Source organism: Thunnus maccoyii, chromosome 7 (assembly GCF_910596095.1).
Source record: "Thunnus maccoyii chromosome 7, fThuMac1.1, whole genome shotgun sequence".
Lineage (NCBI taxonomy): Eukaryota > Metazoa > Chordata > Actinopteri > Scombriformes > Scombridae > Thunnus > Thunnus maccoyii.
In genome coordinates, this window is record NC_056539.1 from 29454204 (window position 1) to 29598382 (window position 144179).

General features: G+C 38.3%; 1 protein-coding gene and 1 long non-coding RNA gene across 3 annotated transcripts; one reads left to right on the forward strand and one right to left on the reverse strand.

Annotated features, from left to right (window-relative positions):
• Positions 1–25977: 25977 nt before the first annotated feature.
• On the forward strand, positions 25978–75119 carry brinp3a.1 (bone morphogenetic protein/retinoic acid inducible neural-specific 3a, tandem duplicate 1). Its single transcript, XM_042417147.1, has 8 exons — positions 25978–26058; positions 26369–26676; positions 44536–44726; positions 46798–46982; positions 63351–63456; positions 63900–64136; positions 67737–67959; positions 73332–75119. Exons 2-8 carry the CDS (start codon positions 26423–26425, stop codon positions 74446–74448), a joined length of 2313 nt encoding a protein of 770 aa, XP_042273081.1. The 5' UTR covers positions 25978–26058; positions 26369–26422; the 3' UTR covers positions 74449–75119.
• Positions 75120–75308: 189 nt separating this feature from the next.
• Positions 75309–89777, reverse strand: LOC121900830. 2 transcript variants are annotated; one of them, XR_006097101.1, is made up of 4 exons: positions 89581–89777; positions 89314–89404; positions 88644–88772; positions 75309–75597 (listed from the first exon to the last, which is right to left on the reverse strand). It is a non-coding gene; the product is annotated as an uncharacterized LOC121900830 (long non-coding RNA). The 2 variants fall into 2 exon arrangements; XR_006097100.1 differs by lacking the exon at positions 75309–75597 and having other exon boundaries at positions 87172–88772.
• Between the last annotated feature and the right edge of the window lie 54402 nt (positions 89778–144179).

Here is a 144179-nt window from a genome sequence, read left to right on the forward strand (position 1 = left end):
AGGAGAGGACCCTTGTGAGAATATCAAGGCAGGGAAAGGAGCTGGAAGGGTGTCAAAACATCTGCTGGTCGCGCTTGCAGAGCCGCATCCGCTAACGATCAAATAACATGGAAAATCTTACAAGAGTGGGCGGCGGTGTGACATTTTGTGTGGTTTTATGCTTACTTTATTTGGCAACATTATATCCAAAACATGTTTCTTCCTTGGGGAAAATAGCTTAAATCCTGACACTTGATGCTTGCCTGAATTTCTCCTTTGGATTACTAATGTGGATGTAACCTCCAGGTTTTTTTTTTTTTTTTTTTTTAAGTCCAGCTCTTCAGACATTTTCATGAAATCATAATGATAATAAAATAGAATAATTAAGAGATCTAGAGACTTTTAGTCTTCAGAAATAATATTTCTTCTTACCCCGACTGCCTCTGGCCTGACATATAAAGCCTAATGCAGGAAAGGTGAGTATGGTTAAAAACTAATTGTTCAAAGTGCACATATTTTATGCATTTTTCAACACGACTAATCACCCAGTGCAAGGATACAGCCAGTGTGTGCTCTGTGGGTAATGATGCAGCATAAAATAAAAAAAGGTGCGGAAAATATGACCTTCAGTCAGTGATTATCATGAGGTAAACAACCACCAGTAAGGGGGAAAAAAAAATCAATGCTTCTTTTAGGAATGCCTTTGCTTTTCCTCTTAAAAAACAATTTGCACTACTAGTATACATCAACATGATACCATGTTACCAAGATGAATACTTTAAATCAATCTAAAAATTAGATTCTGTTGCACAAAATGACTGGTGAATGCACCTCACACTCCACTATATCACACTGGGTGTGGTCCAGCATACACAAAAAATATTTTTCTTAACATCTTCTCACCACATCTTATGATTTTCTTTTTTTTTTTAACTTCTCCCTGGCTTGAGTTGTGACAACTCAGGTCCCTGCAGTCTCCCCCTGTGTCAGTCATTTTCCAGCAACACCCTCAGATCACAACATTCCATTTATTCTGTAAGTGTTTGTGATCACATGTAATTTGGTTTTCTCTCCACTGTCCCTGTGTTGATGGCAGCTGATGAGGTCTTAGAGAGCCAAGCCTTTTATTCTCCTGAGAGCATGTCCCAAAACAGCATCTGGCCATGCCTCACAGCCAAACACACACACATACACACACAAACACAAAAACACAGTCTGTCACACAAACTGCCAAACACACACGCCGAATATACTATATTTAACCAGTTCAGTCTGTCTCACTGCTGCATTAGCTCTAACCATTCGTCCATCTGCAGTCATTCCATTAAATCTCACTGCAGTCTGCTGTCTGCTGTTTAAAATATCACTGCTTTGTGATTTCAGTATTGCAGGACATATGGTTTCTGATAAAATGACGGTATTATGTCGTTCCCGATAAGAGGCAGAATCAAAATCAATTCATAAATATCGCCCTGTGAGGAACTTATAAATTGATGTACACAGCAAGATATACAAACATACAGTTATTAAGGTATAATGAACACTGTATTAGAGTAGTTGAGGCAGGACATATGAGAAGGGATAATATGTTTGCAATATTCACACCTTTAGGATGTAATACCATAAGAATAAACTCAATAAGTCCTTGTCTCCATTCTGTTAAGATTCTGATACATTTTCAACCTCAGCCACCGTATTATCTCAAACATAGCCCGCAGCAAATGACTGAGTACTACCTACAATTTGTTAAGGTTAATAGTCTGGGTAATGTTAAAATTATGTTTTCACTTATCTGGCAGGACTACAGTAGAGAATTTTGGGTGAGAAGAGAAGAGAAAGTAAAATTAAAAGCTCAAGAACAGTTATTAGTTTACCTCAAAATAAAAAAAAAAAATCTTCTCTACACAGATTCAGTTTGCATGTCATTATAACATAACGAGTTAACTGGTGCAGCTTTCTCTCGCAAAACAATAGTGACCTGTAACAAGGTCATTTGAGATCTAATATGGGCAAACAATGACCATAAAATTACTGCAAACATCTTGTGCAGCACAATCCGACCATTCAAAAGTCCAATATTTACCTCATTATCTCCTAGATTTTCTCCACTGCCAATACTATCAAGTCCCCGCTGCTGTCTTCATGCCCTTCTTATAAACTTGCACTTCCAAATTTTAAAGCTGTAAATACAACGTTCTTATCAGTCAGATATGATAAAATCCTGAGACAGAAGTAACTCCTCTGGCTACCAACTCATTTTGGCTATTGTATATCCTTTCTTATTGTCAATAAATCCCTAGAAAACACCAAAACCCAACAACGGATCGACCTTATATTGTTTGTGTATCCTCAGCCTGATAGGTCTTATTCCTCTGTGTCATAGAGCTGCATCATTGTCCAAAAACACATCAACAAAGCCACACCGTTGCATGGACGACGTGTTCCCCTGTGTTCCCCGCTCTCCGGCTCAAAGACACCAGAGCGAGCTGAGATCACGAGCGAGAGGGAGCAGCGGTAGCGACAACAAAGCAGTGAATCAGAGAAATGAAATGTTATTTTCTTATTGGTTCATGAAGGTTACATTCTAAAGTACAAATAAACATGCCCACACCTCCACACAACCTGCATTGCTGTATTTGGTTTGAATGCAGCTGAAGCACATACTTCATTCTGTTCACTGTGGCCTCTCTGCTCTGCGTGTGTGTGATTGTGTGTTTGTGTGTGTGTGTGTGTGCTCAGTCCAGCTTTCGGTCAAACAGACACAGAGTCCTGACCTCACACCCTGTGCGCTGTTATTGGCTGGGGGCTACACACCCACTGACCAAAGGTTGACGCCCAGAAAGGTCCCGAACACGGCAAAATAATAAGAAAATAATAAATTACAGGCAGAGGGCAGGGTCTCCGTAGATACATACAGCGCTACACACTTCTAGTGGGTCATAAGTGATGACTGAGAGGGATTAATTTAGTATACATTGTTTGGTTTTTTTTTGAGAAAATCCTACATAGTATGCCTTTAATATTCTCTAAAATGCCAATTATTGGAAAGATGCTGGAACCATTATTCGATCACAATCAGTCAATAAACAACAACTTTCATTTGTCAAGTAAAAATGCCAAACAGTCACTGGTGTCGGCTTCTGAAATGTAAGGATTTGCTGCTATTCTCAGTTTATGTTGTTGTACATTAACTCTCAAGGTCTGGGACTGTTGGTCAGACTAAACAAGCCACATAAAGACATGACCTTGGGCTCTGGGAAATGGTGATCACCATTTTTCACTACATTCTGACATTTTTTAGACTAAATGTTAAACCAAAGTGCTAAAACTTTAGGAAATAGTGAAGTATCAAACTTATAAAAAGCAAAGCACTCTTGTTTGGCCTTACATTACAGGGGCTGATGGAGTAATTTTACAGTCATTTTGTGCCCTTTTAGTCTAAACAGATAAATGCTGTTTGTTATATTAAGATACAACCATTTTCATGTTCAGACTGACTGATGAGTCTGCCGGCGAACAGATACAGACAAAAAAAAGTCCATTTGGGGAGTATTATTCCTTTAATAGGACATTTGGAAAGAAGTATGTCTTACATGTAGTGTTGATTGTCAAGTCAAAACAGACTTATTCTGCTAAGCCATTTGCATTCTCTGATGACAGTTACACTCACAATGGGTGAGAAATAGCAATCCAATCAGGCTTGTATACAATATGTGTGCTGCATGGAGTGGATTGGAGCAGAGCTCTCAGGGTATTTCAGCTGGACACTGCACAAGACCGGAGGCTGTTGGCTGAGGTCATTTATCAGCAGCCAGCCACCACAGGCAGAGGCTGGGCGTTTGCTATCCCTGACCTATGTTCTTTATAAACCCAGACAATGTCCTACTAACACTGAGTTTTATTCTGGAAAAAAGTCTCTCTATCACTGGTGAATTGTTTGCCTTTTTTTCCCTAGAGGGAAGGAATTGCGTCCATGCCCCCCCCTTCCTCCTCTGCATGCAAATGCAGACTAGCATCAAGGATAACTCTGAAGAGGTAAAACAGGAGAGGGAGGAAAACATAATGCTAACAAGGTCTATACAATGTGTAGTGCCAACCAAGCAATCTGCTTGGTCAGATAAGCATTCTTACCATGTTTTATGAGACCCTTAACTAAATTCAGCCTGGCTAGACAAAAATGAAACTGGATGCTAAGTGTAAAAAGTGAGCTATTGTGCCAGCCAGGGAGAAAAGTACCTATTTGTGTTTTGTTTTTAATATATACACTAATTTAAGGAATTATTCTGTCACCAAACAACTGTGAATCAGCAGGTGATTTTTAAATGGGCCCTCTTTAAGGGGATTGTGGTCAATTTATGATTTATGATCAGATATTTCAGGACTGATTGTGGTTTTTGAGGGATCTAGCAAGTCAGGTATCAGAGAAACAATGCAATGTGATGGTTTTATTTACCTAAATTTCCATAAACCGCTTTAAAGAGGACATATCATGAAGGTTCTAGGGCTCTACATGAAAATCTTTTAGGGATCTACAGTTCAAAAATCTCCCCTTTATCTTATGTTGGCTCTTTATGCAGCCCCTCAGTTCAGCCTCTGTCTGAAACAGGCCACTTTAGCTCTTGTCTCTTTATCCCCCCTCCTGATGAATCCACTCTGTTCTGACTGGTTAGTTTCTGGAAGTTGTGTCTTGGATGATTTCAAACAGTAGCAGACGGATTTCACTTCTTTTTCTCTTTCTTTACCCGAGGTGGAAATTTTTCAAATACAAATGTAATATGCAAGTGGACAACACGAACAACCCGTGGAACAACCGTAGCAACAAAGGCTACAGAATAGACAGGCATTTGTGGGCATGCATGAACAATCTGATGTCATCAAAGCATGATATGTCCCCTCTAACATGAATATCACCACAGTTAACAGGCCAAAGTAAAGCAGCACAGACTGAGAAAGGGACAGCCAGACAATGAACATCAAGCCAGACAATGGACACAAAGCAAGGAAACAAGAGAACAATATATATATATATATATATATATATATATATACTTAAGTATGACTGATATTTTGAGTTTCCCCATTAACCATGATGAGTTGGCTGTGATAAGTTACCCCACCTGTAGTCTATATAGCAAAGCCTAGGCTCTCCTTTTTTGATGTAACAAACAGGACAGAAACTAAAGCTGTAAGAATATCTAAACTGATGACTAATAATATCTGAAGTATGAAATATGAAACAATGTGGCCTTGTTTAAATGGCTACAGTGAACATCATCTAATGAAAAAACAGAGGTAAAATTAAATCATTTGGGGAAGCACAACTCAACCTATGCACCTAAAGAGATATCTAACAGTGCCTTCACATTCTTATACAAGCAACTGTGCCTAATTCATTTTAATGACCATTCCCATGACAGTAACTATACAGAAACTAAATGAAATTGCTGTTTACGTTTAATTAAATAATAAAAAACATTGTAAAAGATGGTGCTGCATCTCACGCATTAAAAATCAATATTAACAATTCGATAGAGGAATTAACAACCAGCAGATTACTTAAGACTGCCTTATGAGTCAGCAGAAAGAACCCAGCCATAGTTCACTAATTCTGCAGTCCATGGCAGAATAACAATGGTGTAAAGGAGGAATTTCAGACTTTCCTTGGTTCCTGCAAAGCAGTATTAGTCATCAGTGCACATCTCACCTCTCTGTGAGCCTTTATATAATATGCATGTTTGTTGACTCATTCTATTAGCTGATGTCAGTATTAAAATGTAATTTATTTGATTTTATTATAACAACAAAGGCAATGTTTGCACATGCACTCAAAAAAGGGATTGACTGTGACATTTACTGAAGTGTAACATGTACTTTGTACGATATCATGTCATGTTTCCAAGATGAACGTGATTAAATCATATAAGATTTGCATGAAATTCTATAATTTAACATTTATTAGATTAATTCATGTTGCGATAAGCTAAGACAATCTGGTTTCTACACATAACTGGAAAAATCAAGGCAGTCATCACAAAAAGACATTGCAAGATGAAATTGAGAAAATAGACCATTGATGTGCATATGGAAAAGGTAAAGAGAGAGAAATCCATTATGAGCCATCTAAATGCAAACAGAATACTGTTCATAAATGTCATCAGCTGTTAGTCCATCATTTTCAGCGACATTTGGTCATGGTAGTTTGTCATTTAGTTTTATTTCTAAACAGACTTAAAAAGCCGACCGTCACCATGTGCATGGCTAATTGCCTCTTCTTCGCCATCTTGGCCGTTTTAATGAGAACAACAGGGGAGAAGTCATTGGGAGGAATAACATAATCATTGGGACTTCACTGTAAAAAGGGTGAAAAGTGGGTTTTGCAGCAAAATGATGTGCGCTTGTTTGGTGTATTTTACAAGACGAAGACAGCATGCACGTTTTGCGTTTATTTACCCTTCACAGTACAAGCAGTCGTTAGCCGCCAGCTAACGACACAGCTGTGCTGCTAAGCAAAAAAGTAGGGGAGGGCTGGGATGAAAGTATAACTTTTTTGAATTTCCCTCTTTGCACAAGGATGCATTTATCTAAAGTAACCATATTTTATTGGTAACAACATGCACATGTCCTCTTCCAATACCAACCGTTTTTTAAAATTTTGGATAAATGAGTCGGACACAGGCCGGAAATTGACATTGCACATTGTTACTTTCGCTCCTTTCTGTTGGAACGAAAGAAACACAGGTATGGGACGACAGTAAAGGTTGAATAAATCAACCACAAGTACTTAATATTTCTGGCGTATAACACTCATTAATGCTTCAGTTAGTCCTCCAAGCAAATTATTATGTTATTCATAAATCAATTTATCATGTTAAATGCCGCAATTGTATGAAATTGCTTTTTACTTCTTATAAGTTCAATATCAATGAGTCATACTCACCTCAATGCATAATCACCGTTTTCTCTTATGAATAACACTGGGTTGGAATTTAATATGTTTAAACTGTCACAAATCCTTGTGTGTGTGTGTGTGTGTTTGTTTGTTTTCAGGTCACATCTGGATTGGTGAGACCTGTTGCTCTTCCTCACCCGAACCATGGGCGTTTCCTGCAAACATAAAGAGCAAAGAAATACATAATAAAATAGCAAATAAACATTACCTTACAAACAGAAAACACTTCTGTTTTGTAGTTTTTACTTATCGAGTGAAAAATCAGTTTTTCTACTGTAACTTTGGCAAAACTGATCGGATCAGGCTGATTTTCTGATGCAGACTCCATGGTGGGGTGTATTCATGTGGACTTCATTGCATGTCCCTGGCTTCCATGTTACAAGAGAAAACGTCCATGTTGTAGCCGCTCCCAAAGGCTTGATTTGCATATTAAAATCACAAAAATATTCTTCTGGGGGAGAATGCCCCTGGACCTCCATACCTAATTTTAGTTTTATATCTTGTCACCTTTTTCACTACTCAAGTGTTTCCGATGTCCGATGGCTTCACAGAACTGACCCATAATCAGTCTTTAAAGACCCTGAGCAATCAAAAACATGATTTTAAAGTAATTATAATGCTCAAAAAGAGTCAAAGAACATGTATACTGATTCTTAACTTTGTTTTTGTTTGGTTTTGTTTTGTTTTCTTAGTTACATTTTGAATTTAATTATTATCCTAAAAATATGTTCCAGACTGCCCATTGGTGGCTTAAAAACAGGTAGAAAGAAAATATCCCTGACTGTGGTATGGACATGTTTTTTGTTAAGTTCTGTGTTTCGGTGAGTTCACCAGAACATTAAATTACAGGCGCAAGAATTAATAAGTGCAAATATTTGAGAGAAATATGAAATATTTAAAGGGAAATTTGAGCACAAAGACAGGGCCACTTAATCTGTTTTTTTTTTTTTTGTTTGTTTGTTTGTTGTTGTTTTTTTTAAAGCAGTCTGAAAAAAACAGTTTAAGATGATCTTAACTCTAAGATGCTGTTGGGAAATGTATTAAGATCCATTATGTTGGCACTTTCAAAAATAAGGGAAGCAGTGTGCTGTATAATTTTGTTCATTAATTTCTCATTAAAAATGAGACAGAAACTGCATTTTTCATTTTTGTGTTGTTTGCAATCAACTGCCAGTGTAAAACACTGTTACATTATCATTGCCTATTTTGGGAAACAATTTCATGAGAAGATCTCCCATTTGTCTTTTGTTTCCTCCCTTGACACCAGGCACGGACTGGCAATCAGGCAATTCTGGCAAATGCTACATGGGCCAGCCCACCTAGTGGGCCGAAAGGCCACCAACAATGTGGGAAAAAAATTCAACCTGCCGGCTGCCACCCACTAGATGTTGGAACAGCCTATCTGATTGAGGGTTACACAGTCCCAATTGTCAATAGGATACCTCTACTGTAAGCCAGGTGCAGGAAGTGTTACTGTCGTTCTCTCCACACCCCTTCAAGTGGATGCGTCCATCCATTGCAATGTCAGAGGCCAAGTGAGAAACAATCAAATCAAGGCGGAAAGAGTGGAGTTTGAATTGAAAATAAAGGTAGCCTATACAAATGGATAAAGGTTCCAAAAAGTGAAAAGGTTGAGCGGAGAAGGTCAGAGAGGAAAAGAAAAAAAAATCTCACGGCTGATGGTGCAAAATGTTTTAAGTTAACACATTTGTTCAAAATATTGATGCCACTGCCTTGCAAAATCTTGTTGTATAGAACAGGGGCAGGAGCAGGCTGCTGCCGAGGACAAGCGAAAGGTGTTTGACAACCTCCCGGCAGGTGATACTGCTAATGTTAGCTCATTGTAGTGACAGTGTTAACAGCAGAGCTCCACACCTGACCCTCTCTGTTACGCAATTGGCATGCGAGCACAGCTTTTCACTTTAAAATTCATCAAGAATATATTATGGAGCACTACATCTTGAAGCATTCATGCCTATGGCTACAGAAAAATACATTCTCATGGCTTTGGACGCTGATGGAATAACTTAATTGACAGGATGGCAGAGAAGAGCACAGTGATGAGAAGTCACCACCCAAGGTAGGTTGTGCTATTCTGTTCGCTGCTTAAGGCCATTGCCCTATGCTGTTTTTTATTTAATGACGTCAAGGCGAGAGTGTTATTATGGCTCAGCCGATTAGTCACCCTGGTCTGCTCCAATAGGATGTAGGCATGCCGCTTGTCACAGCCTGACAATACCAGTGAATGAACGTTTAAATAGTGTCAGTAGCATGAAATCCTGACTGTTAAGCCTGATGTGTGAATTGCATCAGATCAGCTGCAAACACACGTCATATGATTGACTATATATAGGTCTCACATTTCCAGATCGTCATAGGGAAACTTTTGTCCAGTGTGTGTTGTTTTGTCATAGACTTCATGACATATGAATGAACGAATGAATTAAATTTTTATGATTGTGTCATGCATACAATTGTATGCCCAGCCTGCATGGGTTTACAAGACACCATAAATTCAAACAAGATAGGACCAGAGTACAGTGTATACATTGTCAAACAGTAGAGAAAGAAAATAAATTGACAACTTTCACCCTCAGACCATCACTGAGTAGTGCAGAATTTCTAATTTATTGGCAGAAGCTTATGATGTATTACTAAAAAAATCAAAATAAATACTAATTAAACAATCTATCTTGCCTTCTTTTACAGGCTTTTTAGATAAGGTTAGCAGACTTAAACACATCAAAATAATACATCCATTCCAGTTTTTGCTCATTTGAACACCAGAATATTTCAGGGTTTTGTTGAGCGATTTCATGGAACAGTAACTCTCAGTCATCATAATTTGTAGGCTACAGTACAAAAGAAAATGAGACTCACTTCATCCAAATCACACAACTCACACTGTCTGTTTTCCTCCAGAATATATTTTGGAATCAACGAACCTCAATAACCAGAGGAAGAATACTAGCTCTAAATTGTGCAACCAAAGATCTTTCACTTCTGGATATACGAGATGTAACGTATAATTCAGGGCCAAAATTCTGTTTGATATGCACATATGTCCTTAATGTTGGCACTAACAAAATGTTTTCAAACCATTTTTATTCAAATGCTTATTTTTAATGGAGTTAATGTTACAGCACAAATTATTCCTGTAGTTATACACATATCCAACTCCTCGAAAACTGACTAGAGCTCTTTTGCCCACGGTGATCTGTATAATTTGCTCCACATAAATACTTTCTTATTTATTCTGCCCCCTTTAGATTAGACGGTTCCACAGTCAGATCATTTCACATTTTCATTGTACAGACCCTGGTACCCAGCCCATGTCTCCCTGAATTGATGGAGTCGGAGCAAAGCTTTGAACACTCAGAAAACATCTTATAGTTCTATTCTGAATGGTGTCTATAGTTTTAGATTCTTTTAAACCACACACCCCTGATTATGTCAAATTTATTTTATTTGTGAGATTACAGATTGTGGCATAAGTGTGACGAAAATTGCGACATTTCCCAGTCCGACCCCTGCTCAACACCAAGGCTGTGGACTTCAATGAAAATTAAGTTTAAGTTACTGTTCACTGTTTTAAATATATTGTGCAAACGTTTAAGGAGAATGTAAAATGTTTAAATGTACAAAGACAGAGCCTCATTTCCAAAAAACATCTTAACACCATAGACTGCTGACACTGCTTTTTTTTTTTTAAACAGATCAAGTACTAAGTGCTATGCTATGTTTCCACCCTTGACACCAAGCAGGCTGTAGACTTTGTTAAAACTTAATTTTCAGTTACTGTTCACTGCAAACATTCTATATACTGTACGTTTACACTCAAAATGTTATTCTTTGAATGAACCAGAGCAAATTAAGTTGGACCAACAGAATTGCTTAATGCTGAAAGAAAGCCATTTAATCATGTGGAAATAACTTTCCATGATTTAATTAAGCTCATTCAAAGAGTTATTTTTTGAGTGATAGCAGCATCAGCAAGCTGTAATTTCAGCCCCCTTCACCCTTCCCATACACATTGTTATTGGGGAAAACCACATCATTTCAACAATTTCAATGATTGTGTCAATACCTGCCTCTCTATTATACCCCATATCATTAACAAGAAAGCCAGAATATAGTATTATTGCTATATGCACAAATTCTTGAAAGCCACACATACTCGAGTTTGCCACCTGCTTGTTAGGCCAATGTTTTCCAACTCAATAAAAATGCAGTAATGTTTACTCTTTACTATGCAACACGGTATATATTTCAATCTCTGAAGTTAATGGTTTTTCAACTGGAGTGGCCACATTTGAAAATAACAATTTTACTCCTGCAAATGAACTGAAGTCCCTGATGAGGTGAAAAGTCTACCAGCCTTAACAGCAGGCAATGATTTTACAGGGGGTCCTTATCTTATCATACACACGCACTGTCACGCACACACAATTGTGCACACAAACACACTGGCCGTCACTGCATTCTTGAGTGAATATGTGAATGTCAGAATCGTTCAATAAGAGAGGCAACAACAGGGAGAGGTTGAGCGTCTGGGGAGGCTGTAAGTAGATGTATGAGCGTCTCTGTGGATAGACTGGACACATTTTATTATATCTGTCTCTCTCTCTCTCTCTCTCTCTCTCTCTCTCTCTCTCTCTCTCTCTCTCTATCTCTTTTTGCATGAATGAGTAATGGCAATTGTAAAGGAAGCATATGACACAACATAACCATATGCAAATAAATTAGAAGGAAAAATGAGAAAATGCATGAAACAAATGGGCTTTCCTTAGCATTAGGATGGAACATAGGATACAACAAACGTGCATTTTATAACCATTTGGTTTTCATATGTAGCCCCAACACCAATATGTTGTGCATCAAGACCTAAATACAATAGCTCTTTTTAGCGGTAGGTGTGGTAGGTTCTGAAGAATGACGGCAGTGTACACACAATATATAAAAATATCCCTCTGAAGAAGAGTGTCAGACTGATATACTGGATAGTTGCTTGTAATTACTGTCAAAAACTATTTATATACAGTAAATCTCATACATTAATTGGAAAAGTCTGTAGATATATTGGATAGTTGCTTGTAATTACTTTCAGATAATGTTTATATAAGGTAATGATTATTAAAATTATGTTTATGTAAGCCATTTTCGCATGATCCTATTTTTTTGTACAGTATCAAACCAAAATTTTTACCAGGAATTTACTGTAAATAGATGAGATAATCACAGACAATTAAAGCCTAAAGCTCTCAAGATACCATTAATGGGTGTTAAAGGAGGATAATTTGAATATAATTTTACATAATTTTTTTGTGTTTTACATCCAGAAATTCGTGCTTTGATGGGGCAGTCTTAAGGATAAATTGGATAATTCTATGAATTTACAAAAGAATACTGTATAAAACAAGCCATTATTTAAATTAGGTAATTTTAAGGTATTTCTGCAATGGTTTTTTTTTTCATTTTTTGTGCACATTTATACATTTATTTAACATTCTAGCAATATTTATTTATTTATTTATTTATTTATACAACAGTTGGACTGTAAAAATGCAGATAATGTCTCCAGTAAATATCTGTATTTAAAAAAAAATCTTTATAGAATAACTAAAGTTTTTTTTTTTTAACCGTTATTTGACAGTGAAAGTGTTTGGCAACTTTTGCTGCCAGACTTTTTAGCATTTTTTTTTTTTTTTGTACTTTTTTTACATTAAATTTAAAGTAAAAAACAAAACAAAACTGAAAGTTGCTTTAATTTTATATTCAGTAATATGATATGTATTATTTGTATTTTTACATAGAATTCAATGTAATTTAACATTCAAGACCATTAAGTAATTGAATAATCCTGTTAAAAAAAACTATAATATTCCATTATATTAATTTACAGATTACAGCCTTTATTTTATGGTGAATATTTTTAATAAAAATAATTTACTGTATTTTTATGGCATTTACACTTAATGTAGAAAAAAAAAAAAAAACTGTAAAATAATACAGTAAATTTCTGTGAAATAACATTTTTTTACAGTGTATAATAACTAAAATAAGTCAAATTGAAAATGCATCATACATAAATGTATGCACATTGTGCATAAAACCTTGTTACATGTAAAACTTAACATATTTATATATATTTACTATATTTATTTATATACTCTACCATAGAACAGTATTCTTATATACTTGATATACTTGCATGCAGTGGTATTATTAGTCAAAATGGACATATTATAAATATAGTAAACAGTTGAAAAAGGTGTGAAGTGTAAATAAATACATAATATGTGGTTCAATCTGTTTGAAACACAAGTAACAAGCTGGTTCTGGCAGCGAATCTACATGCAACTACTAGAATGTATTGAAGTTAATATGTAGTAGAAAGTAGAAATAAAACAAAAATAACCAATAACATTGACAATGAACATATACAACAGACTCTCAATGAGCAACATACATTAATCTAATCTAATCTAATCTAATAAATTTAAAGATTCACATAGTCCAATTATCCACCCCAGTGTCCTTTATACACAACTAAACCTCTATGTTCATCCTCTTCATGCATGATCAAGCACTACCAAATCAGGAGTGTGAAAAAAAGAAAGCCAGTAACAACATCACCATTAGCCAGCATTACATTCCCCTTCCTCCTTTCTGTACCTCGCAAAAATTGTTTTTTTTTTAAACTGTGTGATATTTTTACTCTGTTTTATTTCTTCATCCAAACCATTCCACAAAGTCGCTCCACAAATTGAAATACACACACTTTTAAAATTGGTGCAAACACAATGTTGTTTCAAATTAAATTTTTCTCTTAAGTTATAACCCCCCTCTATGTCAAAGAACATTTTTTGTATGTTGCCAGGAATTAAATTATTTCTTGCTTTGTACATTGTTTGTGCAGTCTTTAATTCCAGCAGATCCAAGAACTTCAAAGCATGTGACTTCAAAAACAGCTTGTTAGTGTGTTCACAATGTCCTACATTGTTTATTATCCTTATGGCTCTTTTTTGCATTATGCTTAATGATTGCAAGGTGCTTTTGTTGATGTTGCCCCATACCTCCACACAATGCAAGTGAACAGTACAGAGTGTACAATGCTTTATGATCCAGAATGTGTCTTGTTTTTCCCAGAACTGCAACGCTCCTTGCCTACTTTGCTTGCACTTATCTTATACAAGATTTCCAGAAGATTTTGTGGTCTAATATCACACCCAGAAATTTATTTTCATATACTTGTGTTTATTTTATGATTTCCAAACATATGTTTAGTTTTGTTCAAATTAAATGACAATTTTTATTTGTTTGCATCTTTGTTTGAGTTTTTAATTTACTCATTTCTGACGTGAACACCTCCAAAAGCTGCTGCAAATTTTCCCCAGAACAGAAAATATTGGTGTTGTCTGCAAATAAAACAAATTTCAGTATTCTTGATACCTTACATATGTAATTTATATACAAAATAAACTATTTAGGGACTAATACCCCTAATAGCCCCTGTGGAACTCCGCAAGTAATATCCAAACATATTAATTTGTAGTCACCTATCTGCACAAATTGTTGCCTATTTCATATATAGTTTTTCAACCAATTCAGCACAATCCCTCTGATACCATACCTTTCCATTTTATTGAGTAACATATTGTTATGATATCAAATGTGTTTTTTAAATCTATAAATACTCCCACCGCATACTTCGTATTATCTATACAACTGATTATTTCTCTATAACCTCCATTAATGCCATAGATGTTGATCTGTTTGTTCTGAATCTATACTGACTGCCCATCAATTTATTCAATTAGAAACAATTCATGCTTCTCAATGAAATTGTCCAACCTTCCAATAAAGAGTTCTTCCAATATCTTAGAGAAGTGGGAATGTAAAGACACAGGCCTGTAATCGGTAAAGTGATATCCATCCACAGCTTTATATATGCGATAACTTTAGCAGTTTTCATTTTACATGGAAATGTACCCATTTTGAATGATAAGTTACAGATGTAAATTAGTAGGTTTACAATACCATCAATGACTTTCTTGACTAAAGTCATATCAGTTTGTATCCCTCCACAGCAACTTGGAACGTTCCAGAGAAACTAAGAGAAGAATTTTCGTTCTAAACAGACTGTAACTTTCGAAGATAGCGACTCGATTTAGCTACCTCAGACTGCTAAAGCATCATATTAGCTTCAGCTTAGCTTTGGAATGCATTTTTGCAAAGAATGAGGGCTGTGGATTTTGTCCCTCATCTTTTATAGTGTAGTTGTGTTATCAGGGAATACTTCAGGACCAGCATGGACAGCAAGACCCATTTCAATGTACATAATGGCACATCAGTATTGTAAAAAACCTGAACTTATCCTTTGAAGTTATGCTTTGTACACTCACCATTCACCACCTCTTCACCACTGTTTGACTTGGGTGTGGTACAAAAACATAGCACATTTCACTCCAAAAAGGTTGTAAAAAAATCTATCGGAGGATGGGTTGGGTCGGTGAGGAGTCGATTGCATATGTACAGTATAAACCAATGAACCCAGTACCGGAGCATGCACACAGCACACTCTCATTGGCACCCTAAATAGTAAAGAGACAAACAAGGCTGGTAAAAACTTTATGGATTTTTTGACTGTCCACCAGGCCACCGATGTGGCAGCCCACTGGGATTTGTGCTGGTGTGCCCAATGGCCAGTACACCACTGGCCTTCAGTTAAACTTTAAAACAGCTTTGTAGCTATCTCCTAGCGACTCTCCTTAATGTGCAAAATACAGTGATGAGTTCAACACAGTCAGAGAACAACACAAGACCTCACAGTGAACTAGGCAGTTATTTAGAAACAGTGTATTTATTATACTTATTTCACATGCAATACATGCAATCCTGCTTGTATAACTAAAGAGAAAAAAAGCATGATGATGGTACAGCCAGAGGAATGGACAAGAGGCTCAGCATTTTCTCAAGTTGATTAATGATGAGTTTGGTGACCCAAATGAGCAATAAGTATAATGCAGATTCTGATTAAAGCTTTGTCAGGCTATTGGCTCTTTTAATGACCACATTATGCATGCCTCTGACCTCATATGTACTGTGGACAAATTAGGTGAGGATGATTCTCTTTTTTTCCCAATCGACTGGTGGCAATTTATAATTTGTAGAGACATAGAGGCAGTTAACTGGCATCTGCGCCACTTAGTGCTCCTTATCCAAACAAAAAAGATGCAGTGGCTTATCCATCAAAGCTCATACGTGGAGATAAACAAATATGCACAGTGGAAGGCAAGGCATGTATTTCATCTACTGTAGCATCTAGAAGTGTCAAGCAAACACCATATTTCCCATCCTGAATAGCTTACAAAGAAAAAAAACAAGTAAAGCCAACACTGCTGTGATAAAGCACTGACAAAGGCTGTCAGGTTTTCAGGCTAATTAAAACCTCAGCTTCACTCTGTTCCCTGATCACTCCTCACAGAGACCCTTGAGTGGCATCAATGAGCACGCTCAGGCTTAAGTGAATGTTTACCTCCCCTAATGACTATCTGTCTCAGTGTTGAGTAAATGCGACTGCCTCGGTCCTCTCTGCCACTCGTCGAGGTTACACACATTCACGCAGAGATGAGACCTCAGCCCTTGTTCTGTGTACCAGCTGTTTGTCGACACAAGACGATTTTCAGGTTGTCATGTTGCTGTGTGTAATGATTGCTGGGCAGCACGAAGCCTCAGTGGCACACAGTGTTTCCTAACAGCAAGACGAATGCTTGTCTGGTTCCACACCTTGTTCCTGTCTGTTTGGAGCTGCGTGCACATTCCTTCTGCTTCTTTAAAAAATTCAAGTCAGGTGGAGGAATCTGAGCTGTCTGCATATTTGAATACGAATGTGAATGTCTCTTTATCTGTGTTAGCTCTGTGCTGGAGCAATGACCTGCTATGGGTGTTTTCTTGCCTGCTGCCCCAGTGCACCATGGGATAGGTTACAGCTGGAGAATAAACATTGGTGGGTTACCAGTCAGCCTTTGAAGATGAGGCTAGATGGTGATGGCTGGATTAACTCAAGGTTTGACTTTATGTTCTCCCTTTTTATGTACACTATATTTTATGTACAGTATATTTATCAGTAGTTGAAGAATTACTCACTAACCCTTTACTTAACTAAAAGTAACAATAGCACAATTTAAAAATACTTCAACACAATAAAACATTGGCCATCAGGCAGCTGTTTTCAGTGAAATCTGTGATAAACCCACTGTACACTATGTGTCTAGAACCAAATAGCTGACAAGTTAGCAATAAGCAGGTGAATATAGTGGAGCAATTAGCAGTTAAAAGCCAGATATATTTTTCAGAGGTTGGTGAAGAGCAAATTGAGCTGAGAGCAGAGTGAATAATGAACTTACATTCATCAGGTGTCCAGAAATAAAACCCCAAATAAATGCTAATGTTGTTATATCTGCCCTCAGCTGAAGAGTATTCCATCAATGCTGCCAAAAAAAGCTGCACTTACTTAATAAAGCCTGGCTTGAATTAACATCAACTTTCACTTAGGGCACAAGCCGTTCCAGTAACACAATTCAGCTGTGTATGGTCAACGTTAACTCTAGCCAGTCTTGAATAAGCTTGCATTGTGTGCATACACGGAGCACATAAGCAGCCCAGAAGAGTCAATAATCGGAAAGACGATACTATGTTGCAAAAAGAAGGTAAAACTAGAGCGGTGTTCTTCTCAGCAGTGGAACAAACCCTGCAGAGAATAGAAGAATATAAAGGACACATAACCAAAAAGGGCAATACTGCTGCAATTAACAAGGCAAGGGAGATGAGTTTGCAAAAAAGTGTTGACAGATTAAATGCATAAATTATTCAAGCCTATGTAGGCTGTCAGTAGTGGCCTAAAGGTTAGAGGAGCAAGTTTGTGATTAGAAGGTTGTCGGTTCAGTCCCCCAGACTGGCAGGATAAATCTGGGTGGGGAAAGTGAAAAGTAGTGCTTGTCCCTACTTGTTGTTTTATTGTTATTTGTTATTTGTTGGCTATATTATCAGTAGGATCAGTAGGAACCAACTTACCATTACCAACTACATAATCAGCTACTCTTTGACACGTTTTCTCTTTCGTACGAGATCCCTTCGAGTTACAAGCGTCATTGAAAATTAAAAATTAAGAAGCTGCAGTCATGGGAGTAAAGAAAGAGAAATAGAACTACCATAGTTTTTTTTTTTTTTTCAATATGTTGTCATGTATGAAAATACCCAAAATGAACACTGTAAGTGGACTCCTTGATTACTATTGGCAAATTATTTAAACAGAATTTGTATAGGAATGATTCTGTCCCAAGCTTTTTGATCCATATAAGCAGTTGATCACTGTAACCATGATCACTATAAGCAGTTTCCACTGTATGAATTTAAACACAGCAAAAGGCTGTGGTTTGGATTTAATTTAATTTTCTTTTTGTCTTCACAGCTTGAACAAAATGTGTGGGTGAATAAATAAATAAATAAAGAAAGAAAGAAATTGCTTCAAAACAACATTGGCACACTTTTATTTCTCAAATTATAAATGCTAACCTTTTAAATAAAAGGGTTCACTCCAAAAAAAAAGGTGCCTAGGAATTAATATGGGGATTAACTGAAATGAGTATTTTTGTGAAGGTCCCTCACAGTTCTTACATCTTATATTTACAAACGCAAACAAGTGATGCGAGCGTGAAAAGACACTTGACGGGACCATCTTTTAAGAGTCTGTTTCCGTCTGTCGGACATTCTTTTACGCACAGCTAAATTAAGTTTGACAGATAACCTGCCACGAAGCAGGCTAGTTCTGCAGTACAAGTTGCCTTGGTTACTGAGCAGGGAATAATAAAAGCCACAGTAATGGAAGTGAGCTCTCACATAAATTAGCGAGACAAAAGCCAGGCTTTTCCTTTAACCAGCTTGATGGAACACCAACCTATACTTTGTTTGTGACCCAGTTTAGCCCTAATAGGATGCTCATGCTTAATTATTCAGTGCTCTATCATGCTGATCAAGCTTAACGAATTAAAATAATTATTCATGAGTGCTGTGAGGATGAAAATGTAATAATTTCACTTGCCCACCGGAGGGAGCTATGTAAAAACCTACACTAGGCTATCTTTTCTCATTAGGGGTCCAAACAGTGAAGCTCACTGCTGGAGCCCTGTTGTTTTGGTTAACATTATTCTTTCTTTCTTACTTTCTTTCTTATTATTATTTTTCTCCGCTAAAAGTGTTTGTGCAGCAAAAACGGTAAGACCAAACCTCCCCATAACTGGCAGGTGGGTTGCACATTCCCACCACTACTCAGGCACATAAAATGACACTCATTGACCTCAAGGTGGCACTGCAACAATCACATTTATGTTTTCACAGTTATCTCAAAAACTGCTTGCTTGGAGTCAAAATTCTTTCATTATTTTAATCTCTCAGTTTATCTGCATCTTTGCTCCAATGATCTTCTGCTTCTAAATGTCAAATTCTGTGACTTTTTCTCAATTTTCTCAAAAACCTATTTTTGAAAACTGTTCTTGAAAACGTCATAAATTGTTAGGCCAATCATCCTGAAACTCTGTCAGTATTATCGCTGATCAAAAGTTATCATGGAAATTTCGATACTTCAATCTGTTTTGAAATTATACATTTTTAGTTTTCTGTCTTTAAATTCATTTTTACATAAACACTGATAAATCAAAATTGGCTTAAGCTATTGTAACCAAACTTGGTGCATGTGTTTGGATGCTAAGTCTGAGCTTCGCTACGCAGTCCTTAGATATTCTGCCACTAGAGGGCGCCACAAATGCAAAAAGTTTATATCTTGTAATTGGCTGCACTGATTCGTTGAAAATTTGGTTTGCACAATCTAGGGCCATGGATTGTGCCTTAAGTATTAATGATACGAATACATGGGTATTTGTTTTTGCAATAATTATTTTAATAGCTAATATTGATGTATTTTAATATTTGTAGTATATATTACAGTATATCTAGTCTTTGTATATTTATAATTAGATTTCTAATATGAAGTTTTCATATAATTATATTTTGTGAACTATGATCTGGTAATCGACTTCTGAAAGAAAATACAATACATTCTCAGACCAGTAGGAGGCAATAATACCTGCATGAGAGGGGCCTGAGTAGAGAAGTCTGAGGAGGGAGGTCTGAGGTGCTGCAGTTGGACCCTCATGGCATTAACTGTTTTTTGGTTTGTTTGTTTGTTTGTCTGATTTTTTCTTTGTTTGTTTTCTTTTGCCACTGGGGGGCAGCGGAAAAAAAGTTAATTTGGCTAGTTAACAAAGAGTTGGTTATTTATACACCCAGCAGTTACGGAACAACATTATCATTCATTTGAAGTAGAGTTTCTGTCCACCTGATGAATGTTGAATGTTGCTGCTCTCTACCAACTTCTCTTTTAGGATTAGGGTTAGGGTTAGGCATGAGGTTAAGGTTAGGGTTAATGTAAGAGTTAGCTTTCTAAACAAACGTGTGTAAACAGATGTGGAGAATTTATTCAGATTTGGACATAAACCATCAAGTGTTCACTGTATTATATACACAGAGATTATTGGCCTCAAAAATCTCACACTTACCTTCCCAGGAAATATGCATAATTTTCCTACATTTACCATAACACATAATATATACTTTATAGTGCCTCTGTATACAGGTTGAATGAAATGAAATTGGTTACAGACCATATACTGAAATGTTTACATCAGGGAAGGAAGTCAACTTTTTCCTCTCACATTTACCAACCTGACGGGGAAAGTGTATAGTCACACAATCTTGGACTATTTAATGCTTGTTGACACAGCAGAAATCCATTTATCATGCTGTTAGAATCAGAATCTATTTATTTCCCAAGGACACTTTATATACCAGGAATTTATACTCTGCATCCTATTGTTACCCATCCTATTATATTATTATATTGTATACCCATCCTAACTATTTAGGAGCAGTGGGCAGCTACAGTCTGACACCCAGTACTTGAAGCAGGTGCACTGTACTTCATGCTTCTGGGAGAAAGGCTGGTCTGTTGTGCTGGCTCTCTGTATATACACTTATTAACCAAAACATGGGAATGACCTGTATCTTGTGCACACTCAATAGCATGTCCAGCACTCAATGTAGTAAAATGTGACCTCAATATACATATTTTTTTTCTATGGCCACTCTGGGGCTCCATACCTTACCTACCTAGCTAGCTTACTGGGAACACCGAGCGGTGCACACTTTGGCTAACAATAGCAAGTTTTGCTAAATTGTGCTAACACAACAGGTATCATAACCAAGTAACATTAAACTTACCAAAATAGTGCAACAATAGTCCGACTCAGCAGGGGTGCGGGAGTCTGGGAGAGCAGCAGGTGAGCCAACTGTCAATCACAGTTGTCGATCAAAGGCTACATGGCATCAAAGCCTTCAAATCTTATTAACGGAGCAATAATTTCCAAAATGATCACCAGCACACTTATTAGAGGGCTTGAATATAACAATTGAGACCATAATGACTCATTGAAAAATACTGATAGAAACAGTAGGAAAAGTTAGGACTGCATAGGCATCAACTTAACACAGTAAATATTTATTTTTCAGTTTCCAGTGTTTATCATTTCTGAAAACTTCTATTATGTCCCCTTTAGCCATAAAAGAAGCAGGGACTATGTGCAACTTTCTGTTCTCTAAAATCATTCTGTAACTGACAGGAGCAACAAAGTTTTCATGAATATATTACAAACATTAAGCAGACTATAAGAAAAAAAACACTGAATTTGACAATATACTATAGACACTGTGATTTTAAAACATTCTTGAAGAATCTAAACATGGATATTCAACTGTGAGAGATGTCAAGTCTTAAAAATTGTGTTTGTGCATGCGTACTTGTCTGTAAAGTCCCAAAGCCCACCTCAGTCCACTTTGCAACACAAGTCCACTGGGCTAAAAGGCTTTGGATCTTTGCAGGTCAGGAGCTGGGTGATTTCACTTTGATCCTCCAATGCTTCTTCATGTATTTCACCGAACTGAATGACAGCTACTGTAGAAAACAGAAAAACAAAAATGTTTTACCATTGCTGTCTGTGTGATAGCAAAGCTATGATCAAAACACACATTTTTAAGACTGTCAAACATAGAAGTAAACTGTTTCAGATAAGGTTACACCTAGCAAGATTTCAATTGCCTATTATAACAAACTTTTAAAGACATCTTAATAGCAATCTGAGCAATCATATTGAAAATGCAAGTAAAAAAGGAAAAGGGTAATGGGATGTGATGTAAAAATGTTGATGGGCAATACCTTTTGAACAGACTCCAGCAATAGCATTGTTTCCTCCTGATATTCAACAGTGAACATGTGGTAAAATGTGAAGGTGGTGGTGAGGTCAGGTCTCCATCAACAGAATCCATTTGGTCACACACAGAATTACAGATTCAGGTTCAGATTCAGTAATAATCATATAAACACTGAACTGACAACAATTCTATAACCTTAAAATACAATTTTCTCTGTGAAAACTAAGAAACTTACACAACAGAGACAGCATTGTTTATGTCAGTAACTACATAGGAACAGGTCTAAGCAGATGACTGCTGAGCTGTTTGTGTTTAAGCCAAAATAAATATAAAATATAAATATAAAATGTCTAAAAACAGCCACAGTATAACAAGCACAACTGCCACAAGAGCTGACTAAATTGGCTTTGTCTGTGGATTTTGAAAGAACTACTCATAAATAAATAAATATCTTACCTTGCACAGTGAGACCTGGGATGATGGGGAGAGACTGGACTCTGGCATCAGCAGGAATGGAGTAGAAATAAGATGAAGAAAGGCATCAGGGTTAAGATATATGCACTAATTTGGAGAACATTATTTTTACTCATAGTGAGAGTTACTGTTTAATTAACCATTCCTTCCAGTTACTTTTTAATTAACTGTTCCTTCCATCACAAAATGATCAGTCAGTATCTATAAATATATATATATGTGTGTGTGGGGGGGGGGTATGTATATATATATATATATATATATACATTACACACATTAAAATACATCAGTACATTGGTGGCCGTGTAGAAACTAATTGCATCAAGCTCTACATCCACAGGGATTAAAGCAAAAAAGAATCTTTTGACTGAAATGTTTTTCAAGCTTTGTAAAACATGTTACAGGTTACATTACTCTACATTGACGCCTGCTAAACAAAAAACACAATATGTAAAATTATGAGATTTCAGCGCCACTCCACACATAACCATTGCTGCTTTTCACTAATGCAGCCATCAAGATTAAAGGCTCTAGATCAGGATTAGTTAAAGGGAAGAAGATGCTTTTCAACAACTTTTCTATTGACAGTTTTCTTTTTTTGTCATTTCAATACCATTTTCAATCTATGACATAACACTAATACTGTTTGCAGAGCTTGTCTCAGTTTTAGTCAACCATCTACATAACTTTTCAGTACATATGTTTATATTTTTCTTAATTAATTATTATTATACATTATATATGAGATTAAGGGCAGACAATTCACCTGAAATTGCTATATTTGTTCTGACTTATTTCATTAGTTTGACTAATTGCATAATTTCATGGTAAAACAAAAGAGTAAAGGTTATAATATAAAAATATATTGTATGTGGGTGTATATTAATAAGTTTTATTCTGAGAGAAGAAGAAGATTTATTTTGCCCCTATTCAACTAAGAATTTTCACATAGGCTTGGTTATGCTGCAAATTGGGGTAACTATTACTTCTACCACTAACACTAGCACTATTTCTCAGCCATTTTTTTTTTTACTTACTGTGGCCTCAGTGAGAATAAGGATGACTCCTTGTTATAGGTCACTGCTTAGCCACTGTGACCTACACATTTCCTCCACCTTTCTGGTGCTATAATGATCCTTTAGCTGAGACATTCTCTTTGATTTTTTCTTTTTCCTCTGAGTGCTTGGTTTACATCATGGTCTCATGGACCGTCCTTATGTTTCGTCAATTGTAAATCAATTCTGCAGCCTCGCATGTCTCTTCTAAAGAGAAATAAATGAGCATGCCTTTTTGTGCACATTACAGTACACACGTAAACGTATCTGCTCTTGTGCACACAAACACGCATGAATTATTGCATGATTTATTAGAAAAGGTAAATACAAGCTGTGGGGGCTTGTTTCCACTACACTCTTATGAGTTTTGGGGCTCTGAAACCAGAAAACAGTGTTCTAAAAACTGCCTAAAATGCAATGTGAATCCATGGAAGTAATGAGCCATGGCACCCTCTCCACTAAAAATCATCTTTTATTCAAAACTTTGAGAAAAAAAAAAAAAAGTTTAACCTGTGCTTGCAGACAAACTTTAAATGGTCAACAACAATGCAGCTTAAAAACAGGTTGAGGAACCTTTATCCAAAAAACAACACTGTAGACCAAAGGAAGCCTCTTCCTATTAGGTAGTTGTCCTTCACAAGTCATCATGGCTGCAAGGCGGGGTCAAAAGAAAAGGCACCCAATCCCAAGACATGATGATGAAACCGTAACAAATCAACTCATTCTTTCACTCTAGATTCGGCAAGTTGCTGCGCCACGGGATTTCAGCTTCTCTTTGAGTTTGGGAGCCAGTGAATCTTGCGACTCAATGGTGTTCATTTCTCTAATCCAATCCCTGTATAAAACCTCCCTTTGAACGTCTACAGAAAAGCTGAAAGGCAGCACATATCCCTCCCTTCGTTCGCCTGCTCCCTGCCTCTCTGATCCACGCTCAGTGTCCGACGCGCAAGCACTCGGATAGAGCGGGGATAGAGCAGATCTAATTAAGTTTGCTGATGGTGAAAGTGATGATTATTCCGCAGGAAGAAGGAGAGGGAGGAAGAGGGCAAAGAAGATAACGAGAATAACTGCAGGGGGCCGAATACATCCTGTCCTTCTCCTCCTCATGATCATCACCATCGTCGTCACCACCACAACCATCATTAAAGTCATTATTCAAATGATTATTAATTTACACTAAAGATAACATCCATTTGAACAAGTAGATTGACTCTACATCTAGTAGAGTCCGATAATATTATGTTTTCTTCTTTAAATAACTTAACTTTCCTAAATACCTTTTGGTAATTTAATCCAAATTACATTTTCTTGATAAAGGTTTTTTTTTTTTAATCAGAAAATTGATTGTGCCATTTTAATTCTATTAACAGAATGACTCATGACTGCAAATGTGAGGACAGTCGACTTATTAAAGTTGACATATCTTATTGTTTATCCTGTTTCCCGCCTGAGTTCCCTCCTTTCTCTCCTGTCTTTAATCTGTATTAATCTCAACTGGAGGTGACTTCTTTATCAGGTCTCTAAAATGAGGCATCTGACTCCAGCACATCAGCATCCTCTGACCATCGCCTCATCCAGCCTGCCCCCCCCTCTGAACACCTCCTACTCTCACTTCCTCCAGTTACGTCCCAGCCAACCGGGAGTGTGCTCGCTGCTGGAATAAATTAAATTGCGACGGTACGGTTCAGGAGGGAGGGAGAGAGAGCGCAGCGAATGCCATTCACACATTCCGTGCGCTGAGAGTCCACCGTGAGCAGCATCAGCAGCTCTCCGTGCGCCCTGCATGCGCCCTGAGCGCGTCTCTCCAATCAAGTGCAGAAATGAGTTAGTGGACAGCGCTAGCGGTGCTTCTCACATGCGGGCGGTCTTTTTTTTTTCTTCTCTGCGAATTCACCGAGTCCAAAACATAGTGGTGTTTAAATAATTACTCTATCTGGAAGGATTGACCCTGTGCGCTCTTGAAGCATCGTGTCCGCTGCGACTCATTCCGTTGGATTGGACGTACTCTACCTACTGCGCATCGTCGGAGGCTCTCCGCTGGAAATATGCCCCTGTGAAAAAGAAGAGAGGAGCGCGCAGTCAGGAGGTTGGATGTCATATTCTGTTTAGCTCAAGTTGCGCTGCTCCTAATTGCGCGTCTGTACTCCCCTAAAAAAAAGTCCTTTTCCAATGCTACCCCGTCTATGCGCCGAGCCAAACCCAACTTCACGGTCCTATCAGGGGATTTTGCGGAGACTAATTCCGACTAGTCACGGACCACAGTACTTACAGAATAAGGTAAAGGGCATCACATTAAATCAGTAATGGAATTTTACATATTGAAGATTTTATAACATCCTAATTTTAAATACAGTATTTTTAATGATAATTTGTTTTATTATGTACAGTAAATCAACTGTAGATAGTCTAATCTTCAAAAATAGTAGCCCGTTGCCATGATTTCTGACCCAGCAACACTGGACAAATGCAGCTCTCTCACTTCATTTTTATCCCACTCACGCCCAGACCAAAATTACAACCTTATTGTTCTCTGTGTCCACTCTGCCTCAATTCCTCTCCCTCTTCCTTTCATTCCTCCTTCCACCAGGACTCTTCCAAAGTGCAGGGAGAATGAGGAGTCACCGGGGCCGGGGGAAGCAGCATGAGTGGCCCGTGCATCTCCATTAGACTGACGGCCCTCATGTTTCTATGGAAGTGGTTAACACTAAGCCTGCTCCAGAGCTGGGTGTCAGTAGGGGCCAGGGCGGCGGAGCCTGTCGGGGCTGGCTTCGGCGGCTCATCTGGGCCCCTGGGCTGGCTCCTGTCAGACAAGGGTCCTTTTCACCACTCGCAGGAGTTTGTTGATTTCACAGAGCGCTACCAGCAAGGATTCACCACCAAGTACAAGATATACAGGTGAGAGGCAGTGGGCAAGCGGGGTCCTGGGTGACTCTCTGCATGCATTGTCTGCAAAGCTGAGATAATTGCCAGGAAGGTTGCTTGTGAAATCTGAATCTAAATGCAGTTTCATGACGCTAAGGTAGTTCCGATTCATGTGGTCTTGGTCAAAGGAAAAGAGGCATTTTTGCAGGATTTTTAGATAATTATATGCAAGAGATAACATAATACTTTTCTTTAGACTATAAAAGATGCAGATTAAGTAGGTGGCAAACTGAGGGATGAGCATAGAGAAGATTACTTAGTGGAGTTTTGCATACAAATGAAAGCTCGGCATGGATTCTGTATAGATGCAAGCTTCTTTTGGGTGCGACTGCCTGCTTCCTCTTTTTGTGGGCAGCAGAAACATATGGTTTGAGTACAATACAAACCCTCAGAACGCTGTATATCAGTAAAAAAAAAAAAGTGGTGATACCGCAGGAGGGTTTGAGCAAAGCAGCAGGACATAACAGATATCTGACTGAGCTAGTTGATGTGTGACAGTGGGTAGCAGAATGGCTTCAGAAGTGTGGGGTGTGAAGTATACTGGGTGTGTGCTTAGATGCAGCAGGGTACTGTTTGAAAGCTTTTGCTACGGTGACAGTTTTCTACAGTTTTTTTGGAGACAAGAGACTGGAATTAAAAGAAAATGTCAGCATTTCAAGATGCAAACCCCCAAGTGTGAATGTACAGGACATAAGGTAGTTGTCTATTTGTTCAAAGTAATGTTTTTAGTAGTAACATTAAACTACTGAATATAATATGAATGTTGCATCTCCAAAGAAAGATTGACAATTTTTTATTTTCCATATAAACTGAATGATTCATGTACCCATCAAACTGTAATGTAACAGCTGTAAACCTTAACTGTACCAGGCAGCAGGCTTCTTTCATTCGTTAGTAGTCTGTGTGTATGCAAGTGTGGGTGTGTGTTTGTGCTGGTGTTTCCCTTTGAGTTTTATTCTCTTAAGGATAGAAACGCCTCTCAAGCATTTAAACTCTATATTGAAACTGAGACCGATGAAATTATTTTAGGCGGTGGCTCAGTATGTGTTTATAGCAGCATACTCCACGCAGTGTTTAACTGTAAGGGGGGAATATCTTTGTGTGTGTTTGTGTGATGCATATATCGTCTTATGCATATATTTATTTTACAAATTACCATAGTTAGTGTATTTTTTGCAAACTTTCCTGTTTTGACTTCAGGGCTGATGTGATTGAGGATTTTCTTTGATGTGTTGCCTTTTTCAAATATTTTATTTTTCCATCTACAACAGCCAAAGAAAGCTGGTTTTCTAACTTTATGAAAAGCTTAAACAAGCAACATTGACAATGAGCTTCTTTAAAGCGTACCGTATGTCTGGGTTAAGGTTACAGTTAGCATGACTGGGTGTTCACACCAGCGTGCCTGTATTCGTGGCTCATGTGTGTACATGTGTGCCAGGTAAGTGTTTTGACACCCTGTGATGAGAGCGATGCTGTCAGAGCGTCCGCAGCCACGCGGTGGAGAGGCTGATGCCAGCTGAACAGAGGTTTGACTGACACTGGCATTTAGCAGCTGACAGGGGTGACAATGCCAGGCAAAGATAGAGAATGTAGCGCTGTTGGCTTCCCTACATCCATCACTTCCTCCCTCGCTGCCTCTCTGTTGTCCTCTTCTTTCTGTCTCTCAGGATGTCTCTATACCTCTCTTTCTCTCTAGGTTTTTTGTCTCCCTGCTCTGTCTTTACCCCTCCCTTGGATTGCAAATGTAACAGACACAAACACTTCTACAGTGCTGTCATTTACACCGATGCAAACCTTGTTTAACCACTTTTATTCAACAAACTGTAGCCCTAATTCTAAAAGGCCATTTACAGTACAGTAAGACTTATATACTGTGGACCTCTATCAGCAAATATCCAGAAATGCAAGTATATAACCCTCTTTTTCCCCTCTAGCTACAGTGGCCTTTCCAGTTTCCTCAGAAGAATAACAGTAAGCTGGCTAATTAGAGCAAAAAATCCAGTAGAAACACAAGTGAAAAGGTATCACTATGTTAAAAAATATTCCGACTTTGTCATTTGCTTTTCCTCGGCTTGAAAAACAAGCCTTTTTAGGCTTTATATAACTTGCACCCGTAGCACTGTCATCCATCGCTGAGCAATCGAGGATGCCAGTTAGCTGAGAACTGAAGAGATCAGATGTGCCTTCAAACTGCGTTCGCTTTGTAGTGTTTTTTTGTTCCAAAACAGATTCATGAATTTTGAAAAGAAGAAAACCCAGGCACAATCTTTGAGTCATTTGTATTGATCAACAATACTATTCTGCCTCTTGCAGACACATTACGGTCATTTATGGGTCAGTGAAGTTCTTGTTATTCTTGTCACTGCCATGTGTTGTAATTCTAAATCCAAAGTCGAAACCTCAAATTGGCCTCTTATGGAACAGTGGAGAAGCCAAATTGTCCTCAGTTTAGACAGTTTTCCTCAATGCTTGCCTGGATATTTGGTCCCCTGTAAGTAAACACAGTGACACATACTGCACAATCACACACATACACAGTGGGAGATAGCAGGACGGAGGAACAGCAGTAAGGAATGACTCTTAATTAACCACCAGGTGAAAAGAAGGTTAAATAAAAACATTAAAATCTGCCCTCTGTCTCTGCCTTTATCTTCATGTCTATCTCACACGTTCTCTCTCTTTTGGTTCCCTCCCCTTCACCACCCCTCCCTCCCTCCTTCCCTCCCTCCCTTGTCGAATGATCTCAAACCAATTGCTCTCCCTCGCTCATAAATATTCTCCAGAGCTCGGTTGGCCTTTCCCGTCAGGGGGCAGGGGAGGGGGAGTAGTAGGGGATGAAGGAGAGGACTGGAGGGATCGGAGTACAGAGGAGGGGACATGAGAGGAACCAGCACTTTATCCCCCCCTGCTGGTTGGTCACTGCACCGGAACAGCTTGTAGCCATTTCTAAATATAATAAATGCTACAGAATGCATTATTTATGGAGTGATGTTCAGAATGGAAGTCATAAAATGTTTTAAAGTGAAATAATTTTACATTAGCACTTTCATCTTTTATCTGGACCGCATTAAAACCGAGATTAAAAAGCTCGGAGAATTACAGCTTTCTGTCGCAGCGGTGAAATATTGTTTTTTAAAAAACGTGATTTTCTAACTGCAAATCCTCAGTGAAAGAGGTTTTTCTCTTCTCAAAGTCTGATCAAATGCAATAATTGGAGTGATGAATTAATGGATTATGGGATTCAAAAGCATTTCATAACAGCTTTGTGGTTTTTCTTTTATATGTTACGAGCAGTCAGCCGGTTGCATGTTTGTCCAACGGTAACACCTGGTTGATAAATAGACACTTAAAGCAATCAAAAGCATTTCTTCATTGACTGATCTCCCTGTTCACACTGATATCATGAGTTCAAATTAGATTTTTTTTTTTTTTTTGCTAACTACTGCTGTCACACATGTGCATCAGAGGTGGAACTGGGTGTAAAATGAACAAAAGCATGTTTCATTTAATAATTTAGAAGCTCGTGGTGTTGTGAAATAATTTCAGTGAATTTGAGAAACTCTTGCTCCACGACATCTTTGTGTGTAGTCGAGCCGTACCCACAAGACAGTAGCATATTAGTCAAAATGTCAGCTCCTCCTTTCTTCTTCTTCATGGGCCATAACTTTTATATCACGCCTCATATCTCGTGTTTTCTCCTCTCTTCTCTCCTGTCAGCCCACTGGCTATTGCATCGACTTCATTTGATGTAAGGAGTCCTCTCTTGTAATTATGGAGTGATTAGTGTTTCAATTATATGGAAACATGTTTGTAGAGAGGATAGTGTGCAGAGGCATGACGTTACAATACCTGGGCTGCACTGTGTAATCATGTCATTTACATTTGGAGGAAGTAGAGCCTAATGTGTTTTTATCTGTTTCATGTTTATGGCTGTGCTACTGCGTTGTGAATGCTTTAGATGGGAAACCACATTTAAAAGAGATTATAAAATGCGATGGAATAGACTGGTAAACAACTGCATAGAATATATAAAGCAATGAAGAGAAAAGAAGAAGAGAGAGGAGACGATCAAGGGATACATCATAATGCACCAAAAGGAAACCAGATGCTATAGTAAACCATATCAAAGACAAATGCATGCACAGGAAATAATAATTCAACTTTTAACTCTTAGTCTTCAATTCTGGTAAAGGTTAACCTTGTAGCATTTTTGAACATAAATATCTAATTTATCAAATTACATGCATGCATTGAGAAGATATACAGAATGGTGCAAATTACTGAATGGTTGGTAAAACTAATGTGTGTCTGTGCTTTCGGTAATATCAAACTTCATATTTACTCGTCATTTATATGCATTTGCAGAAATGGTAGGTTCAATTTTGCTGATGTTGCCATTTAACATATCTCCAAACTGTATACAGAGCATAGAATACAAATTAGATTGCCCAACATGTCCTTGTATATAAACAGCAAAACATGTTTTTTATTAGCGCACAGACATGATTTTACAACTCTGGAAAGTTATAATGGTGGTAACTGTTTTATCTTTTGTTGCGACGATCTTATGTTATCTCATGTTGCGACGATTTTATCTTTTGTTGCGATGACTGCGAGGTAAACAGTCAAATGCAGCATTCACATTACAAAGTAATGCACCAGGAATGCGCGCCTGCATGCATGTGATTGGCCAATGCAACGCCTTGCCGGATGACGTCGAGTTGCATTGCGGCAAAAGTTAAGTCTGGTTCAACTTTTTGCTGGATGACTGCTCTGTTTTTTCGCTGAGCTGAATGCACTGGCATCCATGCTGTGTAAACAGACTGCCCCCTTTCAAAACAATAGGAAGGCTGCGTTTTTTTCATGCGGAACTGATGTTGGTCTGAAAGCTACCTTAGGCTTCAGGAATCTGAGTTAGCCAAACCAAGTAGGTATGTCGCATTGATGTTTATTGCACATGTTTTGTTCCAGCAAGAAACCTGCATTCAACTATCATATGGTACTACATCTCAGGACTAATACACACGATATTGACAAAAAAGGACATTTTGCACTAAAAAGACCATAACTTTGGAAGATTTGAAAAAACGTGAACTTGTGCTTTATGGTCTGGTAAGGCAATGACAACTACTTAGTCAAAATTTTCAACTTTATAATTCAGGAGGCTGTTCACATTTCCTGCAGCCAACATCCTTAATTCCTTCTTTAATTCTTTCATTCATACTTTTAACAGTGACAACAATCTTTCTCTAATCTTAAACCTGTATTAACTGATTTTTTGGCCATTTGGGGGCAGTGGAAACAAGTTGTGAACACAACATTAACATAAAACCTTTTAAGTCGATATTTGAACATGGTAGCAAACAGTTGCTTATTTCCACATCCAGCAGTTACAGAGCAACATTATCATTCATTTGGACTCATGTCTCTGTCCACCTGGTGAAAATCCAATATTCACTTTCTTTAGCTCTGTTTTTGGTCTCTATTAACTTCTGAGGGAAATATCCGACTCTTTAGCTGCCAAATGCTCCCCTATGTTCACCAGCTAGTCGCTAAGTGTGTGTTTGTGATCAGGTAGTGTACAGTGGGTTTTTAGAGCTTACACATTTTCATTTGACACATTGTTATTATAAAAAAATATTGATTATATCCACTTTAACCAAGTAGTTTTTATGCTTAAACCTAACCAAACGTTAACTATACAGGTGCCAGATCACAAAACAATCACATGAATCAGGTTTTTTAAGACACTGACAAAAAATCTCATCCTGTTGATAGGCAATGTATTTTTCATTTAGTTGGAGGATTTGCTGGGAGGATCATCTTAATGGTTTGCATTGATAGAAAATGGGACATGAACTGTGGTCTCAGGGATCAACGTAAAGTAATATTCTGTTCTATAGTGAACTATCCACACAGGATTTATGGGTTAGGGTTAGGGTTAAGACATTATGTGGTGGTATAACGCTACAAGCTCAATTTGTCTATCTAGGCAAGTTAAAAAATGCTAAATTACTTTAATAATCCACAGTCTCTGTTTGACTGTTCTACCTTGGTTTAATTACAATAAAATTAGACTACTGATTAATTCCATGCCTCATTTATTATTGGTGTTATGTTTCACAAAATTCAGAACATATCTATGGGAAATTCAACTGCTTCCCCTCTGCCTCTCATGACCAAATCAAATCTGACCTTGTTTACAGTGTGAAATGCAGTTGCAGGTAGAGACTGTTGATCCTCACTGCGATGGTCTTGGGTGTTTACAATCAATGTATTAATGCCTGGAAGTTTTTGTGGTAAAGATTTTTTTTGCAAACACGTGGCAGAAGAGACTCAGGCAGAGAGAGAAGTATAGAGCGAGATACAGTTTTTATTGAACTAGTTTTTCTTTTTTTTTTTCTTTTTTTTCATGCGTGAATGCCTGAGCGGCTTGTTCAGTGAGAGACAAGTCGGTCTATCGTCCTCCAGTCAGAGGTTGAATGTGTCTCCAGGACAGAAGCAGAGCTGCATCCTCCTCCTGATCACCAGCAGCAATGACAGTGATGAGGACTTCATCCAGCGCAGAGCTTATGGCTTCTGACAAGTGTGTGATGGGGGAGTTATCAGGGCCAGAGGTCCATGGAAGCAGCTTTTAAGAAGTCTGTATATTGGAGTGTATTTTGTACGGATGGCTTGAGCTATTCAAAATTTCAGAAAAATCATTGGGATAGGATCTGTAGATGTATTAATCTTCATTAAGGAATTCTTTTGTTCTCCTAATGGTCACAGCTGTGTCATTTTTATATAAAAATACACTTAAAGTATTATCTTATATCATAGATGTGGCCTGAAACAAAGAACAACATCCCATCCACCCTTAACTGAAATACTGTGAATTCACTGTTTGCCCAAATTTAAAGCCATGAGCATGGATGTATGAAGAGAACAGGATACAGCATCAGACTCTGTTCATTTCTATGAAAGTTGCTCTGTGGCACATGAAACCGAAAAAGCCATTTCCTGCTGTAAAGAAATTATCCAGATGAATAGCGTGCATGCTCTGCATTGGGCTAATAGAGCGTGCGCAGTATGCAGAGACATCCGCCGGCCGAGTGGGCTAACTTCCAGTTTAGCCCTACAGCTAACTTGAATGGGGTTAAAATAATTCAATCATGCAGCTCTTCTAGACTTTCCAAATGCTATCAGACCAAATGGATCCAAATTCTGACAGTGAGGTGAGTCATTTCACAGGGGTTGCGACAAATGTATCCACTGTTTTGGAAAAAATGGAAAAAAACGCTTTTTAGGCCCTTGTCAGACCCGGAAGTTGTAATTCCACAGTTTGGCTATTATGTCAAATTGGCTTCAAAGCCTGGTGCTGTTCTCAGGGACTTGGTCATGAGCGGTCAATGGCAGGACACATTCTCAGTGCACAGGAAGTGGCTATTCACAAAGTGAAATAGAACATTATCAAAACATGGGGTAAGTACCACCAACGGCTCTCCACAACTCTGTTTTTTTGTCCTGTTTTTCACCTCTTCACAAAGGCATAATGAAGAAAACATTTTATGACGTCTCTGCAACAAAATCCCATAATCTTTCAAGAAGACATTATTTACCACCGCTGTTTCCGAGGCACCGTAGTGTGAAGTTGCCTCTTTAAGCTCTAAAGGAACTTATTTTTAACTAACCCAAAACATTGTTATCGACTGCTTAAGTGTTTAACAACTAACTGTGGAATAAAAAACGGGAGTGTATACTCGGATGGCGTGGTGTGCTTATGCACGTATGTGATGATCCATTGTGTGCAGCTACAATATGTGATTACAGTCTTAAAAGAGCCCATGCAGCCTCATTGACAGAAAGCAACTGTGTCATGAAGAGCAGGATTTAGCGTAGCTGGTGGCTCTTCTGTCTTCTGCTCCATTTGTTTGTGTGTGTGTGTGAATGTGTAGTTGTGAGGTTTGGGTGTGTATCCACAGCATGTATTAACAGTATGTGAATGCCTCATTATGTACACAATGTGATTCCAGGCATTCCTTGTTTTGTGTGTGAAGACAAGTCTCTTGTCAACTGTGTTATGACAAATTGCAGTACAAAAGGGATCAGCAGTCTTCATGTCAGCAAACCCTCCTGCAAATCATGCTCTCTCTCTCTCTCTCTGACTTGATCTTGCTTTCTATTATCAGAGGTGTAGTGATATTCACGGGAGCTACAAATCAATACTGCAATTGCTTTTTTAACAAAACTCACCCTCCTACAACATTTGAGCTGTTTTGTTTTTTTTTCCCCACACTGCAGCATTTCACAGTAAGACAAAGTCAGCCTGTGTTCAAATTCCCTCAATAGGCTAAAATAACAAAAATGGTACAAAAAAAAAGAAAAGAAAAAAAGGCATGTTTTCCTGTTCTGTTTTAAAAATGCTATAGAAATTTTAAAGAAATCCAATAAAATACAAATGTTAACTTTGATAGAAGAAGACAGAAATTATTTTGTATAATAAGTTTGTTTAAAATGGTGTAAAATGGTTAAAAGAAAAGGTCTAGGGTGGAAACTAAATACACATTGTCCATTCAGAGACACTTACATAAAGGAAGTCCCATTAATACCAAATAGCTGCATTGTTAGATTGATGAAAAGGTCTCTAGAAGAATCTGAACAAGAAAGGTTCCTCTCAACAAACACATACATGGACATCACATCTTCAGTCAACAATGCCAACATTTTCAACACAACTGAAGGAAGGAGCTCTGCAATTAGTCATTTGTTCAAACATTTGAAATTAAATAAGATTAGTATTGTCTCTTGATAAGTGACCTTTTGTGGTCGTGTGAACAATGATTGTTGTCTCTGAGAAGCAAAGATGGAAGTAACGCTGCAAAATCTCTTTTGGTGGAGGTCACGGTGAGGTGTACTAAGGCTGTATTAAGACCTAATCAGGCGTTGCGGCGCACCGCCACAGGGACGAGCAGAGGTGTGTGGGCGTGTTTGTATTCTGGAACGTGTGAAACAATCAGAAAATAACATTTTACCGATCTGATACCACCACCGCTCCCTCTCTTCATTCACTCTCTAGCTCACTCGACCACAGCTGCTCTTTCTCTCTCTCTCTCTCTTTTTATCTCGTCTTGTTTAAAGTGAGTCAGGACATCGACAGAAAAGTCTAACGTTATTTTTAATGTCATCAAACAAAGAGAAATGTCCTCTCCTCCTCCTAGTCTTTGTCCTCCCTCATGGCAGGGTTGTACAGCTCTGATCAGTCTGATCGCCAGCTGTGATTGGCCACCGCAGCGTGATGCCGGGTTGCATATCTCCAAAAGTTGACTCTGGATCAACTTTCTCGCTGCAGGCCAGTGCAGCACTGCTGCGGCCAAAACCCCTGCAATGCACTATGCCAATTCAAATGAATGGGGAGGAATGGCGTTTTCACCGCACCACCTGATTTGGACTGAATATGGCCTAAGCGTATGACTTTGACAAAGGAGACCATTGGGGCGGCTGTGGCTCAGGAGGTCATGCACTAATTGGAAGATCAGCGGTTCGATTCCCAGCTCATCCAATCCACATGTCACAGTATCCTTGGGCAAGATACTGAACCCCAAATTGCTCCCGATGGCTGTGCCATTGGTGTGTGAACGTGTGTGTGTGAATGATTAGTTCCCACTGATGCACAGCTTGGCACCTTGCATGGTAACACCTGCCATCAGCATATGAATGTGTGTGTGTGAATAGGTGAATGTGGCTTGTAGTGTAAAAGTGCTTTGAGTGGTTGGAAGACTAGAAAGGCGCTATATAAGTGCATTCACCACTCCATTTATGTTTGTGGTCAGTCAACTCTGACTTCTTTTAACCATGACCACAAATGTATTCTAACCTTAAACGAGTGAGGTGGCATATCAGAAAACATTTTGTGATAATCGCCTTTTGGAGGGCACTTATGTGATCCTGCCAATATGGGTATCATATGTGTCCTTTTAGAAAGCAATGACAAATGTATTTTGTTGTTTAACTTTGCATTAACCTTTAAACACAAATTAGTCTAAAATGTATTCAGTCTATTTTTTGAGTATCATCTAGACATGACAACAAATAGAGAAAAGAAGAAAAAAATAGTGTCTTTATGAAGTTTATTCACCAGCTGCACTGTAAGCACCCTAACCCTAACCCTAACCCCATGCTGCTTTCCTTTGCACCATTTTGCATCCCCAGTTCAATGCATCCCAATCATCTACAGGAGTTTTAAAACGTCCATGGTAATGGTTACAATATCAATTGGTAATCAAGTGTTTGAAATGTGCATTTGAGTAACACTCAAGTACACATTTCAGCAGCATCAAAGGCATTGAAGAGCAAAATGAGCAGGAAGCAGTGTGCCGTCTTGTTTATAGGACCTCTCAGCAGGTTTAATATGATTTTCACAAATTAATGGTTTGATGTTTGTTTGATGTTGTTAGAAAACAGTTGGTGGCAATTTTGTGAAGCGTTCACAACCAGCGGCTATTAACTACATCATTACGCTCTCCTTCTCCGTCTTGATCTCACTTTCTTTCCTTGTTTGTATCTGCAGTTGGTGGTTGACTTAAAGACACAAGTCTCTCCATCTTTTTTCTGCCTCCATCTTACTCCCACTCTCATCTGACTTTCCAACTCTTCTCTTGTTAAGACTGGATCATCAGTAGCTCAGTTAACTAAGTTGACATGTGCCACTATGAAGGTGCCTTTCAGGAAAATGCCTGCTATACGTCTGGCATGTGTAGAGTTTCTTTTGATGTTGCTCAACTGAAAAGCCTCTTTGTCTGTAATTCTTAATTTCTAAAAATCATTTCTCTGTTGCTAATGGCGCATGCATATTGAGAAGGATCAATGTCACATCAGATTAAACCAAGAGGAGAAAAAAAGTAAACTGCGGCAAAGAAAAAAATCACTAACATTGAAAACAGCGGAGCAGTTGCCGTTTCATTGCAAGGTCTTCCAAAGAAATGTAATTTGGTTTATCTTACTGAATGGAGCATGAAGGACTTTTCTCCCATTTTGCACAATTCTCTTTGGGGAGGTCCTTGAAATAACTTTGAGTCTACATCAACCAACTGTTTTGCACAGCAGGTTATTTTGGTATCTAGGGTAACCCAGCTACAAAACACAACAATATGTTCTCGTTCAGGCCTTTTTGATGATGAGCAAATACGTATCGGAGTAAGGTAACTGCCTGGTTAGTTTTTGCTTTGTCCATTGTAATGTTTGGATCCACTTGGACAAAGACAAACCATTATACATAAGTGCAACAATTTTATTTCACCTGATGCTATTTTGCTTCTTTTTGCCTGTAATTTAATCTGATACAGACCTCCAATAGCTTTGATTATGTAAAACATGTATTTCTAGGTCAAAATGCAAACAAGCTGTGCAGTGGCCAGTTACAGAATTTAATTCTGTATCCTATAAATTCTGATTATACATTTGCATTACTAATTTACAATAGTAAATGCATTTTAAAAGAAATGTAATACTATCCAGATTATGTTTTTTTTATCAACATATTGAAACATTACTACTGTAATTGTCTGCCCATTTGAAAATGGTTATACTGAAAGTATGGGATAAATGTTCTGCTCTTGCAATACATATCTGCTCATGGCATCTAAAGCGTGATTTCACTTTTTTATGGTTATATTTAGACGCTAGGTTATAGAAAGATTCTTGTCTTGGGTAAGATACTGAAAAAGTTAACAGTAGGTTTACTTTTTAAACCTGTTTACCAAACCAGCATGCCTAATCTCAAAGTGTTCTGTTGCCTAAACCTATCATGCAAACCTCTGTCTAGAGTGTTGATATCCTGCAGATTGTACAAAAACATACTACTTTCTTCACTGTAAAAATGTTGCAAGTGAACATAATCTGATGAGTAACTGTGTTTCTTAAAAACATAATTTCTTGGAGACAGGGTAAAAAATGCCTTCTTTAGAGTCAATCCAATAAAGGGAGCCATTTAATTAGTCCACCTGTCTTCATACCAATGAAAAGGCTCAAAATGTGCATTAATTACAATAAAATGGAAGAAAAAACGCCTGCACTGCAATTCACTGTGTCTCCGGCGTGTAAATATTGTGCACTTGCTTTTTAAATCACAGTTTGAATCCGAGTTTTGATATGTAGAGAAATGATCTGGACCTAACTGCTGTAAAGTCATTATACAATATCTGAGTAAAAACCGCGAGGAAATGAGAGATGGAAGAAAACTGTCTTTAGTGGTAATCAGCTCACTGTTGGAAACAGTGTATAAATGCAAATATTCAGAACACCTGCAAAGACAAGTTGAGTAATTTGTACATTTCTCTTTTTTCTTCTTTCTCTGTGACATTCACATGATCTTATGATGAGTTGAAATGAGGTTGCATAGTAGCTCATTTCATTAACATTAGCATGATTGAGGCAGCAGCAAAAGAACATAGTGCTTTTAGGCTTATTCACGACAGACTAATTAGCTTGCAGACATTGATTAATGTCAACCATTTTTTTAAAACAAGTGTAAAAATAAATCTACTTGCTATTTTGAAGAAAAAAAAATGTCTGCATGTGTGCAATGTGTAGAAGTCAAATTATAGAATTTTGACATCATACAATTTCATTGAAGGCGCTGGAAACTGCAATGTCATTATTCTGTGCAAATTCATTTCAAGTAACAGAAGTTTGGGTAATGCATCAATTATATGAAGTCCTCACACACTGTCAGTGCCATGTGACTTGATATGTACGGTTCATAAATGGGTAACAGAGCTGTTCTAGGAGCAATAGGTGCTAATAGGAGCAAACAACTAAATTCATTAAAATTTTTAAAAGATGTAGTGTGGCCCCTTAGGTGGTTTTCAGTCATTTAATAGTATTATGTTGCAGTCATGACAGAGGTTGTGGGCTTTTTATTAACAAGGGGTCAGGCTTGACTTTATATAGATGTTCCCTTTGGCATTTTTCACAAAGAATAATGACATTGTGCTTGATCCCAACAATAATGTACTGTAAATGGGTCAGTGCGGATGTTATTGTTGATATGGTATATAGTACAGTATCACACATCGTATAGTTACAGTATATAAAATTTGATAGAACTCTACTCGGTGCTTGAAATTCATTGGAAAAAATAGGAAAAGAGGAAAAAGAAGACGAGATGAGATCATTAAAGGGAAAATGACAAATTATTGCTAGAAGCAATTGTTGTTTAAAGGCAAAAGTAAAAGTCATTTCTGTTTATTTCATTGTAGCCATCCATTTTTAACATACAGGCTTCTTTGAGCTGAAAGGCAGTTTTAGATTTCCAGATTGCTGCTGTAAAATGGTTTGCTTAGAATTTGTTTTCACAATCGAGTGCCCTCTTTTGTTATTAAAATACACCGTTTTGTATGCAAAGTCATGCATTTGAAAAAAAAAAAGTAATCTTTTTACAATAATTCCTGCTTGATCATGCTTCAGGAGATAACATTAGCACCATCACACACTTGCATACCTGCTCAGTCACATACTGAACACAATCTGCATTGCTATGCTCAGTAGTGTGTCTCAACTGCATCAGCAGGTTATTCGCTGGGTTGATTTCCTGATTTGTTATGTTGGGCACCGAGCTGCGCCCTCAGACTGCAGACATTGTACCCTGTGAAAGATGTGAGACATCTGGGCTGTGATGGACACATAGCAGGGTACGACTCCCCTGCTCTGACCAAGGCCCCTGTAGCTCTTGCAGCTCCTAACCTCCTGGTGCACAACGCTTGAGTTCGCTCAAAGGGGGGGCTGACAGGTAGATATGCAGTGAGCCCCCTGCTGCACAGCGCTGCGGGTGAAATAAACCTGCTGTCTGTGTGTGCATGTGTGTGTGTGTCTCTGATAGGCTATTCCAGTCACTCAGCATCTCACTGAGAACAGTTAAGGGTGAAATAAACCTTCAGTCTTCCATGTAATGCCAGATTCTTTGTGTGTGCATATAATGTGTGGCGTGCAATAGGTGCCGAATTGAAGTCTTCGACAACAGATCTCTGTATCTGTGTGTGTGGTGTGTTTTCCAGCTTAGCTGTGGCACCATTCATAAATGTCTGTCAGTGAGCAGCATAGCAAGGCAGCGTGTCGATCACAGTTAAGCTCTCCCTCTTTCTCTCTCCACTGCTCCCTTCTTCAGCCGGTCCCAGCGGACGGAGAGAAACGCTAATGGCCGCTCGTTATAGAGAAACACAGACATGAAACAGGCCTTAATGAGCTGTTTTCTGTTTTGTATTTTTCTCGGGGGGTCATTGTTATTGGTGGGAAATTGATTGGCAGCAGGCCTGCACCCTTGGGGCCTCTGCGATATTCTGGGCGATAGAAAAGTTGTTGCAGCAAGGGCGGCTTTGTTTAGATTTTTGCAGCTGCAGGGTGTGTGAATGCATGTGTGGGCATGTGTCTTTGCATGGGGGAGTTGGTGCATCTCTGTAGGGTGTTGGGGGTTGTATGTATGTTCAGAGAGAGAGAAGGACACGATGGGAAATTTCCCATTTGCGTCTTTGCAAAGATTATTTTTCAAGGAGAAAGCTCGTTAAATGTTTAACTTGTGAGGGATTTTAATTTCCAGAAACCATACCGTCTATTTATTATGCTGTAAAACACTGTAGAAGTAACAGTTCCATTTTGTGCAGTCGTGTGCTCTTGAAAGCCATCTTGTATTACCATTAGATTGTGTTTCTCTGTCACAAGTAGTAAATAGTTTGCATGGAGGCTACTAGGGGTTGGTGTGTATGTCGTTTAATATAAAAAATAGTGTTTGCCATTTAGTATATTTAAAAAAAAAATCAATTGAAAACTCCATATTCATCTCTTTTTTTTCAAATTTTGGATAATCCAGTGAAAAATATACCTGACAAATCAAGATACTTCATCACATTGATGCAAAAATCGTAATACAACTTGAAGCAATAAAGGTCAATTAATCAATATCTGTTTTATATTACAGTATTTTTATTTATTATAGTATATTTAGACTTAAAGCTGGGGTATGTAGTGTTCAGGCAACTGCAAAAAAAACCCCTCCAGAATATGAGAATAAAGCCCTCCTCCTGCAGCTCTCCCCCCCTCTCCTCTCTGTCTTAAGCCCCTCCCACCAGACGAGCAGGGGCATATGTATGCCCTTCATACACACACGCAACACCACAGTTTTACTACTGCACTCAATCACACACACACACACACCTTCCTCTCAAGACACAACAACCTTTAGTAAACAGGAAACGGTAAACAGGATCGACTCCCATCTGTTTGAAGTCTGCCACAAAAGTAATGAGTGTCCCATCTCCCTGCTTGAATTCGAGTGCTATTGCGTTTCACTTCTGGGAGCCAAGTTCACTTCCATTGAAAGTCTCTCGCCATGGTGTTGTGGATAAGATTAAGTGCTGTTCAGTTTCCCCCACACTACAGGCAATAGTCCAATGGTCGCACGTTGTTTTTCATTCTGCTTTCTGTTGATGTTCCCGTCTTTTTCTTCTCTCCTTCTGCAATTCATATAGTCCCATCACTCCCTATCTGTCTGCTTGCCTGACCGCCAAACTTTCTCTCATGTGCAATGTCTAGTAGTCTAGTTATAGGCTTCTGTATATTAGACCTAAAACCACAAAACAAATTATGACTCAACTCAATGGAGATTTTTCACTTCTTTTATCTCATTGTTTTGGTTTTGTGGCATGGTTCAGGAGGCAGCAAACAAATGCTGATAACCCACTGTACTCTACCTGGTCAGCACCTAATTGCAGATGGACAAAGATAGCACCCAGCTGGTGAAGAGGGTGGAACATGTAGCTGCTAAAGAGCTAGCTATTTTTTGTTAGGAGATGGTAGAGACAAAACTAGAGCTAAATGGCAAGTGAGTAATGAAGTTTCATTCATCAGGTGGACAGAAACACAACTTCAAGTCATGCAGATGTTGCTCCATGTCTGCTGGGTTTATGAGTTTTGATTGCCAAACTTGTTAGCCTGAGTACATTAGTGTTAGGATTACAGCATTACATTAGCCTAATCTGTCAGAGGTGTGTGTATTTTGTGGTAGATTGTATGCCTTTATTATGGAGTTTAAAGTAGACCAATGACAGGAAACGACAAGACAGAGATGCAACAGCCGGACTTGAATCAGGGATGTTGCAAATAATTGTCAGCATCCTCTTCTTCTGCCACCGATCATAAATTCAGGAGCCAAAGTTCTGAAGTTGTTGAAAAATGAAGAGTATAGAGATAGGACATGGCTGTCAGCAAGCCAAATACATTTATCCTTTTACAACCTCCTCCAGGCTGCATCTTTGCACAATCAAAAAAACAAAAAAAAAGTTTAATGTACCTTTGGGAGTTCAGTGCAACATAATGCCACTATCAACACAACAGAAAAAAGAGTTTTGCGGCGTTCAATAAACACTTCAAAACACTTCAAAACTCTTATTCAAAATAGCTGTAATGAAGTCCAAACTACATTATTGCATTGTTTTATTGTGTTGCTCAGGTTTTGCAGGACTGTCTGAGTCATCACAGTTGGTTGTTTGTGCATACTAATTCCTTCCTGTATCGATTAAGCATTTTGAGGTAAAGTGCGAACTAATGAAATGAACTACAAGTTCATTTCATTAGTTTCTAAAGATAACTACTGTGAATCAACCAGCAAAAACACAACTGTATTTAATTTTCAAAATAAAAAACAAAATCTATCATTACACTAAAACAAAAGAATAAGACACTCTACACCTCAGTCATTTTTCAACTGCTTTTACTGTCTTTTTATGGTGAATAAGTTTAGCCACTAACCAAGGAGACTTTTACAATTTTCCTTTGTACTATATTTTAACTTAACACGCATTAAATTAGAATTCTCAGCACATCATCTGGACAAAATGGGTAAATGAGTGCCTTAATGAGGAGTGATAAGAAATTAGGAGACATATATTTTTCATTGCAGCAGACATATTTTTATATGTAAATCTTAAAGCAAAAATACTTTCAAATGTAAATGAATTCCACTTTCTTTTCTCAAAAGACATGTCAAGTACCTACCAAACGGTGATTGAAAGGTCTTCAATTTCTCCCCTGCTAGGTCAGTGTAGAACCAACCAGTTTATTACCAGCTGTATTTGAATAGCACTAATCTATGCATCAAGCAGCAGCACTCAGTCTGCACTTGGTAGATAAAGGCAGCTGGCATGCTCCAAGGCCAGGCTGAATATCAAACGATGTCAGATGAATCCTTTTCCCTCCAAAAGAGACCCTGAAAGCAGCAAGACTCCATCCATGATTACAGCCCGTCCAACTGCAGCGCCTCAAAAACTGACTTGAGATGAGAAAAGATTGCGCTATTATTTAAAATCGGTGGAGAAACACAATGTTTTTCACTATGGTGCCAAGCAATTCTCTGAGCCGGAGGTAGAAACAGCATGAGACCATTCCTCTTTTTAAAGAGTGGCACACAAGATTCACTTAGAGGTCATGCAGACATCATATTTTACGCCTGGCACGGAACAGATCTGAATATGAGCCTCCTGGTGAGGGGCAAGCTGTGGCCTGTCCACTTTAAAATCACAACAATAGGCTCAATTTTCCTCCTTTTCAAGAAGCAGAAAACAACTGCTCAGATGGACTTGGTGGATTTACTCTTTTCATTGTGTCTCTAATGGAAATGTCTCAAAACAGCTCCCAGATCCCCTTCACTTTTTGACAATGATGGAAAGGCTCTCCTAATGGAGAAAAGTGTGGCTTCTGTTGGACCAATGTCCTTTCCCGAATGTGCCTGCATGAAGTATTCATGTGTTGTGTTGTGTTGTGTTGTGTGTCCTTTGCTGAGTATGTGTTTGTGTGACATTGCAGGGAGTTTGGCCGCTGGAAGGTGAACAGCTTGGCCCTGGAGAGACAAGAGAACAATGGCTTTTCCTTGCCGCTGGACCCCGAGTTCCTCCAGACTATTAGGCAGCTGGGCAGGAGGCCCAGTCTCAACGCCATCACTGACAACATTATCAGGAAATACGGAACCCACTTCCTGCTCTCTGCTACACTCGGAGGTAAATAAAGTAGACGGGACGTAGTCTCTTTGCTTTTATTGACCTACTTTAGCACAAGGGAGGGGGGATGAGTTGAAATTGTTCTGTTCTGGGAATTCAGGAGGCCCACATCTTTTCAAGACCTCAGGAGCTGCACCATTGTTTCAACTGAAGGAACAAGGGTGTAAATGTAATAGTGTTGAAACCAAATGTAACTGTAATTGCTAATTGTTTCGAACACTAGGTAGATCTTTCTTTCCTCGGGTGACAGATTTGTTGCCTTTCTGGCAATTTCAGTCTCCATTTTACACCTCTAAACATCTCCTTTCCAGCATCTATTCAGACATCACAGTCATGCAGCGGTAAATTCCTGAGAACAGTGTGATGACTATGTGTTGCTTCATCGCATGCTTCAAATTGTGTCTCAAAAATGTTGTTGCTTTCTGTAATCAGTCTAGCTAATCCAATCTTTCTTCAGATGTGATGGTAATCCCAAAGGGAAAACAGCACTTTCATTTCCTGATTTAGTTCCTGAATGCTTTAGTTCATGCTTGTCCATCCCTGTTGCTATCAAACAAAGGTGAAATGTTATAAAAGAATAATGTTTTCTTTTTTAAGTAAAGATCTGGCAGCAATTAGTTTGTCAGTTAAATATTTTTGGAGCTGTAAAGCTTCTTGAGCAGTGCTATCACAACTAAATATAGTGTATATACTAAATATTGGCTCAAATGTTTCTGGGGTGGTTTTGTCTTTGTTTTAGCACATATCTCTGATTCAGTGTTGAAAATCTATGGATGGAGTTGTTTGACAAAAATGTCAGTTCATCGCCTGTTCCCATAACAATAGATGGAAACAGAGTAAGTTAGCCAGAGTCCTGTAATGCGGAGCAAAGCTCCCATGGCTATCTGCTGCTCAATCTCCTCACAGCTCCTCTGCTGGTTCTTTTCATCTTTTGTTTCTTGAGCAAAAACTCTCAAAGCCATGATGACTACAAACAGTGTAAAAAAATAGATTGGAGAGACAATCCTGTACATCATACATTGTAACAAAAACAAGGAAATACTTCAACTAAAGCATGGCTTGATTGATATACTGTAACCTATTAATTATACTAAATAACAGGATTTTAATTATTAAGTGACATATCATTAGATGTTATGTGAGCATTGTGCAAGGTGATTTAAATGTGCTTTATGTAGCATTTTAAACATCAATATATCATCATAAAATATGTTTTGATTACTTGTTATAATCACTGTAAATAAACAAAACCCTGCTCCTAAAGATAAACATCAGCTTTAATAATTTATGTGGCTCAGACAAGAAAAAACCCTGCTATTGTAACAAAATACAGTAATTCCATATGTTTCTAGAGTAGAAATTTTGTTTCAAGAATTTCTCTAGAAAAGAGCGTCCGTATCGTGATGGTAAATTCCTGAAACTTCTTTGGAAACACTTGAAATAATCTCACCATATTAGATTATTTTCTCTGGTTTTTAAAACATTTCAGGTTCTTAGGATGGAGATTTAGTTTTTTTTCAGTTTGCTGGAGACAAGTGTTAACCTTTGTCTATTCCCACTGGTAATGTACTGTATGTTAGCTCTAGTGTCTATCCAAATTAAAACCGCATTCCCCATAAAACCTAATGTTGTTAGAAAGGATTTTGCCATCGATCTCTCACTCCTTCTACTGCCTGTCAATACACTGTTCTCTGAAAGCTTTAGCTGTGTTTGTACTGAAAGACTTGATCCATAAAGCATCTCAATTTGTGTTGTGTGGCAGTAGTTGTATCACCAATAAATACAATTAGCAGAGGCTGCTAAGTTTATCAGCGACGTCAGAATTACTTTTATAATGATTTATTCATGTTTGACTAGTGGATTTTTTTCAATTTAAACTGTCTAAGCTGCATAGGCAGCAGCTTAGTCAGTGGTACTGAACTGGTGTATGTTAGGTAAAAGCAGGTATTAAAGGTATTCATCTTCAGTTAACATTTGCCACCATTGACAGTGTTATATATGTATGTGTATGTTCATTGGGGAAGAGTCATTAATGAAGTGTGTGTACGTGTCTGTGTGTGTGTATTTATAGGGGAAGAGTCATTAATGATCTTTGTGGACAAGCGGAAGTTGAGTCGGACATCTGAAGTGAGTGAATCCAATGGCACAGCTGTGACTCTGGAGGCTCTGCACCAGCTGGCAGCCTCCTACTTCATTGACAGGGAGAGCACCCTGCACAAGCTGCACCACATCCAGATCGCCTCCACTGCCATCAAGGTAAAAAGCCTGCTGCTCTCTAGCGCAATAGCAACACAAATAATCAGATAGTCAACTGCCAAAGCTTTGAATTGCCCCATCGTTTGATTTTTTTTTTTTTAAATGTATGATTGCAATCGTTTCATGAAGGCATTATTCAAATCTCATTTTGTTTCAGTGGATAAATATAATTATTATATTTTTCAGAACATTGTTGTCTTGATTAGCTCACCCGCTAACTAATTTGATGCAATCATAGCCAGTTTGTAGCATTTGAATGGAAAACCTACAATCAGCAGGTTTATTTCATTTTAATGATAAAAGGTCTTTATTTACGGCCGATCAGGGTCCAGATCCTTTTTTTTCCCCCTGTCGCTGTGGATTTAGTCTCCAAATCCATACAGTATATACCCTTTAACCACAAAATGTTTACTTCACATACATCATTATTGATACACCAACATACACTATACTTCACTATAGAAAAACAATATAATGACAACAGAATAGCATCGGATCTTTACCATGAAATATTGGCTCATATCGGTCTGCACCGTGCATGCAATCCTGCAGCCCTATTGAATGCTATAACATCCACATAGCTGCTTTGTTAATTGTTCTGAGAGAAGTTGATTGAAGCCCCTTGAAAAACACACAAAAATTTGACTTTTTTGTTCCCACTAAAATTTGACTTCCTGACTAATAGAGATATGAATAATGGACTGAAGCAGCTGTTTATGTGCTTAAGTTTTTGATATAATAATGACCTTCCTTCCACCCCCTGCATATAACTATTGCAACAAATTAAGAAAATCATGCTCTATAGTTGTCAGTACTTGCCAAGTATTTACCACTTAATACTAATTACTGTATGCGGTTTACGACCCATCAATAGGCTCTCAATGGACTATGCTGGCCCGCTGCAAATCTAGAATACCATTAAGCAGCAAATGATTAAAACATATTTTAAAGGACATAAGGCAACCTCAGTCCTTGGTTGACAGAATTAGACCTCATTTGCAGACTACCCTCAGTATGGACTGATAAACTCCATCCACTTTTCCTGCCATATTTAATTAATGACTTCTTCATAATGAATGCACTTTACAACCTCACCTAATGTTCCAGCCAAAAATCTATGGCAGCTGTTTCATAAGTTACCTCCAGTCATGTCTGCAGCAGAACTCCTCCAAAATAATGTTCCCATCATACTATGTGCAAAAATTATTCAGAGAGAACAACTTTCATGAGGCAACTTCTTATTTATTCATGGATTTATTTCACATTAGACCCAAGAACTGTTGGGTGAAATGTGTCCTACAGCAGTGGTTGTCAAACTTTTTTTGTAAACCAAGGCACTCCCTCATAGTGATTTTTTTTTGTGTTTCATGGCAACCTTCCAATATTGGCAACCTTCAGGATTACCACAAGGAAAATAAAGTCAAACACTTCAATATAATACAAAATAAAATGGAATAAAATACCCAGCAATAATTTAAGATAAAAATGACAAAAAACTATGATAATAATAAAACAGATAAGACATATTGGAAATAAAACAGTGTGCTGGCAATTGATGAAAAGCTCCAATCAACCGTTTCTGCAAGTCTCAGATCTTCAGGCAGGGAGTTCCAGAGTTGAGATAGCCTTCAGACTTCAGCCATGACTTTGAAAAAGCCAGAAGGGCCCTGCCTGAAGATCTGATCCTGCGCTCTTACTCATAGTTTCAGCAACATAACTGGGAGATAAACCATGAAGTTTAAAGGTATTCAGCGAAATCTGAAAATCAATTCTAAAACTTACTGGTAACCTGTGATATGATCTTGTCTTCTAGTATTTGTGAAAGGCCAAGTAGGTCTGTGAGACAGGCTTAACCCTGAATACAATGAATTACAATAAGCTAACCGAGATGATATAAAAGCATGTATGACTTTCTCGAGATCAGGTCCAGAGAGAAAAGAGTTTTTAGATGCTCCTCAGTTGGTAAAAACATGATTAATCGACTATTTTGTGTTTTTTTTCATTTAGATAAAGAACGTTTTGGGACGTGCAGCACTTCATTTCTGACAGACAAGACAATAAATGATGAAAGACAATTTGGGTATGCTATGTTAAGTATGTATGTTCAAAAGTGAGCTTACATTTTAGGTTTTCAACAACAAAAAACACACACAATATAATGCATTGATTTTGTTTTTCATTTACTTAGTCTCTGAATTATTAAAATATCTTTGTTGGCGAGAGAGGAGTGTTTTGTCAAGATGTCCCTTGAGCTTACTTGGTACCACTGACTTACCGTGTATGACAAATTTATATACTGCAAATGAGACTTTCCGGTCTGGGATAGCTATATTCCCCTATCCATGAAAAGCTGTAAGCCAAGTAGCTTTCATCATACAGTCTGATTTTAGGTTGTTGAAGTTTGTTTGTTTTTTTTGTGAGCTGAAGTTTTTGTCTCAGATTGTGTTGAGGGGCTGAGATGTTGCAGCATTTCTTTGAGATCTATTTACAGTGACTAATCTTTCCATCGCTTGCTCTGACAGTCGCTATTTTTGACTGCCGTGCACCTAGAAAGCCTGGTTGTCAGGTAGCTTTGTGCGTTACGGTGACAACTAGCTACCATAAGTGAGCTGCTATCACCGGCTTGAGCTGCGACATAATGGCAATTTAACCGCTTTTGATATCCATTTCTTCCATTTTAATACTTTTGAAATGATTAGCAAATGTTTGATGTGGTGAAGTATTATTTAAAATGTACAGTAAAAGTAAAGTAAACAAAATAGAAATTAAAAACTATAAAAATATATAAAATATATTCTAAATTAAATATATATACATAAAGGCATTTATTCATGTTTTTTTAACAATTCCACATCTCTAAGTTTATAGCTTTTCATTGTTTTTAGCTTGTGATTAACATTATTTTGGTGAGCTGCTGCGTATAATTGCTCTTATAGGGATTTGTGTGAATTTGTGTATATTGTACTGTATTGTATGTATCCTGCGGAAACCTTGGCCTGTCCTTAAGGCACCGCAGGGTGCTGTGGTGCTAGTGTCCTACAGCTGCCACTATAATGAAAGAACATCTTGGATCTGGAAAATGATTGATGAGATGAAGACCTGGTGGTGTCGATAAGCCACAAGGCATATCTGCTAGACGTGATGAATCATAAGTTTATGTTAAATACAGTACACGTGTATTTTTGTTTAATATTTGCCTCACCAAGTCAAAGTGTTTATAAATTATTTAGGAAAAAAAAAAAAAAACCATCATGCAGCATAATCAAATAAACTGACTGCTTGACATTCTTTAATTAACCGGGTGATTAAAAATATAATTATTTTTCTCACTAACCTTGCATTGTATGCACTTTATGGGGCTTTGATGTGACATTGGAGTAGACATGCAAACATGCACGCACAACGAGAAACCAAGAGAGAGATGAAGCAAGAAGTATTGTTTACTTCCCTGCCTGCTCTTTCATGTGTGTATTGTCAGGTCTGTATATGGAACAGCATACTATGCATATCAAGATATGCTTATGATGTAAATATCACCCTGCATCTCTTACTGCTTAATACCCTCGGGGTGTGTTCATTCATCACTCTGTCAGTTCTTATCAAGCAGAATGAATTGAATCAGCTGAGTTTGCTCTTACTGCAGACTGAATTCTCTGTGCTTTCTGAGGAATCTGTTTCCCTCACGTGGCTTGAATGTGTTTACACTCACTTGTGGTAAACAACAACACATTAACGTCACGGAATGTAGGTAATATCAGCATCCTGCAAAAAATACCCCATCTGAGATACTGTCAGCTTCATCAGTCTGTTTGTAATGTGCTCTGTGATGTGATTGCTGCGCTGTCCCTGCAGTGTTCGTTTTGAGACCGGATGCACCAGAGCCAAACATATCTGACCTGACTAATAGGTCAACATTTATTGCTTTAATGTCAACTGTGTTTGGGTCCGTGGTGGGACCTGCAGCGTCATTGGATAAAAGCAGTGCTTTGTGTGAGAGAAAATGCTACAGATATTTATTTAATTACTGCGTTCACATGTGTAGTACTGAAAAAGATCATACAGTCTCAATTAACTTGAATTACATTGAGATGAGATGATGAAGCCTCTAACAGACAGTACAAAAGCAGACAAAAATTAAATTTTTTGAGCATGGGACGTTCTTTTGACCTTCAGAACTGTATAAGTGACAAAGTAATCTCTACTCAAAGGTATACTTACCAGGGGTGTGCCCAAATACAAATACATTATTTGGCAAAGCACAAATAGTGGGTTTTATATGAATATTTGTTTCATACAAATATTTTAAAAAAATATTTACTGGGGGTGTTCACCAGAGATAAAGCTGAGCTACTGACACTAGCAAAGTGTTTACAAGGGACTCTCCATAACCTGTTGTTCACCTTCTCCTTTCCACAAAGTTAGGTTGTAAAAAAATAGGCAATAAATGAAAAGTGCAAAGCAATAATCGCCTTTGAAGTTCCTCCCTGCACATTACATGCTGTGCTGTCTCTGTGTTATGGGTGTATAAATAGGTAGAGGTCTGCCTGCGTGAGGCGAGGAGTAAAGTTTTAGCTCAGTAATCAGCGCAGTCGTCTATGATCTGGGAGACTCTGGCTCAAGACCTGGTGTGAGGACCTCCTTTGTAATGTAGTTTATTCATGTATTATTGTAACACTTTGATTTTCTAAAATAAAAAGTGTCATAAAAACAAAAACAGGATTTTTAAGCCTCTTTCCACTTTTATTCGAATACAAATACAGATACAAATAATTTTGCTGCCTCAACAAATACAGGTACAAATACAAATACCAGGATCTCTGCACATCCCTGATACTTACTACCTTTTTTGGCATTGACAGCACAGTCTTACCGTCTTCATCAGTGAATGGAGGATAGGTCACATACATAAAAATAGCTTTAGATAACTATGGTACCAACTTCACAAAGCACAAACCATTATTATTAATCATTATTATTAACAGCTCTGTTTTCAGCTTTCAGTCGATGCTTTTTTTTTCAGATAATCAAATGGATTTTTGAATGGTTTATTTAGAAGAAGCAGGCAATTATCCTCAACCCATCAACCCATTTATCTGAAAAATTAAAAAAATCACTAAATTTGGAGAAACATTGGACAGCACTGACAGTTAGGTATTATGTGGGGAGGAAGCAAACAGTTACTGTCATTAATCTGTCAGTTCTTTTTTTTTATATATTAACCATTTTGTCTATCAAATGTCAGAAAACAATAATTAAAGTATTTCTCCAATTTCCCAAAGCCTGGAGTGATGACAAACTGCTTGTTTTGTCTGATCAAACAGACCAAACCCCAAATTTATTCAGTTTACAATAATATAATACAGAAAACAAACCAAATCTAATCTAATGAAACTAAATGTCTGGATGTAATGAATTAGAAAACATGATATTAATTGTTCAAATGAAAGTGTACCTTCTGAAACAGAAGATGAAAGTGAGTACAGGTAATCAACAGTGTGCAGGATCCCTTGCTTCTTCTGAGTCTACAGAATTTTAGTCTTGCACACATATCGTTGGGACTTTGTGGCGTGCAAGACGTGTTTTGAAATTATTAGGCAGTTGTGAGTACTGGTATTTGCCTTTGCCTCAACAATGAATCATCTGATTTTGACTGGTTAGCTCTGATTTTATAATATAAATGAAATCTTTAAAAAAACAATTAGCATTTAATAAACCTTTCCGTTACTCTGCTTTTTAATTTTCCAGTTACCTGTTTGAGCAACACAGTAGCAGTATTTCAGCAGTTCCATGATGTTCTGTGATTCTCAGATAATTTACATGCTTAGGGGGATGTCACTTCATATACCAGGTAAAAAAAAAAAAAAAACAATCATCAGTGAGTAGCATGGAGCCAATAGCAACACTAAGACAGAATTCCACTGGAAAAGCAGAAACATCAGTGTCTATTTCCCTCATTCTGACTGCGTAGCTGCTGCAGCTAAAAAAAAAACGAAATCGCTTGCCTTTTTCTGAGCCGCAGCTCATTTTTCATTGACTTGTCCTTAGTGATGCCCCACTATACAGTCCATCAGAGATAAAATTGTACATTCTCTAAAGTGAATTGGCAAGCGGACGTTGAGCTGATTTGGCAGCCGCCACTGAACCAAAGTGCTGCTAAAAACCTCTCTGATTGAGATGAATAGAGAAAAAGCCCTCTGGGGTACATTTGTTTGTGAGGCATTTTCAGGTGACTGATGTAAAATATTCACGGCGTCAGCAGCCTTTAGTTCCGAACATGGGTTTTTACCTCAACCCAATGAAGACAGATGCCAAAACAAAGCTACTTTTAAGAAGAGCACTGGTCCCCTGGTTTTAAGAGATAACATATTTTAAATGGTAGAAATGCCTGGCCTGAAGGCCTGTAGAACTGAGCGCAGCAGCACTGGAAAATAATCAAAGACAGGAAAAATGAGATAGATAGGAGTGCGGAAAAAAAAAAAAAAAGTCTCTGCAGTTACATAGTGTGATGAATCAGCCCTTCCATTTTAGTAATTCCCTTTGAGAGCCTCCGTCATTTGTCAAACATTTTGTGGCATGAGTTAAGGTGTCATATGCGACTGAACTGAGGAGATGAGACGAGGACAGACAGGCCCTATTTAGCAGGCCTCTTAGCCAGGGATTGAGGTGCAGCAGTTACACAGGAAATGTTGCATCAATCAATGCGCTTACCTTTGATTTGCAGCCCAGGCTCCACCGTATTGAAGATTCATTAAACTAAAGTTGGGAGGAGAATATCATTGACGGGGAGGAGAAGTGATAAGGAATGTTTGACCCAATTTGCCGTGTGAGTCTTGAGTGTTCAGTCAGTCATGCGGCGTTGCGCTTCATTTGTCTCAGCAGAAGAAGAGAACACAAGTTAGACTGAGCTTCAGAAATCAGATAATGGCTGCTGAGGAAGGGTTGCAGCGAACACGGCTTCTCTGAGTTTGGGGCAGTTTTGATGGCAGGATAAAAAAAAAAGAACGAAACTAAATAAGAAAAACAAAGCACTCTGTCAGTCCTCTGTCATCACTGCTGTGGATGAATTATTCATTACGTGCAGATTTTTTTTAACATCTTTATTATTCAGAAAGGAAGATAAATGTTCTTCTTTTGGTCTTTTCACCATGTCCTCAACCTTTTTTAACATTTAACAATATCTATAAGTTTCTCTCCTAGATATGTTATAGGTTAAGAGGCCTCAGATAATTGTATAAATACTTGGATAGATACAGCTTCTGGCTTTAGTCTGATGTCTGACTCCGGATATAAAGATTTTTAAGAATTCCACTTCTCCCAGCTAGGATTTGTCTCTAATCTGCAGCTGGTTTTAAAAAAAAAAAAAAAAAAAAAGTCAAGCTTAGAGAGCAAAAATAAATACACAGAATCAAATTTGCTCTTTTGGCCCCATTTCAAGTGACTAGTACTTCCTGTAAAATAGCATAGCTTAGTTTCCCTTAAAGAGACTCAGTAAACATAACGCCACATACGGTATTAAATTCCACTTTCTTCTACCAAAGGTTCCCCTCTGCTCCCCTGTGGCTTTGAGTAGCTTTTTTTTTTTCTCCTTCTTTTTGAGGGCACACAATAATCTCATTCTGATGCTATTTTCCTTCCTCTTCCCCCTTTTTCTTGCTTATAGTTTATAAGCTTATCCCTCGCCGGCTGACATTAGAGTGTAAGCCAGTGCAACAAAGTGGTCTTAAAACACGCATTGCAATCCTCAAAGACTGAATAAACAGGCGGAAATGTATCTCAGATGCAAATGTGGATTTGCACATCTACTATGCCTTGGTGATTAAGCGAACAACAATTCTTGAAGGTGCAGCCAATGAGGCAATTTTGAAATGAGCGATGATTTTCATGAAACATTAATGCCATCTTGTACTTTTTTTTTTTTTTTTTCCCAACGAGCAGAAAGTGCAGCCATTTAGAGTCCATTGTTGCTCAAACATCTGACAACACAAGCTCACTAAGTGACATTTTATGCTGTTTTTCGTGGAATTATTCATATGAGGGATTTGCAGCAGTGATGAATCTTCATCAGTAAAAATGCTCTCAACTAACTGGTGTTATAATAATATTACAGCCTTACATTTTTAAATAATGGATGAGCCTCAGAGCCATCTGTATCAGTGGACCATGTTAACAGGCTAAGTGCTGTGTTGCCCTGCCAGGGCCGCACACCAATAACACAAAGGCTATCATCCATCTATATACTGTGAAAGACATGGCATAATCTGATTTAGATAATACAAGTCTTTTAATAGCACACTTGTAGTATCATTTCCTTTTATCGTGCCCATTTTATTCAATTTATTAGTTGTAAATATTCAGTTTCAACCCCTCAGTAAAATCAGATAATACATATCGCTGCCTCTCAGCAGAGTCAAGATTGAGATAGATAGAGTTTTAAAATATTTGGTTGTGTATTTTTTTTTCCATTTGACCTATTTTGTTTTTAATGAATCAACATTTCTTTTATGTACTATTCACTATATGTGCTATAATTTGCAGCAGCAGCAGCAGCTATTACAAATTTATGCAGCAAATTAAGCATATTTGAACTTGAACTTGTGGCACAGAAAGAGGTGTGTGTTTCCTCGTGTGAGTGTGTTTAACCGCCCTACTGGGAGCGCTGAGCACAACAGTATCTCTCCTCCTGCACTGTAAAAACATAATAAACCTAGGAGCTGTGCGGCTTTTTCCTCCGGTTACAATGCCAAATGTGGTCTCTGGCTCTCACCTGCACCAAAAGTTGAAAACGTCACATCCTGAGCCATCATACTTGTGCACTGAGCCACTGCGCTGCGGAAGACTATGTCAACTTTCCAAACAGCCGTGTTTTCATGAACAATGTATTTTGGCAGCAAGCAGAGCTACGCTATCACTACAGAGTGTAATATGAAGCCTTCAGGGCTCACTTGGGAATGTTTGCATGCTGCCTGAATATACAGACTGGTGAGAAATTAAAGGAAAAATCTGAATAAATGAGTGCAGAAACGTAACAGATGCTTCCATATAGACATGAGGGACTGAATTATTTGATGAGTGTGAAAATGATGGGAATCATATAGCACGTCCTCATAAAAAATAAAAAATAAAAAAAAACCCCACGACAGTATAGATCTAAAATTCAGCCAGCAAAAATGAGCTATAGTTATGTATACGCCTTCTAGCAGCTGTAGTAATTATGAGCGGGGGAAGTGACACAGTTCAGATGACGTCAATATAAGGTGACATCTTTATTAGGGGGAGACGGGCTAGATAGTTAGTTAGATGGAAAAAAGTGGAAACATATCATGTTTCTGTGGGTCGGGACCTTTTTTGGACTATGTGACTGTTGCCGACGAAGGTTGCGTAACTTAAAGGAAGTACTGACTACGTTTCAAATGATTTTTAACTCAAACCATCATCTTTCCATAACCCTAACCAAGTGCTTTTTGTGCCTAAACCTAACCAGACACAGCGTTGTCACACCGTAAAACATAATTTTTTTTTTTTAACAGTGATTTGTAATGGTTGTGGAAAGGTGCATTTTACGCTAGTATGGGTCGTTCTGGAGTCAATCAACCTATGTAATTGTTTAATTAGGATGTTTTGGAGTCACATCTTGTGGCCTTCATGATGATGGGAATTTCATTAGTTTTGCAGATACAGTTATAAACCAAATTATTACATTTTTGACCTGTTGATGGCACTAGCTGAAAATTAAGGGATCACGAATATTATAATTCACTCCACATGAGACATACTGTATGCATTGCCGTCTCTGCAGCCATGCCACCAGTGTGGCTAAACTCCTGTGTTGGTTTTTTCCTAATTTGTCAGCCATCTGTGGTTAACTGGCTGGTCCTTAACTCTCCATTCTCTTTTATGAGGTGATGCTATACTTTGTAGGGCCACAGTATATGTAAATTCATATTTGTTGAGCTTGGTGGTAGCCTTACCTTGTGAGTCTGAGCTCACTTGTGAGTCGCAATTAAACATTCACTGGTTCATTGTTTCTCTGCACAATGATTGGACAAAGACAGACAGAGACTTTTGAATTAGGTATACATTTGTGAAAATGAATAATTAATGAAAGACCATAATTCAATATAACTTTTAGTGGAATCACATCATGACAATCTCACCATATAGTTTTACCGAAGTCAAACTGAAGTTTTTTGTTTCATGTGAAAAGGGAATAGTGGAATACAGTTCATTGCATTGAACGTCAATGTAAGCACTTGTGATTTGGCCTTAATTCCCATCATGATAGAAATTAATGGTTGATTTTAGGTCTCTAGAAGTTACACACAGAATATTTTCAGTGTTAATAAATCCTAAAATAGTATTTAGGCAGTGATAAGACATCAAAAGGCATGCCTGGAGGGCAAAGTGAAATTCATTGTGATAAGATAAATAAGTCACGTTCACAGCAAGCGTAAGCATCACAAACTGCTTATTCTAGGAAAGCCTTTAAGTGCGATTAAATGTTCCATTAAATGCAGCTGTTAGTTATTCCAACACAGTCAGCACAATTATCTTCTACTCAATTATGGCACATTAATAATTTTCCCACCAACCGATAAATGTCATTTACATTAGAGAATAACTTTTATGTTTTTTTTCCCCCCCCCCCCCCTTTTAGCAAAAGAAGGACCCCATGGGGTCTTGAAAATAGTGAAATATACAAAAAGGATTTTTCTTTTTGGGGTCGATTTCTAATAGAGAAGGCTGACTGTGCACACATGCTCTGCTCCACTGGGTTCTTTTTGCAGATGGTCTCATTGCTATGCATAGAAAAGCCATCATTAGATTTGCATTTGGTCAATTTTCCCCTTTAAGTTGGACATCTGTCTGTGTTAGAAATTAATCTGCTGATCCCTACGGAGGCTGCTCGGATTTTAATTAATTGTGTTAACGCGTCAATAATAAAAAAGAAGAATGGAAATCAGTTACTCTCCCTTTCTCGCTCTCTTTTTAGGCTCCCTCTGCCTGTCCTGTCTAAAATAATGATGTCATTGTCTTCAAAAGACTTTATTTCAGTAACTGTGAACTCACAAGAGTAGCTCAGTTGATGTTTTCTTCTATATTTCACTGAAAATATATCATATGACTGTACGTACCAGTACCTTACATGCAGACCTCTTCATCCTTGTGTATCTCTGCACGAAGTTTCCTCATTGACTTTGTAGTTGTCAAAAATAGATGTCAGAAGAAAGAACTTTTCTGCCCACAGCGGCAAAAGTGTACTGTTTCCTCCTGGCTGGATACCACGGTTGCTGTCATTAATCTAGCAAGGAGATGTGGTTACTTCTATTGGACCTTTGGGAAAATATTAAAATAAGACACCGTCATGGTGTTTGGCAATAATTCGCAAGTGACAGCGAAGGAGATGGATTTCCCTTCAGGTTGGCAGTTTATCTTTGCTGCCTGTGGAGTCTGGATATACGTGTGCTCTAAATCAGGCTTTTGTTAAGGATGATTGAGCTGAGATTGTGAGCAATCTAACTATGAGCTCAAAGGGGAGGATAGATTCTAGACTTTTTTTTTTTTTATGTTTGTGTTTATCTGTTTTTTATCAGCAAAAATCTGGTGTTATGCCTTTGAGGCTTTGGATATAGTACATCTTCCAAAACATGCCGCAGAAGTTGGGAGATCTTTTCATGCCTTTTCTTAAAAGGTATTCTGTTTTTTACTTAACTTTTATTTCTCGTTTCCATTTTTTTTACCCAATTTCTACTGTTGCGCTCACCCAAATTAATTTGGAAAGTATTTCTTTTTTCATAACATTCAAGCCGAATGTCTTTATAACTGTGTAATGTGTTAAAATGAAAATCTCTGACCTTTAAGCTTTTCAAGATGGTCTATTATCTGCTTAACTGAGTTCACTTCACATATTGGGGCAATTATTGGGGTGTGTACCTGACTGTTCTAGGAATTTTTCACTCTTGCAGTTTTGTTTTGCTATCAGTGTTACTTTTTGCATTTTTTTTATGAATGGTAGCATTTGTTTGCTGCTTTTAGTTCTGTTTTTATCAACCTGTGCCACATGTTTCAACAAAAAGAACACCTGGGTATACTTTGGTATAATTTAGCAGCTGCTGTACAATAGTAGTGTATAATTTAAGGTTTTTTTGTTTTTTTTTTCCTCAAGGGAGAAATGAATGTTCTTATAGAAGTTGTATGATATTGGCTGCACTCATGGTCCATTGTGAGTGGGCTAATCTGTATGAAAACTGCCACTCAACTCCTCTAAAATATGTGAGTACGGTAAGAAATGAGCCTATAAAATGTGTTACTCTCTAACAGTGGAGTGGTGGAGTGAGAGCAATAATTTAAGTTTGCATGACATGGAGCCCAGAAGCTCGTTTTGAAGCACAACCTGGACCCCTTTACTGATGCACATCAAAGTTTGAAAACCACTTTGACTCTATCAGGTCTTTCAAATGGACATCATGTGAAATTATTAATAGAGTGTGCCCCTTTTTTATCCAAAATAACGAGTGACTGTGTTTCAAAAGACTATGTGAACTGAGTTCGACTAGATGGTCACCTTATTCAACGTGCAAGAGGAATACTGTCAGTATAATTTGTCTGATATACATGCTTGCACTCAGTTACTGTGTGCTAAAACCCCGTTGTCTACAATGTACCTTAATGCATCAGTGTCAGATTAATTCTGACAACAGAATATAGCCTAATGGCTTTAGAAAATAGAAGCAGTCTCCATAAAAATAGTTTGTTTTCTTGTGCTTTCAGTGTATTATTCGATTCAGTCAATCCATATATTTAATGGCAACATTTTAATTTAAGATAAATGTAAATATAGAATTTGTTTTTGCGTAAAGGCAGCAGAGGATGAGCAGCGAGCTTTAATAGATCACCCAACTGGTAATAGAAATAAACACATTCAGTTCCAGTGGGGCTTTGGATCAGTTATCTGCCTCAACAACTTCAAAAGCATCATTTATTTGGCACACAGTGGTGCTTTTATTAAAAAACAGGAAGAGGACAAGTTCACTACTTGCTCATATAAATACAAGCAAGCAACAGGTGCCATACAAGAAACATCTATCTATACCTACTCTTCCACACGGTTAGGTTTGCTGTCAGATTGCTGTTTTCTAAAATGTTACATTATCAACAGCCTTGATATTACTTTTTGCTATCACTTTCTTTCCCAACACTGGTTAAAGGTTATGGAGAGTGGGTCTTTTGTCACAGACAAGGAGAAAACCTTAGAGTACAAATGTTTTTATGAATTTACCAAGCAAATTGCAAAGTCATTTCACACAGTTTCAGCTGAGAGACAAGGACACGGCGATGTTTACCGCACAGACTGTTTATTCAGACAGTCAACGGCTTTTTGAAAATCCAGACAATCCTCGCACACAAAACTCACTGCTTAACTGTTCATAGGCCTCTGTATGTACACATTTTTTCTTCAAATAAAACCGTTTCTTCACAAATATGAGCTGGAAGAGGCTGGAGGAAGTGTTTTTTTTCATTCTCCAACTGTTCTAAATCAATTAACCTGACTACTTTGAACAGGTATGTAAAACCAAATGTCCTCTCTGCCTCCTTCAAACATCCACGCTCAAAACAGAACAGCCATGATCTTATTTTGAATCTTTTGAATGCTTTTTGCTGTCAAATCTGACTTAGATATAAATTACTTAAAACAGAAAAAAAAAGTTTTAATTGCTATTTATGTACACATAGGTGTTGTGTGACAGATTGTTGGAAAGAAAAACATGTTTTAATGATGCACAGAGCGTAGATATAGACGGTGGCCATATCCTCTATAGACTTGCTGGTAGATGACCTTCTCTCGGAGCCAAATCAACAACTTCTGCCAACATGTTTGGCGCCTCACCTCATGTCAATGAACCATTTCCTAGATTTGCACAAGAGTTCTCTAGGGACTAGAGAAACTCATGCTAACCAAATGTGTTATCTCCTCCCAAGATAGCATATTTTGATATCCTCCCTCCTGTGTAGATTTCTTGGGATGCCATTTATTCTCTCATGGAGACTTTATACCTCCCACACAGGCACATCACTTTCTCTAAGGAGAAAGTTTTGTGGTGAAACCTGCTCTCACATCACCAAATCGCCAGGCTGCCATTGCACTCTTTTAAAAAGAGTGAAAAAGGGTTACTTGATTGGTCATACTTGAAATAATCACACCTACTGACAATATAATCTTATAGTAGTTCTGTTTTCAACTCTGCCACAGGTCGGCCAAAATAGCCAAAAGCCACTCACTGTGCCATTTAATGGGGGCCTATTATGCTTTTTTTTTATTTTCAGTCATATATATATTGTTACAATGTCTGATGTTCATATTAAATGTGGCTGATGTGTCGAATAATGAGGTAAATGTATGTCAAAGTCCCTGTGAGCAAAAAGCACCGACTTCAGATTGCTCTGAATGCTCAACGTTTCTACTTTCAGCCTGAGCTGATGTCGGCTGGTGACAGATTTCTTTTTATGGTCACCTGCTCCACACACAGCACGCGAGTTAACTGCTCTGCTCCGTTACCATCATGGCATTTTTCCATTGTTTTGGGGGGTAGTCATGCCGAACATGACTCCATTACACAACACTGCAAAGTAAAATGAGTTATTTACCTGTTGGAGGTGTGCTGGTTGTCATCAAACATCATCATCACTGTGGCTGTTTCTGCTCAAACTATTCCTCCTTATTTCGAACTGATCCACTAAACAAATAGCTCAAAATACCTCCATGTGTTGTTGTGTCGCCCAGTTTTTAGCACCACTAACACAGTTCTGCTAATTTAGTGAGGAAGATGTTCCACTTTCTGTAAATTCTTCACAATAAAAGTCTCCCATTATTTAGTAATTAGCAGTAAAGCAGGAAACATTGGGTTTGCTTCGACGGTAACTTAACATGAGTCTGATACATGCTGCCCCTTGGCAGCTTCTGGAAAGCTGGCTAATCAGAAGAGAGTGGGCTCACCTGGAGGGGGGCCCTGAAGAGACAGGAGCTGAAATGGACTGTTCAGAGACAGAGACTGTGCGTATGAGATAAATGAGGAGTTTTTTTAAACTGTGAATCATGCAAAGCCACTGTAGTGGAGTCCAAAAATAAAAATTTAGAACTGGAAATGAGCATAATAGGTCCTCTTTAAACTCACATCAGAGACCTTTAACAGAGCTTTGTGTTGTATGATTTAAAAATAAAGCCATAAAAAAGAGAAAAACTAGTGTGAGCATTAATGTTGTAGGTTCCATTGTCATTTTCTGGCTGTCTTTGAGCAACCAGTAACACTTTAGCCACCATTTATTTGAATTTTCCATTATCAAGTTATAACCACAGTGCATCTCAAATGTACTATAAGCTCTTCAAAAATGTCAGTAATAGATAACAATCCCTATTTATCTATCATTAATGTTGTGGTAAATCATTAAGGAATACAGATCAATAAATGAGCTTCTGATAATTACTGTAGATATGTCACAAATAAAACTTTGGTGGTTGTGTAGTAAAGTGAGTGTGTCGTGTAAGTCTGCAAGATAGACTCTTCACGAAAATCCAGATAATAAACTTGGTGAACATTATGCCTGTTTAGCATCAGCATATTAGCATTGTCATTGTGAGCATGTTAGCATGCCAACCTTAACATTTGGCTTAAAGCACTGTTGTGCGTGTAAGTCAAGCCCCACAGAGCCACCATTAAAATACAAGAGAAGGCCTACTGTGACCATTCTAGATAACTTCAACTGGTTCATTTTATCTGGTTAACATCAAGTTAGCCTGGATTAGTTAAACCGCATTTGAAGAACAGATCCACAATTGATGGAGAGGATTTTGTTACTAATCCTGTGTAGTCTTGTAACAATCTTGTATCATGTAAAACTTTGCACCGAGCCATTACATCAATCCTCTTATGTAACTGAATTGGACATGCTTACACTGGCGTCACAATGGATTTTAGCATGTTACAAGTGTCAGTGGACATCGTAATGGATAAACACAATATAGAGATGAATTTGACAGATGACACCGCAGCTTGCTCATTACGCTTTACTCCAGGGATCCTTATCACAACTCAATTTCCAACCCACTAGCTCACAAAGTCATTATCCTAAATATGATTTGCACAATGAAGAAGTCTCACTAATATGTAATATATTTTGTGTTTCTCAGAAGAGGAGATAAAGATATGGAAAGAGTGTTGTTAATCTTATTCTGCATGACATTTTGTTATGTGCTCTCTCTCTCTTCCTTTCTTTTTCCTGTTTCTCGCTCTCCCTTTGTATATTTAATGCCATTAGTGGGTTTCCTCCTCAGTATGGATTATTGTTATGTGCCTGTGTTTTTCCTCCCTTTAGGTGACCGAAACAAGGACGGGACCTCTTGGATGCAGTAACTATGACAACCTCGACTCTGTCAGCTCCGTTTTGGTTCAGAGCCCCGAAAACAAGATTCATTTGCAAGGTTGGCCATCCATAATTGAACTCCCCCAATTTCTGATGGAATTGTCACAGTGTCTGTTCTCTGGCAAGCTTATAACTGCAGCACGAGAGTGTCAGAACGAATTTAGCTTCAATCAATCTTTTTTTTTTCTTTTTTTTGCCATGCACGCTCGCATAGTTCTGAAGTGAATCCCAGACAGTACGGATTCAGAACAAAAGTAGCAGAACTGTGCAGTAAAAATAAAACTTTAAGTGAATCTCAGCATATTGCATGTGACGCCAAGCATATGTCAAGTGTGGCAGAAAACTAGAGAAAATGAGTGCTGGGCCTTCAATGATTTACAGATCTAGCATACAACAGTAATCTAAACACACTTTCTGCAATACCTAAAGTACTTACAGCTCCTTTGTCATTCATCCGTGTGACATTGCCATGTTTTTGTCCTGTTTTTGTCCTTGCCTCAGGCCTTCAGGCCATACTGCCAGAGTATCTGAGGGCCAGGTTCGTGCAGGCAGCTCTCAGCTACATCGGATGTAATGAGGAGGGCCAGTTTGTGTGCCGGGACAATGACTGCTGGTGCCAGTGTGCCGTGGACTACCCACAGTGTAATTGCCCCGAGGTGGATCTGAGGGCTATGGAAGCCAGTTTGCTGCAAATCCGAGATTCCTGGCACATGGCCAACCAAGACTTTGAGGAGTCAGGTCAGTGTTTTCCTTTTTACACTCATTCAATGGATGTGACCCTCCCACTGACAGCAAATTACACCCTATTGTTAGAAGAGCCGATGGCCAAAGAAAAGACAATAAAAACAAGAGACAACTACATCCAGTCCATGTAATGGGAATTCATCAGTACACAGAGGAGCAATTTTTAAAGCAGCATCTTGCTAAATTATTCGAAAACAACAGAGAGGAGCATCTCATCCCTATTAACTGAAAAAAAAAATGTAATGTGTTTTCTCAAAATCCCAGTGTTGGGTTTGGCCACAGCCGATAAATTCTTGTTTAAAAGTTTGACAACAAAATGCAAATCTGTCTCATAGAAGCACTTTTATGAATTTTAATCTCTCTTGACTTTGTTACCTTGTGGTAAAAAAAAAAAAAAAAATAAAATGAATCACATCATGTGTCATTTTATACTGCGATAACGTTATATATTGTAATATTGTAAAATCCGTGCTAATTCACTTTAGAAACTATTTATAGATAAAAAAGGTTTTAAATAATCTGATGAATTTAATGTCTGACAAATGAAAGTACTTCATCACATTAATGCAAAAATCTTGTAAATCCAATATCGCCATAAAGCTGTCGTGCTTATTGATTGGCAACGTTTCCCTTAGTGGACTAATACAGCCAGAGATGTTAAAGGGATAGCTGACTTGGTAAAAAAAGAAAAATGGTACAGCGAAATCTCTTACAGTTGACAAATCTGACCTCTCTCAATAGATACACTGCATTGTCAAATCATCCAACCCTCTGCATTCGACAGCTACCTATCTGAGCCTGTCTATGTGGAGAAATTGCATAGAGCAGCTGCCTCAGTGTCCTGAAAATGAAAGGGTAGCATTGACAGTAATGTGCCTGGGTCAACAATGATTCAGTCAAATTAGGGCTCTGTTGTACTGTAAGAGGAGCTGTCATACTCCAGAAGCCAAACTCCAGTTGCCTTGTAATCTGTAAGCACTCTATGATGTAACCTGTGATGTAATACTTAACGGTTCAGTTGTAGCCATTTTATTAACTTTATTTAATGTCAGCTCCAGAAAACAAGACACATCTGCCATCCGCTAGCGACCGTGCTAGCGGTGTTCAGGAACAGAGTATGCACTGGCAAAGGCTTTCAAACAAGCTTTTTTGTGCACTGTCTGGCACACGTGTTGACCATTAGCACAAATGACGTTCCCTCACAGTGCTGTACATCATCTTTTTTTAATCTCTCAAGCAACTTCTGTTTCTGTGTTTCCCGTCGTCATTATTAAAGCCGTTACTGTGAGCTGCACCCACAGGCTGTGAAGGCTTCTAAGCTGTTTCAGTCATTTCCAACCCTGCCTTAAGCTTTTCTTTGTGCACCTTGCTGGCTGAATGTGTTATTACTGGGTATATGCTTCTATTCTAAGGACAACTTGATTAGCTCACAGCTGGCAATAAGTTAGGCAGCAAGGTTTCCTGAGAACTGAAGTTGCAGTACTGCAAAAAAAAAAAAGAAAAAGTTTCCTTGAAACCCATGGGATATAATTGTATATTTGATCTAATAGAAAAACAAGTAGTAGAGAGATTAATATATATTAATATTTTGACTGTTAAACAAGGTTTCCACATGTTAGCTGATGGCTGGCACAATTTGCTTCCAGCTTTTCTCAATCCGACATGATTTAATTTATACAACCATTAATACATTAATAATGGAGCAAGTTACCCCAATGCTTCATACAGTCACCTGCAGAACTTTAGTTTTCAATATGACAAATAATAGAGTTGTATGATGGTATATTGACATAGTGTAACACACTGAAAAACTAAGATCCATTGACAAGTCAGGAGGTAAAATATGGACACAGATGCAACAAGGCTGTTTCGAAATATCTTGTAATGTAGTTGTAAAAGTCAGCTAATTTAGAATATATGCGGAAAAACTAACCCAGATACCAAGGCACATAATGTATTATTTGTAACCTCATTATTTAGCAATGTAAGAAGAACTGGCCAAATACGCCTCTTGATACACATCATTACCCTCCAACCTCCATGTTATTTTTAATAATGCCCGCATAGTGTGTGTGCGCTTTTGCTCCTCCAAATCTGACAGTGTCTTCTATTTTTAAAATCATACAAAAGGGAAGCGCTGTTAACTTCCTGGATTCAGTGGCTGACAAGATAATAATGGGTGAGTAGAGAGTTGGTTTTCAGGGATGAGGTATCGTTGTCTTGGTGATAAAATAGTGGTCTAGTTTAGCAAAGACCTCACAGTTTTCACCTTCCCCAACAAAACTTGATGCTATGACCATGTTCTCTTACTGATTCATCTACTGTTTATAATTCATTAATATATTTTAATTAGATTTATGTATCCTTAATTTATATAGACACAGCTTTTACCAGAGAGGCCTGGCCAAAATATCAACATAAACTAGTTAATATTCATTATAATAATTATGAAAGTTCCAGCCTGTATACAACAACTCATGGCTATATACTTTTATTTAGGTTTATGAGGTATAATTTATTGGTAGCAAGTATATACTAGAGTTAGTAGAGAGTGACAGAAAATGTGAGGAGAGAGAAGGATGAGGACGTGCCACAAAGGTCCCTGACTGGATTTAAATCTGGCCAAGCACGATGTTTAGACCACTGGGACACTCCGTCATGAATCACTTCTTGAATGTTTAAAGGACAAATCTGGTGATACTCTTTATACTATATAGAGTGCTATACTCAATATGTTTCCTATTGTCAACGAATCCCATGAAAAGACCAAAACCAAACGTTTTAGATCATCCAGCTTCCTTAGTCTCCCATCTTTAATCAACATAAATGTGAAATTCAATGAATAAACATGGAAGGTGCAGCGTGTGGTTTTTCTTCTCAGCAGGAGGATGTCTCTTATTTAAAAATGTAGGCCATGCAAAGCACCCCCAAAACCCTTTCAATATACCTCATTACAAGCTGTTTAATCACCTTATTAATTACACAGGAACATGTAATATACCTTGCATAATCACCAGGGAAGCCATTGACACTTAATTGGTTTTCTAATCAGATGCTGTATTATCAAGATAACGTTAACTAATTGCAAACAGAGTGGCTATTTTCTCATCAGTGTTGCACTTGTATCGATTTTCCATACAAGGGATCATAAAGACGACGATGATAACGATATTGATATTGAATGCCTTGGAAATGTAATCTGTTTACGGTACATTGTGCATTCAGCCGCTAACAGCTCTGAAGGTCTGACAGATATTACCCTCTGTGCTCCTTGTCCGTCTTGTTTTTCCCACAAACAGACCTGCAAGACTGCAACCTGGAAAAACTGTTGGTTGTTCATTAATACAAGGGAAAAACTTGTATTCCAACCCTGTATTTAGCTCTGCCTTTTCCCATTAGCATATGTGTCAAACAGTATCACTACCAGTTTGCCCCGGAGCTGTTGAGCCCATGTGGCCTCTGCAAAGTGATTCTCTGATATAGTCAGACTAAATTAGCCAAATATAGTTAGAAGGAAGTGAGATTTAGTTTGACCTATGTGTCTGAAAATAAAAGAGTGTTTCAACTCTCCTCTTGCGTCTCCCTGCCTTCCAGATGAGTTTCAGAACTTCGTTCGAAGGCTTCCCACATTTTATGCCCTGAACACGTCCGCCATCCAGTACTTCTGGAAGATGGAGCCGACCGTTCACCAGCGCTACAAACAGCTGGAGCTCAGCACCCAGCAGCTCCTGGGCAAAGCGCGACGCATCGTCAACAAGCTCTTCACCCTCAGCAAGAGATGTCGAACTCAGCCCAAAATTATTATGCTGAGAGAGAGGTGAGAAACCGATAAGTATTCCTGCTGACCTTTCTGTTGACACGGATGTGGAGGTGTGTGTGTGTGCATGCCTCTGTGTGGTTGTGCACGTGTGAAAATAAGCAAAAAATTCCAAAGCCTGCAGCCACTTCCCAAATCCTTTCAAGCAAGCAGTGAACGGCAGCGCTCATTTATTTTCTTCAGCCCGCTCTGTGCACAGCGCTTTGTTATCCCCTGAACTAGGCATTATGCTAATAATACACACGATATATTAGCACTTTGATATTCAACTGAGGTCCAAGTAAAGTGAGCTATAGTGTCACACCTGATGGCTTGGCTGCAGTCCCAGCCCAGGTCTCCTTTACATCCAGGAAATCAAAGCTATCCTCCTGTGAAATTAAAGTTTGCAGTGTTTTAAAGGAATACGCAGTGATGCCTGTACCTGTGATGAAATCATAGACAAAAGAAGTTTCCCATGTATCCTCAGTAGGTTATTCTATTTCTGTTTTTGTGTTTCTCACAAAACTTCAGTCATACAGTCTGTAGACTCCAAGCTTATGAGAAGAAAATAAATCTGATTATGAGAGTGCAGCTGATGCAGTTGAGTTTATTTCAGGTGCTACTTCAGGTGAGAAACCAACTATTCATGCTCTGTGATTTTTAGCTGCAGTTACAGCCTCCCACTGCCCACCACCTTCACTTCACTTTTACTTTTTATATCAACATTTTACCAATCACCTACACAACCTTTCAAACTCTTAACCTCACAGCAGAGCTACAAAGCCATTTTCTCATAATCTTTATTGTCTGTTTAACCATGTGCTTAAAAGGGAAACTTTGCTGATATTCATCCAGCATTGTATCATTAAGATGTGGGTTGTATATGCAAACTTCCCTCCATGTTACCTGCACCCTGAGCTTCCTGCTCCTTTGCCAGCAAATATCCGCAAAACACGTCATCCTGCAGATATTTGGAGATCTACCTTAGACTACAAACCAGGTTTCCTCATTTTCAGTAGTGGTGCCTTCAAGGACGGTAAAACGTGGGTCTCCCAAAACACTCCCATCCCAACCACGACAGCTAAACTAAGCTAAGCTGCTAAATTAATTCATCCAGAATAGCTGAATCTAACACTAAAAAACAACTAGCTTTACAATATAATGTCAGAGCAGAGATGTGGCACCACTATTACAATTTATGAGTCTGAATTACTGCTGTGTAATCAGACAAAAGTGAGTGTGGACTAGAGAAGGAAGCAACCACCGCAACTCCACTACAGTGAAGCCTGACACACAAACTTTAGAGTTTCTCAGCTTTACAATGTTATGTCGAAGCAGAGATTCGGTGCCACTATTACAACTTATGAGGCCAAATATAGTGCTGTGTAATCAGACAAAACAGAGTGTGGAGGTGAGGGTGACCATGGGAGCTGTAACCGTGTCACCCGGCAGAGTAGCGCCTGCAGCGGGGGGGGAGACTGATGCAGCGTTACCGCCGGGGTGCCTGGGATCGTCAGGGAGACAGACAGAAAACTCTGCTCTGCAACAAATGTCGCCTTGCTTTGGTGAACCTGACTTTGTTTTCCGACAGAATATATTATATCAGACTTTGGCAACTCTGAATACAGAACAACAGTGAACAACAACTGTGTTACCTGTAACTTGCGGTTGCATCCAGCTGCACCTCTGCAGCACTTGGTGGATTTATAGAGACTCGATGAGGAAAAACATTTTGTAAATAAGCCTCAGTAAAGAGATATTATGCTGCTGCTCACTAACTTTGTCTTTGGTGCTCTGCTGGACGTGAACACACCCTTAGTAGAGTCATTCTGATGGGACGTGTGCAATGCATTCTGGTTGTTGTAGGATCCCCCCTAAAGAGCAATATGGGGAATCTACAAACTTTTTCTTAGTCTTAGTCATACGGCACAAAATTAAAAAAAATAATACTACATAGGTGACCTAGTTTAAAGAAATCACCATATTCACAGCCTTGAATTTGTCCTTTAAGTTTTAGCATTTAGCTCAATGGCCAATGATCTATGGAGGTGGAGGTGGTGCACAATTTTTATGTCTGTGGAGATAATAGGCCAAATACAATTGCACAGCCCTGTGTGCACTGACTGAAATGATTAATATTCATAACACTTCAGCTGGACAGTATCTGTGACAATTTTTGGGAGAGCAGTAAATGCAGTAATGAGATATAGTGAGAGTGATGAAACTAGATATTTTGGATCCTGCTGTGTTATAACCCGGTGCTCTTAAAACATCTAAGGAAAAGTCTTTTGCCTGATAGTAACAGGGTTCAAAGCCAAGCAGTCAAAATAACACATACACTACCTCTGTCCAATTGAAAAATTTAATTATCCTCTATATTAAAATCTTTTAATTATGGGATATAGTTTATAATTTTTGCATTTAAAAACCTGCACATGCAGATATTAGTGAAATGCTGTGATCCTGTTGTATTTCTTCAGAGGACGCTCTCGGTTTTTTCTTGTTCTACACAAAAAAATACAATGATTTAACCTAATCGTCAGTCTTTCCATATTGTCTTGTGTGTAATGACCTATTTCATGAAGGATTAGTTTTCTTCTTTTTTATAAAAGAGAATATTAATGCATTTTGCTGCCATTATTCATGTACTGAGACATCATGGTCTTTGTCAGATGAAGAAAAAGCAAACATAAAAATATCATAAGCTTTGTTTTTTTGTTTTTTTTGTTCAACTTCACATCAAAAATCCATTCTGAAGATTCCACTCTAACTTCCTCGTGCAGTCTTTGGAGATAAAGACGGTATGTTTTTTTTTTTTCGGCTTTGAGCTCCACTGTCTAGAAGAATACAAGAGGTGTCAGAATAGCTGAGATGGTTTTTTGTTGTTCACCAAGTAAATACATATCACTTTTAATAGAGAAATGTAGTGCATCTCCTGTGGGGGGGGAAAAAAAGTTTTGTTCACTAGTAAAAATTTAATCCATGGCAGTAGGAAAAAAGTTGGTGTGTTGCATTGATCTGTGTGAATTGAGCTGACAGACAACGAACAGATTGCAGACTGAACACCCAGCTTCTCTTCGGCCCGTACTGCACGCCGAGCCTCCATGACAGTTTACATGTCCTGCTGACACAGTGCGCTTCAGGATGGCGGGGACACTTCCTCTCTCTTGCTGTGCACAGCCTCCGCTCTGGAGGAGAGATATGCACAACTGACTCTGAACTGATGGGTTTCTGAGAAGCTGGGAACTGTTAAGACTTTTAACACATTTTATTGACTGACTCTTCACAAAATGTAACCAGATATAAAATTTGATGATTTGAAAAAGTGTCCTCTTGCGTATTTTCATTTTCCTCCATGCTGCACTCAGATACACACATTGTGATTGTGGAATATTGTATTAGAGTGGCTAGCTGCTTTAAAGTGTTGTGTTAAAGTTGATTTGACAAACGCTGCAAATGACGTTTTCTATAGACTTTGGCTCCACATTATAATCCTTATCTTTTTCATGCTTAAGATGTGCACATAGGGAGTGATACTGTACACTGGAGTGAACTTAACGCTAATGCTTGTCACAAACAAAGAGAAAAAAAAGAGCAATCTCTCATGATTTTAGACAGCAGGACTATTTTCTTTTCTTCACATATAAGGTGTAATTAGCCCTGTATGTGGTTTTCTATGTTAGTTTTCTTGATTAAGGTGGAATGGAGAGTATTTCTAGCATTTCTTCACATTGCTTAACAAAACACAGCAAAAACTGACACATATACAGTATTTATGCTGTCAAAATCCTCAGCAATATCTAATAAATCCTCCAGAAAATGAAATGTGGTAGCCACTGGTTTTGAAATGCTGAAATATGCCTCGTATATTTTTTTCTAAGCCTGTTTGTGAAGTTGTGAAAAGAAACTTGGCTGACTTTTTTTTATCATTTCATTACTGTCTTTGATCTAATATTTATCTTTAAAAGTTGGATTTTTGTGGTGAAATCCCCAGGGCTCCACACATTGTGCAGCCTAGCTAATATGTAGTCGGCAGCTGCTTGAACAAATATAATTTTTTTCAGTTTCCTTTAGTTATTTTTTAAATGTAGAATACTTATACATGCACCATTGTTTCCCTTAAATTAATTTAGCTGCCGTACGCGACCACAATAATAAAACTACTAACGCTGCTGGAGAACAAAAGTGAACCCAGAAATGTGACAGATGTGGAACAAAGAAAGTTAAAAACTGATTTAAGACATTATATTCTTGTCATGCACTCCATCTGCACCTTCCTTCACAAACAGACTCAAGAATTTTGATTTACTATAAAACTTTATGTCTTTGGATAAATAATACCCTTTTCTATTGTTACTTTTATAGTCGTCACTGGCTCTGAATCATAACTCTGGACTGAATGATGTATCATAAATGAAAACTCTTATTTCTCAATCTCAGATATCCATGTAAAATAATGCTCCTAAAGGCATTAAATGCATATTTTCTTTATCAGTTTCTTACTGAAGTGTTGAGGTATTGATACATTTATGAATCTGTGTCTGTGCTCCTCTCGCTGGTATTTTCAGCACTGAATTTTAGAATAAAAATAATATCATATAACAATATTAATACAGTACAGTTTTTGGGCTGTTGACTTATCTTACCAGGGGAGATGCCACAGTCAATCACCTGGCTGACAGTTTACTTTAAAGTATTAAACTTATTTATAATTGAGGGTGTTTTTTTCCCTGCAATTTTAACTTTGATTATTGCTTATTTACACACATACCCACATACTTGATCTTATGAAATTTATGGGATAAGGATTGTCAATAAATGCCATGAATAGACTAAAACAATGAATTGATATTAAACCTGTGTAGCCAAAGCCTGAACAGCCTATCACTCAAAGCCACATACTGTCCTACTGCTGTAAATACTTACTAGTGCACTAAATGTGTATTAGTACACAGCTGAAAATAGTTCCCAACAAATACACTGTTTATTGCTGTTTAAGTAGCATTTACTAAAGACTGCAGTGCCAAGATGTTTTAAAAAATGAGCCTTTTTTAAAAAATGAAATGAAACATTTGTGACCTGTTTACATTTAACATTGATTTACATGGTCAGCATGAATGAATGGGCTTGTGTTGAGTGCTACTGAATGGGTTGGAAAGTTGGAAAGGACACGTTGTTGTTTTTGGTCTTTTTGTAAGATTTGCTAACAATGAGAAAACATAAAATGAGAACAGGTTTATCCTTTAAGTTTTCAGCTGCATTAAATCTTTGTCACGATACTCAAGATAGCTTGACAATAAATGTATTTAACTAAAAAAAGAAACTGTTTTTTTATTTTATAGATGCATTTATATCTACAGTGAATCTAACATACTGGCATGTCTCTATTTCAGACCTTTCAGCTACTGGCTGAACTACATCCTCTCCATCATGTACTGCAGTGAGAACAACCACATTGGCTCATATCTGGAGGAGACCAGGAGTTGCTCCTGCCCCTACGAACATCCCCCCTGCCAGGGTGTGATCCCCTGCACGGTGGGTGAGGGCACCTCCTGTGCCTCCTGCTCCTATGAAAACCGCTCCCGCTGCGCCACCTGTAACCCAGGTTACATGCTGAGCCAGGGGGTGTGCCGCAACGAAGTACCCGACTCCACTGACCACTACATCGGCTTCGAGACGGACCTGCAGGACCTGGAGTTACGCTACCTTTTGCAGAAACGTGACAACCGCATCAGCATTCACGGGATCTTTGTCAGCAACGATGTCAGGCTCAATAACTGGTTCGACCCATCATGGAGGAAGAGGATGCTGCTGACGCTGAAAAGTAATAAATACAAGTCAAACCATGTCCACATGCTCCTGGGGATGTCTCTTCAGATCTGCCTTACCAAGAACAGCACTCTGGACCCCATGCTGTCTGTATATATCAATCCGTTTGGGGGTAGTCACTCAGAGAGTTGGATCATGCCCATTGACCAGAACAACTACCCAGACTGGGAGAGGACTAAATTAGACCTCCCCTATGACTGTTACAACTGGACATTGACTTTGGGCAATAAGTGGAAAACATTTTTTGAGACAGTCCACTTTTACCTCCGGAGCCGGATCAGGGGCCCCTCCAGTAACGGGAATGGAACAGTATATTATGAACCTTTGGAGTACCTGGAACCGGGGCGAAATCTAGGCTACATGAAGATAAACAGCATCCAGGTGTATGGCTATAGTATGCACTTTGACCCGGAAGCGATCCAGGACTTGATTTTACAGCTGGACTACCCATACACTCAGGGATCGCAGGACTCGGCCCTGCTGCAGCTGCTGGAGATCCGGGATCGGGTCAACAGGCTCTCACCGCCCGGAGCTCAGCCTCTGGACCTCTTCTCCTGTCTGCTGCGGCACCGGCTCAAACTATCCACTACAGACGTTGCCAGGATCCAGGCAGCGCTGCAGACTTTTAGTGCCAAACAGCCCAACTCGATGGAATACGAAACAACCAAATTATGTAGCTAATAAGTGGGCAGTAGGCCAGGTGCACAGATGGCAGAGCAGTTATCACACATGCCTGATGATGGTTAAGAGCAATTCTGGAGCCGTGCAAGGGACATTTGGGGGGCATTTTCATTGTCATCATGAATCTCAAGAGTGCATTTGAGATTTTCATGTCAGCTTTCGTATAAATTTGTACAACATAGTAGAATTAAGGAGGATTTCACCAGACTTGCCTCATAGCTTCTTTTTTTTTTTTTTTTCTCCAGAAGAATATAATAACGTTGACAGTTGATAATATAAATTTCAAACTCTGCCATCACTGATATGTTGCCAATGTGCTAACGTTTGTAGATTGCACAATTTGAATCACTCACATACGTAAATGAAAGCTTTTGCTGATGAAGTATTACCCAAGCAATGTAATCATCTCACAAATATATAAACATTTCAACACCAGCGTGTTTTTTTTGTTCGTTTGTTTGTTTTGTTTGTAATTTTCCCCATCACATTTCTTTTCCAGGGGGTAAAATAAATAAAAATAATTGTTTTAATATCATAACCTTCCCTTTTAACCTACAGTAAGACATGATGGGCACCTCATTGTTGTCTGTTTTCCATCCAACAATAAAATCACTCCTTTTTTAAAAAAAACTCTATTACACATTTTTGTATGAAAAGAATAAAACAAATGAATAAACAGATGATGTATTACTCCAGATTTGCTGAGGAAAAAAAAATGACACCACGATCACAATATATGTTACATGTGCTTTTATTTTTATAATACTGTTGTTTGTGAAACAAAAGTTACAAAAACACTGTCTATAAAATGTATAATACAATTTGTTAATACACTAAATAAAAAACATTTTTATGTGTGGTCTATAGATAGTGTATATGTTATGTATGTGATACTAATGACTGTTTCTAAACAGACCTTTTTGATGTGTCATAGCAGGAACAGTAACACCTTGCACCTGTGCTTTTCCTGCTGCGTCATGTCATTTCTCTTCTGTGAAAAAGTTCTGGGCCCCGTTCCTAAGCGGATAAGTGAGTTAGCTCGATTTGACTGTTGATTACTTGACACAAGGCTGGATTTTTCAGTTCTTCAAAGCAGGCTTAAAATTTATCTACAGCTGTTGTCAGAGCGCCAACTCCTCAAGGCCAAACCTGCAAAAGTGCAAGCGTATTCACTGTTAGATAGATCATAACCAAGTTGTTCTAGGGTAAACCCCAAATATGAAATCATTGTCAGATATAAATGACTGCTTTTCTAAAATGTATGGTGAAAATGTTGATATAATAATGACTGAGAATGTGCGGGTTCTTGAGAAACAACTGCGATCTGTTGGTGTAATTATTACAATTGAATGAATCAAAAACCTACATACAATAAACATATTATATAAAATGAAATAAAATAATTACACTTAAAAAAAGAACCAATCCATATTTAGTTTGGAATATGGTGTACTATGTGAGAAAAAAGACCAAAAAACACAGATAATGTTTTGACATGTTACATTAGGAAAGAACTGGTATAAAAAATTAATGACAACTGAATTCTATTTACTTTATTTCATTACTTGGATATCAGGATCTTGGTTTTGTACATGCTGGCTCACTGTCATACTATCATAGCATACTGGGAATACAATAGAGCCATCATTAATATTATCAGTAACAGCTGTGTTTTTTCTACTATGATAAGTCAAAAAGTGAAAACAGTGAAAACTCAAAGTATTTCACCATGCGTACACAATCTATAAATCGGCGCCAAGGTCTCTGAAGCCATAAGCATAACAAAACCTCCCTTTTCCCGATGGACACAGACTCACCACTGGTCTTGATTAACTGAAATAAACCTCTTTCAGCTTGCCCCAGAACGTCCTCCCACGGGTTTAACTCAAAACTCACTTGATAATAATAAAAATAAGATCAAATAAAATAAAGTGAAACTAGAATGCATAGAATGCATAACATATGCTGGAAGATAAAACCCACTGAGACATTAAAATAAAATGCATACTGAATAATAATAATAATAACAAAGTTAAAACATAGATTACTTAGAATGTATTAAAAGAAGTGCAGTAGTGCATAAGTACGAGGCAGACCGAGAGAAAAGCTAGATAAAGGCTAACGTGAGGAGTTAAGCTTTTAGCTTTCTTTTAATAATATTTAGTGAGCTGGGTCCCTGATATCTATCGGTGGTGTGTTGGATAGCTTTGGGGCGTAATTGAAAAAGGCTGCATTCCCAATTTTCTTTCAGCTGTTGCTGCGAATCTCCAATAAACCAGCAGCAGATGATTGCAGTGTTCTTGAAGGCAAATGGTTAACAAGGGAGTTAGCAATGTAGCTTGGTCCTAGCCCATTAAGGGCTTTGTATATAAAGAGGAAGACCGTAAAGTCAATTCTATATGTTACAGGAAGCCCATGCAGAGCAGCAAGAACTGGACTAATGTGTTCTCTCCTTTTGGTTCTGGTTAATAGCTGAGCTGCAGAGTTTTGAATGAACTGAAGTCTTGCAGTGATTTTTTTTTGGGGGGGGCCAGTAAAACGCATATTACAGTAATCTAGTCAGCTTGAAATGAAGGCATGAATCGGTTCTCCAACATGGTTAATGGTTGTACTTTGTCTCTGCTTCTAAGGTGTAAAAATGATGTTTTCATCATCTTGTTAATGTGGGACCTGAAGCTTAGATCTGAATCTAAGATAACACCAAGATTGTAACCTCAGATTTAAACCAGGGAGTTAATTTCCCCATATTATTATACAGCATTTGTCTTTTTGTTTTGGGGCAGACTAGTAGGATTTCAGTTTTGTCCTCATTTAACTTTAAGAAATTATTGCTCATCCCTTTATTTATTCCCAGAAGACTGGTAGTAATGGCGTTTATAGCTGCAGCATCATTTGGTTCAGCAGAGATGTACAGTTGTGTGTCATCCACATAACTATGGAGGCATACATTGTGCTCTTTGATGATGTCACCAAGTGGCAGAAGGTATAGTGAGAATAATAATGGACCAAGGCAGCTCCCTTGTGGAACCCCAAAGCAGTTGTCATGATCTCCAAGACTGACGTGAAACTTTCTCCCTTTGATGTATGTTTTGAACCAGTTTAACACACAGTTAGAAAGACCAACCCACTTTTCAAGATGATTGATTAGGATATCATGGTCAATCATCTAAGAGAGGTCTAAGAGAATAAGAAATTAGACCTAATTTTCAGAGTTTAGTCTGAGGTGGCTGATTATTTTAGTAAGAGCAGTTTCAGTGCTGTGGTATGTTCTAAAGCCTGACTGAAATTCCTCCAGGACATTTTTTTTTTTAAGAAAGGAGTTTATTTGGACTAAAACTATCTTTTCAAGTATGTTACTAATGAATGGATGGTTGGATATCGGCCAATAAATGGTCAGTGCATTACTATCTAGGTTGGGTTTCTTTAGTAATGGTTTAACAAGAGCTGTTTTGAAGGCATCTGGAAAGATGCCTGTTTGAAGAGATGTATTTATAATGTTCAGGACATGACTGGAAATACTGTTGAACACCCGCTTGAAAAATGTTGTAGGTACAGGGTCAATACATGAGGTGGAGGAGTTACATTCAGTGACACTCTTGCAAAGCTCAGTTTAAGTTAAAAATGCAATGTTAAGTTGTTGTTCAATATTATTATGAGCCATTACATGCATTCGAAAAATGGCATCTCTGAAGGACACCTTCTTAACATTTTTGAAATCAAATAATTTCTCAAAAGTAAAATATGTGTTTGCAGATTTACTTTGATGGCTCGGTAATAAGGCAAGTAGGCTTTAATAAAACAAAAAAAACAAAAAACTGGTTTTGAAGAAGAAGAAACCAGTAGCTGGTATTTTTGTAAGTTTATTTGGCTCATTAAATCTAATTTAATGCTTTTGATTCAATCCTAGATATGAGACTATGAGACTGTATGACAAAAATGTGTTCTCTCCTGTGATGTGAAGGCTCTTTAGAGACCATTATATAAATATCCAGCATTTTTTGTGCGTCTAATTATAGCCGCAACTGATGACGATGTGGCTGATTTTTAAGACACACAGCAATGCAGATAATTTCCGGGCTTTAGATCACTTTGGATTCACACTGATGGATGGCTGCTGGAAGCAGTGGGGGAGACACAGCTTCAAAGCCAGTTATCTCAGGTGGTTCTCTCACTGGTTTGAAGTCTGTTGTAATTTGCAGGGGTTTATGTCTTACTTCAAGCCGTGAAATAAAAGCATTCACACACTCTGAGTCCCACATGTGCTTCGAGCTACGCATAGTACGAAGCCCCGACTGCACCATGTACAGCCATTCTCTTATTCCTTTCTGATGTTTAACCATTTCACATGATGAAAGCAGTCAGTGTGGAAATGCGGGTTCAGAGACTCAAATCGCCCACAGTATTCCCCATCACACGCTTTGACAGCAATGATGATGATGTTTCCTGCCAGAGATGTCCAAAAATTGCAAATTGCTTCTTTTTGACTTGAATAGTGGAATGAATGCACGCATCAAGTGGAAATTCTAAGCCGGATCAGAAAGATTTCTCAACTTCATGTTTTCCAAGATGCTGTTATCTGACATCACTTCAGCATAAAGAAAAAATAAGCAGCACAGAATTACTTTCAACATGTTTATTATGTTAGAAATGTACTTTAAAAATCAAATGCAGTATAATAAATTGCATAAACATATCAATTGGGAATATAAAGCTGCACTGTGTGTTAGCCCTGTTATATTCTGTTGAGTCCTGTTCAAGTTGTACTCTTCCTCTCCAGCACACTGCAACCCTAAACATAAGGGGAAAATACTGCTATTTAGCTAGGACTGACATACTGTAACATTAGTGGTTGCATGGAAAACACTATTTTTTTTGCTAGTTAAATGAAATCTCACAAGTATCGATGTTTCATTCTTTTCTTTTCTCATATCTGAGCTGAACCATGATAACATACTAATACTGTAATTACACCCTACCAGCAGGGAATTTCCCCTCTTAACATTTAATGGAATGGAACATAAGCCCCATCATGCACCAAAGTGTCTGGTGTTTTGCTTTTGTCATTATTCTTCTGCATAATGATTTGGTTTGGAATTATCTGCGCATTACGCCAATCAAAGGCAACGTCTGTGTGGAATGTTTTTTTTTGCTTCACAACTCTGTGTAAGTCAGAGCGAGCCAACACTTTTATTCAGATTCACTCTGATGCCAAAAATGTGATATTTTCATTGAACTACAGGTCCAACTGGGAACAGAGGGAAAGGGGTGAATCAAATTTCTTCATGCTCAGACAGCCATTAGGTGCATCTTTATCCATCCAACAAAACAAAGCAGAGGAATAAAGAAGTCAAAGTGCAAGACTAGTGTAGACAACATCATTTTGCATGGGCGTAGATTTGGGTATGGATGGTAGGGACAAGTCTCTACCAATATCAAGGTGTTGCTGGATTGTCCTTACCAATATTTTTTACCCGTTTCAAACAATCTATCCACTTTAACTCTACATAATGTTAAAGGTAAGATCTCTGCAGAGTTGTGTGTTTTCTGCAAAAAAAAAGGTGCACTATTATGATAAAGAGTGAAAGAGCAGGATATGGGGGATACTAAACCTGATGATCTGGCAACCATCTACTTCAAACTGTACGCACTGTTGACTAGCAGCAGCCCGGCAGCAGCAGCATCAGTACTGGAGTCAGTGAGGCGGAGAATCTGAAGTGGTTAGTATTTATAGTTTAAATTTTCCAAATGTCACAGAATTGAAAACAGCTTTACAAAACTAAGATAATTTGATGTTATACTTAACTTCAGGCATTAGGTGTTGTTGGCTAATTTGTGATTGCTTCATCAGGTCCTTTTTTAAAGAAGAACCAAAGTGTCAGTAACAGTTGAGCTTAGTTAATAAGAATGTTCTGTAATCAATCCAAACATTAATCTTTGAAATTAGTGGGAGAAATATTTACTATTTAATGCCATCTTTGCTCTGTTCCATGAGTGGATCAAGAGCAGAGTTATTATTGCATATGCGTCATTAAGACATGAACATTATTTATAAGCTAAATTAGCCATATCTCGTCCAACAGAACTGTTTGTGACTGTCAGGCATCACTTTATTATGAAAATCCTGTCAGCAGGAGCCTGAGAAGCACAGACACACAGCTGCAGCCTCTCAGGTCAACTCTGATGACAGTGAAAGATCTTAGCCATGAGTTCAGGAGTTGAATGACAAATAATACAAATAGAATTTTTTTGAGATGATTTAAAGACAGGTTTGAGCATCGTTGTCATGAAACTCTTGAGTCGTGTCGCCCAAATCCACAAACCGAAAGAAAGGCAGAATCTCAGGAGAGGTTTTCTATACATTTATTTTATTGTAACATTTATTGTGACAGTCTATGATATGTTATTTTTAAATATTAATTTTGGTCTCAGATGTATGTTTAAGTAGTCTATCAATAAAATAAAATGTAGAAATCAGAGAAAAAAAACATTTTGCAGAGTCAGACTCTTTACGTGTTTGTGTGTGTCTGTGTGTGTGCGCACATGTGCCTATAAAAGATACAACAGTGATAGAGAGCACACACACACACACACACATATACAATTATTTTGGCTGTCCAGCAAAAAATTTCCTACCAAAGTTAAAACTAAACCTATGTCCTTGTATTTTTGAAATGATTTAAGGTTGTGCATCATTTGATCACCTTTATTATATTATCAACAGACCGGGATTGACAACATATCCGTATTTCTGCAGGTGTTAATGGGGTATTAAACTCGGCACAGGCGGTAAATAAAGGAAAGGAATTCCCATTTATCATAAAAGCCAATATGTTATGTTTGCCACAAAGAATTTAAAAAGAAAAAGATTTACTTTGACTTTTTGTTGCTTTGGTGATACAAACTGTCTCCGACCTCTCACACTGATCATCAGACGCTCAGACTGGAGCTCACTGATAGCAGCTCTGTGATGTTTGGGACATGACTAAATGATGAGGTGTTTCTATCTGTGCTGAGAGGAGTTAGATCTTGGCCTTTAAAACAGAAAACAGAAATCCAAACCATTTAGCTTTATAGCCAGAACAAAACCATTCATTTTCTGTATTTTTCATTCAAATTCATAGCAATATTCACTCAAACCAAATGATTGCAGAAACTTAAGAAGTGTATGTAAATATATTTTTCATATCTTTAGTCCATGCAAAGGGTGCAAGTCTTTCTTTTGCAATAATGAAATAACCATGATACATGCATGAGACAATCTTATGAAGAAATACTGTAACAATTACACAATATTATCATATATCTCATCTATTTACAACATTCTCAACTAAAAAAAAACTGAAATAGACACATAAAATCTTACAAACAAGACAATAGTGACAATGTAACAAAAAAAACAGAAAAAACAAACATGTCATTCCAAATATAGTTGTGGGGAATTCAGACATATGGCTCCACTACAGGCCAGGCAGCAATCAACACTGTTGCACCACTGCAGCAACTCTGAGAGGCTAACAGAGTTGAGGTGGCACTTAATGTGAAACGTTCATGTGTTTTAGGCCGTAGTGAAAGCATGCATTGAGTTCTAAGGTTTTGGTCTTCAGAGTTGGTTTCAATCAATTCACTAGCTTAAGAACAATGAAAGCGTCTTTTTGAAGAATCCAACTCCAAATGAATGTTAATGTTGTTTCAATTCATCCGCTGTCTTTACTGGAGGATTAGCAGAAGATTCTATTGGTAAAAACTATCAAGTTTTGTGGGTATTCAAAACACTTTTTGAGTGTGTGAAGTGTTGGAATTGTCACGACATTTGGATCTGTTTACATACAGAAAATCGTCCCTCTCAAAGTAAAATCCAAGATATTATAACGGATCATACTTGTTAATTCAAACCTGCATTAACTTATGTTTGGCCAGTACTAGCTGTAAAACAACTAATATATTTTAAGTTGATTTGATGAGCATGTTAGCAGTAACAGTTGCCTTTTCAAGCATCCAGTTATGGAACAACAATAGCATTCACTTGGAGTTGTGTTTCTTCACTTTCCTTTTTACTCTGTTTTTGGTCTCAACCACCTCCTAAAGGAAATATCGTATCTAGCTCTTGAGCTGCTAAATGCTTCACTATGTTCACAAGATAGTGCTGCCATTCGGTGCTAAGCAATGAAGCCGCTGAGAGTGGTGAGACTGAACCAAAACAGTAAAGTCGGGGGCCTGAAAACCAAAACAATGAGCTGAAAGACGCTTTCTCTGTAGAGACGAAGAGAACTTCAGAGTCAGTGATAACTGTGTGTGAGTTCATCACTATGAGCAACACCTTTCACATATGAGTAGTCATGTGATCCACTATTGTCAAAATTATTATAACTCATATTTAAAATGCTAAATCAGTAATTTGTTTCCTTGCATTCTTTTATTAAAATAGTAACAACAGTCCACTTAAATGAATGGATGTTTGTGGCTCTACCCTCCTTCACATAAATGTGAACTATATTTGTGCAGTTTGTACCAAGATCACATGAAATTCCCATGTGTATTACTGACATTAGATAACATATGTACTTCTAAGTCAATTCAGTCTTTTTTTTCATATCTGGACATACAGTTGCACTACAGAGTCATCCATTCCACAGCTGTTGGGCTAAACAACTACTAACCTTCGTGTCTCCCACTGTAATGAAGCACTTTGCACAATACGTTTGATATCACATCAAAGAGAAACATTAACATACCGCAATTGATGCAAGTAACACTGAGCAAACAGTTAAATAACACAGCCTGTATGCCACCTTGTTTTCCATCAAACAAACCAAATTGTGATAATAGTTCAATTCTAATGGTGAAAATGAGACAACAAATTCAATTCTAAAGTGTGATATCCACCTTTTGAAAACTGTTATGTCTTATATTGACATTAATAGTGAGTAGAACCTCAACTTCTTTTGTTTTGTACACTGTTTAATTTATAGCTACTTTATCACGTAAGACAGTGTTTACGTCTAAATCTTATTATAATTCAAACAGTGGAACAATTTGTGTTCTTCACATGATGGGCTTACGAGTCTCAAGTAGCATCATTTCTCTCCTCAAGAGGCAGATGTTCTGTGATTTGAGAGTCACAATATTTCTGCAATCAGCTTTGCTTTTATTGTTCAGCATAGTGTTGTTTCTCCTCAGCTTAGTCCTAGCTGCAGTTCCCAACAGAGCAATCTGCATGGCTCTTTGAAAATGTACTTCATAGTTCACCACACAAGCTGCAATCAGACACAATTCCCAAAGTGACCCAGGGAGTCGCAGCCCTTTCTCCGGCAGAAAGAAAGCACTCATGCAAACTCATAATGCCTTAATAGTGGCACTAAAACATAATGTTAAAGGATGAAAAGTGAAAGAGCGCTGTCTGCACAGAATGTGGTGGGTGAAGGTGACAATATTTTCATCATCTCAATGCCAGATCCTCAGAGAAAACATTCCTTTAGAAACTTAAAGTAGGCAATGAGACATGGTGCCCTAGCCTGGCAGAGGCAGCCGTGAAATTTAGAAGAACTCAAATGAAAAGACGAGTTATTCAGTTCATATCACAATAAATGTCTGAAACATGAAGGAGTTTTGAAGGTTATTGACATTCATGTGGCCTACCTACAGTGTACTTGAGCTGAATATTTTTGAGAACAAATGTTTAGGGGTATAAGTTATTTTTATGCACATTATGCTGCCTTGCCAGAGGAGGTAAGTGAATCTAATTTAGCGGCAATAAAACTAAATTAATGGACTACAAGCATCGGAGCACATAAAGAACTAATTCCATCTGAAAGTTACATTAACACGGGGAATATGTAATTGCGAAAAGGGTCTATAAAAATAGTGATTTGGTCGGCCAAATGCAAATGTGTCCCTCAATCAACTCCTGCCAAGTTCTGTTCAGGCGTGACATGAGAACTGGATCCGAGGAAAGCTATTTTCCCCCCAAATCATCAGATTTCAGAATAGCCCTGAAGTGAATAGAATATTTTGGATAATAGAGTAGAAAGATAAGACTTCCTCAATTTAACTTTAGACTTTGTAAACAGCTTCGAGAATTACCTGCAAACATCCTCATAGTTACTGCTGTGCTGTGTTCATCCTGTTCAATTGCCTTTAAAGCTGCGCTATTATGTGCAGTGTGGAAGGTGTTGCCGTTAGAGAGAGTCCCACAGAGAATTATCATTTACCTTTCTGCTTGATGGAGCTGTTTAGCCTCTTTTAGTTCATTGTTTTGTTTTGTTTTTTTTCAACCAGCAAACTCTCTTTTGTGCAAGCAACCTCATTTCCAGTCGCAGCAGGAAGCTGTTTTGTAGCTGAGAAGCTCTAATAAAACCACGGTACACTACCCGTTCAGTACCAGACAGCAGACAGACAGAGTTAACTAGCTGGGAAAGTCAACCATGGAGTTTATATTTATTTTATTGGTTTAATGATTTATTTAACAGGAACATTGCACATTAATAAACAAAGACATATTCTTCTGAGAAAAGAGAAAAGAGTAAATATTAACCTGAAATCCATCATGTTGCCAGAACCGCAACTAATATAGTTGAAACATTATAGTGGTTTTTCACCTCACTGTTATAGGTTTTTTGGCCTACAAATTTACTGCTTTGGTTAACTTTCAGCACTCTCATCACTCTGTTTCCATACACAGGCAGTTTTCTTCAGTGAAAAAGCTCTGATAAACTACCTGCCCAGCAACAAACGTCAGACAGACAAACCAATCAGCTGGTGAACACGGTGGAACATTTAGATATTTCCCTCAATAGGTGGTGAATACCGAAATAAGAGCTAAAAAAAGAAAAGAGTGGATAATGGACTAGCGTTTGTCGGGCAGCCAGAAGCATGACTCCAAATGAATGCTAATATTAATCCCTTGGATGTGTAAATAGGTAACTATTAATACGTTAGCCATAGCAACTTTTTAAACTGATAATATCTCAGATATCGTGTTTTAAACTTCTTCCACTGCTCCCAAGTGAAAAAATAAATCAATGAATGCAGCTTGATACAGTAATATCAAATAAAAAAATACACTTTCCACTTGTCTTATCTTGTGTCCCTGCATGGACTATTTTGCTAACATTTTGTATATGTCAAAATATGTGAGAATCCTCTTTTTCGTTCTGTAAAATGTTGTATTTTTAGTGACTCATCCTCCACATGTGGGCAAGTACTTAAATTTAATCCATTCAAATGTGACATGGGTCCAACAGTCAACTCCTCCCAGTAGCTAGCGGCTGTAAATTGCAAAACATTAGAGTCGCTGTAGTCGATGTCCAAGTGTCTGTAATTAATTATTCCTCCTTCTTTTTCCGGCTCCTTATCCAACAGAGCCGGTGAGCCAGGTGTGGGTGAGTGTGTGTCTCCAGTGACTCTATGCTTGCTAAATGATGCAATTTTGAGCAAATCAAATCTGTGAACAATATTATCAAATCCCGCCTGAAATTATAGTTTTTGACAAGAATTGGAATTTTTAGACAAGTTAAAGATGAACCATCATTTCACATTTCACCGTTTCATAATAAGCTGCATTATACAACTGAAAGACAATGCAGACACTTGTGTTATTATAGCTGCTTTGTATTAAAGAAAGCTTGTCTGGAGTAACATTGATCAAACTTTTAAAAAGAGCTTTAGGAACTCTGATCTGAAAACTGAGCTATTTCAGCTCCGGGCTTTCAAAGCTCTGTCAGTGGCGGCAGGATGCACCACACAGCCTTTACAGTTCTCATTAGGACTCAAAGCTCATTTCTCAGATCTCTTCTCACTCTTTAAAAGAACAGGAGAATGAAATTTGAGGCTTAAAGGAAAGACTCCAGTAACCAAAATATGCTAACCTCATTTCTTTAGAAAATAAAAACACATGTCTCTTTTTGTTCCTGCTCTCTTATCCACCACTCTTTGAACATCACAGCTTGCCCTCTTGCCCAACCTACTTATGCATGCCAGAAAAAAAAAGTATTTTGTTTCCATTTCTATTCCAATTGCTTATGATAGCAGGAGCGCCGTGGTTTCCTCTGGGGCCAAGAAATGCTCATTTGAAAAATCGCCCAGACATGCATGGAGGTTGCCAACCTCAATTTTTGATGCAGTAGCTCATTTTGTGTGTCTTCCTCAGGAGTCACAGCCCTGCCCCACCGGAGGCCTGGCCACGCTATAGCCAGCCAATTATCAAGGCCTTTTCCCTGCACCTGCCCACTGCATCCCTGTGTGTAGGTCTGCAGCTCCACTCCAGGCCAGGGAGCAATCAAAGCTGATGCCCCACTACAGCTCAACTCTGAGAGGCTAACAGAGGCTGTGGCGGCATTTAATTAGAAAAGTTCAAGTGTTTTAGGCTGTGTTGAAAGCATGCATTGTGTTCCAAGGTTTGGTCTTCAGAATGAGTAAGATTCAATCAATTCACTATCTTAGCTACTTTTTAAAAATCGTCCAAATAATTTTCACCAACTGTCTTGAATAGAGGACTAAGAAAAAAAAGATGAAATAAATGCAAGATTGTTTTGGTGAAATCTGTGAAGCTTCATAGACAACTCAAAACACTTTTTGTGCGTGTGAATTTTCATTGAATTTGGCTGTTTTTACCTGCACAAAAGAATCCCATCCCAAAGTTCAAACTAATAAAGTAAAATATAGGACGGCCTTGTTAACTTTTTTCTTTTATTAAATTAATTGCAACAGTGGAGCTAAACACACAGATGTTTTAAGGTTTTGGATAATTACATACAGAAAAAAAAAACAGGTAGGCTATGTATTACATTATATATACAGATTCATCTAGTTAAAGGCAGCCAAATTATGCTGTTCTCCAGTTTTATAGAATTTACATGAAAATGTGTTTTTGAATTTCATTCTCTGCACAAACCAGAACTTGAAAATATCGCAGAAGCAATTTCCGTTCCCTGCTAAACGCAATCTGTAATTACCCCTCTCCCAAACCACTCACTGTATTTCCTGTTTTCTGCTTCCTCTCTGCCTCCAAACTCTCTCCTTTACCATCTCCATCATTTATTGTTACTAAACTTTTACTCTTTTTTTCTCTGATAAAATTTGGAAAATTCCATGTATCTTTCTGTCTGACTGCAACTAATGGAGTAAGTAATGTGCCGGATGCTGCCTGACTAACAATTGCATTATGAGGCATCTGCTCGGGGGATGGAGAGATCTTGTAGCGAGAGAGAGAGCACAGACACTGTGACTTTCCAAAAAACTGTTCATCGCTTCAGGTGAAATGCACAACAAGTGCGCTCATATAGTGCTCATATACACAGACTAACACAATGTCAGGGCAACAAACGAGGGCTCGAGTTAATATTAGTGTATATCACCAGTTCTGAAATGTCTCAAAAGCCAAATAACTCTCTCTGTGGTGTATTTCACTTTTACTAGAAGCCGTTTTCAGAGATTTGGTTCTTTTGCAAGTCACAATGATCTAGTGCAGTGATCAAAACAAGCTAACTGATGAGCACTGTCCTGGATGTAAATTGGTAAGCCTTTTTTGCTCCAGCCACTAGAGAAGCAGGAGATTGAGTGTCGAGGAGATAAGAGGAACAAGTTGTCAGCGTGAGGAGCGGCTGGGAGATAAACTGATTGGAGTCTAGATTGGATGTAGAAATGGTTTGCATAAATAGTTTCTGTCATTCACATTTCAGTTTGACTGCATGAGCAGAGTCCCAAACATGTACAACACTTCTGCTTTCTTAGCATGTTCTCTGTATGACATGTGACTTTTTTTTACCAAGTCCCTTTTGATTGAGGGCTTTCAAAGTAAAAGAGCTTCTGACAGTCATGATGAAGGACCACTGGTCTTGGTCATTTAACAGTGAATATTAGTTTTAAGGACATATGTCACTGTATTTTGTCAAGGAGCTTACATATTTTGTATTTAAATAATTTCAGCATAGTAGTTTTTTGCAAATTGACAAATTCTAAAAGTGGCAGCCATTTCTGATACAATGAATTTGATCAAAGATTGATTTTAAACAACATCAAACCATTATCAGAAAAACAAAATTTCAAAGTACTAATACAGAATAATCTAGGCTTTTGGTGTCTAGTCATATGTCAAATATCAAAATTGTACATTTATGGGAATATATTGTTAAATAAATCGTGTTCTCATGCACAACCAAGCCAAACACCTGAGCCCACTCATGCACTGGAGTACAGACCTGACTCATGGCTCATTCATCAGCCAGGAATCCTGCTGAGTCATAGGTGACTGCCAATTCACTTCCTGTAAACACTGCTGATCAGCATGGCATCTGCATGAAGGTCTGACACAAGTTTATCATCCAAAACTGTGAAAATCAGAGAAATGTCAGAGCGCATCCAGGTGTGCAACACCGTCATGCACGGTTAGATGTTACGTAGATGCATACGGAAGGATATCTAAGACTCGGTTTATAATGCATTAATTTGATATTGTCCTTTTCATATCTTTTTTGCATTTTCTTTTAAAAACTGATCACACTTGTAGTTGTTTTTCCTAAACTTTAACATGAAAAAGAAGGTCTTATAGTGTAGTTGAGTTTCACTCTTAAGCCAGTAGGAGGAACATCAAACATGTGCTATAATGAGGGAAACAGTTTCATTTAAACACAGTTCTGCTTGGTCAAACTGGAATTTAAAACACTTTGAAAAGTGACACAGTCTGTTTAAATTTGCTGCACAAGGTGGACTCATAATCAATCCTTAAGTCATGTGTCTGGACCCTGGCCATTTGGCTTTTATATTTATCAAAAGATGGGCAGCATGACATATTATCTTGACAGTGGAGAAGTGTAATGAGTTGCAATATATTGTGATGCTGTGTAATAGAAAACAATATTCAGTCAATACCTGCACAGTAATGCCTTGGCAAGATTTCGTATTGATACGGTCTCAGTGTTGATGGATGTGTAAGAAGAATCAGTCTCTGCAGCTGATGACACTTGGAAAGAGATGATTATTAATGATGTAAAGTAGTTAAAAGCCTTCGCATAGATTTGCAGCTGAACTGACCCTCCGGAGATTTAATGAGATTCTCTTTAAGAAAGCAGAATTATACTCAGAGAAGACAAAAGTGCAAAATATAATTTTAGTGCAATTTATATATTTTTGACTTACCTACAAGTGTCATGCCCTCCACCTCTGCCTGCCCCTCCATCTAGCCTGCAGCCACTCTCTCTCTCTCTCTCTCTCTCTCTCTTGCTCTCTCCCCCTCCTTGTCTGTCTGTGTGTGTGTGTCTAATTGCAGGAGTAGAGACAGGTGTGCGGGAGTCAAGCAACCAGCTGCCACTCATCATGATTAGCCCTGCCATAAATACCTGGTGCAGAATCCACCTCGTTGTAAAATTGTAGACTCTGTTCATGCAGTTAGTCACACTTCCAGCCCATTTTGGTTCTTGTTACTGTTCTGTTAGAAATCTGCATTTTGTCTAATACCTGTTTCCCTGTGTCTTTGTTTAACCTCTGCCTGACTCCAGCCTCATGTCTCCAGACCTTCTGCCTCATCTGTCTCCCTCATCGGCTCTGCACAGTTCCCTGCTCTCTGGATACCACTCCGCCTGGCTCACCTCAGTATTTCCCCAGCCCCACTTGGCCCGTCTTTCTGCCTGAGCCTCCGCCCCAGGTTTCCAGCTACCTGCCCAACAATAAACTGTCTTTCAAATTTACTCACTGTTTCTGTGTTCTGACAGACAAACAGACACAAAATTTTTAATTTCATAATAGGACAACTAAATGTCTTCATCCTGTTTATGTGGCCATGATACAAGTTGCTCATTTAATTTTATATTTCCAAGACAATGTGGCTATTTAAGGATATTTAATATATATTTAATAGTCTTAATATACTCAAGAATTAATGTCATCATTCTTAAATCATAGTGCCTAGTGTGTGTGTGTGAAGGGAAGGAATCAATGAACCAGTTGCACACAAAAATCTTAATGAGTTTCAAATAAATTCAGTAATAAAGGTTTTGTAATGGGTAACAAAGCATACTGTCTTCGTCTCCATAGCAACGGTGGCTGAGGATCATGGTTAATGTAGCCTTACGCTACCTAGAAAAAAAACAACAACTTTATTTCTCAGAATAAAAATGAGAAATTATTGAAACTGATAGCCATAACATTAACCATTGTATTGTTGAGTTATCAAGGACACTTTTGTGTTTTTTCTGTTGAGAAATGTTAAAGATATCATTAAAAGAAAACATTAACATGGTAATTGACAGTGAGGAAAATTCTTTGGGCCGCAGGTCCTCCAGTCTGCCCTCCAGACTGATGCTCAAAGTGTTGTATGGTGCTGCAGGGGGGTTAATATTGGAGTGAACGGACAGCCGGAGCAGTTGCTCTGGGCGTCTAATATTGCTGTGGATGGGTTTACATTAGTTGAAAGCCTGGTACACCTCATACAGATGCTAAAGGGCACCTTGTGCATCAGTATCAGATGCCGAAGGGCATGACAAAGCGGCGGTATTTGATGACCTGGGAATGAGAACGGGTTGGTATCCCACAGCTTTCCCTGCTTATTTGTCTTTGTCTACTTTTTAGAATAAGCCTGATGAATCTCTCAATTTCACATTGTTGAACTCCGTTTAAAGAATACTGCACTACTTTTATTGGTTGGGCCCCTCAAGGTCATACTACAGTACAGTGCACAATGCTGCAGTATATTGAGACTGTCCTCTCGAGAAAAACAACAGAATCAGTCATTAATGAAAGCACCACAAAACGACATACTTTTACATTACAGTGACAGAAACCCTCTAGTGGTCGTATTGATTATGATGTCCTGATATGATGTGATCCACCCTGTCCTCCTCCATACATGGAGGAGGACAGGGTGGATCGATGGGTCAACAAAAGATTGGACTTTAAGATGGTAACAGATGGTAGATCACTGTTTGTTTCCCATTTCCAATCACCAATAAACAGGGTTAGGTTTAGGGTTAGGGCCAGGGTTAGGGTTAGGGCCAGGGTTAGGGTTAGGGTTAGGGTTTTTTAAAACCATAACCATGATCATCCTCTACCCTTAACCACCTGGTTATTGTAACTATAATGACAAAGGTCTCCTAACTGTAAGGAAGGTTACCCCAAACCATGACCTTTTCCTAAACCTAACCAAGTGCCTTTTGTGCCTAACACTAACCAGATGTTAATCATAGCGTTGCCGTTGTCACATTGAAGAACATATTTATTTTCCGACAGTGATTTGTACCGCCGTCTTTCCCGAGAGAATGGACCATATTTTGTGGTTTAATTTGGAGGACTTGCTGTGCATATTTGTGTACTGTGTTGTGGCTGGAATGTAATTAGTGGCTTTGCACATATAAATAAATATGTGCTCAGTTAAAAAATATGTATAATAAGTACATTTTCTGCAGAAACAACAGTAGCATGTGTGATTCAGCACTACTGGAGTTTGATATACAGCACTAACATCAATACTGCACCAGAACATGCTCAAAAATATACAAATTATATCGTTCTTTTTTTCTGAAAATCAACCGTATGAAATGCTGGAGTGTCATCAGTTGAATGTTACGTACAGTGTGGTCTTTAAAAACAGTTGTTCGGTATAAAAGCGGTCTTTATTGTACATTTTTTAGGATTACAAATGAGTTGTACACTCTTATGATTATGTTTCTGGCACTAGAAGAAGAGGCTGTCACCATCTCCAAACAATAGGAATGCACGCTGTTTGTCATCTGAACCCGGGCCATTTCTCGGGGGTATTTTCCCATTTATGACAGGATTTATTCTCTCTCTCTCTCCATCTCTCTCTCCCCCCCTCTCTCTCTCTCTCTTTCTCTTTCTATTTCTTTAATATATGTCCTGACTTGCGGGCACTTCCTCATTATTCCTATCTTGATATCTGCCACTGTTAATGAGTGGAGGGACTCGAGTTGCAGAGTTTGAGCATTTGGATTAATGTGGGTGCTGCAGCAGGGAAGTTTGGGAATAGTGTGCGCTCTCACAGTTCATTACTGTGGATATATGACACTTTAAGGCTGTGAGACGCCAGGCTAATGATGCTCCCCAGTAAACACTGGAGACTGCCAGCCGCTACACCTGAGAATGTTCCTCTAATAGCATGGATGTCAACATAGTGACAGGTCCACCATGTTTTAGTACAGCAAATCTTTCTCATTCGGCTAATTGATAATGGACAGATTTTAAGAGTACACACAATAAAGGTGCACACAGTAACAGGAACCCCTATGCAACACAACATCAAGATTTCAAGCTTATAATGTTTAAATTCTGTTGAGACTGTGTCATAAAACTGTCTACGTATGTGTTTATATACACAGTAAAACCAAAAACTAGATTTAAAAAAAGGCCTCTGTAATTTCTGCTGGACCACAACGTGGATATAATATGAGAACAGGATGTTGTGTTCCAAGATGACACCCCATTCGTTTCAGTGAAAGTTGTTCACCAGTCCTATTCGCTGAAAAAGTTCTTCAGGCTTCCATATTTTGGGGTCTGTAGCGCATGAATATTAGGAGAGCTTGCTGACTCCCCATACACATATTGCACAAAACTAATATACTGATATGGCTCATCATGACTTTTTAATTTAATTGGACCTAATTGGATATATTACTCTTATATTGTATGTGTCTGCATTTTATGCCCTGTGGATGTGATCTAGAAAGGTGCTATATGTAAGCTAGACTCAAATTGTGGTAATACAAAAGGTGTTTTTGATGGTCATAAAATGTATTCTTTGTTTTAAAGATATGTTTTTTCATGGTAATTGTATATGGGGGGAAATTGGGGCCAATTCTGATGTGTCCTGGCAAGGTACAGTGTGTGCAGCCTACTAAGAGAGAAGTCAGTAGGTCATAAAGTCATCAGACTGACAAACAGAAATATAGACAGGTGACAATCTGACAACCTCAATGGTTATTATTTATCCTATGATGAAACATTTCTATCCTGATGGGAGTGGTCTCTTCCAGGATGACAATGCCCCCAGTTCACAGGGTATGAGGGGTCACTGAATGGTTTGATGAGTATGAAAATGATGTGAATCATATGCTACGACCTTCAAAGTCACCAGATCTCAACCCAACTGAACACCTACGGGAAATTTTGGACTGACGTGTTAGACAGCGCTCTCCACTACCATCATCAAAATACCAAATGAGGGAATATCTTTTTGAAGAGTGGTGTTCATCCCTCCAGAAGAGTTCCAGAGAGTTGTAGAATCAATGCCAAGGCTGAGGAACACCATTCTTCAAAAAGATATTCCCTGTCTGTATCTATCAAAGGTATGCTAACATTAGCTACCATAATACTGCGTTCTCTCGTGGTAGAAATGGGAAAGATTGTCATGTTAACAACCTGCAAGCTGTCACATCAGCAAAATCCCTGAGTGTATTGAACTAAGCAAGAGTGCATTGTATTGCCTATTACCTCAACATTTCATTTGTAAGTTATCTATTTTAGTTACATTTGTATTGTTATTTCTTCTTTCAAAAGCTATTTAGTCTTGTTTTAACACCTTCCAGTATAACCCAGGTTCAGGTGTTTCTGTTTCTGTGTCTGTTTCTTTTACATGAAGTTGGGACATCAAAAGTAAAACCTGTTGTCATGTGGACCACATCTTTATGTGATAAAAAGATTTTTTTTTTTTTTTAAATTATCTTTAACCTCTTTGTTTCATTTGCCTGTTAGAATTTTTTGTTATTCACGTTCATATCGATTTGACCATGCAAACACAAAATGGGCAATGAGGGGTTTGTTGAGAGGCATTGATCACCTAAGAGGCCTGACAGCTACGTTTTTTTTTTTTTTTTATTTGAAGTAATGTCATTGTGCAAATGGAGGTCATATTTCAACTTTATCGAGTACTGCCCCATCGGTGCAGCAGGAACATGGAGTCAGCATAAAAAATGCCTTCGGGTAGCAAACAAAACCTCTCTTTTGGGGATAAAATATGCCATCGGAACACAGGAAGTATTTATCAAGCCTCAAATTGATAATGTCAACAGCCCAGCTCAGACCTAGCAAGCAACATAACCAGTATGTACTACCCAATATAACTCCAGCCTGTCTCACAAAAAGTCTTTACTTGAAAAGGAGACAAATTATCTTTTGATTTGAAATGGACCATTTCCTTAAATACCTGTATTCCTAATGAGTCCCAAGCCCCCTCCCCCCCACTTTTGCTCTCTGCTTGTCTTGCTATTAGTGTCCAGGGAGCTAGCAGCGAGCTGCCCGACTGCCTGGCTGCCTGAGTGATTAACTAAGGCTTGGGGCTGACAGGCTAGCTACCCCTGATAGAAGCAGGAGGGGGATAATGTGGGGCACTGTTTAGCAAGGCGGAGAGGACAGGAGAAAATAGTGGATGGGTTAGAAAAGGAGCAGGGAGGAGGGGGAAAACGGGGAGGCAGAGATGATAGAGAGGAGAACAAATGGACAGAGTGAATGTGGGGTGAGGAGAGAAAAAGTGAGTAGAGGAGTGGAGAAGAGGATGGATATATAAGAAAACAAAGCTGAGGATGAGAAAACTAAAAGAGAAAGGAGTGAGTTGCTAAAAAGAGATGACACACTATAGGATGGAGATGTAGAGAACGGTGATGGCAGTGAAGAAAAGGATGATGGTGCATCATAGGGGGGAAGAAAAAGTGAAATACAGAAAAGGCACATGGAGGGGGAAGTGATGCACAGGGCTGCAGGTGGGAGTCCCTTGTGAGATAACAGTTAAGTCTATGTAGTGATAGGGGCTCAAGCAAAACTAATGATCTCGTATAATTGAGAATAGGCCATCTGAGACTAGCTTATATCTAATGGATGGTGCAGTAGGCTGTGCAGGTGTTTCAGATAGCCTTTAGAGAAGTTCTCCCGAAAGCCTTCCTATGTATAGTGCATCTGTTTGTATTGTGTTCCTCTGAATCATACTGTACATTCATGGGTAGCATTTTGTTTTCTATGCCAAGCCGGTGACTGTTGTGAATCAAACTGACAGCTGCAGGTTGTAGTCCATGAAGCGCCGATGAGAGGGTGCAGTTTTTAGAACTGATTCTCCTGTGGATGTGGAGTTGGGAGTGAAAACAGGTTCATTAGCACAATGGAGTGATTCATGACAAGAGACAAAAAAGGGATCCGCAACTTCTATCCGTTGGCCCGCACACATCAGTTTTGTTCCGATGAACACGTTTCAAAAACACCTCGTTCCCTCGGGGGTTCTTAATTGACATCAACTATCAAGATGCAGCAATTAAAAATTTCCATTTATAACTTCAGCTTCAACATTGGCTTTGAGAATTTAGACTATAAAGCTGCTTTTGCATGTTATCATGTCATTATATGTTTGTATGTTTAAGTCAACCGTATGAATTTAATTTTCAATCACAATGAGAGTCTAGAATATTTGTTTACACATACTATTTTATGAGCTACTTAGTTTCCTGTAGAGCTGGGGGGCATTCAAATTCTCCATCACTTTTCTGAGATAAACCACTGCAAAAAAAAAAGCCATTGGTTAAGAAAAGATGAATATTACTGCGCCAGCATTTTTTCTCAATCATTATGCATTAACTGCAAATAGAGAGCATATCACACTGCCATTTTTTTCTTTCTAAAAAGCCTGGAGAAATCCAACAATTTTGGTGGCAATAACTATTGAAAAATTCTGAGGGGACAGATAAGATTCAGGATTGAAGTAGCAGCACATTAATTTTCTTTTCCACATGAAATCGTGGTGGCAGCATTCCCCCCCCTAGAAAATGCTTGGCTCTGTATTTTGTCACCTTATTAGTGTCTTCCTGTCCTGCCGCTGCTGTGGGTACTTTCCATACATGACAATATGACAAGCTTTGGAAAGCCACTGGGCACTTTTAGGTGAGAAAGTGTCATTGAGGAGCAATGGAAACTATATTGAAAAATAATAAATTCTGCACATAGTGAAGCCTATGGGGCCATATCTTCATTTATGCCTTATTGTAATTTTTGTTATTAATGTGTAGGTGGATATTAAAGACGGTATCCACTGATACTTTGCCAGGTAGAAGGAGAGGCTAGTGAAATTCATATTTCAAGTTTCCAGTGTTAAGAAGGAGGAAAGTTCCATTTTTGAAAATGAATGTGTGTTCTGCACTGCATTTGTCTTTTGTCTCTGTTAAAACAAAATGGGAGCCAGAAGCCTATACAGTATGTACATATTCACTCTCTCTCACACACACACACACTTCCTGTTCTGCTTTTATTAAAAAAAAAAAAAAAGGTTATCAGCCATTCTCCTTCTTTCCCCCCCTAAAGTGAGAGCTACTACGGAGGCGTGAAACAACTTCACAGGAAGCGAGGTAGGAAAACTCTGTCAAGGGTGATTCACTAACTGGGATCAAAATACTGCAACCTGTCATTTTCCATCTCAGCTGTTCTTCTGGCATTGTCCTTTGAAGTTCTCTCAGAGGCATTAATAACGGTTAATTAACATAACAGAAATGTTAATGGCGGCAACGCAAATCACGACACTGAGCAACCGTCAAAAGTCACACACGAAAAAAAAACAAGGACAGGCATTGATTAAAACAAAAAAAGTTGTTGAGATGAAGCGTGAAAAAGTGAGAAAGTAGCTGTTTGATAGTGGATTTTCATTAAGGGGTTTTTATTGCTTATACAACTACATCTAAACAAAGCTAGTGTTGGAAAATGCACAATTCATAGGCTTCATCACATCCATGGCTGCACCCAGGAAGACTGACACGTATGCCTTTGCACAGTGCAGCCAATTATTTCCCTCTCCAAGCGAGTACTGCTGTGCTGACTCTCAAATACTGACACATTCAGCAACAGCGTTTGAAGAATATTTTCCCCCTTCACCTTCACACTCTCTAAAAGAGAGAGAGAGAGAGAAAAAAAAAAGCTACTTCAGTGTGTGTGTCTTCGGAATCAACTTATTTCAATCAGACTTGCATTGAGCTCTCTAGAGGTTTTATTACAAATACGTTAAAAGATGCAATTATAGTATTTATCCTTTTGCCCATGTTGTTGCTGTTGTTGCAAAAGCCCCGAGGAAAAACACAAGGTGGAGACTGCACAGAAGCAGAGTTCAGACATCAGAGACGCCGAAAGATGACAAAAGGAAATCAAGCCCAGGGCCCAGTCCCACTTCCTTCTCTGTTCCTCCATCACATGCAGAAATAGAGTTCACATGAAACTCATTGAAGCGTGAATTCATACTCGCGTTAACACCCTCAAATCAATCTTCAGCATTTTTCATTGTAAACAATTTAAAACACTGCCTGATGGGAAAAGGCAGGCAGGCAGGCATCTGTCACCGCACTGCTTTACTGTCTCTCAGGCATATTCAAAGGCCTGCTAAATCTGTAGTAGAGTAATCATCAGAAAGATGACATTTTCTTAAAAAGCAAGGATCATACAGCAGACTTTTTTTTTCTTTTTTGCCTGAGGGGGAACCAGGAAGATCTAAGATCTCCCAGCACCATACCCCAATACCTTTTAAAGTCTTTTTGTTTGTTGTTAATAATAATAAAAACCTACTCACATTTCCACACAGACACACATACACAACATGAGTGTGTGTGTCACCACTTTAAAAATGCACATTATACTCAGGCTGGTCGCCAGAATAAAACGTTAGCACTGTACGTTTCTGCAAACCACAGAAACGCTTCCCGTTTCAACCGACAAAAGTGGGTGGTTTTAGCGAGACGTCAGGACATTTGCAGCCGTTTTTCTGGCGAGAAAACCGGCTTTTTTTAGTGAGACATCGGCCGTTTTTATTTTATTTTTTATTTTTATTTTAACCCAAACCATGATCTTTCCCTAACCCTAACCAAGTGGTCTTTGTGCCTAAACCTAACCAGACCTTAACCACAGCATTGTCACACCATAAAACATCATTATTCAACAGGTAGAAATGTTAATATGCTACGTTTGTAGAAATGTTGATATGATACGTAATTCACGTGTTGAAACGTATATATTCAACATTTCGGTGGTTTGCAGAAACGTTCAATGCCAACGTTTTCTTCTGGGGACTGGGTTGTTATACTGTACCGTAAATGTTTGATTGGCAAGTTGTGATTGTGAACAGTCGCTTTTAGTCAAAACATGTCATCCATACAGCTCTTAACATTGTGTTACCTTCTTTCTTTTTCCCATTAAGAAACTTTGAACAGCTTTTCACTGATGTCATTTGATTTATAGAGCTGCATACACGTCATTGTTTCTCCTCCTTGACAAACAAAAGCAAGGCTGAGCAAGAGATGTCTATTCTACATATCAGTCAGCAAACCACAATTAGGAAGGGAAAAAACAATGACAAGCTGTCACTGCACTGCCTCCCCCCCCCCTACCACAACACACAGCTTGATTCGCTGGCTGGCTGCTTCCGTCTGACTAAATGCTAGATTTATGAGTCTTTAAATGAATACTTTAGGGAGGGAGGATTTACATCCTGCTGTGGTGACTTAAAGTGTTTTTGTTTGTGTTTTGTTCAGACAAAATGACACTGAATATCTATGATTTGTCTTAATTTGCGGTGAGCCGTGCAAACTTGATGGAATACTTACTGTAAAACTCTACAAGAGACAACAAGATAGGCTTGTGAGGTTGTCCAACACCGTTGTTTCTTGCTAATAATAAAGAGCTTGTCCATTCAAGCTCGATGCTAGCTTTAGCTTTTCTTTGGGTCTTTTTAAAAAGTTTGCAGCTTATTCAGAGAGTTCTGCTACTCAAATTCCAACAAAGATTAATGTCAGGATCAGATACAATATTTATGTCAATTCAGATGTTACTACAGTACCAGTCAAAAGTTTGGACACACCTTCCCATACACTGGAATGAGAAAGTGTGGTACTGTATATCAAATCATGAGTCTGCCACAACAGGTCAGACTACACTTGGGAGCCTGCCCAAACAAGGTTTCAGTGTAGGAAATAGTGTGCCCTGTATGTAGTGAGGTGGACATTAAGGATGTGGAGGTGTGATGGGTGTGTAGCACATCAGACTTCCATTAAGAAGACCGGAGTTCGCCTCCCATCATAGACCTGTAGAGCTTTTTATCAACCGTAATGGCCAATTCTAAGTGTCAGTTATATAACCTAAACAATACCTTAGTTTATTTGTTGTTCTTCCTCTAACCTTAATCATACTATAATTTGCTTGTGCAGATATTGCTGACAGCAAAAATCGCCATTAGATATAAAAAAATGTTGTCCTTGAACATGTCAAGGGTTTAGGAAAATCATCCAACATCAACGTTCTTGTCTAGCAACATTTGGGTCTATCAAGACACGCATGATATCAAAAGACAACAGGCTGGAAGGATCTGAAGAAGACTTTCATCATCAAGACTATCTTTATCTATGGTGCATGGAGCATATCATAGTTGTAAACTTGAGACCTTTACCTTACCCTAGACGGATTAGGCCACTTTTGGTCTAATCTGCATTTGAGAAGGTTGAGGCTAGTGGTTTGGACTAGTATCTTATTCTATTAGTGAATTGAGTTTGAAAGCTACTTGTACAGCTACTTTATTATTAATCACTAAAGCACAAAAAATATACTTTATGGTTAAAATTAAATTTATTCCCAAAATACATCTATAATGATCTTCTGCTAGAATATCAACCCGATGTTTGCTGATGTTCTTAAAATTAAATCCAAACACAGAGAAGCTACTTTTAGCTACAATTACTGATCTGAGACTTGATTCAACACATTAATCAAAGCCAAAAACATATCTGGTTGTCACTGAATTATATTAATCTTGAGGCTGTGTTTTCTTTTGCTCTTTTATTATCAAACTTGTGCAAAGTTTTTCAAGTAAATTTAATTTCGTGTCATTTATTTTGCTGTTATTGTCAATGTGTCATCTAAGGCATTTTGTATTACCCTGTGTACAAAATGTACTATTCAAACACAGCTGCTGTGCCTTACCTTGGTGTGTTGCAATGTCAAGAAAAAGTTGATGGTTTCACTGACCTTTGAAATTCAAGATTTCATACAGTCTCTCAAAACCATGTTACATCTGGGTCTTTCAGCATGAGTGCACACAGCTGAAAAGTAGCATGCAATCAAAAGTACCACCTCTATTATCTACCTTTTCAGGGTCAGTCAGCTTACATTAAATACTAACACTTAAGATTTCAAGTCTTCTGCTGTGGCCCATCAGCAACACACCCACTGACATACATCAAGGACAACATACAGAACAGGGTTAATAGGGTTCAAGTGCCACTCATTTTGTGGTTATTAGACCTGTGAACTTTAAGTTGATACCTTTGTCATTGTGGGTGAAGAACTCCCCAAGTTGTCATGAGAGCAAGATGTAGGGTACATCGTTGTATGGGATCAGATTGTTACTATTATTATTTTTATTCACTTTAAATTTAATTTGTTTAGTTTGGCTCTTGGGAAATTTTGTTCAGTTATAATGAAACAAATCAAATCATACACTATCATTCCTGGTCTGGTTAATCAAATCTTGATTGTGATCCACACTGTTATTTTTTGCTTTAAAAATGTGACTATGACAAATCTGCAAAAAAATAAGACCTAACTGGAAATGTGGAGAAAAAATGTCCAAATGACATTAATTAATTTTGGTTACAATTTCATTTTTGATTCTTTGGAAAGTTGAAGAAAGGTTACAGAGGAAAAAAATGGTGATTTTTCCGATTTGCTTTTCCGTCTCACACATCAGAGAACATGAAAGCATCATAATGACTTTTCAAATTAAATGTAAGAAAAATGTGCCCATTTGGTCCTTGAACATCATTATAGAAAATGCAAGAGTGAAAAAGGGAGGAAACAATGAATCCATGGCTGTGCTTCACAGCTCTGCAGGGAGGGGGTTAAACAAAAAAAAAAAACTGAATAAAATGCTCCATCACATTAATACCCGATTCTGCTCATGCAGAGCTACCAGTCTCACAATTTCAGTGTCTACAATTTGCACTGATTTACATAATGTACTTTTTTAGCACTGACAAAAAATATATATATTTCTGGTTGATTGTCCTCACTACCTGGATCACACACAATATTGCCTTTGACATAAAAAAAAAAAGAAACCATCATTTGGGGGAATATGATTTTAATTTTAAGGAAAATTGACCACCAAGATAAAGATTTTAAATCAATTCATACAAGCTTTGTCAAATATTTAAATATAATTGTAAGACATTAAATAATACATATATGTATCTTAAATAAACTAGTCCTGAACATAGGATTGCACTACTACAGATAATTACTCTGTTATGAATGATTGTGAACAGGCCACCTTTTTTTTAACCAAAGAGTAATGGGCACTAAAGTATATATTTTTTTCTTGTACTAAATGAAAATTTATTACAATATTGCTCCTCTAATTGACCCACTTCATGGCTTTCCTACTTGTCTCTGCTGCTACAAGTACTGCCTCTCTTGCATATTCATACTAATTCATGTTAGAGCACAGTTGTCTTATGAGGCAATCGCTCACAACTGTGCTGCAGTGACCCATTCCCCGGCAAGGAGAACGACTTGAAGAGCAGCAGAGATGATTTCATGAGACTGCACAGTCCACCCACCTTTAACAAATGACTTGGAAGTAATGGCCTCCAACAATTTTATATTTTTCATTGACAGTCCACATTACAGCCAGCAGCATTATGGAGAAACTAGACTGTGATAAAAGAAGAGACAGATAGGAAGGGATAAGGAGGGAGGGAGGGAGTCAAGTATAAAATAAGTTCCTGACTTTGTCTGCTCTTGTTTGAGAATCATTATGCATTGTGTGTTTTTCAACCCTGTCTCCTAAAAATTTCATTCATTCACAGTATACAACTTAGTATACTTAGTAATAATAATAATAATAAATTAGATTTATATAGCGCCTTTCAAAACACCCAAGGAAGCTTTACAGAAAAAGGAAGAGAAAAAAGAAGCCGAGCTTAAATAATAAACAACTGAGAGGTTGTATGGTAACTTAGTATATATTTATTTTGGAGGAATCATCATGCTGACTACTGGATTATGTTTGTTTTTTTATCATTATAACAAGAGAAGGTTTATTAAGTGTATAGAGTATATCTAAAAAACTGTGCACTGCCAAAATATTCACTGCCAATGCATTTCTTTCCTACGATGTCTACTGCTGGCGACAAAAACCTAATTCACGCTTTTACGATTATATTTAGGCAATTCAGAGAACTTGATTAAGATTTCAGAAAGATGTTCTCGGTTAAATATTAAGAAAGATAAATGCAGACTTGAAGTATGTGAAGGGACACATTGACTTCTTTAATATTTAACCAAAAGAGGCTATTCTTACCAGAAAAACAGCATGTTCATGTTCCTGACAAGCAAACCCTCATGGTTGAGCAAATAATGACTGTTGTCTCTCAAAAGCAGAGGCGGAAGTAGAATGATGTTGTTACAGTACTGCTCAAGTAGCTACAAGTCAGACATTTCATGCAACACCTTATACCTGAGTTCACTGAAAAAAAACCCTCACAACCCTATTGACACATTTCTGCCTTTAAACCTTGAGAGGATCAATGTCAGCTATGTATTCTTCCATTTCAAACTTAAGCTGCTCCCTCTTGTCAACTATTAGAACTGCGTGGGAACAGGACCTAGATTTTACTTTTTCAGATGACATTTGGGACTTGGCCTTTAGCAAGATACACTCTTCTTCTATATGCGTGCGTCATGCACTTATACAGTCCAAAGCAGTACATCGTACTCATATTTCCAAAACAAAACTCACTAGGATTAACCTTGAGGTGGATCCTATTTGTGATAAATGTAAATGTGCCCCTGGTCATGCCCTTGCCTGGCTGAATTTTGGAAATCAGTCTCTTTGAAATCTTAAAATATCCCATCAAGGTTAATCCTTTGACTGCTGTCTTTGGCATTCCCCCACTAGAATTGACGTTGTCCAAAACCAAACAAGGTGTGCTGGCCTTCACCTCCTTACTGGCTCGATGCATTACACTATTCACTCCCATTGGATTAGGGACATTATGCTATGTTTTAAACTTGAAAGAATCGGTTACTCCACTCAAAAGTCAGGGAGTAGGTTCTATACAGTACGGGGCCCTTTTCTGTCCTTTTTTGAGAAACCTGAGACTCTCATCTCTGAGTAACAGCTCATAACTATTATCATCTTATTTTTAATTTATTTATTTATGTTTGTAACTTCCGTATACAACCTTTTTGGCCATTGACATTTGTGGGTTCATTCGTGTCTGTGCAGATTTAAGGTCTATGCTTTTGTCTGCCGTATGTCAACAAGATGCCTGGGGTTGGGTTAACAGGAGAAACTTGTGCACGACATTTATTTGTACTGTTCTACACTGACATTCAATAAATAAACCTTGGAAAGAAGGAGTGCTGCTCGCCCCAGTTTGTGCCTCATATGTTTAACAATGACATTTGATTTTCTGAAAAACAAATACCCGGCGATAAAAGCCAGGATGTCCTTTAACAACACTTAACACTGTTCTGAGGTATTTCCAGAATCTTTAAAGAGGCTTCTAACCATATGGATGAAAAAATATTCTCTGTTGCACAATACAAAAAATGAGTTTAAAACTGTTTGAGAAAAAGGTGGATACAGCAGACAAATTGCTCTATTCATTCAACATGAACCAAATTAAAAATCTTATTAGCAGCTATAGAAAATAACACGTTAATATTTTTCTTGTGTTACTGTATGTGTATTCTGTATGTGTCATTTCCAGCTAACTGGATAGGAAATAGTTGCAAGTTCCAACTTGAGAAATGGATTAGAAGTCATTTTAATTCAGGCAGCAGATGGAATATTTTTTACCTAGATGTTCAGTCTCTAGAATAGAGATGCAGTTTTTCAGATTACTGGGTATTTCAGTCAGCCAACTCATGTGGAGTAGATTATTATTTAGATGTACAATATGTACGGCATCAGTGTTTGGCGTCTAGGCTCTGACCTCATCGCTCCCCTCAAGGAAACATTGATCTCTCACAGTACAGTAGGGAGTGCAGAGCGACGATACGAACTTCCTGCCTAAAGGAAGATAGACTCAGAGTCTACAGGTGGATTCTGGGGTGGAAATGGGGCTTTTGAAGCTTTATATGAACGGCAGTGGCAGCAGCAGCCATAGTAGCAAGCAAGCATAGCTTGTTTGAGTGATGTGGCAGCAGGCATGCAGTAAAAGTGTGAGCAGAGCACTGACGACTTAAGTACGCCGCCATGATTATAAGGGTGCGTTGGATATATGTTACAGTGAGGGAAGTATGGCATGTTTTGATTTTCGCTGCCTGAACTAGCTCACAGTCATTGCTTCATTTATTTTTCTGAAGATCGCATGCTTGCTGTAGCTCTGTGACTTGAATGTAACAGCAAATCATGCGAGACATTGGGCCTATAGCTAACTGTTAAGGTGTGTTCAGACAGAAAGTGAATTTATGCTTTTTATGCTAACTGTGCATGTTTGACCGCTGGACTGTTTGTGCAGTCCATGTTTAATTTACCATAAACAGCCATTGTACCAACTACACAGTTCAAACTCTCACCAACTGGAAGGGTTCCCTTGACTTTGCATGCCATTGCATCATGTTTTGTCTGAACATACCTTTGGGGGAGTTGAGGATTGGTGGTTGCACATTCATGCTTGACACCGGAGACCACAGTTTGCATCTCATCTCCTATAGTCAGTGTTGTTTTCTTTAAACCATGACCACAATATTTTCTGAACCTTAACCAATGACAGTAGTTTAAGTTGCCTAAAAACACAACAAAACCATTACCAAAAATGTTTGTATCAGTCTTCATTCTAATGGTCACTGGCACTGAAAGGCACTCACAAACAAAAGTCCAAATCATAAACTTTACCAAAGCTTAACAATGTGTTGGTAGCATTAAGCTACCAACACAGTAGGATGCAGGACACAACACTTGGTCTACAGTGTCAAAGTCCAGTGCTTTTTTACACCCAACCAACCCTGACCTCCATCCTACACTTCTCTGCTGTATAGGAATGTCACCCTTTCTGGATTGATTGAAAAAAAAAAAACATTGCCATAATCTAGCAATTACATCGCCTGCAAATCATTTTTGGTAAAGAAAATTAGTTTATAAATGTATTTTGTAGGAGATAAGGTTGGTAATTTGGTGTCCATTGAAACCAACTTTGTCTATTACATGGTTAGCCTTTTGGGTGATGGCCAATAACTGATGTTAAACATCAATTTAGAATTATTTTAAAAATTCAACATCTCAGCCCGCCCCAGTAGTCTCCTGCTTAGGATGCTGATTCCAGTAGCGCACCTTTCTTGCATATCATTCCCCGCCTCTTTCGCCCCTTGTTTCCTGTCATATCTCAACTGTTGCTATCCAATAAAGGCGTTAAAATTGCCCCACAGATATAAATTTAACAAAAATTCAACATATTATCTCTCTCCAGATCTTATGCCAATAAATTAATATTACTGGCAACATCATCAGGGCTTGAGGGTAAGTAAGTTATTTTGTCTACAGTATGTGCTTTTTCTCCGACATCACATTGAGGAAATGCGGTACACCATATGAATAAAACATGCTCACTATTTCTTAACACATTCATGTGGAGCCACAGTTCACTACAGTGTTCTGGTACCTCTGCCTCAGGAATATAAACACACTATTGGAGTGCATTTCACAGATATTCAGCTCAGATCCACAGTCTCATTTGGTCCTTCTGTGTTTAAGCTGATGTTTCTTAGGAACTCGGTGTGCAAAAAAGTACCATTTGTCATGTGATTAGTTTGCTGCCATTTTGTCCACATTGTAGTTTCAGTAGGTGATTACTGTTATGGTTTTATAAATGTTCAGACAGAATAGGGCAGGTTTTCAGGGATGGAAACCTTCCATCAGTGGTGGGAGAAGTAATTAGATCTACTTAACTCAATATGGTAATATAAAATAATTTGTTACATTAGACAAATATTCTTCATTTAAAATGATACTTAGAGTTATAATCCTTACACTTAAACCGCGCTGTTGATACTTTTTTATGGTCAGAGCTAATCAAATACGTTAATAAGAACAGTGAGTGTAATCTACAACAATTCACCATAGTTTATATAAAATGAGCTAATGTTTTGTATTTAACATCTTAATCTGGAAATTAACTAATTGTATATTAAACAGTGGAGTAAAGTACCTTTAATTTGTATTTAAGTGCAATTATTGAATAAATGTATCTTTCCATAATTGCTTTTCAACTGAAAAGAATAAAGTTGTGGTTCAAAAAGAAACAAAGATAAAGACAGATAGACAAAATGTCATCCATATTAAATCACTCTTAAAGGCAGTCTGTGAACACTGTTTACCATTTTCATTATGATTTACCTTATATGCGAAGATTAGGAAGCCCTCTCAGTCAGTAACCTCAGAATTGGTCCTTTGGGGTCTAATTATTTACAGAATGTACCGCTCTGATTTGTATCACTTTGATTTGTGAAGCTTTGTTTTGTGGACAACTAACATTTCTTTTCATTTTCTAATTTGCGGTTCTTGTTTTTGCATCATTTAGAGAATCCATACTGTATGAATCCCCTATCTGATTATTTATTTTATTTATGAGCCAGAGTGATAAATCTGTTATGTTTAACTGGGGCAGCACAGCATTTCTAAAACTACTGTGTTTTATCTTCTTCTTTAAAGTACTTTATGTGTTTAACACAAAGTAGGAAATAGAGAGTGTTTGCCAACAATAAGTCAAATTCTCATTTTAGACGAAAAACAGAGAGGACCATTATTTAGAAGACAGATGAGGAGCTAAAACAGAAAAATGGCAACGAAGAAAATTATGCTATGGACATTTAACTTGTCAGTCTTGGCTATGGCAGCTGCAAAAAAAGGTGAACTGCTATTACCTATTTTTATAGTCAAAACATTCTCCTAAATTCCATTTAGCTGTCACTGGGAACATTTACAGAGCATTCTGCTGTTTATCTGGAGCAGCTTACAATGAATGAACAAATTATTATGGCTGCCATACATTACAGGACATTAGACTGAAACAGGTTTAACAGCTTAATGCAATCTTTCACACACAAATAATAATAATAATAATAATAAGAAGAAGAATAAGAATAAGAATAAGAAGAAGAAGAAGAAGAAGAAGAAGAAGAAGAAGGACTAAGGCCAAACAAAAGCAAGACAAAATTAAGGTAAAGTTAAACAAGAAGACAAAAGACACAGAAACTCAGCAGAGAGAAGACAGAAGGCTGATGAACAATAAAGATGGTAAAAGAGATAAAAGACAGTAAAAAAATGTAAATATAAATAAATACGAATAAAAGGAATAAAAGCAATAAAAAGATGACATCACATAAAAGCAAGTCTATAAAATGGGGTTTAAGAAGTGATTTAAAAGAAGTCACTGATTCTGCGAGTCTTATCTCCTCAGGCAGGTTGTTCCAAAGCCGAGGGACCCTGATAAAGCACAGTCACCTTTAGATTTAAGCCTCAACTTTGGAAGGGCCCAGAGGGTCCCACCTGAGGATCTAAGGCTGCAAACTGGCTAATATGGGGTCAACATTGCTGTTATGTAGCTTAGGGCCAGACTCAGATGTGCTTTAAAAGTGATCAATAAAATCTTGTAATCAATTCTAAATCAAACAGGGAGCCAATTAAGAGAAGCCATGACTGGAGTGATGTGATATCAGATATTAGATATTAGATCTCGTCAAGGCTGACAATCATACAGCATCACACATTTCAGGCTCAACTATTTATTTCCTCATTTAAATGTGTTGTATTAATTCAACCTGTTCTTCATGTTGAAATCTCAAAATAGAAGAGACCCTATAATATAAATATTACATACATATAGATGTATTTATGTTTAACTCAGACAGAGCAGCTGATATAGCTAACATTAAGTAGCATGCTAACATTAAAAAAAAAAAAACTGTTTCCTCCATGTGTTATGTAATTGTCTGCTACTGCAGATGATGCATACAGAACCCAGTTGGAGGCATAAACCTTTTTGCATTATTTTGCGCTATTGTGTTTGTGGTCAAATGTTCCCACAGTCACAGTGTAACATCAGCATTTCCAGGTTTATTGCCTACTGTCACTACCAGTGTCCTTGTTAGCTAAAGAAAGCACAGCTGGCAGTGAACACCTTCAGTCAAGGATTGCAAATCACACATCTTGTCATCTTGTTACACTATTCAGCACAAGGGAAATAACAGAGGTTTGAGTATTACACATATGTCAATCATTTTGTCTACTATGAAATCAATAGTAAGTGTCTTTCACATGATTTTAAAAGGACAAAGTTAGCAGTGGAAGAAATATTCAGATCTCATGTAAAAGCCACATTGTATCACCATGTAGAAGTACCTATTAAAATGTGAACATCCAATACCAAACGTTCATGCTCTTAGTTGTGTATAACAAGGTTAAGCAGCTAACTGCATTCAGCTGTATTTGATTAAAATCTGAGAGTATTAAACATCTTAAGTATACAGACAGACAATGTCTTTCTAGGGACATTTTGATGCTCTTTTTATCATGAAGCTGGATCGCCACTGAAATTCATCATAACTGCTGTGAATCCAAGCTGGCTACAAGAAGCAAGCTATAAAATTTTCACAGACACATGACAGAGTTATAGGTTTTTGGTGGAGTATTCCTTTAATCTGTAAACAAACTAGTAGGTATAGATATAAAATGAATGCAGCACAGTTAAAAGGTCTTTCTCTGAAATATGTTAAGTAAAAATCTAATTTTGTGCAAAACATGCACTCGAGTGCAAGTACCTCAAAATTGCACTTAAGTACAGTACTTAAAAAAAATTTACTTAGTTAGTTTCTACCATTGCAACCACAACCTGGAACAAACCTGTAACAGTCCAGTCTCACAATACACACTAAGCAGCTACCCACCCTGCAGCTAAATTTAAATTGACTGTGAAATATAGTGCTGGGCTTTGCTGTCACTGTGGTATTACACTTTATTTTCTCATATCAAAGTAATAGGCTAAAGCAACCACGGCATGTGGAGACACACTCACTCACACTAACTGAGCAACATAAATTCAACGCTGTCCTCGTCTAAATGACCAAAAAAGTCATTAATTGCTGTGACTCCTCCTGAGTTCCCTGCAGGGGATCGGAGATGACAAGAAAATGAAAGCTCTGACAGCGTGTCTGCGCTTATTTGCTGTGTTGTTGTGCATCTTATGATGAAAATATCCTGGAAAGGGCCTAAATTGAGGAAAAGTAATTCATTTTGCTTTTCTAGTTGAGGAAGCATCATACCTCATCAAGGTCATCTACTACTGGGATGATGAAATCGATCCGAAGGCAATAACATTTTCATATCTTACGAGTAACAAGTCACTCAAAATCAAGCTCATACAGTATGCAAATTTAAGATCATAGTTAGACGGCAATTCAAGTCTATCTGGGAGCAGAGGCAGAGGATGCTAACAGCTGCATTTAAATAAAAATGATATCTTCACTGTTGAAAAATTAGTGATGTGTTTATATTTGTCAGACTTGCTACTTAAGATTTCTCTCTTCACAGCTATTGAATGAACTTACATGCTACACAGACATCCTGATAGAATGGGTCAACTTTGCATAATTAGTAACCGGGGTGGAAATTGTGAAAGATCAAGCAGAATAAAAGAGCAGTGGTGCATGTGTCTGTGTAATGTCCACCTCTAACCACACTCGATGCTCACAGTAATTTAGTCAAAACGCCTTCACAGATCACTTATCGACTGCATTCCAGGGAAATTAAGATAGAAAGAGAAAAAAAAAACAAAAAGCCAAATAAAAACTGTTGGAGTTTTTGTCACTCTATATAACATTTCTCTCAGACTTAAACCTCTTAACCACTTGGACCTGAGTTGGACATGACAATCTGTCTTCCCGGCTAATTAATTAGTTAAGGGAGGATACTAATTATAGCTTGCTCTCCTGCCTCTTTTTAAACAAGAGCAATATACCAGTGTTACTATACTAGATCTTGTAAGATAGCTAATTAACATAGCTGACCTTTTCAGTTCAAAGTAGCCATGTATACATGCCTGTAGCTATTGAGATGAGCCCATTTACTAGCCTGCTTTCCTCCTACAATTCCTGGATTCAAAAGTTGTTATTTTAACGTGTAAATGCACTCAAAAAGGCTAATTCATTTCATTATAACCAGATTAAGGTGATATTCATATTCTCACTGTCACACAGTCTTTTTAACTGTGAAATCTTATGCAAATTAAAGGACAAAGCTGGCGATATTCTATATTTTTGTTATTGCCAATAAATCCCATGAAAATACCAAAAATACCTTTCTTCTTGTCCACCTTTGCGCATTCATTACTAATAAAGACAAAAATCTTTCAAAACTGGTCATGCATGTATCTTTTCATTTTAAAAGAAAGGTTCAATTCCTTTACAACTGGGCATTGACCTAATGTTACTGAAACAAATAAATGGGGACTACTTTAAGCCATATTTGGTGCTCTAGTCATTGCATCAGGAGACTGTACAATATGTGTGACTGAGACAAAAAACTACCACTCTATCAGTGTGACTTACTGGACAGTGGACAACAACTGAGCTCTATGGCCCAAAGAAATAATCATTATATCAATATCAGGCTCTGGCAACACAGCCAATACTTGTTAACAGGATCAGTTAATTGTTGGTTTGGGTTTTTAATGGTATTTGTTGACAATAAGAAAATTATTAACTAGACTTTTCCTAACAGGTTAAAATCCATGTCTGATTGATAAACCAGGAGTCCTGGCTAATTGTTTGATTTACTGTAGTATAAAGACACCTTCCCTCCATCGCCTTGAATGCTGTCATTCCAAAATGGTTGACAGCAAAATAGCTCATCACTCAAATTTAGAAGGAAATTATGTTTTCAAATTTTTGATTTATTTGCCAACATTTTGAGATCTCTGAGATTTCTATCCAGTGTTGCCAGATGTTTGATAATTATCATATTTGTATGTGAGTCATGTTCATCATCACAACAAGCATGATTGGCTGACTCGCTCAATTGAAGAGACTATCTTGCACAAGAGTCAAGATAGTAACCGCCGTAAAACAAAACAGAAGGAGAATAAGAGTCGAGATAGCTGCTACATCCATGTGAATTGTGAAAAAAGTAAAGAAAATGAGTGCCGAATTGGAGGGTGAGGACAAGGTCGAGGCAAAGAAGAGGGGAAGGTCATTGGAACAGCCAAAAAGTAAGCATCGCCAGCAAACATACAGGAATGAGTGGGAAATCGATCCAGTTTTACTGGATGGCTAACACCTGTTGCAGGCTGTGACAGTAAAGCCTTGTGTCATTGTTGCAACAAACAGATGGTGGCTGAGATCAATGTTTTAAAAAACACCAGGAGAAAAAGAAATGTCTTGCCCCAACGCAAAGGTCAATAGCACAATGCTTACAGAGAACGTTGGAAAAGGACCAGTTAGACACAGCAGAGGTAAAGCTGGCAGGGTTGTTAGCAGAACACAACGATGCAATGAGGGCCTCAGATATGGTGACCAGATGCCCCAGTTTGTCTGGGATTGTCCCAGTTTCAAGCTGGGTGTCCCAAGTCCTGACAAATATCTGTAAAACACTCAAATATCCCGGGTTTCAACATTCACTACCAAATTGTCCCAGTTTTCACCACAATTAAAATAATAATTATAATATTATACTTGTTTTCAGTGCTTACATAGATTTTCTGTCCCACTCATTATTACCTAACCCAATACAAAAACATATTCAACACTGATTTGTCTGTATGTGTGTCAATCAATCAGTGTGTCATTGCCAGGGCTGTTGCTAGCCTCTTTCTGACAGGTCCTTACAGTATGCTTATGGTTAGCTGTCTTGCCAAAGAGAGAGTCGGTCTTTTGTAAAGAGCTCCAGGAGGCTCACTCCCTCTTTCATAAAGTATCTGGCAATGAAAATGCTGTGTTCTGCACACACTGCAAAATTAAATTTTTGGGCACACACAGTGGAAATGCTGAGGTAAAAGATCATATTAAGACAGCCAAACATAAGCGATGGTTTCCCTGAGAGCTGAGAGCTCCTGGTACACTTAAGGTACCAGGAGCTTAAGTGTACTCCTGGTTTGGGGGTCTGAAAATATGGTCACCCTAGCCTCAGACCATCTGGTCGATGTTATAAAGGACATCTTTAAAAATTCGAAAACGGCACAGATCACCAGTCTTGGTCACACAAAGGCAACTGCCATAGTCAAGTATGTTATTGGTGACTGTTACTTCAAGAGTCTCTCAGAAATCCTGAAAAGGAAAAAATTCAGCATTTTGATTGATGAGTCAACAGACATTGGGAACAACCCTCTGTATTGTTTTTCATTTTTTTGATGAAAGCACAAACAGGGATCAGACCTATTTTTGGAAACTGGTATAGATCTTTTCCGATCAACACAGGCATTTCGTCCGAGAGAAAGTGACTGCACAAAGACTTTACGACAAAATGATAAAGTCATTCACCAACGCAGACGTGCCGCTTGAAAACGTAGTGGGGTTCGGGTCAGATGGCCAAAACGTAATGATGGGAAGAAACAATTCTGTCTCCAGTTATCTTGGAAAAGACTTGTCAGGGATCACAGTGCAGCACAGTATTTGTCATTCATTACATCTGTGTGCAAACAGCTTCCTTGCCAGTGTGAAGATTTAGCCAGAGACATTTATGGATATTTTAAAACACTGCTAAACGCGTCATGCATCTCCGCGAAATTCAAGACTTTGTTGTTGAACACTGAATGTTAAACCCCACAAAACACTGAAGCCCTCCCTGACACGATAGCTGTTATTGAATGAAGTTGTTGAACATGTGTCCACCCAGTGGAATGCTGGGTGCTTTTTTTCACCGACCAGTGGCTTGAGGCCAGATCCAACGCTGCAGAGAATATTTTTCACGCACTTAATGACGAGTCTCTCTGGCTGTATTACCACTTCCTTGAGTGGGCTCTGCCAAAGTTTACAGACCTTGATCAATATTTTCAGAGCGAAAAGGAAGTTAACTTTTTATGCATACTCCCTAACAGTAGGTGGTGGCTTGAGACTGTGGCTTAACCAGAGACTGTAGCTGTATGTACGTGACTTCTGTTTTCCTCTCATTACTGCAGAGGGCTTCTCTGGTTAAGCCACAGTCTCATTCTGCCACCCACTATTAAGCAGTAGACATGGCAAGTTTACCTCCTTGTCATAGAGAAACAGTATTCACCATAACTGATTCAATTATTCTAAATTACAAGCATATGCATATTATATAAAATATTATATAGGATATATATATTATTCAAAAAAATAACAAAAATATTACTGAAATGTGACCACACATTAGCGGGTGTCACAATTTCAGGGGGACATATTTGTTTAACGACTGTAGCCTTGCTTACTGTACCCTTTATATTTTTGGATTATGTCAGTTGAAAGTTTACTATACTAATTTATGTTGCTGCTGTTAAGCTTTACAGTAGGGATAATTTCACAATATTATTTTGGACTTTTGCAGAATTAGTTAACTATTTCCTAAGATCATTTATAGCACTTTAACTATTACTTTATTAATATGTTTATATGTGAAACATTGAAGTTAATTATTCATGTCCCCTTTGCCTAAGGACAAAGTAATCTTAGTTCCCACCTGTCATTGTTTACAGGGTGACACATCTGTATAATGGTAGAGCACCGCTGTCAATGCTGTGTTGGTGTTGATTAAAGAAACTTTCAACAGAAACTGTAGCCTGCTTATTACCCACAGCCCAGAGAGTGACTGGAGAACGCTACCCACCAAGAAATTAGGGTTACAGACACATAGAGAAGCCTATTTGAAGATTGCATGTTAATTATTTAATTTCCATGTAGATGCTGAACAGGCTACAACTCATATTGTTATAGTTTACTATTATAGCCTTTAGTTTATTGAATAGCTATGCTTTTCTTTTCAGTGTTGGGACATTTTTTATTTGAGCGAGTCCCGAAAGACTAGCACCTTCCATGCATTATATAACTCCGTCAGCAATCTTTATTTTTATTTTTAAACAATGTGGCTAGATTGGTGGGCGTTGTCAAAAAGTCTTTCATCTCAATAAAAACGTGTTTACTGAAATTACACATTTACCCCTATTTGTTCTCTTGATTATGACTTGCGTACTATAATTTTCCTCAAAATATGATAATTTTGAGCCACTGGTAGAATACTGTAACATTTCCATTCTGGCAACACTGTTTTTATCTCACCATACAATAGAGGTTAATGCAATTTTGGCTGTGGTGTGCATGGGACTGAAAAATGTAACTTGAAAAAGAAACATGACTAACAATAAAAAACAACACTGTCCTTCATTTCAGTTCTCATTTCATCTAGTCATGTAAAGCAACAATATTGGGAAACCTGGGTCACTGCCAACCATGTAAACATTGTACAATTACCTATTATACCACATTTTTCATAGTATTCTGGTTATACTGTGTAAGGCACATTTATTAAATGAAAGTGAAGCCCCTGCCTTTTACAATTTAAACATGATTTTCTTTTGAAGCATCACAGGCGTTACATGCTGGGTTTATGGTGGCAGCCAAACAGTGGGCTAAAACACTAGATGGAGACAGAACTAGATAAGGAGATTGAGAGAAAACATGAGAGAGAATGGTACTCTGTCTATATGCGGGCTTAAATTATTGCAAATGTAATATTTTCTGAAAGGTTGTTTCAACAGTCTAGTACACCTCTCACTTAAAACTCAGTCAGGAGGAGAGTGGAGACATAAAAACACCATTGGACTTTAGTACATAAAGAGCACTCAGCGGTGTATTCTGCTCCTCTCACAGCTTGGATTTTTTCCATTAATCCTTCTCTTGCTGGTTCAAACTACGACAAGTATTTTCATATTACTGCAGTGGCTGCACTGATGTGATCAAGAAGTATTTTGCGTTCAATGTGCAGTATTGGCATTGGGTGAGTCTGTAACACCTAAACTGTACAAATGGAGTCTGAAGACAACCAGGAAGTGTGAAAATGCAGCATTACATGTTCAATTTGTGTAATTGAAACTGAGTTAGACGTTTCTGTTGAAGTGCAATCTGAACATTTAATCTTAATTTGATTGACAGCATAATGTTTGCCTGTGAAGATTCTCAAAGTCATTGCTTGTTAAAGAAAATTTTATTTTATTTTTTTTTCTTTCAACCCAAAAGATGGTGGCATGTGGAGACGCAGCAACTTGGCTCTCTTTTCTCTTTTTCTTTTTACCTCTTAGTTCTCTTAATTAGTCTATTTTCTATCAGTAAAGCAGTAGCCTTTAACACATACGATTGATCCTAGTTATTTTTCATCAGAGATCACCATGCAGCATTCATATTTGATGAAACTTTCATCTGAATTGCCAGCCCACCAGCAAAACGGCACAGGTGGTGGAGGGAGAGGAAACAGAAGTGGAGGAAGTGGTCGGGCCACATGCTAGACTAAAGGCTAACCCATACAGAAAGGGATGTGTCTATGTTCCCTCAACACTATATTCCACCAGCCCTATATTCCCTCGTTCCTATGTTTCCTCAGATCACTACCTCCGCCAATGAGGTAATGTTTTCAACCCTGTGTGTTTGTTTGATTGTTTGTCTGTCAAACAACTGTTATGCATGTTATGGAAGGACCAGCTCTGATGCTGAGGAAACACTGGGCTGAGGGAACATAACATAGGGCCTTATTTGGATGGGGGAAAAAAAATCATGAGGGAACATAGAGTTGAGGGAATATAGGGACCCAGTACAGACCAAGGCTTCCGAGCCTGTTCTTTGCCAACTCCAGGTCTCTCACCAACAAGATGGATGAGATCAGAGTGAGAACTACGCCTCACTAAGTGACAATCATTATAGAGACCTGGCTGAATCACAATGTTGCAGACGCTGCTATCGAGCTCACCGGGTGCTCTGTTTACAGAGAGGACCGGACAAGGGACTCTGGGAAGAACAGAGGAGGAGGGCTGTTTGAGTAAACAATGGCTGGTGCACAGCTGTGGACATGGTGGATAAACTCTGCTGTCCAGATTTGGAGCTCCTAATGGTAAAGTGCAGACAGTTCTTTCTCCTGAGGGAATTCAAGACAATAACAATTATGGCAGGATGAATTCTCCCACAAGCTAAGGCTAAGTTAGCATTGGAAAAGCTACATAACGGCATTAACAAACAGCTTATGGCGCACTTGGACAGTGTGATCATTGTAGCAGGTGACTTCAATCACGCAGATCTCAAACCACCTGAATCCAATATGAACAGTAAACATTGTAATAACAATGGTCTGCTTTTTCTGAAGTTTTTTAAATCCACAGTTACTTCTACTAACATCATGCAGATTGACTTACCATCAGCAAGTGCCATGAAGTTGACCCCATCCACTGTCCTATGTGACTTCAGTCTTCTGACTGAAAATCACATTGTTGAACTTATTACTTAGTCCAATACATCCAAATGTCACCTAGATCCCATTCCCACGGCCCTAGTTAAAGCATGCATGCCCTCTATCATCTCCCTGATAACATCCATCATCAACTCCTCTCTATCCACTGGTACAGTTCCCCCTTCACTGAAAGTTACCATAATCAGACCAACTCTGAAAAAAACTGGTTTAGACGCTAAGTGATCATAATAACAACTAGCCTATTTCCAATTTACCATTCATCTCCAAAATTCTTGAGAGGGTAGTGGCATCCCAACTCCAGATCCACCTTGATAACAATGATCTCTTTGAACAATTCCAATCTGACTTTTGCCCCAAACATAGCACAGAAACAGCCCTGGCTAAGATCACCTGCCTCCTCGGTGCAGCTGATTCCAGTCTAACGTCTATCCTCATTCTCCTTGACCTAACCACAGCCTTTGACACCATATCCCATCAACTCCTCATGGATCATCTAGCATTGGAGTCGGGGGCACTGTGTATCAGTGGTTTGCCTCCTACCTCACAGACAGGACACATTTCATCCAGATTCAGAATTACCACCACAGAGTTCCACAGGGTTCAGTGTTGGGACCACTTCTGTTTATTATTTACCTCTTCCCTCTTGGCAACATCCTCCGACATTATGGTATCTATTTTCACTGCTATGCTGATGATACACAGATTTATCTGTCCACTAATCCCACTTTCACTCTTACCTGCAGTACCCTCACTGCTTGTCTCCATGATTTACAGATATGGATGAGAAACAACTACCTTAAACTCAACAGTAGTAAAACCAAGCTACTCTTGGCACTAAATCTACACTTGCTAAAACTAATATTTGTTCACTCCCCATTGCTGAAGTCACCATTCCTGTCTCCACACAGGTTAAGAGCCTTGGTGTTATCCTATACAGCACCCCCTCTTTCTACACTCATATAAACAATGTCTCCCAGATTGCCTTTTTCCATCTGCAAAACATCTCCAGATTATGCCCTGCTTAAACACAATTCTCCATGGAAGTCAACGCTTTGGACACATCACGCATTGACCACTGCAGTACAATCCTGGCAGGCATCCCCAACAAACTTAACTTCAACTCATCCAGAGCTCTGCTGCCCAGATTATTACATGATCAAAGTCCACTAAACACATCACTCCCATACTGATTCAACTACACTTACTCTCTGTGTTATAACGGATTAACTTTAGAATATTATTATTAACATTTAAAGCTCTACATAATCTATCCCCTGCTCTCATCTCGATCTCACAGACCTCCTTCAGACTTACACTCCCTCTCACTCCCTGCGGTCCTCATCAGCAGGTGTACTGGTTCTACCAGCCATCATCCACAGCACAATGGGTGCCAAAGCCTTCTAATGTGCTGCACCCACACTTTGGAAGTCCCTTCACCCTCACATCTGCATACTGGACTCTGTTACAGAATTCAAAACTCTTAAAACCCATCTTTTTAAACTAGCTCATTCACTCTAATTACATGCTGTTTTTACATGCTCTTCACAATCTTCACTCATGATTGCATCCCCATCCACACCCCCAACTCCATAATTAAATTCGCAGACAACACCACAATGCTTGGACTGATCTCAGACAGCAAGGAGATGGCCTACAGGCTTGAGCTGAGGCAGCAATGCAATTCCCCAACCTAGTCTGCTAGAAAATAGAGGATGTCAGATGAGTAGGCATTCCTTCAGTGTGGCCCAGAACACACTGCATTCAAACTAGGGGTGGACCTGAATCTAAATACGTTACTCAGCAAAGCATGAATAGTGGGTTTTTTTTACAAACATTTATTTCACACAAATATTTTAAAAAATATTTGTTTTTGTGAAAGAAAAAACAAACCACATCAAATGCCAGCAAGCAGGTTGGTTACATCACTATCTCAGTCTCTCTCCTCTGTTCCGCTGTTACGTCTATCAGCAGGTACTAATGAGGGGAGCCACATCCACCTGCTGCATGATGCACATTTCCTTATTTGGATATCACTCCTGGAGTCGGTAGTGTTCCCAAGAGATAAAGCTGAGCTACTGACACAAGCATAGTGCTTTCAAGGGAATCTCCATAACCTGTTGTTCACCTTCTTTCCACAAAAGTTAGGTTGTAAAAAATAAGCAATAAATAAAAAGTGCAAACCAAGAATCATCATTGAAATTCTTCTTCACACGTTACACTCTGTGCTGTCTGTGTGTTTTGGGTACATAAATAGGTAGAGGTCTGTCTGCACATTTGTAATGCGCTTAGTTCTATCTCAGTAGTCAGCGCAATCATCTATGATCTGGTAGACTGGAGTTCGAGACCTGGTGTGGAGATGTCCTTTGTAAGATAGTTTATTCATAAACACTTTAACACTTTAATATCCTAAAATTAAAGGCGTAATAAAAACAAAAAAAATATTTTTACACCGATTTCCACTTTTATTTGAATACAAATATAAATATAAATATAAATAATTTTTCTGCCTCAACATATATAGTTACAAATACATATACTGGGCTCTCTGCACATCCCTAGTTCACACTGGTGTGTTTTTCTCTAAAACCATGGTACAACCTCCTAATGTTGATATTTTTTCATCAAAGGTGAAAAGATTTACATAGTTACTGATTTTAAATATCTTGGTGTGACACTGGATCCAAATTTGAACTTTAAGAAACATGTTAAAAAAAACAGTTAAAACCATAAAGTACAACTTTATTTATGCATGCTATGATTTTTTCCCATATGTCTTATTGCATCACATGTTGGAGGCAGACTGGAGAAACAGCTATAAAACCTTTTGAGTCCTTATACAAACAAATTGTAAAAACTCTGGACAGAAAGCCAATGCATTTCCATCATCTTAAGGTACTAGAGAAATACAATTTACTAAGCTTTGAGAATTTTAGATTATTCTCAAATTTGTGCCTAGTTTATAAAGTTTTAAATGGTTTGGCCCCTCCTCCACTATGTGACTTTGTGTACACTTGCTCAGTAAGCTCTATTAGATCCTCCAGAATATCCTCTATACAAGATTGTACCGTACCATTTCGTCACACTGCATTTGGGCAGTCAGCTTTCTCTGTGAAAGCCACAATTCAGTGGAATACCCTACCTGATGATATGAAGAACTGCAGTTCAATCAATACATTCAAGGCCAAATTAAAAAAATCTATTAAAGACCAATCAGCTCTGTGACCACTGAGTCTAAACTTCATCAATGGTCTTCTCATTAGCACAGGTAGTCTTGCTTTTAATTTGTTAAGTTTACATTATTAATTTCTAATTGAAATTGTGGTTGTATGTGATGTGCTGTTGTGTGTAGCTTTGTATTTTGTATGGTGTGTTCTGTGTGTTTTTTGCTTTGTACTGTTTGTTGTTGTGCTGTTGTATGTTTTGATTGTGGTGGACTGTAAATTAACTTTGAGCTGACTCTGGTGCAGTGCATCTTTTATGTTAAAAACTGTACACTGTCCCAATAAATAAATACAATCAAACAACTGCTAAAAGGATATGGCCACCTCCAAATGTGGACTGAGTGATTGGATCTAAATGCTTCCTCAATGTGTCTTGGGTGCATTCACACCTGTACTTAAAGCTGTCCACTTGTGATCAGATCACCCAAGATGCATGTTGATGCCATGTGTAAACAGGGCCAATGTGTCAAAACAGCTGACACGGACCTCCAACACCTCACACTGGGCTAAAAAGGCCAAACAAGGACTCTTCTTCCTCAGGAAGCTGAAACAGGCCCAGCTCCAACAGAAACTGTTGCTAAATTGCTACAGGAGCACCATCAAGAGCATCCTGACTAACTGCACCACTGTGTGGTATGCCAGCTGCACAGCCGTTGAGGAAAAAGACCTGCATCGTGTGATGAAGGCAGCCCAGCACATTGTCAGGATGGAGCTCACAAACCTGGACACTATCTATGCCAGTTGAATGAGGAAGAAGGCTAGCAGCATTATCAGGGACACCACACACCCCGCCCACTCTGTGTTTGAACCGCTGCTGTCTGGCAAACGGTCCTGGACAATAAGATCCTACACCAGTAGACTGAGGAACAGCTTCTTTCCCAGAGCTGTGGTCTCAATCACACCCCTCCCTGCCTAACCCCAGAACAGATTACAGGAACTGTGAGTGCACATACACATACATCAAGGACTGTGTAAAACACACACACACACACACACATACATACACACATCAAAGACTGTGACACACGCGCACATTCCCACCTCCGCTCTCAAAGACTGCTCCCAGGCACAATTTATGAACACAAAGATTTAGCATCTATTTATTAATATTTAGAACATTCAACCTCTGTAATTTTGTAAATGTGTAAATTTAATTGAACTAGTGTCTTTTTTAAGTTGTACTTGTGCAAGCTTTACTTTTTAAACATTGTGCTGCTATTACTGGTGTTTTCTGGTACTGCCTTCATTTATTTCTTTTATTTTACATCGGGAGAAGCCATATGAAATTTCATGGTACCTGAGTATAATGACAACAAAGATCATTCTGAATCCAAGATGTATATGCAGCATTGGCCATTTTTCCAGATGTCTAAATCCTCTATGAAAAGGGGGAAGAAGAAAGACATGTCAAAGTGATTTGTGTCTGTTTGAGAGTCCCTGGAGGGTAGAGCTGTTCTGTTGTAAAGTCTGTAAAACACCTCCCAGCTAGAGAGATCTGTCTCCAGAGGATACACATGCAAAAAAAACTGTCAGCATGTGAGCAGGAAGAAAGGAAAAGCCAAACCTACTCTAAAACTTTTTTTTTTATAAGAGAATGGCTGAATGCATTAAGAACAAAAGAAAATGCTGACAAAGGTGAAGCGCTGAAATGTGTTTGCTTCTGTCTCGCACTGGTGTATTAAAAAGCACGGGAATTTATGAGTGAGTGCAGACATTCATCCTGTGTTCTTTTCTTCACTCGAGTGTTGGAGCCGGCTCATCTTCGAGCCCACTGGATGTATTCTTGATGAAGACAGAGGCATGAAAATAATATGCAGTGTGTTTCCTCTTGTGTTTGAGCACTCTTGATGCAAATCAGTGCTAATGATACACAGTGGGCTATCTCAAGAACATTATCGGGATTGAGTGTTTTGCAAAGTTTTGCTCAATGGTATTTCAAACAAACGTGCAACTCAAGAATGTACACTTTAATTTGATATTTGCAAACTTTCTTACACTCATTGTTCCAGTTCAAACTTCAAAAGATTTGTTTTTTCACAGCAGACATTTTATCATTAGCATAAAAAGCACAGGTGTAACTAATAACATAAATGAGAGCAGCATTTCATTCCGGTGGTCCAGTTCCAGAGTTTATATTATGTATGCTTGCTCAGTGTTATGGCTTACTGCAACACTTAAATGGAATGAAACCAACCAATTGTATTAGTTACACTTGTGCTTTTATGTGCTTTTCAGCCAAAATGTCTGCCATTAAAAAGGTCTGTCGGATAGAACACAGAGCAAATACCATTTCCACTGTTCTCCAGAGGCTCAGGGAGAAGTTTCTAAAGACATATATTGGCCTTGTTCAGGAGGTGATGATAAATCCAAGTTCGAGATACTTTTAGGCAATGCTAGTGATACTGTTGATTGTAATTGGTGAAGCAAATATGTTATTTGTTAACACAAACAAGTTTTCATTCTTAAATGACAAAATATGTTTTGGAAGACATTTATTAGTTCTTTCAATAATGACTCTTCTGAATTTTTCATACTTTCATACTGTATATGCCATCCATATTTTGCTTAAGGTCTGATTAAGTTTGGGCAACTAAAATTACTTGGATAAGGTAGAAAAAGATTGTGACAGTGGACACTAACATGTGACTGGTGGTGGGAGATGGGATATGAATCAAGGTCTTCAATGATTAAGTTAGTCATTTTGTACAGCCAACCATCCATCCTGACCTCCTCCCTGAGACTTTTTGCATCAATAAAGATTACGCTACTTCAGCCTTGAGAATGCTCACTTTTTATACAACTGGAAGGGGTTATTGGGAAAACATACTAACATCTTTTTAAACATTTCAGAAAACAAGTAGTACAATGACAATGATTATTATTTAATTAATTATCAATGGGAATTATTTAATGGAAAGTGCATGGACAAATACTGATGTACAGACCGTGATACACATTTGGTAACAAGATGAGATGGAATCAGCTTAAGAAAAAAATAGGTGCAACAGAGGATGTTGGAGAATTGGAGATGCACCGCAAAACAAAATTAAGATTAAGATTGAAAATTCAAGGAACACAGTGGAGCGAATCACACAACAATGAAGTTGTTCCATCGCCCCGGTTGCTGTTTTGGGCTTGTATTTGCAATGTGTCCTGGTTTGCAAAACACAATAGAAATACAAAAAAGAACACTCATGTATCGCCAAAGTAATAGAAAACCACTAAAAGATTACATAACCAACATCCAGAGCCACTGGATACCTCAACCTATGATCTTCAACTGACGCAAATTACCCAACATCAGAATTCAAACACCTTTCCGTATCTAATAGGTTTTTAAGCCAGCAACCTTTTCAAGATCTATGAAAAGGGCCTCTGCTTTTACATGTATGGTCACTGAGATGTCAGCTACATGTAACAAGCACATGCCAGATCATCTCAGCGTGATGGATTGTAGACTGCAGGGCGTGAGCTGCTGGCAGTGCTAACAGAATGATGGAATTGTACATATTTCATTCACCGAGTCGGCCCCAGTAATTACCAACCATTTCTGAGTTGTTAAGGTCAGAGCATCATCAGATTGGTGTAGGAAATGGTCACAGTTGCACCCTGTAATTTAGATTCCATTTTAAAGGAACAGCTACCTCTTTATAAAATGAATGCATTTGTATTTGCACAAAATGAATTGAATTCTAAAAAAAACATTTTATACGTTTTGGAGGTTGTTTGAAGTGTGGTGTTCTAATTTTAGGCATTCACCTTTTGCATTTCAATCACTTCTGAATGTAGCATAATTATGTAGATGTTACTAAGAGGTAATAATGTTGCATCTATCCATATTATTGGATAAATACACCCTGGAGATGGGCTAATATGATGATATCAATCTAAATAAATTAGTATGTACTTTATACCAATGAGAATAGCTTTTTGATTCCAATGCATTATGTCGTGACATTTAAAGATTCTTGTAATCATTGATTTGTTGGGTGGTCACACAGTTCTAACATGCAAAGATAATGCAGGAAGTCATCAGTCATTCTCGCCTCAGGCAGTGCTGCTTGCCTTGGCCTACTGACATGATGCAGTTGGACTGCAGACAATGCCATTTCCTCAGAACATTCAGCACTTTGTGGATGTAAACATTACAACACATACATACATATGGATTACAAAATAATGAGCACAAATTTTTGTAAAAGGCACCATACTCAACAGATAATTTTCAAGTCAGGGGGCTCTTATTTGACAGACAGTAGATTGACATCCAGGAGATCACAAGAATGAACACTGAACATTAAAACATCAATACATGTATGCTGGCTGTGATGCTGTGTCATCATATAAGTAGAGCTGACACTCTCAAAACAGCTTACGTCAGGTGAAAAGAACTCAAATTGACGATGAGTAACAAAACAGCTCTAGCATCTATATTGTAGATCGATGATAACAATAGCAGTAGTAATAAAAGATAATTTACTGTAGATAAAAAAAAATCCATGTTTATAATATCTACAATGAACAAGGCTTGTAGATGCATCCATGTGAAAAATAATGATAAGACTCAAACTCCCTAGCAATCACTAAAGCTTGAATTTATAACTGTTAATGCTTGCAACAGCAGAAAGGACTTTTGTTTACTTGACAGCGTGATTAACAGTTTTCTAAGTATGGAAAGTTAGCAGGTGTTTCTGTGCCAAAGATATCTCACCAGCAACTGATGTTCTTTAAGTGGTTGTTCATCAAATCATGTCAGCACTGAATAAGTTTTTCTTATTGCTTTTGCAAATATAAACAAGGCAGAAGTAAACACAATGTCCCCAACAAATCATGCAAACCATTAGTGACAATATGTCTTGCTGTTTTGACCTGTAATTTAAGAATCCCCTGTAGACCAGTTTTGAAAATGGCACAACACAGTGGCTAAATGTACCATTTCACATACAAGCTGTACTTTGAATTCATGAGCATAGAGCATTTATGTACCAGGAAGAAGGCTGTAGGAACGCCATCCTTGACATGGAAATATGGAAATCAAATCAATTAAGAGACTAAAAAATAGGCAGACAGAATGGGTTTCCTCCAGGTGCTTAGGTTTTCCTGAATTGAATATTTTAAATTGCCCTTTAGACATGAACGCGTTTGTTGTTGTGTGTTTAGTTTTGTCCACGGAGTACCTTGCTTTCTGCCAAACATGTCAGGATGAACCCCCAGGAGGTTCCCAAGGCAGAGATTAGTTGTGGGCGTATTGTGCACATACCATGTCACCTTCAGGTACTGTACCCTTCAAGTACAATTCACACATCAGACTACACATGGCAAATTCATTATTTTTTTGACTACAGCCCAGATACCAACTACTACTCTATGTTGGACTGTTATTGCCTTCAGGTTTGCTGTGTGTAAATGACATTGTGGTAATTTGATCAAACACAAACTCGTTTGGGAAGGTGCATGTAATAATGTAATCAAAATAAACTGAACTGATAGTATGTCCCTTTACAAGACAGGCTCTCACCCCCTCCTGATCTTGTTCTTGTTGTTTGCTATTAAATGCAATATAGAATAAATAATTGTCATTCAACTGTATTTCTAGATAGTTACTGATAGGGCTGGTTTTATCATAAACATAGAAGCTAAAGCAGATAATTACTGGTAACAGCTTGCTTTGGTGTGAACATTAATATATGCATTGTGAAACTGTGCCTCCTAAAAAAAATGACTGCATAATGTCCCTGTGAGCAAGTAATTGCATTACCACAAACCAATTAACACACAGTAAACCCTTGGTTTTTAAGCCCCTGAGTGTCTGTGGCTTCATGGAAGTTGCCCACTTTCCCTGGTCGATAATCCGGCTTTAGTTTCAAAGTGTAAAAATTAATCTCATTACTATGAAAAGATGGGCATTATTGATGACAAGCCTATTGTAGCATATGTCACTTTTATCATCACCTAATATTCAGTAATTCATGATTTTGTTGGTCTTACTCCGTCGGCTCCAGCATCATGAGGGTTGGAATATACTGTACTTGCACAGCATATTTGATGGAAGAACACACTCTATAGGTTACCAGTTCATCACTGGGTTTCTAGTTATTTCAATATGAAATTTACGCCTCTGAGCAATTTAGAGTCTCAAATACACTTGAATGTTCTTTGTAGTCTGTGGAGGGAAAAGTGTACAGCATGCATATATCTTTGAGAGAGAAAATAGAGTCCAGGTCCTTCTAGCTATAAGGTGACAGTGTCACTATGCCTCCTTGGTATAAAATACTTACACACAGTACTTCAGCTCCAGCTTTGCTGATGCAATTTTCAAACATTACAGAAAAGCAAGTCAACAATAATGTCTTGAGATTACATCAAGTCAACCTCAATTTGTTTGGAACATTTCATTGACAAGAAGCATTAAGTCAAGTTAAGTCACACCAGGTTCATTTGTATAAGCCAAAGTCACAGACAGTGTCGCAATGGGCTTTACAGACTAACATCAGCAACAGTTTCTGACTCAGCCGAAGCTTTCTTAGAAGACAACATTTTTTCCATTAATCATAAACAGCTTTCTAATTGGCAACGTGATGCTTTTAAAAACACACAAGAGGCTGGATGCAACAAAAAACTGTATATTGGTTTTAATGTCATGTCACCTTTATGAAATAATGGAATTAACGAGAGCATTTCATGTTTAAAAACAAAGAAAAGAAATCAAATGCTTGTCTATGTCTGTTGCTGTGACTTTTCTTGAAAACTATTATCTACATTCATAAATAGCACAGACGCTTGACAAGAAAACAAAAACAATTTATTATCTATAGTGTTTAAATCTTTGCAACTACTATGTGTCTTTATTAGTTTTAAAGCCGCTGTAAGCAATTTTTGACAATCTGTCTTGTCTCTGAATTCTGACCATGAAGACACACCTGCATTATTGTAAAAAGACTAGAAAAGTTGAGCTGGAATGGATGAAGATAAATGACACAGATGATGCAGGTGAGCTGACCAAGGACCCTTGATATTGAAATGAAATGTGTCATGAAAAGGATGAAAGAAATCTGACATCATATAGTATGGAGAGGAGCTCTCTTCCCAAATAGAAAATCCAAACTTTGAAGTTGAGCCATTCACTCACAATATATTAAACTACAGATCAGGTACAATTTGTATTTGATCATGCCATGCCATGCCATGCCATGCCATGCCGTGCCATGCCATGGTTCTAACAATGGGAATATTAAGATTTCATCTTTGTACGAAATGTCAGACAGATGGTGATTAAAAAAAGATATAATCACTAATGCACTACACCAAAAGACAAATTAGGGAGATGAGCAACTCACTGAAACTGTTGTCATGTCAACAGATTTACAAGAAGAGGGAGGTTGCTAATTTATTATCTGACACATCTGAGGTGATATTTGGTCCTATTCTTGGAGAACCTTTGGCCAATCAACTGGATGACATTTTGATATATCAACCCAGCCTGCAGTTTGAAGAGGCTGTGCTAATTATCACATCTGTCAACTTCAACCAACATAGTGTTCATTACTTGAGATACAGCATCTCGAAGTGATGAAACGAACAGCACAACTTCTTCATGTGATGTATGTATCACCATATGACTTCACAAGTTCAGTCTTCTGGATGATTAGGATTATAATTTATCACTGCTCAGGCAGCCACTGAAACTCAGATGGTGTATTTAGAGATGCTGCATCCTGGACAGAGTTTATGGAAACACAAAGATATTTTGGATCACATACTGTAAGTGTAACAATCGTTCCAGCATGAGAGAGTTCCAAAAAGAACCACTCGATTTTCATTTGAGAATTTTGGCCATGAATGGCTTAAAGAAAGAAAGAAAGACATGATTTCAAGTGGCCTACACTGTCTGCCATTCACTAAGGTTTCAGCTTGAACCTGTCCTAATGGGACAAAAGCACCATTCTGTGGGCTGAAAAACATAGTGGCTGTTTTGAAAATGACAAATACAAATATCCACCAAAATGTTGTTCTGACCAGGATGATACATTTCTTATAGTTTTTGTGTGTTGTCTTGTTGTTGTGTATAGGCATTTTCGTAACTTTGGTTGGGCAAGAAAAGTCCTTTCTATTTTTAACCCTTGCATGTGTTTCTTCTTGAGTCTTGACACAACAGACTGACAGCTTATCCTATTCAGGAATTTTAAGTCACTAGCAGAGTTTAATCAAAGATACAGATTGGTGACTTTTTGAACTGTGTTAATACAGAACATATGGAGCAATTTTCTTATTTTTTAAGCCTTGGATAGATGCACGTTGGATATGTCATAGTTTATGAATGGGTTCCCCGTGTGTGATAAGATTGTCAATTTGGGATTCCCTTTTTGTACCCTTTTGGTGGAAAGCTCACGTTTACAGTTTTGTCCTGGGTTGATAATCATAAGACAAATACAGGTATATTTTGACAATGTTTGTGGAAATGTATTGGTAAGTTGACCTGTAGGTATAGCATTTCCCCTTTTGGATCTGTGTTTTTTTTTCTTTTAGTTGAGAGTGATTGGCTCAGGACAATGTCCTTGGTCCTGATAGGGTGGCCAGCTTGCTAGTCACTTTGTCACACAAGCGGTTTTTAATGCTTAACCAGCTGCTGTCCATATCCCTAGTGTTGAGATAGTTTGACCTTGGTTAGGTAGCTACATGCAATGCTCGAATTAAGAGGTAGCTTGTATGCTTTTTGTTGCACACTAGGGTTAAGACATCCTTTTCATCTGATATTTATACACCAGTCATTTGTTGGTGTTTAGTCATGGCAAGAGTCGATGACTCTGTTGAAGCTCCATCAGATGAGTTTGTGGATCACTATATGAGAGATCAGTTGCTACAGTTAGATCATCACCATAATATGAGTTGGTGAAAAGACTAAAAGAAAATATTAAGGCTATTGTACTAGGTATGCCCTCGGTGACTGAGAATCTTTATTCATTACTGAATAAATCAAAGTTATTTAATTTCTATCACTTTTTTATAAAGAAATGGGCCTTTTTTGTTCAGTGACTAAGTCGTTTCAAGGCCAGATTGGTTTTCTATAGCACAATATCTGACTTACTCTAGGGATAAAATTGAATAATTTTGTTTGAGGTAGATTTTGTTCAGAAACTTAATCAGGAAAAACTCAACCGGGCCCTTTGTCAAAAACATTTGATTGGTACATAAAAAAGGAAAAAACAATGAGAGAGCATGTATTGAAGAAGGTAAATGTTATTCTCTAATGAAATAAGAAAAAAACCATCAGAATATTGTTCAAGCCATAATATTGAATTTTGTGTTATTAATCATCTCCCATTTATTACGTACCTTAATATGACAGCTGAAGAAATCCAATATAATCCTCTTACTGAACCATAACTGAGCAGAATTCAAAATTTTCCACACTGGTCATCCCACTCGATTTCCCAAACTGCCACAGCCCTGTTGTCTTTGTGTTTAAACAGACTTAACTGCCAGACTCCTAGGCCTGCAGGGGCTACCCAGATAATTACAGGAACTTTATGGCTCCAGAACAAATGGGAGACTCAACCTGTGACACCCATGAAAGATGATACTCACAGCAGCATATTTTTTCCGGACATTATAAGGGCGATGATGAATGAAAGGGGACACTGGACAGGGAGCATTTTCAAGGTATAGATGCCTGAACCTGATAGCCTTCAGGGCCAGCTGGGACATGTGGGAGACCATTCTTCTATATGCTGAAGATAGAGAGACATTCACCTCTCGCTAACCTCTGGTGTCAAGGTCCCATGAAGAAGTGCAGGCTCACCCCGAGGGAAAGAGTTTATGATTTTGATGAAATGCCTCCAAACGGCAGCTCTTTTCCAATATGGCAGCCATTATTACAGTATATTTGAGGGCACACAACTGCTGCCTAGCTGTTTGAGATTCACCAAAGTTGATAAACCTTTAATGGACTTTCCCCATCAAAATAAAATGGTCTGACTCATCCACATCCTCATTTTACATCATATTATCACATAAAATGTATAGCCTTAAATCAATGGTGACCTCATGTCTCTGACAGGTCACTTACCAGACCACAATGCCAAAAAATGGCTGAAATGACTCATTGTGTGAACATTAAAGTTTCACGTGTAATTGCCAGATTCATAGGCTTTCTTTTACGGTTTCATTAAAAAGCAATTAAAGCGGATATAGGAAGCAAAACATTGGTGTTGAGGTTAATTTCCATGGGGATTTAAAGACAATCACTCTCCACACAAGAAGTCATTCACTCACGTTGTAATGCCAGTTGGTAAAGGTCGATGTAGAAAGGCCCGGGGACCCCAGATTGCCAGAGAGAGAAAGATTAAGATCTAGGGTATTGATAAACCATCACGGACAATACCAACAACCCGCTGGGAGCTTGTGACATGTTTTCACTGACTGAAGTCTCTTTCACCATCCACTAGGGATGGCAGAGTTTAATTATAGCAAACAATGTGATAGCTGTGTGGCATGGATTTATCTACGCTGCTCTATCGTATTTTCCTGGTAAATGCTTTAAAACACATAGCACTGTGGGAGGGTAAGAGAGTCATCCTTGTTTTCATCCTCTTCTCCTAATCAGCATGTAACAGATACACTGTGTTGTCACTGATTCTTGATCTTTGTAAAACCCTGAAGGATAAAATGACTACAAGTACCAGTGTGTATTTCTATAAATAAACATCACATTTCCTCTAAACTTTGATCAGTTGAACAGTTGGAAAATGTCTTCTGTGGCTCTGGAGAAACTTTCTAGGGTGTGAGAAAATGACCATTGATGATGTCAATGTGGTTATTTTGGCTTGGGCTTGGAGAATACAGATCTGTTTATAGACTATGGTACAAAATGGGTGTGTGAGCTTTGAAAGATATTTCCCACTCAGGGAGGGTCTAACAAAAAGGAGCATTAGAGGAAATCTAGTATCTCCATGATTTTTGGAGTATGGTTCATTTAAAAAAGTCAGGATATTTGGACTTCTGCTGCATCTCTTGTGACTATTTTTGTTAACTGTCTCTTGTGAATCCCACACTCTTTATGGATGTGCAACAGGGCAACAGGGGCAGACTGAGGATAAAGCCCTATAGACTTTTGACTCACCACCACCCATACAGATTTGGTTTCTTAAATTGTGATGTGATAAACTGTGATGTTTTGTAGAATACATGGACTGAATACTTTTTAATGAACAGGCTCAACACTGGATGACTACAATTCATTCAAACATATGAGGTTAATAATGTAAATGTGATTATCATTTAATTGTCTAATTATTTGACCAAATCGTGGCAATATGTAGGTACAAATCCTTCAGGTTGAGGGTGTCTGTCAAGAGACGGATATCAACAACAGATCAGACACGGATCGACTTTCCTGTTACATGGATACATGAGGACATGAGGAACACATGGGGAAATAAATGTGGTGAAAACAATGATTAAACTAAAGAAGGAAAGAACTCTGGACAGCTGCTAGCTGCTGCCAGCAGCAGGATCAGCACCTTGGAGAGCTGATCAAGTCCTGACAACTGTGTATGATGATTTCTTACATGATTAAAATTAATAATTTAATTTTTTAACATTTTTTAACAAATATTAACAAAGCTGCAATTGAAAAAATAAACCTTTTCAAAAAAACAAATGTAAGGAAATTTGCAACAAATCAATGAACAGGATCTTAAACTGGTGATCTTCCCCACTACTATGGGGGTTAGCCACTGGAGGGTCCAGAAGCAGCAGGGGCCAGTGTGCTCGTAATGGATCGTGGGCTTTCACTTCATGCCCGAGCAGATCCGTTTCCTCTGCAGAGAAGCGTTCCTTCTCACTACTTGGCAAATGCGCCATTATAATAGCAATCCTCCAAGGTGCAAGCGCACCAGGCTTTTAAATGGAATGGGAGATGACACTCTGATTGGTTTATTGCATGTTACGACCAAAACACATCCATGATTAATGAGGAGACTAAGGACGCCCATTTTGAACAACATGCCTGGTGCTGCGACCATTTTTTCCTGCATTAAACAAGCAAAAATGCATTTGGACACACCCTAAATGCACTTACACCATGCGCTTCAGACTGTGCACGTTAGATCGCTAAAATAGAGCCCTATGTTGTTTAGGTGGTGTCTATATTGCTTCCTTTTCACACTGATGAAGGCTGAAACCATTTTGTGTTCTGTGAATAAAGTGACTTTTTATCGTTGAATACAACCCTTAAGTGGATGTCCTCCATGAAAAAGGTCCATTGTTATATTTGATAATCATCATTTGCATTTGGGTTCTCTCTCTCTCTGTCTCTCTCTTTCTCTTGCTCTCTCTCTCTTTCTCTCTCTCTCTCTCTCTGTCATGGTCCACCTTAGTTATGCATGCCTTCTCCTCTCTCCCAGCAGTAGAGCTGGCCCCTCAGAGCCCAAACATGTGTTTGCAAGAACAACTTCATTAAGCTCCTGTTAGCGTGACAACACATAAATCACAGTGAGGTTCAGCCACCATTTTTTAACACAAACACTCACGCAAAAAAACCACACACACACACCATCACCACCATACAAGAACTGCGATGGCGGGGGAGAGCTTTGCCTCTAAAGAGGGCTTGGCTCTAATAGAAAGGTAAAAAAAAAAAATCCTTGGGTCAGCTCTTTATGTCTTTGGGGACAATCAGGAGAGCAAAAAAGCAGATTGCTGCAGACAATTTGATCATCCGCTTCTAGGCATGGGCTCTCCATTACCTGACTGAAATAGGCCTCTCCCAGGAGGCCTCAGGCCTCATTGAACAGGAGAGGTGGGGACTGTAATTATATCTTGGGCCAACCCCAAATCGCTTCCCATTAGTCTGTTTCCAACACGTAGCCGCAGTATCCTCAATATGTCGCTTGCAGCCCCCATCCGGGGCTATGTTGACATGCTGGTGCTGTTAACTGTGTCCTAATTTATTAGGGCCTTAATTGTGTGTTGCTATGTTGTTTTTGGCCCGTGCTCACTCAAACATCAGCCTGTCCCATGTGTTGAAATATAAAGACGCTACCTGAGGGAATTTCCTGTCTCTCCTCATTGGTTCTCCCCTTTTTCTCTCTCAAAACATCTCTATCCTTCTTTTCCAAACTTGCAGTTGTCGCTTTTGTCACAAACCTAGTCCATAATTGTGTTTCCTTTTTATTTGAATACCTTGAGGATGAACACACAGACTAGCTCTGATGCTAGCAACTAGGTAACACGCCTTTACAACTAGAATCTAGCCAAAATTGCTAATCATGATATGAAAATACATCAAGACTTTATAGACCGCCAGGTGGTACATTACGAATAAAAACAATTGAAAACTAATAAATGAAAGAAAGAAAAGTGGATTGAGGGAGCCAAATGCATTTTAAAAGCTTCTGTTGTAGAATACACAATGCGAGCCAATCAGAGAGGCTGCACCACAAATGAGGTCGAAGAGGCCTGGTTGCAGGTGTCGCACAAAATCCCAGGTGGTGTTTCTAACACCCTTCTAGGGGTGGAGGCATGCACATACACATGCACAGGCCCACACATATACGTACACACATACTTTCTCAGTAAAAGACACTCACACAATGTTGCTCCTCACTGAAAGAGAGACACCTGCTTTCCCAAGGCAATTAACCTGCAGGAGAACAGGGTGTCGGACTGAAACTCATCAGCTCAGCCAACCAGGGCAAGGCTGCTTAGGGCAGCAGTGCATGGTGGGATCTCTGCACCTTTGGTGGATTGGCTTTATTCATTTATTCAACTGGTTGCCTTGTATAGTATCAGCATGGGATGCAACTGAAGTAGAGAATGTAAGTGATTAGTTGGAGACCTGACCACGATAAGACCTTTCTTGGACATTTTCAGTGGGAATAGTTTGACATTTTGGGAATCGCTTACCTGCCGAGAGTTAGACTAGAAGATGAATACCACTCTTGTATTTGTCAGGTAAATATGAGGCTACAGCCAGAAACCGATTAACTTAGTTTAGCATAAATACTGGAGCATAAATACTATAGCCTTATATTTACTAGACAGATGTGAGAGTGGTATCGATCTTCTCACTTAACTCCTGCCAAGAAAGTGAAAAAGTGTAATATCCTGAAATGTCAATTTTCCTTTGATTAATTTAATAATAACTTTAATGTAATTTTTGTTCATTTAAATTATATTTATTAACATGACGCAACACAACTTACAACATGGAAGTCACCGTAAAGAGAGTTTGTGATTGTATTGTTATGAAGTCTGAAGAAAAAAACCCCACAAAACTGACCTTTCCATCTATAATTGAATACAGCCTCTATTCTGACATCCTCCACAGTAACACATGACACATCACATTTAATCTGACTGAGGGATCTCGAGTTAATAGCAGAGCAGGGAAACACCGGTGATAGTAAGGTAAGTATCCCTTGTCTGTTGGCAGTAGAGGCATGTTCGAGCTCAGACTGACAGCTCCCATACTGTAGAGAGATATAACTCTCATCCAGTATTGATGAGTCGGGCTCTGCAATGCTCCTGCGCAGGACACCAGAACCCTGAAGTGGGAGAAATATGCGAAAGTGGCACACAGTACGCTCCTACTCTGTGTCTGCTCTCTTCTCTTTCTCCACTTTGCCTTCAATTTCTCCCTTACTCTTCTTCTCTCTCTCTGTTTGTGTTTCTAACCTTGAAATATCACTCGCATAAGTATATCCTCCCAAGAACCATATAGTACGGAGCCGTTTTTTTCACATTCCCCTTCAGTCAGTTGCTCACCAAAGCTCCCTCTCATGTAATTGCTTTCAAATTGTCAGCAAAGAAAGCATGAAAGACCCTCCCTCCCTCCACTCACCCAACCTTTGCTTTATGCCTGACAACCATCTGATGACTGCTCAACAGCGAAAGCTATCAATAATTGAAGCTGTGATCGCTTTGGGGATGTTGTTTTTTGCAGTTGAGAAGACTTTTTTTTTCTTGTTCTTTGCCAGCACAAGTTAAAATAAGTAAAATAAGCTTGTTTATTGTCCCACTTTCATTCGACACCATTACAGTAAAGACAACATGTATTACTAGATATATCATCGTGGAAACCCGCCAAGTATCAAAGGTCTGTTCTGATCAAATAAACTCCCTGTACCAGCTCCCTCACAGGAGAATGGCTTGTGGTTTTTGAGTAGGATGGGTTCTATATGAATACTGAATGGAGTATCTTACTAACCACATCCATAGAAACTGAGAGATACGATTCTGTTTCCTGTCTATCTAACAGATGATCATATGATTTGTAGTTTTGCCTCCCAACTTCAATTAAGAGCCTTTATTTTGGCTCAGCAGGTATGTGTATATTTATGTTTGCATGCACATCTGTGTAGATCTTAATAGGCATCATGTTGTGTATGAATGTATGTGTCTTCATGCAAGCCCTCAAGTGTGTGTGTGTGTGTGTGTGTGTGTGTGTGTAACCCTGAGATGCTAAAGCAGGTGTCCTTGTAGTTGGAGTGCATTATTCAGGTTCAGTGTGCAGGTGCAGCTTCTGACACCATCTCTCAGGACTCTCATTTTTCAGCCCCAGCTGCACTTTAACAACACTGATGCTCTTAACGTGAAGAAATCAAACCCTGGCCAATCAGTGTAGTCCCCGGCAATGCTTTTCTTTTTTTTTTTTCTCTCTCCATGCATTCTCAATCTCAACTGTGCCAGTGCAGCGGAAAATTTTGTAAAATGGTCCCAGAAAAATAGCATCCAAAAATTGAGCAACCAAGTAGCTGGGTAACTGATTAGTTTCATTTTTTGGGGGGAACACAAATATCTAACAGATAGACTCCTACACTTGATGAAAACAACATCTGTAAGTCCTTTTAAGTCTGTGTGCAGTGTTGCTAAGGTACCAATTGCTGTTGGCCAAGGCTCCGTCAATAATGTGATCAAGAGAAGAAACACAACAATGTCAGTTGTGCCTTTTGCATGCATTTCTATGGCAAATATAGCAAACTGGAGGCTGAGAGTAGGCAGGTGAGTGGCAGGTAGTAAGTGTATAGACTATATGCAGTGTGTGTACATATGTGTTGGTGTGTGTGTGTGTGTCTGCAGGTGTGAATGTGTTTTGGGATAAGCTTGCAAAACCAGAGCAACAGAGAAAAGCTTTTACCGAGCCAGTCTCAGTGGAACGCAGATTTGCACATACACTTAAGTTTTAAAATCACAGTAAATGAAAGTCATTTAATCATTTCCCCAGAAAGAATTTGTAATTGCGTCGAGCTTGGCTACTGCATAGCAGCTTTTGTTAAAAATCTCTTAAGTGTGAATTCTATGAATTCTTATACCTCCAGAGATGAAAGTCGATATCATTTGTTCTTGGCTAAGACGAGCGCACAGGGGCTCTACAGGCTTTTTAAATGATAATATTGTCATGCATCAGTGCCATAAGATTGCAGTGGTTTTGGATCATTACAGGGTTGTTAAGGTGCAGTGGTGCCCTAATCACTCTATGTATGAGGAGATATGCAATCAGAGAATGAATACTTTATTTCATGCTAGATTTAAGCAGGCTGTTCAGCTCATTTTAAGTGTGTCGTGCACAATTGCATCATTTTTTTTGTTCTTTTAATTTTCAAGATTCATCATTGCTCAGTCAATCAGAAAGCAATCATGCATATTCAGAACCAACAAACAGGCCTAAGCAAAGGGGACATAGGTAGACGTTATTACTTTCAACACAGAGTTTATTTCCCATAACACCCAATAATACAATGTGGGAAGCTGCTTTGATATAGATTTTCACAGATATTCTCTGAAGCAGATTTTTTTCCAAGTTACTTCCAGAAATAACCCTGCTATGCAATGCAATAAATAAGACTGTCATAGACCGTTACCTTCAGAGAAATACATTAAAGGGAAGGGTGCCCAAGAGGTGCTGGTGATAGAGAATCAGCGTTCATTATCATAATGACGCTCTACACAAAATGTCACCATTCTGTGACAACCTAAACCTCCAGCTTTTTGATTTAGCCTTTCTTTATGCTGTACTGTTCAGTTCTGACACCACTGTGGAGGATAGCAGTGTCAGAGCTTTCAGCGAGCCTAGTTTTTGACGTGAGAATTTTCCATCTCATTTGTCACTCTGAAGGAAAAGAGACACATTGAAATTGTGTATAGCACACGCATGAGATTGAGATAAACTCAGCTCATAAGATAAATATGCTCATTTTATTCCACACAGGATGTCAGTGGTGGCAGGTGTGTTTCGAAGCTTGCATCTCATTTTGGTCCTGACAGTGTAGTGCAGTGAGGGAAGAATAGGAACGGCTATACAGTATGTTTAGGAATCATGCAGTGCTTTGGGCTGTGGCAGCTGACATGAGAAGTCCAGTCTACTGGAGCAATGAATTTGAGCAGAGTAGGTGAATGTGACCTAGAGTATGCGACCTTTAAACCTGTCCAGAGGGGGTCAGAGAGCAGGGAGCAGTGCTGACACATTATCCCCCAGCATGAGGGAGATAATACCGAATTCACTCAGTCGCATCAGAAACCTGCAGTTTCCTCACAAGGCAGATTTACAATCTAGGGTGAAGGAAAAAGATTAGGCTATATGAAAGCTTTGAATTAAAGTATTTTGACCAAAGGCCTGTTTTATGAACTTTATAACATGTGCCTCTTGCCCCTTTAAGGTAGGTAATAATTACCAGTGTTAGCCTTCAATTTGAGTTATGTTTATGGACCATATAGAATTATAATGTTTTAACAATGTAACTGTTGGTCGAGCTGTTAAAAAAAGCTTTACTTAGTGTTCAGTATGACTTGTTATATCAAAGATGGGGCTATTAACTTTCATTTTGATGAAATCATAAGAAAAATACAGAAGAGGTGACATTTTAAAAGGATAGCTCAGATTTTTGGACAGATGTGATTTAAAATACAGCATATATAGACATTAGCTTGGGCAGTGGGTCCTGTAGAATGAGATTTGCATTAGCATATTCACATTAGCATGATGCAGTGTGTGAATATTATCTACTGATAATAAAACACTGACAATAAACAAAAAAGTTCTGAGATGTACAGAGGTCTGAAGAAAGAATGAAATATTGTTGAGTCAATATTTTTTTTCAGCGGGTCATTATCGATCGCTAAATTCAGGCCCTCTAATAAGTGTGGTGGTGGTCATTTTGGAAATTATTGCTCAGTTAATAAGATTTGAAGACTTATAGTAGCTTTGATGTCTGCCATGTGGGCTTTGATTGACAGCTGTGATTGACAGTTGGCTCAACTGCTGCTCTCCCTGGATCCAGGACTCAAACTGAGTTGGACAATTCTCACAATATTTGGCAAGTTTAATGTTACTTGATTTTGATACCTGCCGTGTTAACACAATTTAGCTAAAGTAGGTACGTCAGCCCATAAGCTGCAACTCTGCTTCAAACTGGCTCCAATGCAAACCAATAGTTGACGTCACACCTCGCTACATCCATACAATCTAGTTATATGGGAAAGACCGGTCCAGTACAGTTTAGCTTGACATAGTTGGTGGAGGTGGAGTTCGATGGCTAGCTTCTGCCATAATAGAAGGAATATGCCCTCCGGTAACTCCAAAGTTGTCCTATTTACATTGCGTTGCATCCTCTTAGTTGGCTTGTCAACAAAATTCACTGATACCCTACATTCAGGAATGACTTGGGTTTGTTCAGCGTTGGATGGTGTGTGAACACAACTTCACTGTGTGGATGCGACTTCTGCAGCACTGTGCAACAACCTGATGTAAGCTAGCTGTTGATGGTCAGTTATTACCTTCAAACTGCAGGCTGGCTGCTTATTAATGAACAACAATGTCTCATATTTCTATTTCTACACATGTTGAATACAGAGGAGTTATTGGATTAGGCTTTTATGTCACATAATTAGGTCCAAGGCGCATAGCTACATATGCTACATAAGTCTTAATATCTGATGACACTCCACCAAAGTTGGTTTTTAAAATCAAAGTAAGATATTTTTACAAAAACTTACAAATGTTTTTTTTTTTTTGGATCCCAGAGAAACCTTTTGTGAAGCCTTTGCCAAACTAGTTGGAAAAGAGCAATTCTTACAGTTGCTAATCCATTTAAAACTCAGCAGCAATTTCCTTGTGGTTGTCAGTCCAATTTGGTGCACTGCCACATGATTTAAGAGGTTCAAATGCTTTTGAGTGATAGAGGAGATGATGCAATGTTCTTGTTTTTCTGCTCGGTGTCATCTGGTGGCATCTTCACAAAGCACATTTTAGAATCCATCACTCCATCAATGCTATACACTCTGATGGTAAGCGAGTGCCAAAAAGAAAAAGGTCATAGATCTAGACAAATTGTCTCACTCTATCAACATAGGAAAACAAGTTCCAAGCATACAGCTGTGCACATTGGGAGCTCCTAATCCTCCTCTCTTCCACCCACAGGGAGTGCATTCTGGGCTGCTGTGCTCCCACTCCAAGGGATAAAGAGATGAAATTTACCGGGGGAGGGTGTATATTCCAGACAGTGCAGAGTCAGGATATCATCCTGTTACAGCAGCAAGCACAATAACTTTATGCTGACAAAAACTATCAACTCTCCCTCTCATAAAACCCTTCACAAGGTCAGAAGAGGCTCACTCTTGCTATCTCCATGACTGTTTTGACCAATGCCACAGCTCTGGCCCATATCCTTATGAAATGTTTTTCTCTTTGAGGCTCAAGTCATCATGGCATTGTCAGCTTAATAAGTATTATGGCTTGTCAAAGTGACAGTGCAATGGTTTGAAGTGATGGGGAATTTGCCCTTACATTTTGGACTTGAGTGGCTTTTAGGTTTTGTTAGCTTGTGCTCTTTCTAATCTACACGAGACACTTGTGGTGCTGAAAAAGGAAACAGCATTAAATTCCCAGAGAAAATAACAAATGTCTATGACTGTGCTTGGAAAACTGTTCAAAAGAATTTAGCAGGACAGGCTTGTTGAAAGCAGCCTAGGGCTTGTGTGAGACGCAATGTAGTCAGTGGCTAAATGCAATGAAATAACCTTTGCTGTTGCTCTAGTGCTCTGTCGACCTTGGGAAGTGTGTGCTGCCAATCTGTGCTGAAGTAACCGGGGTCATTGTCTTTCCCTGGGATACGCCACAACTGCCTTCTTAGCTGTCAGAGAAGATCGAGGTTCCAAGTCACTTTAGGTCATAATGAATCATACATTAAGATACAATGAACCAGGCATCCATGTTAGTTATCTCATTAAGATTCACTTGCCTTCCTTAGCAAAACATTACCATGATGGGTGTTTACATATGTAAGGTTTACATTTGTTTATGTTCACATACTTTACAATGTAAGTTCTGGTGGGGGTAATTTCTTGTTCAAATACAAATTAACTGAGCAACAGAGAATTTGGTACAGTTGGTGAAACATGATCAGAGAAAGAACATGAAGAACCACAAATATTTCTAAATTATAATGCAATTTAAGGTATGCGAGTTTTAAAATTGTATTCAAATTTTTAGCAATTCACTCTATTTATATGGCAAAGAGATCTTGTAATAACACGCTTTACCTGGTTAAATAAAGGTTTAAAATATCAGCATTAAACAAAGGTTTAAGAGCGAGCAAAGATGTTTAAAGAACATCGAAAGAAGATTGTAATCTGGACATCACTTAGTTCGAGTGAGAGTAGAAGTCACATACCATATTGGCCTGAATATAAGACAATATTTTTGGGATATTACATTTAAAAAAGTGGGGATCATATTATTTTTGAGGACTGGACATTTCTAAATTCACAACAGATGATTTTCTCTTTGAATGGAGCTCGTTACAGAGTGAGGCTTTTACACAGTGTTGCATTGTGGGTTATTTGTAGCCTTAATAATGCTAGAATAGGACAATTCTTTACATCTGTCTCTAGTGTGTTTTGAAGACACCCACTTTAACTTACAATAGTAGTCTGATTGCTGGTGTATTGCTTTTGAAAATGAGCATTTTCCAACATTTACCACAAAAACAGACTAGGTACCAAATCATCTGTCAAGCAGCAGAATTACCAGTCTCATAAAAAGTCATGATGAAGAGCTAAAAAAAAAATTGTAAAAAACTGACTGCTAAAGAAAATAATTTAAAGAGATTGATGGAAGTATAAGCATGATAGACTGAATGAAGAATTAGCTGCACTTGAAAACATAATTGGACAAGATACAGTTTCAGGTTGCTTTATTTGTACCTGTAGGTAGATTTGGTTTGCATTAGGAGAAGACAGGCGTCCATCTTGACACACATTTGACAAACAGTACAGACAATAGACTAACATGATAAATGTATCATCTTCCCAATATATTATAATTTGGAAATGTTGGAAAATATTATTTATGTGCTTTGAAAATAATAATAGACCGAGAATTGAATCCTGTGATATCCCTTTATTTATTACTATGGAGTACAGACTAAGTAGTCTGTGTTCTGTTCCGACAAATCTGTGTGAAACGAGCCCTGAACAAGACCATCCAATCCAACACTGTAATTTATTAAGTCAAACTGAAAGTGAATACTTGTGTAACATATGAGACATTTTTTAAAGTTCATATTCTTTTGTTCAATTCCCTTTGCAATTATTCAACCCAGTATCACGCCAAAGTGTGTAATACATCCCCCGATCCACCATGTCAATGTCACGTTTTACCTCGCCTGAAAAGTAAATGCGTGTACAAAGGTGCGGTACCAGCAGAGGGCGACAGTTTTATGGTGTGACGATGCTGTGATTAAGGTCTGGTTAGGTTTAAACACAAAAAACACTTGGTTAGGGTTAGGGAAAGCTCAGATTTGGGTTAAAATGATCACTTGGTGTGGGTTAAAGTTACTACTTCCTTAAAGTTAGGCAACCTTCATCATCATGGCAACAGTAAACACCACAATCGTCATAGTTACAGTTTTTAAAAAACTGTCCCAACTTGCGGTTGGAAACGTGATGCTTGCGGTTGGAAGCGGGAAGCGAACAGCAGTCTCCTGCAGCAGAGTCCACTTTTTGCAAGTTAGGATATATCCATCCACCCAACCCTCCCCTTCCAAATATGGAAATTTGTCACTTGACAGGCTCTTTAAAAGTTGTACACGCTTGTATTTTTCATGTCTAGGCGAGGCAAAACGTAACACTGATGCGGTATCCTCTAGTGGATCGGCTGGTGTATTACACGCTTTGGTGTGATACTGAGCTGAATCATTTGTGTGACACCCTCTCTGTTTTTCCCTCCTTCCATCCCTGCATGGTTCCCGTCCCTTCTCACAGCTACTCGGAGCAGTGCACTAATGGCTTTTTGAAAGAGTGAAAAAGGACATTGTCCCTGCTACAACACTCAGCACTAATAAATCCCCTGGCAGGGGTTGTTTATAATGTCCCCCTGATGCAACTTTTATAATAGGGCAATTTTACAGTGCCTATGTTCTCGATCTCACAGCTCGCCTGTTCTGCAATCCTGATTCCTCCTCCGTGCTAATTTGCCAGACTAAAATCTAATGGAGTATGCCGGTGAAGTAAATCAAGCAACATTATTTTTATCTTGCTGCCATTACACCTTGGCAGATGTATAATGATCCATTATAAAGATAAATTCTGTATTTTCATTACAAGGAGGCACCAGTAGCACAGCAGGTTCTGTTGGACTGTGTTTCTGAGATATAAAAACAATACGCTTTTGTGAAAGAACCACAGGAAAGAGACAAAAATAGCTCTCATAAACAATGGTGGTGGCTTGTCTGCACAGAAATGTGCTCTCTGTGTTTTTGTCACCGGCCATTTATTGTCATGTCAATGGCGAGGAAATCAACGATAACAATGTGACCCTGTGAATTCCTCTCCTCATGCAGTGACTGGGCTGTGGCATTGACAGCCTTTGGAAATAATGATCGCAACAAACTTTAAAGTCCTTCTGCAAATGGCTGCGGGTCAACTCAGCACACAGAAACCATTTTTGCAAGCAAGCCACAGCAGACAACAGAGGGACACATTTCAGTATCTTCATCCATATGCAAAGCATGGTATGATATTCAGCTGATAGCTCTGTTTTCCTTGAGTTATTTCAGTGATCCATCTCTGCGTCTGATATGATAATCTATTCTTTAATCCTCATGTAAATCAATGTCGTTCGTTCTGAGTGTCAAAAGACATTCTTGGGAATGCCTCGCCAGAGACAAGTGAAATACACAGGTGGGCTACAAGCGAATTAAGGGCATTAATCACAGAGGACAAAAGGACTTTTGGTCATTTACGTGGTGTCACGCAATCACAGGGATAACTGGAGAGTCTGCTGGTTTTATCTCCAAGGTCAACCCTCCTTGAGCTGACATTGGTCATTTTGTTGTTTCTGTGAGGCTGTGATAGGAAATGAATTTAGGAAGGTTTTGTTTGTTCTTTATCATTCTCCTCAAATCTAACCATAGTTTCTTACAACCTGGATCTCTTTTTGTTGTACGCATGTGTGTGTATTAAGGGGGCTGTTGGCCTGAAAAGATTCTGTTGTCGTTCTATGACATGCTTCTATAATTTCTACCCTTTGGCAATGTGACAGATTTATTAAAATGGCACTGCCTGCTTTTATGACATCCATTATCAAAGCTAATCCAATCATGTTCCTGTCTGAAATTTTGAATATTTTACAACCAGCCCTCAAAAGACAGATCCTCATGTTATCGATAGCCAGCACAACCGCACAGCATCTTTAGCTGGCATAAATATATTTTAAGTTTGATTTATTTTCTGCGTCTAAACACCGCAGACCCAGTGTTAGTGAGATACTCAAGGGCATCTGATTGTCATTACAGCACCATCAAACTCTGAATCATAGCACAACACCTAATGGCTTATTACAGGAGCGTATGCTAAATTAAACATTACTGCATCAATAAATGTTGCATGACATTAACCTGACAGCGCTTCATAAATATTGTGCATTTTCCTGCAACCATCTACCCCCTTCACCCCTGACTTCCTCTGTTACCTTCACTCCTCCGTGTACAATAGCATCCCATAATAACGCAGAGCATTCTCTGGTCCTGTTTTTCCTAATGCACCGGAATAACATAAATAGGCATTTAATAATTTTCAATTTCCCAAATTATCTTTCA

Coding starts and splice junctions, on each gene's coding strand:
- brinp3a.1 (XM_042417147.1), top strand. CDS start 26,423: ATGAGTGGCCCGTGCATCTCCATTAGACTGACGGCCCTCATGTTTCTA. Junction 64,137..67,736: donor CCAAGACTTTGAGGAGTCAG/GTCAGTGTTTTC, acceptor CCTGCCTTCCAG/ATGAGTTTCAGAACTTCGTT. Junction 67,960..73,331: donor ATTATTATGCTGAGAGAGAG/GTGAGAAACCGA, acceptor TCTCTATTTCAG/ACCTTTCAGCTACTGGCTGA.